Source organism: Trachemys scripta, chromosome 2 (assembly GCF_013100865.1).
Source record: "Trachemys scripta elegans isolate TJP31775 chromosome 2, CAS_Tse_1.0, whole genome shotgun sequence".
Lineage (NCBI taxonomy): Eukaryota > Metazoa > Chordata > Testudines > Emydidae > Trachemys > Trachemys scripta.
Window position 1 is genome coordinate 142734241 of NC_048299.1, and position 117457 is coordinate 142851697.

At 55.0% G+C, this 117457-nt stretch overlaps 5 protein-coding genes across 12 annotated transcripts in view; 3 read left to right on the plus strand and 2 right to left on the minus strand.

Moving 5' to 3' along the window:
- Nucleotides 1-11316, plus strand: part of CAMK2B (calcium/calmodulin dependent protein kinase II beta) — a gene marked incomplete in the record, with an annotated part of 141002 nt that extends 129686 nt beyond the window's left edge. The window contains 7 exon segments of the mRNA XM_034761678.1: nt 2267-2395; nt 3561-3689; nt 5067-5180; nt 8744-8819; nt 9139-9233; nt 9901-10135; nt 10724-11316. Coding sequence (XP_034617569.1) covers nt 2267-2395; nt 3561-3689; nt 5067-5180; nt 8744-8819; nt 9139-9233; nt 9901-10133 — 776 coding nt within the window.
- A 12515-nt stretch (nt 11317-23831) lies between these two features.
- Nucleotides 23832-38111, minus strand: YKT6 (YKT6 v-SNARE homolog). 3 transcript variants are annotated; one of them, XM_034761679.1, is made up of 8 exons: nt 38007-38111; nt 37597-37723; nt 31674-31756; nt 29931-30031; nt 29020-29124; nt 28360-28425; nt 27468-27569; nt 23832-26195 (listed from the first exon to the last, which is right to left on the minus strand). In XM_034761679.1, the coding sequence occupies exons 2-8, from the start codon at nt 37698-37700 to the stop codon at nt 26160-26162; spliced, it is 597 nt and encodes a 198-aa protein (XP_034617570.1). In that variant the 5' UTR covers nt 37701-37723; nt 38007-38111; the 3' UTR covers nt 23832-26159. The 3 variants fall into 3 exon arrangements, with proteins under 3 accessions (XP_034617570.1, XP_034617571.1, XP_034617572.1); XM_034761680.1 differs by having other exon boundaries at nt 37993-38106; XM_034761681.1 differs by having other exon boundaries at nt 37926-38067.
- Nucleotides 38112-48740: 10629 nt separating this feature from the next.
- GCK (glucokinase) lies at nt 48741-80283 on the plus strand. 2 transcript variants are annotated; one of them, XM_034761682.1, is made up of 10 exons: nt 48741-49019; nt 58551-58713; nt 60426-60580; nt 63734-63853; nt 65398-65493; nt 65861-65960; nt 71692-71875; nt 74938-75093; nt 77014-77247; nt 78307-80283. In XM_034761682.1, exons 1-10 carry the CDS (start codon nt 48987-48989, stop codon nt 78449-78451), a joined length of 1386 nt encoding a protein of 461 aa, XP_034617573.1. In that variant the 5' UTR covers nt 48741-48986; the 3' UTR covers nt 78452-80283. The 2 variants fall into 2 exon arrangements, with proteins under 2 accessions (XP_034617573.1, XP_034617574.1); XM_034761683.1 differs by lacking the exons at nt 48741-49019; nt 58551-58713; nt 60426-60580; ... (2 more) ...; nt 65861-65960; nt 71692-71875 and adding an exon at nt 72056-72296 and having other exon boundaries at nt 78307-78451.
- A 5594-nt stretch (nt 80284-85877) lies between these two features.
- Nucleotides 85878-92455, plus strand: MYL7 (myosin light chain 7). Of its 5 annotated transcripts, none has more exons than XR_004644616.1 (8): nt 85878-85982; nt 87178-87288; nt 88138-88213; nt 88865-89023; nt 90013-90117; nt 91040-91143; nt 91939-91987; nt 92284-92319. XR_004644616.1 is itself a non-coding variant. In XM_034761685.1 (8 exons), the coding sequence occupies exons 1-8, from the start codon at nt 85980-85982 to the stop codon at nt 92383-92385; spliced, it is 684 nt and encodes a 227-aa protein (XP_034617576.1). In that variant the 5' UTR covers nt 85878-85979; the 3' UTR covers nt 92386-92455. The 5 variants fall into 5 exon arrangements, 4 of the variants coding, with proteins under 4 accessions (XP_034617576.1, XP_034617577.1, XP_034617578.1 ...); XM_034761685.1 differs by having other exon boundaries at nt 91040-91118; nt 92284-92455; XM_034761686.1 differs by having other exon boundaries at nt 91040-91118; nt 91939-92061; nt 92284-92356.
- A 1911-nt stretch (nt 92456-94366) lies between these two features.
- LOC117872867 (antimicrobial peptide NK-lysin-like) lies at nt 94367-100083 on the minus strand. The gene is made up of 5 exons (XM_034761690.1): nt 99926-100083; nt 98247-98377; nt 95219-95329; nt 94776-94947; nt 94367-94450 (listed from the first exon to the last, which is right to left on the minus strand). The coding sequence occupies exons 1-5, from the start codon at nt 99969-99971 to the stop codon at nt 94437-94439; spliced, it is 474 nt and encodes a 157-aa protein (XP_034617581.1). The 5' UTR covers nt 99972-100083; the 3' UTR covers nt 94367-94436.
- Between the last annotated feature and the right edge of the window lie 17374 nt (nt 100084-117457).

Sequence of the window (117457 nt, forward strand, 5' to 3'; positions counted from 1 at the left end):
TTGCTCTGCGTGTGCCGGGGGTAGGAGGTTCTGGGACGGGGTTGCTCTGCGTGTGCCGGGGGTAGGAGGTTCTGGGACGGGGTTGCTCTGCGTGTGCCGGGGGTAGGAGGTTCTGGGATGGGGTTGCTCTGCGTGTGCCGGGGGTAGGAGGTTTTGGGATGGGGTGTGCTATTTGTGTGGCCTGGAGGCGGGCCAGGCTGGGCCAGGCCGGAGTCCCTCTGCATGCCCTGGGCTGGCTCTCGCTGCAGGCTGGTGTGGCTGAAGTTGGGCTCCTGGCTTGTTCCTGACCAGCGGTGGGCTGGCCCAAGCTGGGACTCCCCCCAGGGATCCAAGCCGACGTCCCCTTTTCCTGCAGGGTTTTGGGACTTGGTTTTCAACCCAATTTTCTCTGCCGTTCCGCAGCTCCTGCGCCCTTGGTACCTGGGCTGCGGGCTCCCAGCCAGCGTTCCCCGCAGCCTCTGGCAGGGCTCCGGGGCACCAGCCCCATGTCAGAAAGCGGGCATTACCATGATCATTCATTACGGGCGGTGCCACAGGGCACCTAGGGGGTCAGGAGCAGAGCCGGGCATAGAACCCAGGAGTCCTGGCTCCCAGCCTGGGGCCTCAGTGTGCCATCTGGTCTCTCTCTGTATTCACGCCCCCTCAGGGCTCCACTGTGTCATCTCTCCCCAGCCTTCGGTGTTAAAGCCAGTGTTCCTCCTGTCCCTGGGAGCTCGCCCTCTCCTGCTGTATCCGTTCCCTCACCCCCTGTCACGGAGAGTGGGGGAGTCAGGGCTCTACACCCCTCTTCCTGGGATTCACCGTGACGCTCAGCCAGCCAGTAAAATGGAAGGTTTATTGAACAATAGGAACGCAGTCTACAACAGAGCTTGTAGGTACAACCAGGACCCCTCAGTCAAGTCCTTCTTTGGGGGGCAGGGAGCTTAGACCGCAGAGACTTGGGGTTCCCTGCGTTCCACCACCCAGCCCCAAACTGAAACTAAAAACTCCTCCAGCTGCTCTCTCTCCTCCCCCCAGCTCCACCTCTCCTTTGTCCAGGCTCCAGCCAGAAGGTGTCACTTCTCCCAACCTCCCTCCTGTCTCAGGTTACAGCTCAGGGATTTTCCTGCAAGGGCAATTTCCCATCCCCAATGTAACTCCCCTCCTCCGTCACACACCCCCAGCCAAGAGCCCTGTGGAAGTCACCTGGGCTGCTCATCCGGGGTGTGTCAGGGTGCAGGGCCGGGTCCCACAGAGCCCGTCCAGCCGCTCTCCCATCCCATGTGGTCTCGTGGCCGGAGCACTAGAAAACGTCCTGTGGGGAACCACCCTGCCTTGGCCCCGGCGGAAGCTCGTGGGGCTTTGCCATCTCATGTGGGGCATCCGGCAGGTGCCCACAGTCAGTGCCCGCCGGGAACGCAGCCAGGAAGTGGAATATTGCCAAGGCTCAGGCAGGAGAGCTGTTGTGCGGGCGGACGCGGGGTAGGCCTCGCTCAGTATCCAGGTTAGGGGGGGGGTTATAATGGCTAGCCTTGCCGAGGACATGGCACTTAGAGGGCAGGGAGTAACCCGGCCACTCTGCCCCGCATCTCCCCTCTGTTCAGCAGCTGCAGGGGCAGATACGTCCCCTCCACTCCACCCCGGCTGCCCTAAATCCCACCCCGGCCTCTGGGTCTCTGCAAATGGTGCAAAATCACTGCACCGCTCGTCTGCTCCTGCCACGTCCCTTCCAGTCTCCACTCTGCTGGCAACTGGTACCGAGCCCTGTGCCTGGGCATAGGGGCTCCCTGCACCGGGGCAGGGTTTCCCTTTGTGCCAGCTCAGCTGGGCAGCACTGGAGCATGGTCTGCATTTAGCGTGTTCAGGTTCCTTTCCTTTCCAACCGTCACCTGCCCGCCACCCCTAAACCACACTGGGATGCAGGGGTGGGTTCTGGAGGACGAATCCAGCCTTCGCCTGCCTCCTGCCACAAGGAGACGACCTGGGCTAGCTCCGCAGAGCCCGTCACCCCCTTGTGGCACCGAGGGGCTTTGCCACGGCATGTTGGTTTTGTTATTAATAACGAGAGTCCTTAGAGTGAAATTAGCACCGTGAAGTCCATGGCCTCGCTCGCCGTCCCTGACAGCTCCGGGGAAGCCCTGATATTGGAAATCAATACAGACCTCCTCCCACACCTGCTCCTCCCACACCAGCTCCTCCCCTGCTTTTCTCCTGTCTTGCTGCTTTTCCATTCCATTTTTCCATTCCATTCATCCTTCTCTCCATTCTTTTGTCTGTCCTGTCCCAGCTGCCAGGTTCTCTGACATTTTATTCACGGTGAGCAGGGGCTCCGGGCCCCCGGATACCGAAGGGCTGCAACCTGCCACCAGCCAGCCCTGCCCATCTCCAGCTGTCACAAACCCTCCGCCTCCCCAGCGTAAGTAGCGAGTGTGACTGGGGCCTCTGTGGCAGCCATGCAGATGCCTATCCCTTGGGGCCTGGGTAGAAGGTCCCGGTGTCCAGGAGCCAAGCTAGAGAGAAGGATCTGCCACCTCTCGTGGTTTGAGAGCCAGTCTTGCAATGGATGCAGTTTTCTTGGAAGGCCCGGCTCCCGGAGACACTCACGTTACAGTGCTGCTGGCGTGAGACAATGAAACAGAACGAGCCAGGCCCTCAGAATCCGAAGCTCGGCCTCGTCAAACCTGACTGAGATTTAAAGAGAAAGACCCAATGAAGGTTGGGTTCCATTTCTTTGCCGCCTGGTTTCTGAGCCTTTAGGTTACTTGGCTTGGGTTACATGCCAAGCTTTTCTCCACAACCACCACCGCGAGGAAGGTGCTGCTTGTGGTGGGAAAGCTGAGCCTCTGCTTGGTAATCATCTGCCTCCAGGAGCAGGGGCTTCAAGAGAGAAAGCAGCCATTGCAAGACTTGCACTAAAGCCCTGGCCATGCTTCCCCCGCGTGACCTCTTCCCTTTCGTCTCTGCCCTTGGCCTGTTCCTACAGCACTTGACGAACTCAGCTGGCATTTTCCCTAGGATGCTGCGTGAACTCTCCCCTAAACCCCAGGGGAGCAGAGCTGCCACCTCCCTCCAGGGCCTTGCACCCCTCCAGACAGCAGCGTTATAAGCAGGATTTGCCAGGATCGCTCCCTCCTATTGATCGGCCCAGTACCAGCCTCCAGACTTACGCAGAGCATTCCATTGTGCACGAGAGGTCACTATTACTATTTATACTACCGGCACGTCTACGTGCGCCAGGCATGGCCCAGGACCCCACCCTGCCAGGCGCTATACAGACACGGAGCAAAGGAGCTGGTCGGCTAATCATGACCAGCCCCAGAATGGCAAAGTGCCGCCCTGCGCCTGGCCCACGCCACGCAGCGAGTCAGTTGCAGGACTGGGGTTCGAAACCAGGCGTTCTTGGCTCTCAGCCCTGACGCTAAACCACAGAGCAATCCCATTCCCCAGGGTCATAGGCAGAGTGCAGGGTATGCTGGCTAGCGGAAGGCCCCGCCGCAGCTCCCGGCTCTTCCCCGCTCTCCTCCTCTCCGTCACACTTCCATTCCACCTGTCTCATCCTTCTCTCGTCTGTCCCATCCCAGCCACCAAGTTCTCTGACATTTTAAGCACGGTGAGGAAGGGCTCTGGAGCCCCGGATGCTGAGGGGCCGCGGCCTGCCGGGAGCCAGCCCTGCCCGTCTCCAGCCGTGGCGAACCCTCTTGTTCCCCAGCGTAAGTAGCAGGGCTCAGGGGGGCCTGCGGCTCGGCACTGGACTAGTTTCTCTGGCCACCGCGGACCAGTGCAGTCGCCCGCTGGGCGCCTCCTGGCTGCGTGCGGTGGGGGCTACGGCTCACCTGCCCCTTCGCTAGTTTCTTTCGGGGCTTCTGGTCTGAGCGCTGGGCGTGTGTTTTGTGCTCTGTGGGTGGAGGCCGAGCTGGACACGGCTTGTGAGGACTCCCCTTGTACAGACCCCCTTCGCCTCAGCCTTGAGCCTGCTGTCCCGGGGAAGCCAGCCGGGGACCTTGCCCCCCCCCCCGGACCTTGCCACCACTCTCAGCCTGGGCAACCCTCCCCTCGTCCGACGGCCCTGGGTTCTAGTCACGCCTGCCCGCTGGGATTGGGCTACCAATGGGACCCTTCACTGGCCCTCTTCCTGGCCAAAGCAGAGGCCTCTAGACATGCTCTGTCTCCTTTGGCTTGAAAGGAACCAGTTCCCTTTCGGGGTGGTTATGACCACTGCAGCCCCTCTCCAAGGTAGGGCTGGGTAGGTCCCAACGTAGGCACCCGCCAGCCCCATTTCACTGGTGCCCAGACCAGGAGCTGGACTCAATCACCCTTCACTGGGATAAAAGGGAACAGTGTGCCCGCCCCATGCCCGCTGCAGAGCTGAGCTCCACAGCGCCTGCCTGGCAATGCTGTGCCATGAGCCCTGCACACGGAGCAAAGCTGAGTGCAGGCTGCTGCGCTCCCCAGAAGTGGGGGGGGGGCACGGCAGGTGCCCCTCGCTCCTTTCCCGCATGGTGCCAACAGCCAGCAGGGCAGGTGGGTTTTGCTTGTCAAGGTTTCTCCCACTGGTTTTTGCCTTTAGAAGCAGGCTCGTCCCTGACTCAGTGAGGAATCTCTTTGGGGGGTACGTGGGGATCTCAGGGCCGCATCTCCCACCAAGGAAGGGCCATTTGTGTCCAGCACAGGGGACCTCCAGAGCTAAAACACGAGCTGGGCTGGAACAAACTCATCCCTTCAGGTCGGGCACCAAGGGGGGGGCCAAGAACATGCGCTCCCCCGTGCATTACTAGGGCAATAAACAACAGAGGAGGGGATTTCACCAGCCCCCCACTTCCTGAACCCCTCCCTGGCACCTCGCTCCCAGGCCTGCGTGTTCTGCGCTCTGGAGAGCTGGATTTTGAATGTAAAAACAACCAGCGCTCGCCCCTTTTCGGCTCCTCTGCTCAGCAGGAAGGTGCTGGGGAGAGCCCCCCGCCCGAGGTCTCCAGCAGGGAGGGCATGCGTCCCAGGCCAGTTGAATCCCACCCTTCCCTGTGCACCTCCCCGTGTCACTTTTCCATTCCATGCATCGTCTCACCCGTCTCTCGGCCGTCCCGGCCCAGCCGCCAGGTTCTCGGACCTTTTCAACACGGTGAGGAGGGGCTCCGGGCCCCCGGACACTGCCGTCAGCCAGCCCTGCCCATCTCCAGCCGTCACGAACCCTCTGCCTCCCCTGCGTAAGTAACGGGGCTTGGGGACGAGGGGCTGCGGCTCGGCCTCAGTCACCCAGCTTGGATCTGCCTCCAGCCCTGAAATCTGCCCTGGCAGTCACCCTGGGGCTGGGTCTCAGCGGGTGCTCTCCTGGCACAAAGCCCAAACCAATCTGCAATGCCCATGTGGGCTGGCACAGCAGCATGGAGGGCCATTGGCAGAGTCGGGGGGGGCGGAGCGAGGATATCAGAGAGGGCTGCTGGATCAGGACTGAGGGGCATCAGCAGAGCTGGGGGGGGGCCCAGGACTGGGACAGCGGGGGGGGGGGGGCTGGGGGTCAGGAGTGAGGGGCATCAGCAGAGCTGTGTGGGGAGCCCAGGGCTGCAGGTCAGGACTGAGGGGTGTTAGCACAGACGTATGCTGGCGGGAGGGACGTTTTGCTCTGTTCAGGTGCCGACGGTTCACAGTTGTCTGAGCGCTGGGCTCTGGACTCCTGCCCAGGCGCTGTAGCGTCAGGTGTCCCGGGCACTGGGAATCCCGGCACGGATGGTTTACAGGGCTGGCTGACAGCTCGCAGCCAGGGGCAGGCCCGGGGAATGGGAGCTGCCGAGCCAGGGGTGGGGAGCTGAGCAGGGAGAAGCACTGTGTGGCGCAGGCATGACCAGCAGGCTCACAGGTAAGGGCTGGTTTGGCTGGGACCGGGGAAGGATTTGGGGAGTCTCTGGAGCTGGCTGGGGTGGGGACAGACCCTTCCCCTGAAGGCTGTGCTGGGTGCCGAGGCCGATTAGCCGGAACTATGTGGAGGGGCAGGAATTTGAACTAACTCAGGGTGGGGGGCAGACCCGGGGCAGGGGAGCGGGACACAGAAGGGGTTGTGGCAGGACTGGCACTGGCTGGCTGATCCCAAGAGGGTGTGAGCTGTTCACCCCGGGGCCCAGGGCGCGAGGTCCCTCCCACAGGGCAGGGCTGATGTTCTGATACAGCCACAGCCTGGCGCCGTTCGGGGTGGCCTAGTTCGGCTCCCGTCTGCGTGGTGTGAAGCAGAGAGAGGAGCTGGGGTTACACCTCAGGAGCTCGACCCCTTGGAAGCATCAAGGCCCTGGGCTGGGACCCTGGTGTCCAGTTGGGCCCGGAGGCGGTGCAGAGCGGGAGGGAGCTGTAGTGCGGGGGCTGGGTGCAGGAGGAACAAAGGTGCTGTTGGAAATGAGGGCAGCGATGCAGGGAGACTGCAGGGGAGAAGGCTCTTGCACCCATGCTGTGGAAGGGGCCGATGCCAGAGCAGGGGCAGGGATGGAGAGCGAGCGGGTCTGGGGGATGGCCAGGAGAGCACAGTGTGTAGCACCTGGGTCCGGGGGATGGAGTGAGCAGCAGAGTCCGGGGCCTGTGGGGGCAGCCCCATAGGCTGGGAGTGAGGAGGGACTGGGGAATTCAGCAGTGGGGCCATCGCATGGAGGGCCCGGCCAACCCAGGCGAGAAGGATGGGTGCAGGCTCTGGGGGGTGGGAGTCTGTTGGGCAAAGGAGGGGGGAGGGGCTTGCCCCCGGGAAGGTCCCTCTGGCCCAGGGGGAGGGTGAAGTCCCTGCTGGATGTTCCTGTGGGGCTGGGCCAGGCCTCGCTCACCCTGCCCCTCTCCAGTGGAGCCAGCTTCCCCATTCCACCAGCCAAGGGAGCCAGGAGAAGCCCGCAGACAGCGGCTGGCCTGAGGGTCCAGCCCTGGGGTCAGTGTGTCCGTGTGGGGAGCTGTCCTGGTCTACCCACAGCAGTGTTGTCAGCCTGAGCTGGGTACCTGGCCTGGGACTCCAATAACATGACTAGTAACTAATAACCGTCAGTTCCCCACACAGCCCTGCCCAGAGACACTGGGCAGCCCCCCAGCCCCTGGATGCTATTCACACGCAGCCTGGCTCCACCGGGCCGTATGGAGTCTAGGGGCTTTCTTAAACACTGCCAAAAAAGACTACCAAGCCATTCTAGAAATCAGTGGGGTGGCCTCATCTGGCTCCGGTGGACAGAACCAGGCCCCCCCATCTCAGTGCGCAGTGGGAAGGAACAAGGGCCTGAACTAACACCCCTGGGACGAGCGATTGAAGAGACTGGCGACAAATAAGGGAGGACAGGATAAAAGCATAGAAAACAATGGCTGAGCTGGAGCAGGGGAAGCATTTGTTCTCCCGTCTCAAAACACAAGAACAAGGCGCCATTCGGGGACACTGAAATTCAGAACCGATAAAGGGCGATGCTTTTTCACACCGTTAGACAGTGGAACCCCCTGCCACTGGACGCAGGTGAGGCCAAAGAGATTGGATGGTTATGTGGATAACAAGAACCTCCCACATTAGCAGCAGCACATTTGGGGCGGGCTAGCAAACCTTGTGCTTCGGAGCTAAAACCAGCCTCAGGCAGGGATGGAGGGAGATTTATGTGGGAGGCAGATTAGCCCCCATCTGCCACTGTTGGCTTCTGCTGAACCATCTGGTGCTGGCCACTGATGCACCCAGGAGCCCAGACAAGATGGGCCATGACTGTGTAACCCCTCCGTGCAGGCCGGCTGGCCCCCCGGCCCTTGCCCGCTGCAGGTGGGGCACTCTCTTCCTTGGCACTCCCCCTCCCCCCCCCGTTGGAGCCCTTCCCCCAGCTGTGCTGGGCAGGGAGGGGGTGTCCCCCCGCGGCACGCCTTGCAGGGGCTGTTCTGTGGGCAAGCAGGGACTGTGGCCAGACAGCAAGAGAAAGGGGAACTGGGGTGCCTGGCGAGAAGAGCCCCTCTGGGGCAGGCTCCAGGCCCCCAGCAGCTTCAAGGCCGGGGGTGCTAGAAAGGGGTTAGACCCCCCCACCACCACACTGGATTGAAGTGTCTCGGGGCCTGCATTGCCCCTCGCTCTCCCTGCTGTGACAGGGAGCAGGACAGGACGCCCTGACCCTGACCCGGGCCCCGCTCTGCAGCAGCACGGCAGGGCAGGGCCACCAGCCCCATGGGGCCAAGGGGCAGGAAATGGATGCCGCAGGGCAGGCCAGAAGTTTCCGAGCACTGCTCCCGTGGCAGGGAGCTGAGCCGCGGCTCCGCTGCATAATGCATGGGCACTGAGCTAAATGGGTCACCTGGGCATCTCCCAGTCCCCCTTCCTCCCCCCAGGCCTGGAGCACGGGCTGCAGGAGGGTTATGGGGCACGGCTGGGCAAGGGACACCAGAGGGTTACTGGGCTGGGAATGGGGCACAGGAGGTTTCTGCACCTGGGTGGATCTGGGGCACAGGGGAGCTGTGGGCGTGGGGCATGGGAGGGCTATGGGGCTGGACCTGGAGGGTATGAGGAAGGGGCTAGAGCTGACTGGTTTTTCAGGGTGCCCGGTTGTCGGCCCTGGAGGCAGAAGCCCTGGGGGTGCCCACCAGGCAGTGCCAGAACGGGCTTTCCCAGTTTGTGCCCCCCACACACAGTGCCTCAGCCGGGGCAGAAGGGGGCAGCTCGTGGGCTGGGCAAACTGTGAGTTGTGGTGAGCCCAGCCACCCATGGGTAACTGCCAGGTCTGGCCCTGGTGGCCAGGGGCTCCCCCCAGTGCCCACCCCCTGCTGACACCCCCCGCTCTCCGCCCTGCAGCCCGCAAGCAGGAAATCATCAAGATCACCGAGCAGCTGATTGAGGCCGTGAACAACGGGGACTTCGAGGCCTATGCGTGAGTCCCCGGGGCAGAGCGGTGCTGGGCGCGGGGCTCTGCGGGCAGCCTGGGTTTGGGTTCCCCACGGGCCAGCCTTGGCCCCCTCCCCCACATGCCATGCCGCGAGCCAAGGCCGGCCCTCGGGGAACCCAAGCCCAGGCGGGGGCGGAGGGGCCCTGCCCGCTGGGTGGGGAGACGGGCACCGAGGCAGCCTCCTGCCAGGCCGGCATGGGGGTCGAGGTGGCTGGCGGTGCAGGCCGTGGGTTCTCTCTGGATGGGGCTGGGGCGCTGCGAGGCACCCTGCCCTGTCGCTCATCACCCCGCTCTTCCCTTCTAGGAAGATCTGCGACCCAGGCCTGACGTCATTCGAACCTGAAGCCCTGGGCAACCTGGTCGAGGGGATGGACTTCCACAGATTCTACTTCGAAAACTGTGAGTGAGGGCGCCTGCTGCCAGGGCGGGGCTGGGCACCCCACAGACTGGCCTGGCTTGGCACCCAGGGGTCCTGCCAGCCGGCCCAGCTCGGACTCCAGGCTCACATTGACCCTGCTCAGTGCCCGGGGGTCGTATTGGCCAGCCCAGCGCAGGATTCTGGCGATCCTGCTGGCCGGACTTGGCTCAGTGCCTGGGGTTCCTGGCAGTCGGCCCAGCGCGGTGCCCAATGGTCGTATTGGCCAGCACAGCACAGGACTTGGGGCCCTGCCATCTGGCCCAGCTTGGTGCTCAGAAGTCCTGCTGGCCGGCCTGGCTTGGGGTCCAGGGGTCCTGCTGGCCCAACCCAGCTCAGCACCCAGGGTCCTTCTGGCTGGGCCCTGGCCCTTGATTTGATGCTCAGAGCAAGACGTATCCAAGACCCATCACCCCCTGGCTCTGACCCATTGGGCCTCACCACAGCCCTGCCCCCAAGACCTGCCCTCTCCCCATGATCCTCCAAAAGCTGCCCCCACCCCAGGGCCCCCCATTACCTGCCCCCTCCCTGCAAGACCGTCTCCCAGGCTGTTGCCACGTGCCCTGGGCTCACTGCTGGTCCCTTGGGCCCATCCCTCTGGCTCTGGGCTGCAGGCCACCCCCGGCTCACAGCGGCTCTCTGCCTCCCCAGTGTTATCCAAAAACAACAAGCCCATCCACACGACCATCCTGAACCCCCATGTGCACGTGATCGGGGAGGACGCCGCCTGCATTGCCTACATCCGCCTGACGCAGTACATCGACGGGCAGGGCCGGCCCCGCACCAGCCAGTCCGAGGAGACCCGCGTCTGGCACCGCCGCGATGGCAAGTGGCAGAACGTCCACTTCCACTGCTCGGGGGCGCCTGTGGCACCACTGCAGTGAAGGTGAGACCAGAGCCCAAGCGGCCCCCGCCCCCATCCCCTCCCCCACCGGGGCCGATCCAGGGCTGGTGAGACCAGAACCAGAACCAGAACCTCCCTGACCCAACCCGGCCTCCCCTCTCTGCGGTGCTGCTCTGGAGAAGGTGGGATCAGAACCAGAGCCCCCCCCCCCCCCCCCAACCTAACCCGTGTTTAACACACACATCCCACCGATAGTGCTGCTCCGGGGAACGTGAGATCAGAACCAGCCCCTGCTGACCCAGCCCTGCTTCGGGCTAGCAGGGATCCCTCTGCGTACAGGGCTGTGCCCACGAGGAGGGACCTTTGACGGGGTGGGTCAGCAGGTCTGGTTCTGGTGGAAGCCCCCAGCAGGAGCAGCCGGTCACAGGCCCGGTCTACGCTACGAAGCTCTCCTGGCTAGGAGAGTGACCAAACGCCCCTCCTGCTATGCCAGCAAAACCCGGTCTAGATGCAGCTCTGCGGCCAGAAGGGCCAGTGTGGCTGAACTCCTGTGGTCTCCTGCCACGTCTCCACCGGTGGCTGTCCCGGCGCGGGCCTGGCCCACGGCATGTGTGTGTTTGTGTCTTGCAGAGCTACCGCTGGCTGTTTTGGTTTCATCCCGAAGGAGACGGTGATTTGAGCTGAGCCGCTAGCCGGGAGCAGCGGTGCCAAGCACGCGCCCGCATGCACGTGTCCCCCCTCCCCCTGCCCGTTTCCAGTGCCTGTGTTTGCAGAAAAATACCACCAACAACAAAAAAAAACCAACAACAACAACAAAAAACCCAACCCCACCCCGAGCCCAGCCCAGTCGTGACCTCTCCAGACCCAGCCGTCCCCCTCCCTGCCCCCCCGTGTCCGTCCAGCCAGGTGAGCAGGTGTTGCGATGAAACTGTTCCGACTCTGATACAAACCTTCCTTCCAAAGCCCCGCGCTGCCCGCCCCCCGCGCTGCCTGCCCCCGCACTGAGCGGCGCTCCGCCAAGACGACTTGCATTCTCTGTCGAAGCATGGACCTTCCCCGTGGTCGTGTCCCGTGGTCGTGTTTGCGCTTGGACATCTGTGACCTGTTTTTCGAACCGTTCCTCGACAGCGGACTCTGCTCCCGAGCGCTCGGGCTTCCCCGGATCTTCCCCTTCTAGTTGTGCTTGTGGATTGTTCTGATGACGATGACATTACTATTCTTCGGCTGCCTCGTTCGTTTCTTCTTTGGTGGGTTTGGTCGCTGGAGCCGTGGCTTTGCTGGGCCTGGATCCCCACCCCGTCCCCCGCTAGCCAACGGCTGGCTTGCCCCACACACCGCCGACCGGGGGGGAGAAGGGAGTGTCGTGAAGTGGAGATATGCTGAATTCTTGCCAGGCCTAGAGCTTGTGAGATGCACCCACACCCCAGACCCCCTCGCCAAGGATGCGGCTGTGCCCGGATCCGCTCAGGGACGGTCTCAGGGTGGCAGAGCTTGGAGGCCTGGCGCGGGGGTGACACACCAAGGCCTCTCTCTCGGCTAGCGCTAGACCCTGAATTTCCAGAGAGATGGGCAGGGAAGCCCTAAGTGGAGAGCTGAGTGTGACAGGGTCAATCTCCAGCATCCCAGCAACCCAGTCCCAGGGGAGCGGTGGTCTCCAGCGAAGCCCACCGCCGCCCAGCACTCTATCGGATTCCCCGTAGGGGAGAGGAAAGCGAATGGGGGTTTCTCTAGTCCTGTCTCCAGCTCGAAGGTGTGAGCAGAGCTGCAGCCACCGGGCTCTGAGGGATGTCAGTACCACCGCAGGGCTGGATTCCCTCAGAAGCAAGGGGCCAAGCCACCCTTCCAAGTGCCTGCTGCATCTGCCAGGGTCGTGGGCTCCTGGCTGGGTAGGGTCCCCTCCTCCTTGCCCCGGCCATGTTCAATGAGCAAGTGCCCCCCATCCCAGCTCAGCCCCTTGCCATTGCTGCCCCCCGGGGTGTTCGATTGGCCCCTCTCCCAGAGAGGGGTTGGCTGGACAGTCCGAGCTGAGTCACATGTAGCAGTGAAGGCTTGGTCTGGGGTGTTCAAGGGGCCAGCAGTGGGCTCGCCCCCTTGTCAGCGCCTGAGCTCTGCTCTGTGGAGCCGGCCGGGCTTACAGCCCCTCGGCATGTTGGTGAGCCTGGTCTTGTCCCGTTCGCTGCCATGGCTGGCTGTGCCCGTGGGCTCTGGGAGTGCCAGGGGATGTACCCATGTGGGGCGCGCGCCACAGGCCAGTTAAAATGGCGGTTGGGGAAGACCCTGGCACCACCGAGGTCTTGGGCAGGGGGCTCAGCCTGGATCCCAGCTGGGCCGCTAGCTGTGTGGGACGGGGCTGGACATGTGCCCTGGCAGGGCAGTGTCAAGAGGCCACGACACACTCGGCAGGTGGGGCAGGAGTAGGTCAGGGTGAGGCAGGGGCCGGGGCAGGAGGGGTGCAATTGATGGTGGAGCAGTAGGAGAGGGCCGGGGCAGGTGGGGGCTGTGACGGACAGTCAGGGGCAGGAGAGTTGGCTGGTTTGCTCACAGGGCAGCTGGAGGCGCTAGAGGAGCAAACGGGTGACAACACCCCAGCTCCATGGTGCCAGCACTGCCGGCTTTGCCCATGGCCTCTCTCTAGCCGGGGGCCCCGGGCATGGCTGGGTGGGGCTCACACCCTGGCTGGACACCAGCATGCAGGAGTCAGCCCGGTGGAGGGTGAGGGGCACTGTGGGGCCAGGAGACTGGCCATGACGTGCAGAGTGCAGAGGAGAACTGCCCTGGGAAGGGGCAAAGCCCACTTGGCGTGAAAGTAACCAGGCAACAAGCAGGTGGGAGAATCCAGCACAGGATGGGCATGGGGGCATGTGCCCTGTGGGGCTGGAGTGCGGGGGCACGTGCCCTGTGGGGCTGGGGCGTGGGCCTCACAGGTGGAGTATAAGATGGCACGTGACCCACGGGGATGGGGTGCAGGTGGGTGGTCTGCATATTGTGGCAAGCCAATCTGGGCGTTCTCGTTTATATCAGGGGGCAGAGCATGGGGGATGGGATGGGCGCTGTGTTAATGTGGGGAGGGTGTGGGGCTGGCCGGGAGGGCCCACGCTGACCAAGAGAGGTAACGCTCGGCCTCCCTTTGTTATTGGGAGGGGCTTCTGGGGGCTGAGCGACAGCTACAGAAACTAACTGCACCACATCCCCAACTAACCCCCCCCCGACCTCTCTTTCCCCCACCCTCCCAGCCAGCGGTCACAGCCGCCCTTTCCTCTGTGCAGTGCAGCCTGCGCCCGAGCTCAGCGATTGCGTGCGAGCAGGGGCCGGAAGTGAGGGTCTGGTGGGGGGTCACTCCCGTCTCACCGCCGCGCAGCCGGGGTCGTGTGCTCCGGGCCCGCGGTGATCTCCATGCTGCGGTTTGTCGTGTTTCGGTGTGAGCAGAGTTGTTAGTCTCGGTGTCCTTACCATTACCTGGGTTCTCCTGGGGTCTCTCCCCACGGACAAAGACTGCCCAGCGGCCTGGGTTTAAGAACAGCATCTCCAAGCACCAAGACTGCCCCTTGACTGGGAGAGAGCCCGCGAGGCACAGGGCCGCTGGCCGAGAACCCACCTTCTGGACAACCCGACTACAAGTAGATCCTGAAGGGGCCGGTTCAACCCTTCCCATCACTGGGGAAACTTGCCTGTGCCTTCGACGAGCGGCATGTACTTGGCCACCATTTGACCCACTCCAGGCCGGTCACCCAGTTCAATGCCATCCCAGCGGCTGGCGGGGTGAGCGAACTGGGTCTGTGCCTGGCTGACCTGCCCAACGCCATGAAGAGAATTCCCTTCCCCCAAACTCGTCCCTGGAGGAATTGCTGAGTTTCACAGCAACCTCCCTGGCCGCTCTGCTTGTCCCTTCCCCACACCGCACACTGCCAATGTGGGGAGCAACCGGTGCCTGCTGGACATCAGCCAGGCTCTGGGGTCCGACCGGCGAAGGACAAAGGCGAGTAGAAACTCCCCAGGCTGTTGGTCGCTGGCGCTGAGCCGTAGTGACAGGAGGCACCAGCTGCTCAGAGACTCTCTACGGGCTCCCAGGCCAGTTGGATGGGGCCTACTGCCGGTGAGGGGCTTGTCATGCAGCACCTTCTCTTCTCCTCTTGGGATGGGCAGATGGGGCCAGTCTGCTCCGCCAGTCGGCTGGCCTGCCCAGCACAGAGCAGAGCCCGTGACTCCGCTGGGCTAGAGCGGAGCTGTCAGCTGGACGTCCTGGCGCGAGTGCTGGAAGCTCACCACCGTCTCCTCTCCCCGCCGAGCTGATGGATCGCAGGAAGGACCAGCCGCCGGTGTGAGGCCGATGGAGGAAGGCGGGAGCCACACAACAGTGAGCCCTGCCAGTGATTGAGTCGTCACCTGCTTGGGGTGGGACTCGAATGCAGCACAAACCCCTCATGAGGACCATAGGGTTTGGGTTGTGGGCCTGCCTGACGCCGTCCATGAGCAACGGCCCTGGGTGGAGCCGCCCCTCCAGTCCCAGCTCTGGACACTGCGCTGGGCTCCACAGGCAGGAGCAGAGATTCTCCTGCGGTCCCGGCTGCACTCACTGGTCAGGCCCCCTTGTCACTGGCCGGGCTCACGGCTATGGAAGGACCTACCCTTGGGACCGGTCAGCCCACAGGTCTAACCTCACTGCTGGCCCCAGGCAGCCCCGGCTGCAGGGCCAGCTGACACCACAGCAGCTCAGCAGCCTGGAAAGCCGTCCCCACAAGGTTGGGTTTTCAGGCTGTGGATGATGCTGGGTGGGTGAACCTGCCGCCAGCTTGACTGACACAGCAGGGGTCTGCGTGCCGGCACTGAAGGTGGGAGCTGCCTCAGACACAGCCTCAGCTCTCCACAGAACGGGCAGAGAGTGGGGGACATGAACCAGCCCCCCCATGGTGTTGTGCACTGTACATTATTAGGTGTTTTATGGTACTACCTAGGGACCCCTGGCATGGCCCAGGACTGCCTGGTGCCAGGTGCTGTTCATTATTATGTGTATTACGGTAATGCCTAGGAGCCCCTGGTGTGGCCCAGGACCCCATGGCGTTATGCATGCTCCATTATTAGGTGTATTATGGTAGTGGTAGGAAGGGGAGAGAGGCCCCTCTGGCATGGCCCAGGACCCCATGGTGTTATGCACGGTCCATTATTAGGTGTATTACGATATCATGGTACCAGGCACTGTCCATTATTAGGTGCATTACAGTAGTGCCTAAGAGCTCCTGGCATGGCCCAGAACCCCATGGTGTTGTGCGCTGTACATTATTAGGTGTTTTATGGTAGTCCCTAGAGACCCCTGGCATGGCCCAGGACTGCATGGTGCCAGGTGCTGTACATTATTAAATGTATTACGGTAGTGACTAGGAGCCCCTGGTGTGGCCCAGGACCCTATAGTATTATGTATGGTCCATTATTAGGTGTATTACAGTAGTGGTAGGAAGGGGTGAGGGGCCCTCTGGCATGACCCAGGACCCGATGGTGTTGTGTATGGGCTATTATTAAGTGTATTACGGTATCATGGTATCAGGCACTGTTCATTATTAGGTGCATTCTGGTATCATGGTTCCAGGCACTGTTATTAGGTGCATTACAGCAGTGCCTAGGAGCCCCTGGCATGGCCCAGGACCCCATGGTGTTATGCACGGTCCATTATTAGGTGTATTATGGTAGTGCTAGGAAGGCCTCTCCAGTATGGCCCAGAATGCCATGGTGCCAGGTGCTGCCCATTAGTAGGAGCATTACGGTACCATGGTGCGCGACGCAAAACCCAGAGCTTAGGCCTGGCCCAGGTTTTGCACAAAAAAAAATCCTACATTTGAAACCCGTTCCCAGGGCCGGCCCACAACATTTTGGCACCTGAGGCGGGGAGCTCAAATGACACCCCCATGCCCCCTCGCTTGAGCCAAAACTTTGAAAGGTCTCAATTCTGCCTCCTTCCTCTTCTGCTCTCATGATCCTGCTCTGCTACCTACCGCAAGAAAGGAGAACTTTAAATGCCTTGTTCAAAAATTTTAAGTAACATTTAACTTTCAAACCCCTGAACAGCAAATGTAACTTTTCTTGTCTGCATAGTAAACACTGGCGTTTTTATCTGTTTGAATAATCAAAGTGGTGCTTTCCGTGCCTTCTTGGTTGCAAAGATTTGAACTGCTTCCTGAAGGTCCACAGTCTGGGCCAGCTCCTGCTCTACTGAGATGGTTGCAAGGCCGACCAGCCTCTCCTGTGTCATTGTGGAGCGTAGATGTGTTTTCATTAACTTCAGCTGGGAGAAGCTGCGTTCTCCACTGGCAACTGGTACAGGAAGTGTTAGAGGTATGCGCAGAACAACAAAAGCATTTGGAAAGAAGGTGGTCATCTTATTTGTGCACATATATTCCAGAACAGCCTTTGGCGTTGATCCTGCTAAAATGTATCTTGAAAGGGCTTTCAGTTCATCACCTAAATCACTCGCATCAATATCGCGCATGTCATCACGTGTCAACACTGTCTCTAGTGCCCTGCATTGCTGGTGTAGGTCTTCTTCAGATATAGTGAGGAGTTTTGAAATATCATACAACATCCCAAATATACTGCTGTGTTCCTTGAGCTGCATGAAACGTTCTTCAACTGACTGTATTGCACAATCTAGCACCTGGTTAAAGAATTCAACTTGGAATTGTTGTTTGGGGTCTCTTATGGGATTATCCCATGCCTCGTAATCAAAATTTCTTCTTCGGTGACTCTTGAATTCTTGAATGGGTGGGAAAATAGCTTCAGTGTGAAGTTCCTCTGCCAACTTCTGTGCACTCTTCAGAACGTTTTGAAATCCCTCAGCTGAACAGTAAGACTGCAGATATAACTTTGTTTTGTCCAGTCGTTCCATTGCTCCAGATATAACCAGGTCAACACCTTGGAGTCTCTTGCTTACAACATTTATTTCAAACAGTACGTCATGTCACAACACTAAGCCACACAGAAATTTGAAGTTATGTATGTTTCTGGTGATTCCATTTCCCTCTGCCACTGTTCTCCTGCGAACAGTTCCTGTCATAGCATTATCTTCCATAATGGCAACTCTGGCCTCATCTATCTTCCCAATTTGGTGTTTGATAGGCTTTATTACCTCCACTTGACTTTCCCATCATGTGGCACTCAGTAGCTTCAATGTCAGAGAGGATGTTCCCAGATGTTGCTTCAAAATTTGCCATCGATGAGTTGATGCAGAGAAAAATACATAGATGCTTTGAATTACATTAAAAAATTCAGCAGCCCCACTAGAAGCTGATGCTGCATCCTGACCACCAAGTTCAGTGAATGAGAACTGCATGGGACAAAAAAAGCTCAAGGGTTTAACTCTCAGATCCGTGTCTGCACTCCTCTGTTCTTTCCTCTCATGTTGGCACCATTATCGCAGCCCTGACCTCTCATGTCAGCTATCGCAATTCCTGTATCTTCCAGCTTTTTAAGAAGCACATTTGTCATACCTGCTCCTGTAGTATCATCAATGTCAATAAAATTCTAGAAAATGCTCTGACAGTCACCATTGCAGGGACATTTTCACTAGGTTCTGTAGTTGTTACAAAACGCACCATTAAAGTTATTTGTTCCATATGGCTGATGTCAGGTGTGCAGTCCAGAATAACAGAGTAATATCTTGCTGACTTCAGATCTGCCACAATCTTCTGTTTGACTTTTGTTGCCAGTAACTGTATGATCTCATTTCAAATTGTTTTTCCAAGGTAGTGGTGTGTGTACATTTCTTGGGTGGTGACTCTTCTTAGATGCTCCTGGAGTACAGCATCAAACTCAGCCATCAACTCCACAATTTTAAGGAAGTTTCCATTGTTTGGCGCATACAGCTGATCTGAAGTGCCATGCAGTGCTAGGTTTTGGGTAGCAAGCATTCTCACAATGGCAATGAGCCTTTTCAGAACATTTTGCCAGTTAAGAGACTCTGATGCAATCTTCTCTTGATGCTGATCATCTATGGTGGCCTTTAACCTTAGTCTTATCTCAAAAAGAAGAACAGGAGTACTTGTGGCACCTTAGAGACTAACAAATTTATTAGAGCATAAGCTTTCGTGGACTACAGCCCACTTCTTCGGATGCATATAGAATGGAACATATATTGAGGAGATATATATACACACATACAGAGAGCATAAACAGGTGGGAGTTGTCTTACCAACTCTGAGAGGCCAATTAATTAAGAGAAAAAAAAAAAACTTTTGAAGTGATAATCAAGCTAGCCCAGTACAGACAGTTTGATAATAAGTGTGAGAATACTTACAAGGGGAGATAGAGTCAATGTTTGTAATGGCTCAGCCATTCCCAGTCCTTATTCAAACCGGAGTTGATTGTGTCTAGTTTGCATATCAATTCTAGCTCAGCAGTCTCTCTTTGGAGTCTGTTTTTGAAGTTTTTCTGTTGTAATATAGCCACCCGCAGGTCTGTCACTGAATGACCAGACAGGTTAAAGTGTTCTCCCACTGGTTTTTGAGTATTTTGATTCCTGATGTCAGATTTGTGTCTTATCTCAAGCTCTTTCCACCTATGGAATGCTCTCTGGTGATTTGCTGCCTTCTCATGGCATGCCAGATTTCTAGCCAGATTTTTCCGGTCCTTTGTTCCTGTAGAACCCAATGTGGCTGGAACATTAGACTGGAAGAGTTTGCAACAAAAACAGTATGCAGCATTCTGGGTTTTTGAGTACGTAAGCCACGGCCTCTCCACTTTGTCACTATTGGGGATTTCACGCCAGTAACGTGTTGGATGGAAACTTCTATTTTCATTGTCTTTGGGGAACATGACGTTTTTCACTTGCTGTGGCCCACGCAGTACAAGGACGTCCCTCAGGCTATGGCTCAAGTGGGTCCACAATCCTGGATCATCTAGACTTAAGGAACTAAACTCAGCAGCAGCTGTTTCTTGCGTCTCCATGCCACTTCTCTGATCTACACTTTTCTTCAGGAATGTGCATGGTTACATCCATTTGAGATGGAGATATGGATGCTGCAGTAGCTGCCAGGTCACCTGCACTCTGACTAAGTGGAAGATCAGGCATCTCCTCACCACTCACATCCTCACTGGGGCCGGAAGGCTCACCGTGAACATTTGTGTCTATGTATCTCAGCAGAGCCCCTTCCTGCTTAGATAGAAACGCTTCCTTTGCTTTCTTTCTTTCTTTCTTTTTCTGAATGCTGCCCCAGAGGGGCATTTTCTTCTTTCACTCATGACTGCTGTTCTGTGCCAGCTACAATGGCTCTCAACACTCAATTGAAGGGGACAAATAAGCAGCCTGGTAGCAGGGCCTGAGTGAGGGAAGATATCAGCGTCTTAAGGGCCTAACTGGCTGCTACTACTTCAGTTGACTGCCTGTTCTCCTCGAGTGGGTTCAGGAAAGCAGCAGGAACCAGGAAGCTCCCTGAGAAGCTGGTGTGAATCAGTCCAGGCTCCTGGGGGTGCTAGAGAGGTACATAAGAGGCCCCTCCTCTCTCTCTCTCTCTGAAGCTCCTGCTGCTTTCTTTAATTCCCTCTCACCTTTTCTCCTGCCTGCCTGTTATGTCTTTTGTCCTCTCCTTCCTCTGTGCATCTAGAGCAGAGAGAATACATATGCATCAGCAGCAGACACAATTTTCTACACTCTGAGTCCTAGTGGCGCCCCCCCACAGCCTGGCACATGAGGCGGCTAATATATGGAGATAGGTATATCTCATAGAGCTGGAAGGGACCTCGAAAGATCATCGAGTCCAGCCCCCTGCCTTCACTAGCAGGACCAAGTACTGATTTTGCCCCAGATCCCTAAATGGCCTCCTCAAGGATTGAACTCACAACCCTGGGTTTAGTAGGCCAACACTCAAACCACTGAGCTATCCCTCCCCCCTATGCCTCAGTTTGCCTCATGGGAAGGCCAGACCTGCCCATTCCTGGGACTCCTTTGTGTATCCCTCCGTGCCGCAGCCCGCCGATGCCTGGTCTGTACGCGCCAGGCACCAACTGCCAGCCTGTGCCCTAGGGTCAGACCCAGGCAGCTTGCTCCCCCCGTCTGGGGTGGGGAGGTGCCACCTCTAGCCCGGGCGGGTGCACGCACCCCACAGTGGAGCTGACAGCCGGGAGGGGCCCAGTGCTAAACGCTGCCAGGACAGGACCCCGGCCCAGGGCGGGGGGAACAGTGCGGGGGAGGGGGGCCATGACAACAGCAGCTGAGCTGCTGGCTGGGCGGATGGTGGCAGGGCGCAGGTGGGCAAGGGCGGCAGGCGCAGGTGAGAGGAGCATGAGGAATTGCAGTCACTGGATCCCTGGTGTTTTTCACACGGCTCCATGCTGCTCCCCTCCCCCGCTGCATTTGCGTGCCCCGTTGCCCCATGATACTCACGTCCTCCCCCCGAGGGTCCACCCAAGGGGCTCGCATGGGTGAGATTCAGCCTGGGGTGGCCCTGCACGATGGCACCGGGGGAGGGTGAAATGCAGAGCAGGAGCTGATCTCCTGCCCTCCCCCCGCAGCCAGCGCTAAGAGCCTGGGCATTATACCCACGGTGGGCATTGAGCTAGGGCTCCTCGGTGACAGCCGGTGGCGTGCGATGGGCTGTGTGCTGGCTGCCCCCCAGGGCAGTGGATGGAGTTGCAGGGCAGGCGGGTGGCTGGCAGGGAGCTGTGGGTGCAGTGCTGGAGCAGGGAACGGTGTCACGGCTCTGTAGGGCCACCCTGCCCCAGCTCGGAGAGGAGCCAGCCGTGCGCACATGGGACAGCAGCCACACCTTGGCCCGCACAGGGTGGAGGTTGCAGGGGGCTGCCGTGGGTTCAGCCTCTGCAAGCCCGGTTAGGTTTGGGGTGGGGCTGTTTACAAAGTCCTGGCCCGGCTAGGAGCAAGGAGGGCAGGCTGCCTGGCTGGCGCCTGTGTCAGGGACAAACAGGCATCAGGTGCGTCCTACATAGAAGGCTGCTGGGAGCCAGCCTGTGGCCAACTTGGCTTGGTGCCTGCACCATGGTGGTGGGGTTATAGCCCAGGACCCGGTGCTGGAGGGAAGCGGGGGGATCACCGAGGCAGGCAGCATGGCTCAGGGGGAGGGCAGGCCTCTACATTCTGCACCACAGCACGGACCCTCTGGCCCCCTTTGCTCTCCCAGCTGGCGCCAGCCCCCCCAAAGTGCAGGGAGCAGTTCCTGTGAGGGATGGATTTGCAGTGTGCTGGGAGCAGAAATCTGGGTGTTTTCCTGGTACGTGCAGTGAGTGAGCCAGGCTCTTGGGGGGGGGGGGGGGTGGGAGGGGCATATCTCTGATGGCCCCCAACTGGGTCCATGGGAGGGGAAGGGCTCTCCAGCGCTGCAGTGAAACAGCAGGGGTATTGGACCAAGCCAGGGGTGGGCATCCAGCCAGCATGGACACCACATTAAAAGAGAGCAGGGTTCTTAGAAGGAAAGGGTGGCTGCCAGCCCCACCCCATAGTTTGGGCTTTGCCCAACGTTGCCAACCTGCCGGGAGCAGTGGGGCACTGTCCAGACAGTCCCAATGGGTTGTTCCCTACCCAAGGCAGGGGCCACCGCAGGGGAACAGAACACAGGGAGAGGGGCGTCCAGTCCTACACCCCACCTCTCTCCCAAACCCATTGGACCCCAGCAGGAAGCCAAGGGCTAGGCCTCGCTTTGCTCTCGCCCCCCTCCTCTTCTCCCACATATCTTTTGGGGATGGGTGGGGGCATAGGCTGCCCATGCAAGGAGAGGGGGGAATTCTGAGGCCGGGGGCTTCCTTCAGCTGCTTGTGCACCAAACCCAGAGCGCCCTCCGTGGCCGCATGGGGAAGCAGGTGTTTCATTCGTGCCCTCGGTACTCTCTGTTGCATTTAGCTGGAGCTCTATGCGCTGCCAGGGACTGGGAGGATCTCTCTTCTGCATGCCCTTTCAAGAGCAAGCCTCTCACTACACAGCTGTAGGCCGAGGAGCTGTTTGTCCGTCCCCTGAATACCGGTGGATCCTTGCTGAATTTCCCTCTTAGTTTCTCTTTCGTTTTGTCTGGGCTTCTCACTGTCTTTTCTCTCTGAGCCTTGTAAATGTAAACGGTGAGTCTGATTTTAGGGGGGAGGGGTGGCTTGTCTCGGGAAATTGCAAATAAACTTAAAAAAATAAAATAAAAAAGGGACGAAGTGAAACGACTGCGACTCCTTCTGTGAGCAAGATCCCCGTGCCCTGGCCCCCCTGGGCTGTGCCACCCTTAGGAAAGGGGAGCCCAGTCCCTGTGCTCTCTGCCCCTGGAAACACACCATGCTGACAGTGGCTGAGGCAGATCGGAGCCCCCCCAGTCCATCTGGGCGATGCTGGTTAATTACCATTCTACAGCCTTGGCTACCTGCCAGTTTGATGCTTCAACCCCTCACCACAGCATCTGATCTCTGCCACATAACGCACTAGCAGAGGCAGGAGTGGCTTTTTTGGAGGCTCTGGTAGCTGCCTGTGAGCAGTCAGCACCGAGGGATCTGTTACAAACTGGCTCGAGCATAGCCCAGAGAGGACCCCCATGGGGCTGTCATGGTCCCTCCCTCTTGTCCCCCTTTAGCATGTTGTGATTGGGCACCACCCTCACCCAGCTCACCAGCCAGGGCAACTACCCAGGTCCAAGCACCACTCCCAGCAAACCCAGCCCCTCCCTGCGGCGCATCCCATTAAACCATCAATGGTAGAAGCAGAGGCTTAGGGCATTGGGGGCTAAGGCCTGCTTGGGGCAGGCAGCACCTGGGCCTGGAGCCTTGAGGCAGCATAGGGAGCAGGCCGGGTGCATGCCCACGGGAGCGGGCAGGTGTCTGTCTTAAAAGTGAGCAGGAGGTTTCATGCCTGCAGCAGGGCAAGCTCCTGGAAGGCCAAGCCTAAGGAGGCAGCTCTAAGGGAATGCGGCTAACACAAGAGACAGGGCTGGAGGGGGAAGAGTGAAAACCCACTGCTGGCTCACATTCAACACCCCTGCCTGAGATCCTGACACAGAACGAGGGAAGCCGCTGGTACGCCAGAGGGTGGGCCTCGCTGAACTGGGGCACAGCACCCAGCCATTGGCCAGGAGTGAGCAGACCCCTAGCAGCAGGCTGGACTCCAGCACCAAAGAACCCTGCTGCACAGCCGGTTCAGCGCTCACAATGGTGAAGGCCAAGGGGCAGCTGGGCCAGAGCTTGTGCCTTGCCTGGGACTCTGGCCCCCAGTGGGAGGGTGAGGCAGCAGCCTCCAGCTGTGAGGCTTAATGGGGCAGCAAGGGGCCCAGCTGTGAGAAGCATCCCTCCCACCCCCCTTCACTCTGCCCACCACCTTCCCAGGGCTGGTGGGGGCTGCTACCAAAGAAACTGCTATAGGGTCACCACAGGAGTCCGTTGCCCCCCAAGCAGAAAAGGGAACTGGGAGGTTAGATGGATGCTCCTGACCTTGGGCAGGGGCTGAACTAAACAGGCCCTGGGCTAATGCCGCCCAAACTGTAGGGCACAGGGGGACCTATGGGCTGAGAGCAGCAAGCCCGGTGGCATCAGGGCCACCAGAGCAGAGGCAGTGGAGGGACACTCACTCCAGCTGTGCCTAGTCCCCCCCCCCCCCCCCCCCACATACATGGTCAGGGCATTCACAGCCAGCCAGGAGGGGAGCACTCCCTCAGCCCTGAAAATGGAGCTCCCGCCCATGTAGCACTGGCCAAGGCTGCTACCACAGACTGGGAGATCTGGCAGGCCACGGTCAGCTGGCCGGAGAACTGGAGTACTAATGAGAGCCCAAGCCAGCTGAGAACGGCGAGAAGACAACTTTATCCAAACGGGTACAGGCCAGCCAACAGCACGTACAGAGAAGTCAGGCAACGGTTACTAAAACACAGTCTTCGCGTCCGCTAGCCAAAGCTTTTCCATTGGAAACAGTAGGAGTGGGGGGATGGAGTGCAGTGCCAACATGGCCAAACATCACCGCGTCCAGGGGCACAGCTGGGTCTTCTTCCTTCCTTCCCACGGGGCTGGGCTCACTCCAGCCGTCTCATGCCCACGCTCACCCCTCATGTGCCTGTCTGCTGGGCTCAAAGGGTAAGAGGCCAATGCCACGGGCCTGGGAACGTGAGGGACAGGAGGGAACTCAAGACAGCCAGGCGGTACAGCCCAGCTCCAGTTTCAGTGGGGAGGGGAAGCCAGGTAGGAACTCACCCCCATGGAGAGGGTGACTCTGCCATCCCTGCGGCTGGCTCCCTGCCTGCACGGAGGGCAGCGCCAGGAGCAGGGTGCAGCTGAGGGGTCTGCCAGGCAGGGTCTATTCCCAGCAGCACCTACCCCCAGAGCATTACCAAGCCCTGGCTTTAGCACCCGCTCCAGTGGCCTTGAACCCCAGGCTGGATGTGCAGCTTGTGGCATCAGGTGGGCAGCCAGCCACACACACAGCTCTGCTGATGCCCCTCTGCCCAGCTCTTCCCTGGCACCTGCCCACTCCCCCAGTCCCAACAGAGCCAGCCCATTGTGCAGTGAGGGCCTCCCAGGGGACAGACCACAGGTGACCGAAGCCAGGTCTGCAGAGGGGAGTGAACTCTCCCTGGCCCAGGGATGGCACCACACCCTGCTAGCAGCGTCCCATGTCACAAACACTCACGTCACCTCTCACTGCACAGCGGAACTGCCGCGAGGATGGGCACTCGCTGCTGCTCTCCCACGTGCAGACCAAGCCAGTGCTCAACCCGCCCACTAGGAGGTGGCACTGGCACATCCTCCGCGCAGTGAGCTGGTGCCTGGAACGCCCTGTTCCTGGCAGCTGCCTCGTCTCCCCGGCGCCCCTCCCCAGGTGATTGCTCCCTGTTCAGAACCCCACCCAAGGACGCTGGTTCCCCCCTGCCTGATCCCGGTACATCAGTGCTGGGCAAAGGCAAGGATGAGCAAGACTCAGGTCCAAGGGGGGAAGGAAAGTGCAGCTCCACGGACAGGATGGAAGGATGGACAGGGTGGGCTCTGCTCAGCCTTCATCTCTGTACGGAGAGGGGACGTGAACATCATGTTCTAGCCTTTCCACCAGCCAGCAGGGAGCTCCGGGCCTGGCAGATCAGTGAGACCCTCCCCCATCACAGCGCACACTTGGCACAGCTCCCAGTGCAGAGTGGGAGGTGGCACAGCCCCGGGGGCCAGAGCCACAGGTTAGGACGAAGTGATGGGGATGCTGGCTGATGAGCAGCCTGGTGAGGACAAACAGTAACTGTGACACAGCCCAGGCACCCATGGAGGGGAGAGACCCACCAGCCCCTTGGCAAGGAACGGGGCGAAAGCAAGGCAAAAATGCCAGCATCTCCCCCTGCTCCACTTTGAACAGCACCCCCCGGGGGGGCTCTCTGCTCACTGCCGGGGTGGGGAGGCAGATCCCCTGCTGCAAAGCTCGAGGACCTTGGCTTGGTGGCACCTGTTGGGAAAGTGCCACCATGAGTGCTGACTCCCCAGCTGAACAGGGGGAACAATTGGAGATTCCAGGTCTGGCTCCCTCTGGCTGGCTGAGACTCCAGCTGGAGCACCCCTGCTGCCCTGGGAGCAGCAAGGCTACATCCCACAACACTGATGCCTGTCCTCAATGCTCCACAGAGGCCCATATCAACCGGGCCCTGCGCCCAAGGGTTCAATCGCTGGGTGGGTAGGAGTCGGAGGCTGAGCTGATGGGCCCTCAACGTTGGGCAGTGGTGCTGGCTGGTCTCAGTTACTGGAGTCCCTCTCTAGTGTTATGACTGTAAACAACAACGTGACCAGAATGCAGTCCACGTCTGATCTCTGGAGATGAGGAGTGAAAGCCCCTGGCCAATCCAGCGTCGCAATTACAAGCCAGATGTCAAAGCAACAAGCCCTTCAGGCCAGAAAAGACTGGCAGGAGAATGGTCACACTGTCTCTTCAGGGCTGACCTTGCCGGCCTTTCCGAGGAAGAGCTGTTTAACTAGATGGCCCCGGGGTGCCGAGAAAGCCCTGTCCCAGTCCCACCGCCCGCAGAGGTGCAGCCTGGAACCGGGGATCCCCACCCACGGGCGGTCTCTTTTCGTCCCATGTACTTTAAAGGTCTGAAAGTGAGTGAAGGCCAGGCGGTGGGAGCAGCGGTCTCAGCTGGCTGGGTCACATGATCTCGCAGCACGAGTTCTGCTTTCGGGCCTGAAAAGGAAAGAAGAGCTGAGAGGCTTCTCATTGGAGTTCCCCCCTAGGGACAGGCCGAGAGCCCGTGTACTAAGCTCACAGCCGGCTCCTTCCAGGCGAGCACCCCGCAGTTCGTGTGCCGGAGAGCCAGCAAGATACAGCGATGCCTAACTCTGCCCACTGCCCCTGTGCTACAGGGCCGGTGAGTCAAAGCAGCGGTGGGACAGGCAGGGTTTGGATCTGGGAGGGGGTGATCCATCTGGGGCTTGTGACCCATCACTTTGAGGCTCACTAGCAGAAGTGAGCCCAGCTGCAAGGCCATGGATTTACAGGGGGCCACTGGCATTAGCTAGTTCAGTGCCCTCCACTCCAAGTTCTACCCCCTCCCACACGCATTATCCTCTTCTATTGGGAAAACCCCCTCCCGCAGCACTTCTGTAATGCTCGGCCCGCCTGCCTTGGGACACCGCTGCCCTGTCAGCTCCTGAATCAGCAGCTCAGTTAGACGCTTCCAAACCCCAGCGGGGTAGCCTGTGCCGTGTCACCAACCCCAGGCTTGCTGGAGTGAGGCAGAGGGAAGGGTAGTCCTGAGAACCCTCCACCTCTGCCCCTCCCATCAACACCCACCTCGAGGGTCACCCAGAGACTCACGAAGGGAGCTTGCAAACAAACCGAGCACATTAACTCCACCTAGAAGTCACTACGCTCTTCGGGGCGGGGACCAGCTTTGCCCAGCACCTGGCAGGCCGGGGACCGGCTCCATGAGGAGGTCTCCGAGGCACTGGCACATGCAAACAATAAAACGGCTGGAAGCCAAGGTAGTTCAGCGCTCTGGCACAAGGGGGTGCTGCACTCTGAGTGGTTTAGGAGCTCATTGCAGTGACAGAAGTGGAAATCCCTGCATCCCAGAGCAAAGCTGCAGCCTTCTCGACAAAGAGCAGTGTGCTCCTGGCAGCTGGGACCAGAGAACAGCCCCAAGGAGGTGAGCATCTCATCAAGGTTCAGACCTCTCCTCTGCCATTTCCTCCACACTTAAGCATCCACTCAGACCTAAGCTAGATTCAGCCTTAGCCAGCCAGTCCTAGCATCTGGGGCCCCAGCCAGACCCATATCAGACACTGGGGTAACATCTGAGTGCCTACTTAACAGGATTTACATGTCTGCAGGTTTTGCCCTGGGTGAGTAAGTGCTGGCCCAGCCCAGCACACAGCTGCCCTCTGCCCTCATTACACCTCCCAGCTGTCTCACGCCTGTCAGGAAGCAGGGCCGCCGAGCCCCAGAGGCACTTACAGTTTTGTAGAAGTGTTTGGAATGTAGCCCAAGCACCTCCGACTTAGCCACCAAGTCATCCAGCTTCTCCCCACGCTCCAGCAGAGACTCCATGGTGTTGTGCTGCAGAGGGCAAGAAGTGACACCAGTGCTGAAAACCCGCGCCTCTCCCAGCTGCTGTTACAACACCAGAGCCAAATATTTTCAGTTTGTCCCCAGCTTGGCTATTGGCTCTCCATCCCCAGAGCCCTCAGGGCAGCACTAGCGAGGGGCGAGTGAGAGGCAGGCGCTGTCAAATCGCCATGCAGTTAGCTTCCACTCAGGACACCGCATTGCAAGTGTGAATGGTGATGTCACCTCGCCCACCCTGGGAGGTTGGGGATGTCACGGTAAAGAGCTGGAAGAAGCCTCGCATGGGCTTGTGACTTCTTGGGTCCTTCAAGCCCCTGCTTTCCAGGGGAGCCTGGCTTCCCAGTCTCACCCCATTAGAGATCAGGGGACCCAATGCCTTTGCTCTTTTCCCTTGGTGCCCTGGCAGCCAGATACCTGGGACTCAAATGCAGCCCCACAGTCTGGTGCTATGTGACCCAGCCTGCCCTATGCAGTCTATGGACTGATATCAAGCTAACTTCAGACTAACACGTCTGCTTATTTCCAAGTAATGGCTGGGAACCCACACAACTCATGACAGTCAAGGCATCCCAGGAGTTCAGGCCAGTCTGGAGTTGGGTTCAGCTGACTTCATGAATGGAGACAGGGTGTCTGCAGCACAGTCCTCAGGCAGGGTCTAGTACCAGACTGATGGCACCAATTCCCAGGAGGCTGAGCCAAACACCCCCACGGAGGTTAAGGGTTCACAGCAGCTGCTGCCCTGGCCCTCCTCGCTTCCTCTTCCTGCGCACGCAGCCCTTACCAGAATGATTTTGGTCTCATCCAGCTCTGCCTGCACTTTCGTCATAGCGTCCGCCTCCCGGGGATTCTTGGAGAGCAAGAACATAGCACGTTACGTAGGACACTATTCCAAGGACAGGGAGCTCAGCGTCTGCAGGCCTACGAGCCCAGACGTATCCAAGCTGGAAGCTGGACTCCCCCCTCAAAGCACTCCATGCCCTGTGTGTGGACAGGGAGACCGAAGATACAAGCCTCTGTGGAGACGGCAAACGGAGCTGACGTTTGTCAGAGGGATTGCTGGGGGTTCCCAGCTAAAGGCCTTCCTCACACTCCCAGTAAGGCCTAGAGGACAGGAGCAGACTGCAGAGCTGGTCTGAACAGTGAGAGGAAACAGACCTATTCATTCACCTTAGGCACTCAGCCAGCCCATCACTACAGCTGGCGTACTGATCCTCCGTACCGCGAGAGGCAGGGCAGAGCTACGGGCCCTATTTTACAAATGGGCAACTGAAGCCCAGCACACTAAGCGATTTGCTCAAGCTCCCGCTGGAAGCCTGGAGGAGCAGGGAGCTGAACCAAGCACTCCCAAGTTCTAGGCCAGCAGCCTACCCACTAAGACCACCCTTTTCCTACTGCTTCTCTGTCTTCTGACATCCAAACAGTCAGTAAGTGCACGTCATACCTGATATTTACTAAGGTAACCGTCCAAGGCTGCATAGTTAATCGTAGATGGAGATCCTGAGGGCCAGTCTGTCCTACTGACCTGTGTGGAGAACTCATCCAGCACCTGCAATGCAAAGCAAGCCCAATGTTGAGCACCCAGCTGTCTTCCCCACTCAGATACCCACAACAGGGCTTGAGATCTCAGAATCATTAAGAAAGTCATTCCTTGGCATCCTACTCTCTGTCAACAGAGGGAAGGGGATGGGGACCCAACTCCTGTCTCACAACCTACAGAGGAATGCAAGCTGGGAGTACATTAAGTGGCCCATGAGGAGACAGTCACTAGAATTCAGATAACATACCAAGGACTTCCCCTCTCCCAAGAACCCCATGGTCTTTGCTGACACACAGGACACCCTGGCATCCAGATGCATGACTAACAGCAGCGACCATAGCTGAGAACGCAGACAGAGGCCATGCAAGTTGTGATACAGCTCTGTCCGACTTGTAACACCCAGGCACCAGTTCTGACCACTCAAAAGCCTGGGCCAGACTGCAGAATGTTTCTATGAGGACAAATACTCACTAAGTATCAGGCTAAGAGCATCAGACCCTTCTGTCTGGGAGTCTAACCAGGATTGAACCCAGGTCGGCCAAGGTAAAATACATTAACCCACTGCATCACCCAGCCCATGAAGAAGTCTTAGGCCTGAACAGATCCTACCATCACCATGTAGCTAATTTGTGACAGTAACGTTGGCAGATAAGAAAAGAGTTGTAGAGTCTCAAATGCCCAAGCAGCAAGTCGCTTTTCAGCTAAAAGGGAAGCAAATTCAGGACTCTGAATACACAGTCAAAGTCTCCTGCCGTGCATCATCCCAGCCGCACGGCTCATCTCCAGAAATAAAGAGAGCCCTAAATGGACTTTACCTTCTCCAGCAGGGTGAAACAAACACGCGGTGGATACTCGTTGTCTGCGATCACCACTCCAGCCAGTCTGTCATTTCGCACATACACATGGCAGAGGTATTCTGAACCAAAGACCAAGTGCAAAGGTTTCACAGGTAAGTGCACAACATGGGGTCATCAAGCAGCATTCAGAGCAACCCACATGTAAAAATCAGCCAACTGTCATGGACTAGCATTCCGCTGTCCAGACTAAGATCTAGGGTTCACATTTTGGCAACACTTAGCTCAGAGGCAGCACATGGGTTTCACTAGGAAGGCAGTAGAAGGGGATGCAATGTATTTCTCCCCAGGGAAGACCAGAGGCAGCACACAAGAGTGCTGAGTGAGTTGGATCATTTCTGTTCCCCCATGGCACACATGGTGCATGACAAATGTAACCAAGGCAGGGCGTGTACAATTTAAGTTAAACAAAGGTGAGGAAGGGAGGTAAGATACAACTAGGCCATTCAAGTTGTTTGGGTTACACGTTCTATTGGTTCTGGGGTGTTAATATTTAATGACTCACTATTACATACTATTAGTGTAGGTAAGGGGGCATGAGAAGACAGTTTTAAGAACGTTTGGAGCAAGGAGATGTGGCATACAGGGTGTTCCAGGACTAGGGAGGTATATGGAACAAGGCTAGGAGTCAGGAGTTTGGGCAGACAGAGGTGATGGCAGAGAAAAGCGTACAAATGATGGGACAGGAAGACAAGGGCTGTATCAGGTGGAGCATTGCAGTCCACAGCCTGGAGCACAGAGACATGGAGTTTGAACTCTACGCAGGAGAAGCCAGCAGAGGGATACCAGTGGGGTGGGGTGAAAGTAATGGCAGGAAGATCTGAGCGGCTCTGTGAACTGGAGAGGGGAGTTCAGGCAGTGCACATGTGAGGCTCAGTTCAGCGGCAGGGCTTGTGTGGAGTTAGGGTAAGGTGAGGCATGAAGCTCAAAAGCAGCATCTGGTTGTCAGGCAGGTTCCTGCGCTTACTTGATTTTCCAGCTGGGACAGCAGAAGTGCCAGTCAGCATGTGACTTGGCTGGGGTCCAGTATGGATTGAAATCCAGACTCCCTCCCACCTCACCATCTTTTGCGCACCTCCTGGCCCGACAGAATCAATACTGCCAATCAGAGACCAATATGGTTACTCAGGGAACCCTGAGTTTAGTCTACAAATGGAGGAAGTTCCCAGATACACACACAAAAGATAGGCATGGTTAACCCTTTGGTGCAGATTTCTCATGCATGTGCCACAATGCCATTAGGGGATGCCAGAGCTACTTGGGCAGAGGAGAGGACATGACATCAGCAACCAGGAATGCTCAGTACTACAGTAGTAGTATGGGTGGCTGTCACTGGAGAAATTCCTACAAGTCATGCCACACCTCAGGGTGGATGTTAAGAGCCAGCCGTGTCTCATCCAGCCAGGACTCCAGACATCCATTTTTCATTGGGCATTAGGTGCTTTGCAATTTAATCAAGCAATTTAGGCCAGATTACTAATCTGCATGACTTGCATAGCCAGAGAAACAGCTCCTGCTGATCGCAATGATAGGGAGGGGGACAGTAGCCAGCAACAGATTCTCTGGAGAAGCAGATGCCCAGGGAAAAGAATTAAACTCTCCAAGGTACACAGCTGCTCTGGATCTCGCAAGATGCAGAAAATCTGCATTCCGGTACATTATCGACCGTAACCCTGCGCGATCAAGGCCCTTGTGTCCTCTTACCTTGTTCCTTCACTGACGCTCGGCTGCCCAGCACTGACCGCTCTACAATCAGCTCGCTTGTGAAGGTCATGAATTCCTGAACACTGCAAACACATAGCATTTAATTACTTAAAATTCTCTTACAATAGCATCTCCCCACCCTCAAACAGACCTATCACCACAATGATGCCAAGAACAAAGTAATTTTGGCAGCAGTTGCTGTATTAACTCACTGCAGAGCATGTGCTCGTGGAAAAATAGTGATGCAACCAATAAAAAGGTTTCCTCTAAATCTTGCATTCAAGGTAGCACTTAAAACATTGCCTTGATCACTGAGAACCGAGCCACCTAGCAGGAGCTAACTACAGACCCAGACTGCCAGTGTCAGCTCTGCTGATTAGCACAAATTAACTCACAGGTCATTGTTACCACCCAGCCCTACCACACTCCCTCTGTTGCTTTTCACTCCAGTATGCGTACTACATGGAACTGAAGGGTGGGGGCTCGGCCTGCAGTGTTTCCCATAGACAGGGCTACACAGAAGGTAATGCACCTTCATTGCCTAGCATAAAAAGGTGTGCATGATGCCTCAGTGCTCATCCTAGCCTACTCTCTTAGGCATGCCACTGAGCAGCATGTGGGACACAGGTGGTGGTCTCCATGAAGAGGGGCTTTTTCACGCAGCGCTAAGGCATTCTGCTTTCTTATATCCTGTACACAAGTTTCTTTTTCCATCAAGCCCCAGTACTTACAATGGTTCTCTATTAACTCCTACACTTGTGCAGTGGCTTAGATATTGGGAACATGGGCGGTAATCAGGATTACTGTAGAGTAGGCGAACTACAGGTGAAGTGGCAGGGAGAGGCCCACTTGGCCAACAAGTCCAGCAGGAAGGACTCTAAAAATATCCTGTCCAGAAGCGTCTAACCATGACACCTGACTTTGGCACGGAAATCTCATTAGACCATTCCCATCTCACAGCGTTATCAGAATTTTCTAATATCCAAGTTGAATTTGTCCTTCATTAATTTAGGAACTAAGTAAACTGACACCATCAACCTTAAGATCTGCCCCCATGCGTATCTAAAGAGACCTACTGATTTCAGTGACTAAAAATTAATTGCTTGTCTTTACTTCTGAGAGCCCTAAAGTGCCAAGACATCTCAGGGAGAGTGAACTGAATTCAATCCCTTTTTGTACATCATTGGAATTTACTAAAGTCTAATCACTTGTCCTTCCTTGGCTTTCCAGAAGTGTAAGGTGCTGTAAAGGTGTCACAGAGCCTGTTTGGCTGCAGAATCTTTATTACTAGGGATGATACATGAGAAAGACACCAACTTAATGCCGATCCCAGAGTAACTTTGCGGGGGTGGAGTGCAGAAGAGACATTTTAGTGGTAATTGAACACCTGTTGCAGAAGTCTTCATTAATAACATGGAAGAGCCCCAAAAGCTATTTCTCCTGTTTTTTTCCTTCCCTCCTTTTACTTGGGGTAAAGACTTACTTGCCTTTAAGGAGAGGGGGAAGGGAAAAGAATGTGAAAGTTCACCACCATTTCAGTTTAAAAACATTCAAGTGCCTTTCATCTTTCCCTTAGTCTCAAATTCTTTTCCTCAAAGCTGTCTTAAAATTGTATTTCCTCTTGTTCTGACTTTAAAAGCAAGTGCACTGCATCCCAGAACAGTCTCACTAATGCAGCGTGAAGTGAGACTAAAATAGATGTGTCATACATTCACCCTAGTTGACGTATTTTGGGGGCCTGCACAATATAATCAGACTCTGCAAAAATCTAGGCTTTCATTTCATTTGTACGTTATTTCTAGACCTCTCAGTTATAAGGATAGCCTTGAAAACATGAACCAAGAATAAACCGATAGTCTTGTCTTGAGTCTGCAAACTGAAACAATTGCAGAGAGAGGTGTAAACCCACCCCTCCATTTAGAACCCTGCAAGCAGCTGTGAAACTGCCAAGACTTCTGTCAGTTTCACACTGCTCCTGGGGAAGACTAGGAGCACAGGCAGGCACTGGAATTGGTCACAAGGAAGCACCATGCTTCAGTTAGCAGAAAGCTACACCCCAACCAGTTGTCAGGAGGCTTTGGAGGGCTGAAAAGAGAAATTCTTCTCCCTTTCAGCTACTGGTTTGCGTGGGGGACGCAGCAGGATGTGGACCTTCACATTTATCAGACATCTACTAGTCAGACATATGAAAGATGGTGCTTCTACGCAGAGTCCACCAGGCCAAAATCCCAGGGGCTTCAGGTGCAAGGATCAGCAGGCTCTAGTCAGAGCACAGTTCCGAATCCCACTAGTGAGGCTACAGTCTAGCTAAAAATCTGGCAACTTCAAGCCCCACAACTGGTTTTAGTGGGACTATTCTCCAGGAGTAAGACACAGATTAGAACAGACTAATGGATCAAAGGTAGCAAGTGTGGCCTTTATGCTATGCTCTCTTCCCACCAGAAGCCCAGAGTCCCAGACTTTATTTTCAGGTATGCTACCTGGCCTTTTTGAATAAGTCAAGTCAAAAAGGGCTTCTGGAAAGGATAACTTACTTCCCCTATAGCTTCTTTACTGCTGCCTTATTCAGCCATCTTCCCCAGGCCACAATAGCTCTCCTCCAGTCTTTCAAGCTCCAGTACCCAAAAAGCTGCCTTTATAACAAACCATTCTCGGCACATACTTGTTCAGATCACAAGTTTTGTTTAAATCCAAGCTGTTGCAATGCATACCACACTTAAGCAGCTTCTACACTCCCATCTCTACGGTATACAACTTAGATGAAATATATGGATTAATGCAATATACTGCTATAAAGTGACAATATTGATGTGTAGTAAGCCAGTTTGTTTTACCCATCTTCAGTTATTGAAAGTGAAAGTTTTAAGTAGTCAATTCATTTGTTATTATTTATGCTATTTATGTTTTGCATGACTCCCAGTCTGGGACAATGGGGATTAAAAACATCAGTTTCACTTTCAGAGTCTCAGTACTGCAACATAAGGCTGCCAAAACCTGCAGGAGAAGATTAATTCAAGTGTTCCATCAGAGCTTGAAATGAAAGAATGTAGAATCATTCCTATTGGTCTCAGGCTGATGTATGAATTTGAAATTCCAGATGTGTGGGGTTCTTTAAGGAATAAGTCCAAGGTCTGGTTATAATACAACACAAGACAAACCTAATTCCTGGTGACAATTCTGAAAGATACTCAAATTACAATTATGATAAAAAGGCGCATGTGGGGGCGTTAAATTAGGTACCTGATCACAGTCTCTCTCCCCTCACCTGCCCCCTCCATGTTTAATTAGGACATTTTAGTAAGTCTCATGAAAGACATCATTGGACAAGACTGCCATGAATTAAAAAAAGCATTTAAATGTTAACTTTAAAATCCCAGTACCTTTCCAGGATCAGGAGACACTAAAAACTTAAGACAAAATTCAAATTTTAGGCCAAATTTGTTAATCCTTAATACTGCTTGCAAACATTTACACACTGAATTCAAAGGCGCTACTTGTGCACACAAAGTTAAGCATGTGTCAGTTTGCAGGATTGGGGTACTTGCTAGTATAAGATTATGCATGTGCAAAATCAATCAAATTAGTGAGGTGGGGAATTGTTTCCCCCACAATTAAGGTTTTTTTAAATGAGTAAGAGAAAACTGCCTGTAGTTTGTGCCATCTTTGCATTTGAGTGGGCCTGAGTTAGGGAAGATACTGGCATGACTTCCTGCCTGGGATTCTACTAGTGTGGATCAATTTACGTTGAGGTGATTATATTTTTTGAAAATTAAAAAAAAAAAAGGATTTTCTTTAAAAAAATCCTAAATTCCGATTAGCAGCCTGTTGTAGAATGCAGCAATGATTCTGGACAGACAAATTGTAGGATCTGAGACCTCCTCCTGCACTTGTGATTTTCTTCTGTCTCTGACATTCAGGCAGTTCTTCCGGGAGGATTTTTATTAACTTTATTTCAATTAGCAAATTGCAGTTTCCCCTCATGCATCAGTCCTCATACATGCAAGACCTCTGGTCATGCCAAACAGGGAAAATATGTAATGATGTCAGAGGAGTACAACTTCCTTAGGCACAGGTAAAAATCGCAGCAGGAGCACTGAAGTGCGTTTGTTTAATGCCTATCTTTAAAAAAAATCCCCCTGACATAATCCACCATGAAGCAAAAGCCCCATCAGGCCTAAGTGTCAAGCAACAGCCAAGCTCCAAACCTCAGCTATTTTTGTTGTAACCTTAGCAAAGCAAGTAAAAATGTATAAAATAAATCCTAACAATGGTATTTCTCCTCCAAACTCACTCTGCCCTCCCCTCCATCAGAACCATAGAAGAGAGAGTTTGCGTATGCTTTAAAAGTCACCTTTGGGTACACACCAAGCATGGAAAATTTCAGTGCAGAAGGCAAATGTTTCTTAAAATTATGAGCATCTGAAACCAGGAAGTTAGAAGGGAAGTTGTTCTGCAGTCAATACTACTTGCTAATACAACTACTTCTTTCTAAAAGATTTAGGAGTATTACCCCATCTTAATGGTTGGGGGCTGTTAACTGATGTAAGGGCAATATGGGTAAACTCTTCTGCAAATACAGATTACACCCTAATGCTGAGAGCACTGTGAATCACCAGAATGACAAGGAGCTGGGATTAGCATGTAGCTTTGAGCACTCTGGCCTGAACCATCAGCAGTATTCTCTGCACAACTAAACACCTTAAGCAAAGGGGACATGCCAGGCCTACATGGTATGTTATCACAAGTGGGAAGATACTAACAATTGCTAAATACAAATATACTGATCGCTCCAGCTATCACAGAAACCCAGTTGGATTGGTAAAGCGAAACCCACAAGTTATCTCCCATTTGTTTTTCAAGTCTCTTCATGAGCTGAGATGCTAGTGAGACTTAACAGATCTTTTGACACATTATCTATGATATGGATTACAATTCACATCAATATATGCTCTCTTATTTTGTATAACCCACTGCATCAGCCTTCTAAAACCTGCAAAAACACACCAGCTCAGTCACTGATCTATTCACAGGCCTTTTGCTGTGATAGTATAAAGGCCATCTTATTCACCGGTTTAAAAGCTCACTCATATTGGATGTTCATTCTGCCCATCTGAGATACCTCTATGGGCTCCATTACAGTATATTTGAACGCCACACAACCTTTAATGCAGTTACCCTCACTATACCCCAGAGGGGCAGATTATCATTCCCCTTTTACAGGCTGTTCCACTGGGGATAAATACTTAACTAGCCATTGGGTGTGAAAGAGAGAATGACACTGCAGCCTGAGGCTTAGAGCACCCACTTGGGAGGCAGGACACCTGGGAGGCAGACCCCTTGCTCCAACCAGTATGTCACTCTTTATCCACAGAGGAATAGCTTCAACTGGAAAACTGAGGGAGCCCCACAGTAGAATACCCCATAGCTCAGTGGTTAGAGCACCCCCCCAAAGAGGTGAGACATCTCTGTTCAAATCCCTTCTCCCCATCAGGCAGAAGAGGAACTGAACTGAGGCCTCCCAGAGCCCAGGTGAATGCTCTAACCACTGGGCTAAATGTTATAAGGAGGATGGTATGAAGACTACCTCCTCTTTTGGCCAGATTTTGAATGGGACCTAATCTGGTAGGCAGCCTCTGAGCTTGCTTACTGGACTGGCTCCTGCACTCATGATAGGTGTTTGTCCCCAGTCTGTGAAACCAAAACTGAGATTTAGGCACCTACCTACCTATGTGGATCAACCTAAGTGACTTGCCCGGGGTCACACAGGGAGTCTGTGGCAGAGCAGGGACTAGAACCCCACTCTCACAAGCCTGCGCGCCAACCACTGATCGCCCTTATGGAGCTATTTGTTCCAGCCAGGGAGGTGGCCGCCTAGCACAGGGGAGAGTTTTCCCCAGCCGGGGCCGGCGCCTCGGGGACCCACCTGGTTTTCTGGAAGAAGCTGAACGAGGACAAGTCGTAGGCGGCTTTCAGCAAGTGCACTTTGGGGTCGCCTTTGTAAAGGACACTTAGGCTGTAAAGCTTCATCCTGGCGCCTCCCCAGCAGCCGCCTGAGCGAGAAGGAAGGAGTCAGGGCTCGGGGAGGGGAAGGGCCCAGGAGACAAGCCCCGACCGCCCCCTTCACACACCCCCCCCCCCCCCCCCGCTCCCGGCACCCACAACAGAGCAGGGCCTGGCTCGGAGACTCCCGCTCCCGCCCCCGCACTGGAGGCAGGGCCCGCCCGCGCGGCCCCCCCCCCCACTGACCCCCACCTTCCCCAACTGAGGGGCGGGGCCCGCCCGGCTCCCCACCGCCCCGCCCTCAGGGGCTCGCTCGGACCCGGGGGTCGGTACCGGGCAGGTCCCGCCTCCCTCCTGCGGCTCCGGCGGTTGCTGCGACTGGCTGGGCTGTGGGCGGAGGAAGGAGCCGCCGCGCCCTGCTGACCCGGAAACAAAATGGTGCGGCCGGAAGTGCCAGCGGTGAGTCAGTGCCACGGAGCGCTCTCGCACTGCGCATGCGCTCGCCCGCTGAGGGAACCAGCCTGACAGACAGCTTCGCTCCCCACTCCCTCCGGCCCATACTGGACAGCCAATCAGCATCGCCCTGACATAAGCCCCTCCCAGAGAGGGCGGGGCTGGGGAAACTCATACACTCCCCCTCCTCCCCCGGGGTAGGTCCCAACGGGGCGGGGTAAGTCCCAGGGGCAGGTCCCAAGGGGGCAGGTTCTGGAGGGGAGGCAGGGGCAGATGCTGGGGAGCTGATCCAGCCCACCCGAAACCACCCATATGCTCTGGCTGCAGACGGAGGCCTGGTTCATGCCCATGTTTTGTACCCGTGCAGTGCCCTGGGGAATGGGAGATCGGGATGTGCGGGCGCCCAAGCCTGTGCGATGGATCAGGGGCACGCTCCTTGTGGAGTGAGCTACCGCACACTGAGATGAGCACCACTAACCTGGGAGTAGCCCTGCTGTACCCAGGGCACCAGTGTGCCAGGGTTGGACCCACCACATCAGAATTGGCCCCAATTACACCAGAGTGAGCAACAGTGTCCCGGGGTCAGCACCAATACACTGCGATGAGGCCTGCTGTCCTGTGGTCAGCACCAATATACCCAGATCCTGTGGGCAGCAAGTCTAAGGGGAAAAACAGTTCAAGAGAGTTGGTATTTTTCAGAGACATTATTAAGGGCTAAGTTCCCTGTAAGCCGTGCGGCCACACATCACCCTGTTTAGTGCCTCGCAGGCATTCAGGGAACCCACCCAGGGACCAGCCAGGGGAGGGGCACCCCTCCCCCAGCCCCAAACTAGCCCAGCCACCAACTTGCCCCCAACCTTTCCCCGTCCCCAACTATGCCGTGGCCCGGACCTGCCACAGCCCAGCCAGGGCACCCCACCCCGGCCTGAACCCGGCCAGCGTGGCCCAGCCTGCACCCAGCTGCAGCCCGGGCGGCCCAGCCCGAACAGCCCGGCCTAGACCCAGCCACGGCAACCTAAACCCAGCCGCGGCTGGGGTGGCCTGGCCTGAACCCGGGCAGCCGGGCTCGGACCTGTCACAGGGCGCCCCTCCACGAACTAGTTTTGCCAACTTTCCAATTGTACAAAACTGAACACACTAGCCCTGCCCCTTCCCTGAGGCCCTGCCCCTTCCCCGCCCCTTCCCGGAGTCCCCACCTCCGCATAGAGCAGCGGTTCTCAAACTTTAGCAACCCAAGGACCCCCAAGCCCCTCGCTCAGCCCCAGGCCCAGCTCCCACTCCACCTCTTCCCACCCCTACTTCACCCTCTGCCCCTTCTCTCTCCTGCCTCTTTCCACCGCCTTCCCCGAGCGCGTCATGTCCCCGCTCCTCCTCCTCCCTCCCAGTGCCTCCTGCACACTGTTGAACAGCTGTTCCGCCATGTGCAGGAGGCACTGGGAGGAACGGGGCGGAATTGAGGGAGGGAGGGAGGGGCAGGTGTTTATCAGCGGGGCCGGCGGACCCTCTGGAGTACCTTCACGGACCCCCAGGGTCTGCGTCCTCAGTTTGAGAAACGCTGGCATAGAGAGTACACTTATCTGGGACGGGTTGCAAGTGCTTTAGAGGATAGGATTAAATTTCAAAATGATCTGGACAAATTGGAGAAATGGTCTGAAGTAAACAGGATAAAAAATAAATATATGGAGCTATACCTATCTCATAGACAGGGCTGCTCCAGGGTTTTTGCCGCCCCAAGCGGAAAAAAAAAAAAAGCCACGATTGCAATCGGCAAGTCCTTTGCTCCAAGTGGGCGTGAGGGACCGTCCGCCAAATAGCTGGACATGCTGCCCCTCTCCAGAGTGGCCACCCCAAGCACTTGCTTGGCAAGCTGGTGCCTGCCCTGCTCCTAGAACTGGAAGGGACCCTGAAAGGTCATTGAGTCCAGCCCACTGCCTTCACTAGCAGGACCAAGTACTGATTTTGTGCTAGATCCCTAAGTGGTCCCCCTCAAGGATTGAGCTCATAACCCTGGCTTGAGTAGACCAATATTCAAACCACTGAGCTATCCCTCCCCACGAAGTCAATGAAATTCAATAAGGAGAAATGCGAAGTACTCCACTTAGGAAGGAACAATCAGTTGCACACATACAAAATGGGAAATGACTGTCTAGGAAGGAGTACTGCAGAAAGGGATCTGGGGATTATTCATAGATTCATAGATTCTAGGACTGGAAGGGACCTCGAGAGGTCATCGAGTCCAGTCCCCTGCCCGGATGGCAGGACCAAATACTGTCTAGACCATCCCTGATAGACATTTATCTAACCTACTCTTAAATATCTCCAGAGATGGAGATTCCACAACCTCCCTAGGCAATTTATTCCAGTGTTTAACCAGCATTATAGTGGATCACAAGCTAAATATGAGTCAACATTGTAACACTGTTGCAAAAAAAGCAAACATCATTCCGGGATGTATTAGCAGGAGCATTGTAAGTAAGGCACAAGAAGTACTTCTTCCTCTCTACTCTGTCCTAATTAGGCGTCAGCTGGAATATTGTGTCCAGTTCTGGGTGCCACATTCCAGGAAAGATGTGGACAAATTGGAGAAAGTCCAGAGAAGAGCAACAAAAATGATTAAAGATCTAGAAAACATGACCTACGAAGGAAGACTGAAAAAAATGGGTTTGTTTACCCTGGAGAAGAGAAGACTGAGAGGGGACATGATAACAGTTTTCAAGTACATAAAGGTTGTTACAAGGAGAAGGGAGAAAAATTGTTCTTGTTAACCTCTAAGGACAGGACAAGAAGCAATGGGCTTAAATTGCAGCAAAGGCGGTTTAGGTTGGACATAGGAAAAACTTCCTAACTGTCAGGGTGGTTAAGCACTGGAATAAATTGCCCAGGGAGATTGTGGAATCTCCGTCATTGGAGATTTTTAAGACCAGGTTAGACAAACACCTGTCAGGGATGGTCTAGATCATACCTAGTCCTGCCGTGAGTGCAGGGGACTGGACTAAATGATCTCTCGAGATCCTATGGGCCCCACTATACCAGGATCAGCACCAATATATCAGAATGGGCCCTGCTATACTGGGGTCAGCATTAATATACCAGGGTGAGCCCCGCTAGACAGGGGTGAGTACCATAGGTGCCACCTTTACCCGGCACCGGTGGGCGCTCGCACCCCCCCGCCCCCGGCCCTGCCCCGACTCCATCCTTTCCCAGCCCTGCCCCACCCCCATTCCAACCCCTTCCCCAAAATCCTTGCCCCAACTCCGCCCCCTCCCTGCCCCTATTGGACCCCTCCCCGGCCCCGCCTCTTCCCCGAGCGCACCGTGTTCCCCCTCCTCCCCCTCCCTCCCAGCCGCACGAAACAGCTGTTTCACAGCCCAAGCGCTGGGAGCTAGGGGAAAAAGCGGGCACGCGGCGCGCTCAGGGGAGGAGGCGGAGGTGAGGTGAGGCAGGGCAGGGTGGGGTGGAGAGCATGGCTGTCGGTGGGTGCTGACAGGGCCGGCTCCAGCTTTTTTGCCGCCCCAAGCGATGAAGCAGCTCTACTGCGCTGCTTCATTCATCGGCGGCAATTCGGCGGCAGGTCCTTCCTTCTGAGAGGGACTGAGGGACCTGCCGCCGAAGACCCAGACGTGCTGCCCCTTATCATTGGCTGCTCCAAGTACCTGTTTCCTTTGCTGGTGCCTGGAGCCAGCCCTGGGTGCTGAACACCCACCAATTTTTCCCTGTGGGTGCTCCAGCCCCGGAGCACCCATAGAGTCGGTGCCTATGGTGAGCACTAATACACCGGGTCATCCCCAATATACTGGGCTGGGCCCCACTGTGCAAGGATTGGCCCCAACATATCAGGGTCAGCTCTAATATACTGGGGTGGGCGCACCAGACAGGGATCAACCTCAACATACTGGGTAGGGCTGCCAACTTTCTGATTGCAGAAAGCGGAACACCCTTGCCCTCAGGCCCCACCCCTTCCCTGACACCCCGCCCCTGCTCACTCCATTCCCCCCTCCCTCTGTTGCTCGTTCTCCTCCACTCTCGCTCATTCGCTAAATTTTCACCAGCCTGGGGCAGGGGATTGGGCTGCAGGAGGGGGTGAGGGCTCTGGCTGGGGGTGCAGGCTCTGGGGTGAGGCCAGGAATGAGGGGTTTGGGGTGCAAGAGGGAACTCTGGGCTGGGGGGGTGGGACCAAGGGGTTTGCAGTGTGGGAGGGGGCTCCAGGCTGGGGCAGTGGGTTGAAGTGTGGGAGGGGGTGCGTGCTTCAGGGTGGAGCTATAAATGAGGGGTTCAGGGTGCAGGAGGGGGTTCTGGGCTGGAGCAGGTAGTTGGGGTCGGGGAGAGGGGGAGGGCTCCAGCTGGGGGTGCAGGCTCTGGGGTGGGGCCGGGGATGAGAGGTTTGGGGTACAGGAGGGCACTCCGGACTGGGGTGTGGGACCAAGGGGTTCGGAGTGTGGGAGGGGGCTCCAGGCATTGGTGCGGGGGCTTGGGGTGCAGGAGTGCGGGCTCTGGGAGGGAGTTTGGGTGCAGGAGAGGGCTCAGGGCTGGGGTGGGAGGTTGGAGTGCAGGAGGGGTCCAGGCTCTGAGAGGGCATTTAGGTGTGGGAGGGGGTTCAGGGCTGGGGTGGGGGGTTGGAGTGTGGGAGGGGTCCAGGCTCTGGGAGGGAGTTTAGGTATGGGAGTGGGGTCAGGGCTGGGGCATGGGGTTGGGGTGTGGGAGGGGGTGCGGTTCTGGGCATGCTTACCCCAGGTGGCTTGCGGAAGTGGCCGGCATGTCCTGCCGGCTCCTAGACACAGGGGCAGCCAAGGGGGCTCCGCGCGCTATCCCTGCCTGCAGCTCCAGCGCTTCCCTGAGCTGTGGGGGCAGTGCCTGCAGATGGGGGCAACACATGGAGACCCCTGTCCGCCTCTGTGCCTAGGAACTGGTGGGACATGCCGGCCACTTTTAGAGGCCTGATCAGCAGTGCTGACCGGAGTTGCCAGGGTCCCGGATGCCTGGCGACCCTAATACTGGGTGAGCACTGATATACCAGAGTCTGCCTCAATATATCAGAGTAGGCCTAACTATACTGAGGTGAGCCCCAATATACTTGGGTTGGGCCCCACTATACCAGGGTAGACACCCTTTTCCAGTATGAGCCCCACTCTATGTGAGTAAGGCCCTTTATACCAGGGTCATCACCTTGATACCAGGGTAAGCACAGATGTGTTGGGATAACTGCATCCACATGGAGCGATACAGATCTAACCATCTTGGTTTCAAGTCAATATTATAGCGGAGTGATAGCACGACCATACTCAAGGGTGAGGCTTGTTTGCTGTTTACCCTCCTCCACAGAACAGAGAACCCCACCCAAAAATTTCTGCATCAAGCCCCAAGCTTCTATAAGAGCTACATTATATCTACATCTGGTCTTAACTGAAAGACTTCAAGTGACAGAGAAGCCATCACATCTTCTGCAAAGCCTCCTTCCTACGAGATCTGCTGCCCTACAGGTGTGCTCTGTAATCTGGTGTGTCACATCAGTGGCTCTGTCTGAATTAGACTGGAAGCTTCTGGGGGCAACCGCCTTGTTTTCCTCTTCGCACTGGCTGTGCTCGCTTCAAGAATGAAATAACTATCTGGGCTTCATTTGTGATCCCAGGACTGTGCCTTAGCAGGATCGCTGGGCCAAGCTGCTCCTTGCCTATTCCATATCTCGTTGGGTTATAAGGCCTCTGAAAGGAAAATGATGCAGAGCTGGACCCTAGTTTCATTCCCACCACGGCAGATGCTTACTCTCGTCTTTGCTCAGATGTCTCATCTAAGCACCTTCCTGCTCTTTGTTAACCTTTGTCACTTGGAAGTGGGTTTCTCTGACCCAACATGGTCACCATGGGAGCAGAACAGGTTGCTAAGTCTTGCAGTGGAGTGGTTACCGCAGTAACAAGGAGATAAAGTGGTTGTTATGACAATTTGAAGGAAGACTGATCACCATGGCAGTGGCCTTCTGCATGAGAGCACTAATGGCCAGGTGGGGAGGGGGCCCCGTGAAGCAGGACAGCAACAGGATTTCCCTGGTTGCCACAGTAATACAAAGTTAATCTCAAGTTCCCAGGATGCAACTTGGGACCCCATTGAGGGCAAAAATGGGAAGGTGTCACCAGCCAAAAAAATAAATAAACTTACTGGTAAGTTGAGAAAAGTGACTGGAGGAAGCAGGCAGGTGGGTGAGTGAAGCTGAGCACCCATGCTCCATTACCCCGAGGAGAGGAGGAGACCTTCAGTCGCCAGGAAGGGACTCGTTGCTTCTCTTCCGACAAGATGCAGGGTGACAAAATGGATCTCAACGTGATGGACGTACCTTCACCCCATCCCACCGAGTGAACCCCCAAACCAGAAGGAGGCTGAGATCCCGGGAGCTGGGGCAAGACAAAGTCCAGGGAAAGAAGGAGAAGCAGGAGCAGAATTGCTTTGGTTTTGATTTTGCGTGCTAGAAAAGAGGAAACCAACCAACCAGCCTATGGCTGAAATAAACCAGTGAGGAAAGTGAAGGATTCACAAGCGCAGCAGGGCGGAGCTGTCTTCTCAGCCCAGGACCAGCTGCTTCAGGAGCAAGAGGTGGAATATTTCCGGGGCAAGAAAACAAGTGGTGGTGTGTGTTTTGACTCGGTGCGTGACGGATTTGCCAGCAGCCTGCCCCTTGCGGACAGCTGCCCCAATGCTGGATCGCAGAACCAGGATGGACAGCTCCAAGAAGGAGAAGGTAACATTTCTAGTTCTGGCTCTCCCTTAGCTTTGTGGGGCGATGAAGGTGTTGCCTGGGTGGATAGCGGATTAATCAGTAGGCCCCATCCTAAGCCAGTGGTGGACTCCTTCAGTGCACCTCTGCAAAAGGCAGACCTTTCTGGGAACCCCCAGCTTCATTTAGTGCCCATCCATCACCCCTTGTTCCACTAGACTCCAAATCCTGCTGACATAGAAGTTGACACCCAATTTTTCAAGGATGTCTCAATTTCTGGAGACCCAGTTAGTGCCCAGGTCAATTCTGGACACTCAAAATCTGAGGCATCCAAACTCAGAAGGTGCCTTTGAACATTTGGGCTTTAATTTCCAGGTTCGCTAGTGAAGCAACTCTTCGTTTGGTGTCTGGAGAGACGGCGGGTCTTAGCTGCGCGTGCTGCTGCGTTGTGATGAGATTGCACCCAGGGTCGCGTAGCTTGGCCATCAGCATTCTGCCAGAGCATTCGGTGCCATCCCCGTGCCAAGAGCGCAGAAGGGGGACGCGTGTGGCAGATGGTGGGCAATGTGGCGGAACTGTGTTCTGAGCTCGTCTCAGAACGTGGATTTGCTAACGCTGCCGAAATGGTTATTTTGTGCTGGGGGAAGAGGAAGTGCGTGGAGAGGATGGGCAGAGGGAGGGGTCTAGACATTTGGGGACAGGAGAAGGGCTCCAGCAGCTGGATTGTTGGTTGTCACTGAAGTGGTGTACTGGGATTTAGGGGTTAATAACCCACGCCTCAGTCGTACCTCATTATCCAAAGGATGGCACTGTATTGGGGCCAACACTGACACAGAGGGGAGAGTGCCCCCTATTAACCCCCCTCAGCCTGCAGCACAGCACCCCCTAGCACTGCACTGGCACCTTGGGGGTAATGCTGATTCAGAGGGGAGAGTGCCCCCTATTGAACCTCCCCATGTGGCTCCTGGTATTACAGTGCCCCCTAGCACCTGAGTGGAGCTCAGAAGAGAGAGCGCCCCCTATGGGTCCACCCGCGCCACAGCCACTGTAGGCTCAGGTCTTGTGCAAACAATCCCGGTTCCTTTTAATCTACAAGATCTGTCAAGATCACAGCTTCTCCAAGGTGTGTCCTATGTAAGAGGGGACTTGGGGGTTCTGCAGGTCGGGGGGTTCTGTGCCCAGGATGTTTAGTCCCGGGGAAACGACGCACAGTTCTGTCAGGAAGGCTTATGGTTCGGATCGCCGATTGGGCTGTTTGCTTTTCGACTTGGCTGTCTACCGTCCAGCCTTGTTCCAAGCCCCAGTGATGGCTTGTCTCCCACCCTGCCTCTCCTCTGGGGCCCATTATAACCAGCCTGTCTGCAATTTGCGGGGATGTTTCTCAGTGTGGTACTCCAGCAGCTTGGATTTCGGGGCTGCCATAGAGTCTAACCTGTCTGGGCAGCAGGAAGGAGAAGTGTCTCATGGGGCTCATGGCGTCCTTGGCCCACTGACCTCATGCCATTGACATCTGCTGAGGGACCATATGCAGCGTCCTGCCACCATGTGACCTAGTTAGAGCCTGAGAACTAGAGCAAATAACTACACCATCCACACACACACCATGTGCATCCCCATTGTGTGCTCAGAGATCACAGTCGATCTCAGCAAGGGGGTGAGCCAGAGGGAGCAGTCAGTGTGCATTGGCATCTCCCTGGGTGGGGGAGCAGGAAGAAAGGGGTGTCCCCTCACTCCCAAGCTGCAATGTTGTTTGGAGAAGCAGTCTGCCCATCTCAGGGATTGCAACATCCCAGCTCCCTGCAGTCCGGGGAGCCAATGGCAGTGCGTGGAGTGGGCAGGGCCCACGGAGCCCCAGCAATGCCCATTGTGTGAGCTGTGAAATATTAACTCTGCAGCAGCAGGTGCCTAGCACAGAGAGATCCCAGCTACACAGGACCCAAAGCCAGCCTGCATTCGCTGTGTGTGCTGGCCCGTGCAGAGAGCTGGGCTCACCCCTGGCTGGCTGAGAAACGAGGGTCCATGCTGCTCGTGCAGTGCCCCTTGCTGGCTGGGGCATGGTTTGGTTTGTGCCATGGCAGGGGCCTCAGGCATTGGTGGCACCTTGGTCTCTCCTGTTCCCTGCCCGTAGCACACAACAGTTTGATCTCCTGAGGACTAAAATGCTTTGGTCGAAGCGAAGGAATTGAGCCCAGCACAGGGGTATTTGGGTGACCGGTAATACCTGTGCTAGGCAGGGGGCAGCCTACATCATCTCATGGTCCCTTCTGGCCTTAAACTCTAGGCAACAATGAAAAAGAAGAAAAGCGGAGCATTGGGAGCTACCGTGTGTTAAAGGGGAGCGTGATACATGTCTGAAGGAGAATTACGGGGCTGCCAGTGACAATCAAGACTGAACTCAGGGAAGGCCCCGGCTGGGTGCAGGTCACTTGCCAAGATGTATCTCATTTAATCATTTCCCTGCTACTGCAGGGGCCTCGAGCACTGGTGCACCTCAGTCCCACCCATTCTCTGCCCGTGGCACGGAATAGTCTATCTCTTTTCTGCTGCTGGTGGCCTATGATATACAGGCGGTCAGACCAGATGACCTAGTGCTCCCATCTGGCCTTAAACTCCAGGATGCCTTTCTGTGCCTCAGAGCTTTATTGGTCCCCTAGGGCCTTCCAAGCTACATGTGTAAGGAGACGAGGGACCCTCTGTCCTTCCTTACACACGATGCAGCAGAGAGATCAGCTGGCAGCTGTCTAGCAACTGCTAGCTTCCTTGTTTTGTCCTTTTCCTTTGGACCCCCTTTCTTCAGGATTCATGGGGCCAGAACCTGGGTCTGTAGTGCCTAGTGCCTGAAGTTGTCTGGGCAGCTCCACTGATGTCTGGCCAGCTGTGACTCCCAAGCACACTGTCTCTTTTGGTCTCTGACTCCTGACTCTTGCTTATTGAACCTGGCCTAGCGAGTCCTCTGACCCCAGCCCATGTACTACAGTCCTGAGGCTAACCTCAATGTGTGGACACCACCAGCCCTGCTGTGACTGCTAGGCCAGACTGCCTCCATCCCAGTTCCTTATGATTTCCTCCAGGAGGTTCCATCCGGAAAGCTCTATTAAAGGAGAGCTGAGGTTACAAGACTGGGTGCTCAGAAGTCAGGACAGAACGGCGTATCCGTTAGCTCAGGAGAGCCAGTATCCCAGGGCTTGGCTCGCTGCTGAGCTGAACACAAGTTCCATCACAGCAAGTGGAGATGGAAAAGCTGCTGCCCTGGGGGAAAAGGGTGGGGCTGTGCCCTCCGGTGAATTTTCCCTTTCTGAATTTCACGCGCTCAGCGAAGTGGGTGATGCTAGGAGAGGTGGCAGTACGGGGAGCAGGCTGACCAGCTACCAATAACTATCCCACCTCGCTCTTATCAACCATTTTACATCAGTAGATGTCAAAGCCCTTTACAAAGCAGGTCAATGTCATCATCCCCGCTTTACAGATGGGGAAACTGAGGCACGGAGAGAGGTAGTGACATGGTCAAGGTCACCCAGCAGGCCAGTAGCGGAGCTGGGAATAGAACCAGGTCTCCTGGGTCCCAGTCCATTGCTCTGTCCACTAGGCCTCATTGCTTCCCAAATCGCCCCACAAGCCCACATTTGGGGTGCTTCATCCCAGAGACTTTCCTTTAATCGGTTTACTTTGGAGGGGCACATGGCCAGGTCTCCACAGTCTGATTTGTATCCTGAAAAAGGGCCGGAACCAGGAACGCTTCAGAATCACTAACAGCGCCAGAGTCAGAAACAGGGCTTGTAAGAGCCTCAGCACTACAGAAACTCTGCCAAGAGTCCTGGCAGCAGAACGGATGTCAGCGATTGGGTGACGTGCCTCTGGGCCGCCTCCCACTGCCAAAGTCCCAGGGCACTGAGCTGGGTGTATTTCAACAGCTCCTGAATCTTTAGTCTCTTTGGGTTGGAAGAAGCTGTCGGGTGCTATGTGCAGCCCTCAGCCTTGAACTTCAGCAGCGGTGCAGCGCCAAGAGACACAGGCTCAGCCAATCTGTTCAGCTTCAAAGCAGGCACCCAAAAGATACCTTTGGTGCCTGTGGAGAGCAAGAGGACTCCTGCCTGTCCTCAAAGCAAAGCAGACCCAGCCGATCTCTTCAGGGCAGAAGGACTGGAGCGGTGTCAAAGATGAAACGAAGCCAGCATGAGGCCTTGCACCTGGTAAGCTCTGTATCCTGCCCACAGGAACCTCCGCCATCTCCCTTACTCGGCGTGATTTTCTGTTCGAGGTAGTGGTGGGCTGTTCCCTGCCTGGCAGACAGCGCTGGGTGGGAGTCACACCTAGCTCCGGTCAGTCTGCTTTGCAGCAGCAGATCACAAAGCGCTTTACAGAGGAGGGCGGGTGCATCACCCCCATTTTACAGATGGGGGAAACTGAGGCACAGAGAGGGGCGGGACATGCCCAAACAGGCAGCAGCAGAGTCAGGGAGTGGGTCCTACCACCAGCCTGGGACTCAGGACTCCCAGCCTCTCCTCCTGACTTTGCTGCTGGCCCTGGGCAAGTGAGTTTAACTTCTCTGTGCTTTAGTTGCCCCTCCGCTGTCAAATGGGGGTGCATTAATCCTCCCTCGGTCACAGGGCTGCTGTGCTGAGTGAGTGATGTCTGGAAAGACCTCGGTGGTCCTCCGGTGAAAGACCCCTCGTCTCTGTCACACAGCCCTGCTTGGTCCCTATCAGTGCCACTCTGAACCCTTGGGATCATCATTCTCCCACCTTCCCCAACATGCTGTCTGCAGCAGAGCAGTGCTGGGTGCTCCTGGGAATGCCTCAGGAACCAAAGACCCCCAGCTGGCCTCGCGCTGAGCCAAAGGGAGGCCAGTGCGCTCGAGCCGGCAGTTGCTGAGGGGTGGTTCCTGGGTTAGGCCCCGAGGTGGAGGACCCTGGGGGCCTAGCATCAGTCCCTGTGGTGGGCAAGGATAGCTTGGATGGTGGTTGTTGAGGACCTGGGCTCAGTGCTTGAGATGAGCAGGCGTGAGTTCTGCGGGGCTTGCCACGTGCGCTGCAGCCAAGGGCGGCTGAGAGTCCAAGACTGGCATCAGCCAAGGGCGGGCTCAGCCCTGCCCATGGTTGGCAGGGTCTGAAATGGGTAGCTGCCTCCCTAGCAGTGGGTGCTCCTGGGGTCAGCTGTGCAGAAGGCCCCAGGCGGGCAGGAGAGATGGAGAATCCCCGAGGGACACAGTGCTGCTTTCCGGGGCCTGCGTGCTTCTCCGCCTGAGGGGCTGGGCTGACCCCCCCCGAACTCGGAGTGCACGCGATGTGGGTGGGGATTTTCCTGTGCCCATCCATGTGCCTGGCCAGCTTTACCAGGGAACAGCCTAGCATGGCTTGGTGGCTGGGGTACCAGATTGGGACTTAGGAGCCCTAGGTTCAAATCCCCCCTCTGCTCCTGGGTGACACTGGGTGAGTCATTGCTCACTCTGTGCCTCAGTTTCCCCATTTGTAAGTTTAAGCATTGGAACAATTACCCAGGGTGGTGGCAGATTTTCCATCCATGGCTCCACATTCTAGCTACCACCGCTCAAGGGCTTGGGGTCTCTGCGTCCCAGCTCTGCAGCACCCTTTCACGCCGTTCACAACATGCCAAAGGCGCATGCGCTCCTAACTGAATGGGAAAGACACGGCCAAACAGCCTGTCGCTGTGGTTACTGCAGAGCTCTGTCTAGACACCGGGAATGGGCTTGCTTTCCTGACCCACAGTCTGCACCGACAGCAAAACAGAAAGCAGCCTGTCCATTAGCTCTGCAGGGCTCAGCTGGGTGATGGTCTTGCACCACTCTCCTGATGCGGGCTGCACCGACCTAGTATCCTGCGCTCGTGGGAATAGGTCTCGCTGGCAATATCTTTGCTGTGATGGGAGAAAAAAGCGTGTCTGAGTTTTGTATCCTTGCACTCAACACTAGCGAGTTGTGAGTACCCGAGAGAACTCCTCGCACCAGCCGTAGGTTGTTTGCAGGGGGTCCAAAGGATGGGGATGTTCATAGAGTCACAGATGCACAGAATTTAAGGGCAGAAGGGATCAGTAGGTATTCAAGCTCCTATATATCATCACAGGCCAGCACGAGGGAAAGGGGCTCAGATTAGCTCACCCTGGTGCAAAGCAGGGGTAAACCCAACCAGAAGGGCAGTGTTTGTGCCCACTTTCCTCTTGTTTGAGGGCTTTTCTCACCCTTTAAATCAGTCATGTTTCACGGTCCTGGAGGTCACAGCCAGGATGTGGCCCCTAGCGCCGAACACACACCAGAAACTCGATTCTTCTGCTCTCAAGTGCCTCGTTTTCAAATGGGCCTCTACTCTGGCAACCGGCGCGTCTGACCTGGGCAGGTCACGCTGAACACTGGGCCATTGGGCTCAGTTGCAATGGTGCATGTAAAATGTGAATCCAAATGTGGTCCTAGTAGAGAAGTTACAAGGCCAAGCCCATCTCTTCCCTGGGCCTTTGCAGGGGATTGAGCTGAGGTCGAAGTGAGATGCCCTGTGTCGATGGGCTTTTATAATGATCTGCTGGGATAGGTATTTTCAGACAGAAAGGAAAGATTATCTTATTTGATGGCTTTCTCCTTCTGCCGGTCACCGTGGTAACTGGGCACCCTCCATATGAAATCAGTAGCAGTAGTGAAGTCCCATGGCGTCTCTGGCACTCCTTTTCAGAGTCAAAACTCTGTTTTGGTTTTAGATGTTATTAATTTGCTCTTTTGGGTTGGTCGGGGTGTGGGGGTTGGAAGAGGGGGTCTGTTGGAATGTGGGGGTTGGAAGGGGGAGTCAGTGTTGGGGGTTGAGGGGAGGAAAGGGGTCAGGGTTGGGGGTCGGGGGTCAGTGTTGTCAGTCCTATGTTGGAAATACCCTTGTAACTGTAGGGCGCCCCCTTGTGTCTTGTGCATCTTGTGAGACAGACATTATGGAAACGGGCCCAGGACATCAGATACAGCTTATTGCTGTTTTATGTATCTCATTAAATAACGAGGCAATATGCATGTCGATTCCACATCACAGCAGCAAGAGCACAGATGGTGTTTTAGCAAAGGTATTAGCCTGGAACCCAGGAGATGCAGGCAGGGCCGGCTCCAGGCACCAGCTTGCTAAGCAGGTGCTTGGGGCGGCCACACTGGAGGGGGCGGCACATCCAGCTATTTGGCGGCAATTCGGCGGATGGTCCCTCACTCCCGCTTGGAGTGAAGGACCTCCCGCCGAATAGCCGCCGCAGATCGCAATCGCGATCGCGGCTTTTTTTTTTTTTTTGCTCCACTTGGGGCAGCAAAAACCCTGGAGCCGGCCCTGGATGCAGGTGCTCTTCCTGCCCTCTCGGACTGGCAGCTCCATCATTTACAGGGGTCTGGTTGTTGTTAAGCACTTCCAGCTCCCAGAGACGTCAATTTGACCTTCAGTGCTCTGTGCCTCAGTTTCCCCATCTCTAGAACGCAGATCGTTAACCCTTCCCTACCCTGTGGGGGGGTTGCAAGGATAAATTCGTTAACGCAGGTGGTGCATCAATACTATATGACAGGGCCAGAGGAAAGCCTAGAAATAAATGAAAGCCTAAATGGTTGTGCGTCTCCTCAACTCGGAGCAAGGCTCACTAGGAAGAGACTTACCTGGCCCCCATCACTGGAGCATTTCAGCAGCACACAGTCTTTACCACATTTATTGTCACACATCCCTGAGAGGTATGTCGAGGCTGTAATCCCCATTTCACAGATGGGAACTGAGGGGCAGAGCGACTAAGTGATTTGCCCAAGGTCACACGGGAACTCTGTGGCAGAGCAGGGACACAGCTGGTCACAGCTGGCTGAATAATGGGGAAAATATTTCAGGCTAATTTCTTTGACCTTCAACAAGAAATCTCGTTGAATACATCCTTCCTGGATAGCCGCTTCTTGCTCTGCTTCCATCTGTTTCCCAGGTTGGGAAAGATATAATATTAGTTTAACAAGAAAAGACTTTTTTTCTCCCCGACTCAATCCAAATATGACAGCACTTTAAATGCCAGTGAGGCCTTCAGCTATTGCCGTGAACTGAACGTTTGCCAATCCAGCAGGAAGTTTCTCTCAGATATTTTCACTTGACATATAAATCGCGGTTGCTAAAGTGGAGCTGTGATGTCTGTCCCGCACTCCCTTTTTCCGTGGCTCCTAAGTCACCCCAACAATTTGCTTTGGAGGTAATACCTCCCAGACTCAGTCCAAAGAGGAAGGAATGCTCTTGGAAAGTTTGAGCAAAATCAGATCAGACACTTTTGAGTGATGTGAACGGAGGCGGGGAGGGGGGAGATCATTTCCCCCGTGTTCCAGTTGAGGTTTTGTACTCAATTCTCAAGTGACTGGAGCTTGGAGCCTCAAATCTGCTCCACATTATAGTCCTCAAAGAGGTCCTGAAGAGAACCGGCTTGGTATTTTGGAAAGGTTTAAAGGCTTGTGAGTTGCAGTGAGCTCACATGCGCTCACTGTAACTTGACATCTAGAGATGGGGAAACTGAGGCACAGAGCAATGACGGCAAAGCAAGCATGTTCATGCTCTCTCCCATGCTGCTCCTTGTGTTTGGGAGGAGCTGCCTGTAAACACCCTCCTTCAGATCTCTCCTTAACATTCTCCTTTGTCACGACGCCTGCAAAAACTTGACGACGATTCGGTCGCTGGGGTGCTGAGACCACTCCTGTCAGGCTGGCCAGCGTCTCATTGTTTCCTGTACTCTCCCACATTGGTCTGTCCGCATCTATCTGTTGTCTCTTGTCTTACCCTTAGATTGTTTGTTCTCTGGGGCGGGAACCGTCTTTTTGTTCTGTGTTTGTACAGCGCCTGGCACAACGGGGACCTGGTCCATGACTGGGGCGCCGATCTATCATCATAATAGATACATGAAATTAAAAAGCCAAAATTAACCCACAGGGGAAATAAATGCTGAACCTCTTCTGTCCTATCCAGCTTCTCCTCCTGCCCTCATCCCCAACTCTGTGTTTCTGTCAGAGAGGGCAGGGGGGAGGGGTCCGCCTGGCACTTGGAGCGGAAGGTGGTCTTCAGCAGCGGTTTGGGGTCCTGGTGATTATTAGTCCTAGCCAGACATAGTTTGCAGACCACCGTCTCGGCCAACACCGGGAACCCCCGGAGCTCAAAGCGCGATGATCTCTACAGCTTGAGCTGAAGAGCCAAGCTAGAGCTAAGTGACTTGAAAGAAGCAGTGAAACACTAGAATAGGGAGGAGTGGGGAGAGTGGCTGGTGGTCGAGGCCCAAAGGGGAAGGGACAGGTGGGACGGGGAGAAGGGGATGGTGTCATGGGCCCACCTAAGAGGAGAAAGTTGGGGAGAGGGAGAAAAGAGGGGGCCATGCCCTATAAACACAGATGAACCCATGGGGGGAGCCGCTGGCTCAAAGAAATGGGAATTACCTCAGGGCCTGCCACAGACAGAGGGTCGGGGGTAGTGTGTAATGAGGGAGCTGTGGGGATAATTGTGGGATTCTGGCTGAGAGATCACAGCACTGGGATGCTGCAGCACACTCCTTCCTGAAATGGGATCCTAATCTCATCCTGTGTCTCCTTCCTGCAGAGGGTGCAGTGAGGGGTGAGGGCCCTGCCTGGCCACTGGGATTACGTTCCCCACTTCTCACCCTCTTGAGGTTCTGGAGTGTTCTCGGTGGGGCCCGCTCAGTGCAAATGCAAGGCCCGGGAGTTCGGGAGCCATTCGCTACGCACAGTGGAAACCAGGGAGGAGGGGCCCTTTGCGTGAACTCTTGGGAGCGTGCGAGGTAGGGAGGCTACCAAACGGCAGGGCATTGCAACCACCAGGGTGATGCAAGGCTTCTATATTTAGGAGCTGGCATGAGCCTGTCCTAAATATAGCACGAAATATGGGGCGCTGACCTCCCTGCAGACCGCTGGCAGTCCCTCAAGTTACGAAAGAACCGCTCCATTTAGATTAGATGTGGAAGAGCGCCCAAGGTCCCATCCAGTCCCTCCCTGGGGGACCAGGCAAAGTCCTTCCCTAGGGGACTTGTATAATGTTTTCTCCAGGCTCGGTTTAAATGCCCCAAGTGTTACGCTCCAGCCGTTTCCCTTTGAGGAGCGATGGTGTTCGTCCCGATGTGGTGATGTTTTCATAGCGCAGCGGAACTGGGAACTGTCCTCTGAGCTCTAGGAGGGTGTGCACAGTGTGCTTTGTTCCACGGTGTGTATCTTCAGTGAACACGGCTATCTGGCCCTCACTGAACGTATGTGGGTCCTTCATAGTCTTTATGGCTGTGTTCTACCCCTTAAAATAGCCTCAAAACCCATTGCACCCACTGTCTGATTGACTTGCTTTACCGTCCACTTTCATTTCACACCGAAGCATATTGGGTCTACGGTAAATATAGCAGGATGCAGATGAGCATATGCCATTGTTTGTACGTGTGTCCGGGGACAAACAAAATGGTTACGATGGAATTGAGATTGGAAATACGTAGCCATCATTGCAGACGGAAAGGAAACCATTAAGAGGAATTTATTATTTAATAACCCAGACAAAGTGACATCAAACGAAGAGAAAGTGGGACATGCAGGGTTAAGGACATTGCAGATGAGTTTAAAATCCCCTCCCATCCCCGCTCCAAATCGTGAGATGACTCTACAACATCAAATGGACCTGATTCGGCTCTCACTGGCGGGTGCAAATCAGGGGTAACTTCACTGAAAGCAGCGGAGTGACCCTGGCATAAAGCTGTTGTGAGATCAGAATCAGGCCCCGTATCTTTAACACTGATGCTACCCTTACCAGATTGTCCCACACAAAATACTGATGGTCTGCAGCAGTTGTTGACTGGGAGCTCTGACATCCGTCACCCCCCTGCCCTACGCCCGATCCTCCCTCTCCTTCCTGTAGGTCATGCCTCCCCTGCACTGTCTGTCCAGGTCATTTTATAACCTCCACCGCAGCATGAGTCTCCTCGCAGATCCCATGAAGTTGTCACTGGGGGAGGAGAGGGACTCATTCCATACCTTGGGGGATTTTATTCCCCAGGAGAATAGGGCACCCTGAAGGGGAAAGAGAGATTGAGCGGCAGAGAGCCATGCTCCGAGTGGGGGCATGACTTATAATAATAAATGGAGATATACCTATCTCATAGAATTGGAAGGGACCCTGAAAGGTCATTGAGTCCAGCCCCCTGCCTTCACTAGCAGGACCAAGGACTGATTTTGCCCCAGATCCCTAAGTAGCCTCCTCAAGGATTGAGCTCACAACCCTGGGTTTAGCAGGCCAGTGCTCAACCACTGCTCCCCCTGCTTCCTGGAGAGGTGACCTCTGCTCTGGCTGCTGCCCCACAGCTGACCAAGGCATGGGTGCATGGAACAGAGACACAGTTGGTTGAAGCCTGTGTGGAGTGACTGGCAGCAGATTGCTGGCTAAACTCTGACACATCATTGTTGTCTATGCAAACAGCGAGTCAAGGTCAACGGTGATGGTCCCTACAGCTCAGTGACCCTGCTCTGAGGACAAGCCAGAAGATGTGGGGTCCTCTTTGTATAAGGTCACTGTTATCTTACTTTGGGACAGGACCTCCGGGAAATACATTTCAGCCGGAGAGACTGGTGCCAATTCCAACATTACAAAAGACAGATCAGACCAGTGGCCACAGTTCTGAGCTGTTGGCAAGGGTGGACTTTAACAGGTGCGACATCACATGCTGGGAAGTAAACAGTCAGGGTGTTTTGAGGCTGCGGCATTACAACACCCAGCCTGGTGGGCTATAGCGAAGCGGACATTAAGCATAAACTTTAATGGGCTGTATTTGTAATAAGTTTACAGTAATGGGGTTTATAAGTCGCTTTTGAAGCAGCTTGGCTTCGATAGAGGGAAATAACCTTTGACGCAATTGCCCAGACAGGTGACAGTTTAGTAATTTTTTACTGTGGTCATGAGGTCTCCCGGACCTTGAGAAAGCATAAGCATGAGGTGTGTGACCAAGTGAAGAATAATGGATCATGATTTATGACCAGGAAAGTGGCCAGACCCTAATGGTCAAGAAGCCGTTGAAGAGCCCGGATTGTTGATCCAAGGGGGCTTGAGACAGTTTTGGTGGAGGCGTCAGTCCTGTTATTTCCTTATCGCTTGCTTGGGATAAACACGTGGACTTGTGGACGGGATACAGAAGCAGTCCCCTAGGAAGGAGGGCCCCCAAGAATGGACAAAAGATCAGCCTGCCCTTGCTTGATCAGGACTGGATCAGTTGAGGTGCAAAACCTGTGATCACCTGATTTGCCCAGAAGATCTCCAGGGAGGTCCTATGGGATGTGACCAGCTTGAATCTCAACCTTAAAAGACCAGGTAAGCGAGGAAGAAGTGTGCTCCTCTCCAGGTCCCCATAACGACAACCAAATGGCTGACACTCCTGCTTTCCCTGGGCTGGTCCCACAGAAAGTGGAGTCCAAGACACCGCAGACCAGCCAGTTGACCAGAGGATGATGCCCACTAACATGAAGGTACCTGAGCCAGAAGACATTGCCTGCTTCCCTACACTGCATTTCCTCTTTGACTCTCTGAAGCTCAACGGATCAAGCAAGACAAAGAGCAGATCCTTTTTCTTTTCCCCAGTGACTTTTCCTCTTTTTGTAGAATACCTGATACCTGTGCAGGAACGCTTGTGAGGAGAGACTTGGCTTGTGTGTGTGTCCTCTGTGTGTGTGTGTGAGCCCATAGTACGAAATTAACCTAGGTTAATGCAACTCTTACCAAGATCACTGAAGGCCATCCTGGGTTTGTAAAAATTCCAGCTTTAGCTCATTCTTTCCACAAGGGAAAGGACACAGATTGAAATTACTGGGATTATATAGTTTTGTAATGTAATGATTAATTTTGCTCGTGCAATGATTTGAATCCATTGTTGGTCTCCACTTGTTTATATTGTTAGTTAACCGATTTTAATTTGTACTATTGTTAACTCCTTGATTGATTACTCTGATTTATGTTCTAACCTCAATCTGATTCTCATATTGTTTAGCACTTTAAGGAAGTATAATTAACTAATTAGCCTTATAGTCATTTAGGCTCTTAAATAAAAGCCATAAAACCACATTGAGCTGATTTTCTCTAATCAAAAAGCTGTGAGGTCAAAAGAACCTTAGTTAAGGGGATTTTAATTAAACATTAACAAATCATTTAACTGAGGCCCTGAAAACCTTATTATTACTACAGTTCGCGGCACACCATAACCTAAAGCTTGGACAGTGTGAAACCCGTAAGTACCCACCTTCTTCTCCCATGGCTGCTCTGTTCCACTACCCAAATCTCACTCCGTCAGGAGTGGCTGGGTTGAGCTGTTATCATGGTTTTCTGGTTAATTTTTTGATCTCCACTCTGACCACTTCGGATGCCCATGCTGCGTTCTAGGCTTCCCCTTTCTCCTGTGTGGCCAGAAGACCTCTTGAATTCTGCACTGCCTCTGACGAGCTCCATGCACACGGGACCCTGATGTACCGAGCCTGTCCTTTCTGCACAGGAAAAGACTGGGCAGGCTCGGTGTAAGTGAATAAAATAAAAAAGCTGTTCAGTGTCTTGGAGCTTGTGTCAAAGCAAACACCTAAGGAGTGAGCACCTGCTCCCCATTCCAGGTATGCATTCACCTGCATCCTCCACTGGTCTTGGGCATTAGATCCCCTGCTCCTCTTCCTTCCCCGGCACAAACTCACCTGGGTCCCTCCCCGCTTACCTGCATCTCTGCTGCCATAGGTGGAGCAGATCCTGTCGGAGTTCCGGCTGCAGGAGGAGGATCTGAAGAAGGTGATGCGTCGGATGCAGAAGGAAATGGATCGGGGGCTGAAGCTGGAGACGCACGAGGAAGCCTCCGTGAAAATGCTGCCCACTTACGTACGCTCCACGCCCGAAGGCTCAGGTAACACATTAGCCTACAGGGTGTGAACGCCCAGGGGGAAATGGGAGCACAGAATTTCCCACCCCTACACCTTCCAGTGGTCCCATGGGTACACAGAGACCCCCCATAGAGACAGGGACCCACCCACCCTGGGGTAAGAATTTGGTCACCATCTGTCCACTCCTCTCCACCAAGGGCGTGCCGCTCGCAGCTTGTGGGAGGGAGCAATCAGTGGTGGTAGATGACAGAACAAGGAGCAATGGTCTCAAGTTGCAGTGGGGGAGGTCCAGGTTGGATATTAGGAAACACTATTTCACTAGGAGGGTGGTGAAGCACTGGAATGGGTTCCCTAGGGAGGTGGCGGAATCTCCATCCTTAGAGGTTTTTAAGGCCCGGCTTGACAAAGCCCTGGTTGGGATGATTTAGTTGGTGTTGGTCCTGCTTTGAGCAGGGGGTTGGACTAGATGACCTCCTGAGGTCTCTTCCAACCCTGATATTCTATGATTCTATGAAACATAGTGCGCTGGCCTTCGAATCCATGAAAGACCCACTAGAAGAAGGGCTAGAGAGGGTGGAACAGCCTGTCGAACCTCAGTCCTGCCATTGTCTTCTGAGAGGCATTGTCTCCAGTGCCAGTGAAGTCTGTGGGAGACAAGGAGGTTCCTGCCTTTCTCAAGAGGTGCCCAGCACCTTCCAGAATTAGGCCCTCCCATAGGTGATTTCAAGGCGCCCATCTCTACTCCTTGGTGTCTTCTAGATCAGAGCTGCCTCATCTTTTGCAAACTCCGCTGGCTAGCACAAAGGCCAGGGCTTGTTTGGGGGAGGCTAGCGCTGACTCTGTGGCACTAGCCTCATTCAGTCAGCGGAAGGCAGCTTTGTCCTTGTGCTGGCCCCCAGAGAGGCGTTTTCTGGGTCATTACGCAATCTCCTGAATTCCCCCACCTCCCTCCAGCAGCAGCAAGAGATAGGTGATAAACCCTGTGGCAGGAACTGTGTTGACATGAGGGATGATGCGGGAGCACCCGGTGGGCTGGGCTTCCGATCAACTGGCCATAAACTGAAGTTGCCAAACAGAACCCAGCCATGTTAGATTCATTTGGACGCACAAGAGAGAAAGCAACGTGTCTGTAAAATGGAGGGAAAAGACAGGTCTTTCTCCGTTTGCTTTCTAAGCAAGTCTTCCAAGTTATTAACTGCCTTCCTCTGCAGGGGTCCATGCAGTGAACATCACAAGTCAGGAATACAGCTGGTCAGAAAATGGGATGTTTTTATCCATGGAAAATGTTGACCTGTTGTTGAAAAAACAAACCTTTGTGGCCAAAACCCAGAACATGTTTGGTCAAAATCCCCCAAAATTTCAGTCAAAAACCAAACAGTTTTGGCCATGGTTTTTCAGGTTTTAGTTTTTGACAAAAAGTTAAAATTTTCCACAGGAAGGGGAGGGAACAGTTTGGGTTTTGGACTGAACATTTTCTGTCCTTTTGATGGAAAAAATAAAAACACCCCTCCCCCAACTAGATATTTTCCATGAAAATGTGCATTGAATCAAACTGCCAATTTTCCATCAGAAAAAAAAAAGGTTTGGGGGGAATTTTTCAACCCTGAATTCTACTGTTAATTTTCGTAGCGTCTAGGAGCCCAGTCGTGGGCCAGGGCCCATTGCGCTAGGCGTAGTACAAACACAAAACAGCTAAGAAACTCTTGAACAGTTAAGCTTCATCCTGATGTTGCAGAGGTTGGGGACTTCCTGTCGTTGGATCTCGGTGGCACCAACTTCCGCGTGATGTTGGTGAAAGTGGGCGAAGGGGAAGAAGGGCAGTGGAGCGTGACAACAAAGCATCAGATGTATTCCATCCCAGAGGACGCCATGACGGGAACTGCTGAAATGGTGAGTGAGTGCTTGGCCGAAAGGGCCATGAAAACAAGGTGCTGGCGGGTGTCCCCCAGACAAACTCTCCAACCAGAAGGTGGGCGGGTGGCAGCTGGGGTGGGAAATGAAAAGGCAGCTGGAATGGAGCAATACTAAAAGTGCTGAAGAGTAAGCTAAGTTGTCTGATTGATTTTCTAGATCTATCCAACTCCAACAGGCCGTCGAAGGTCTCCTTCAGAGAGGCAGAAGGGATGGGGGAGGGTTCACTTTCTACGGGATATTAGGAGGAATGTACAGAGTAAAACATGGATATATCCGTATTTTACCAGAAAGGAATCATGCGGGAAGTCTCTGTAGCAGGGCTTCCGATATTCTGTGTGTAGTGCGGTAAATAGAGCTGAGCAAATGATTGATTTTTTTGGTTGGTGGCCGAACCAAAAAAACTGGGGGGGAAATAGATCCGAAACAGAAATTTTTCAGTTTTTCTCACTGAAAAGCCTCTAAAAAATTTAATTTTACATTCAGCAAAATATTTCTTTCACTCCAAAACAATTTTTCTATTATGTAATTTTTTGTGTCATTTCATTTTCAAGTCTTCTTACCCTTTTTTAAAATCTTACTAAGTTTTTAAAGTCACTTGGTTTAGAAAGGAAAAGTGGAAATGTTTCATTTCAAAAACGTCAAAACAAAATGGTTTGACTTGACTGAATGTTATTTTTCTTTCATTTTTGTGCCAAAACTCTTTGCCAAATTTGACCTGAATTTGTGAATAGTTTCAGTTGACCTAAAACTGTATTTTTTGGTAATCAGCTGTTCCTCTGAACATTTTGCCCAGCTCCAGTGATAAGTCCAGGGTACATGGTCATTGGCAATCCTTTAGGGAGCCTGTATGAAGCCATGAGTCAGTTATACAGCCCACACAAAAGGAAAGCCAATAAAACCTTTATACTCCCACACCTCAGCACGTTCTCTTTGTGCTGCAAAGTTTAGAGAACCTGTCCTAGTTGATTTTTAATTGTTTATTCTTCATGAAAACTAAAGAGACAAGACTCTGAGGACAGACCAGGTTTAGCTAACATTGGACATGCAAAAAATGAAGTAGGATCTTGAAGAGATAAAAAGACCCCAGAGACTTTAGGATTTAAGATTAGACAGAACATGGATAGCCTAGCAGATTCATATTGCTTTTTTCTGGTCTAATTTATAGAGCTGGACAAAAATTTTCTGTTGAAACTATTTTTTGATGGAAAATTGGGTTTTAGGCAAAACAAAAAAGAGTTTCTTGCTTCCCACATAAAATATTGGTGTGTGGGTTTGGGGGGCAGGGAGGGGACTGTGGGGCAGGGGGTCAAAACAAGAATGTTCAAAGATGGAAACATTTCAGTTGTGAAATGCTGCTGGCATGCCTCATGGGAGTTGTAGTTTGCACATCTAATGCTCTCATTTTCTTCTATGGCAGGACTTCATCTCCCATGATGCACCAAGGCCATGCCACTGCCACAGTGAACCACCTCCCTGCACTAAGAAGGGAGGCTGTGGTGCATCATGAGATATGTAGTATGACTGGGGAGCCTGGCCTGTGGAGGAGAATGGGACTATTAGGGACCTGAACTACAACTCCCATGAGGCACTGCGGCAGCCATTACCAAATTGAAAGGATTTGAGCTTTAGATTTTTTGCCAAAAAACTTGAAATTTCTCATTATCTGATCAGCTCTATTAATATGTAATTATTCAAATGGCAGATATGACAGGCAATACATTCTAAGGTCCTCGGATTGGGGTACCAGTTTGTTTGATAGCCCATTTTTAGGTGTAACCTCAGTGGCAGCTTGACTAGACACCTGGGTCAAATAAGTTTTAGCTTCATCCAAGCCATATAAAACAGGTAGTTTTTTGTTTCGATTTTTGCTAAAGCATCTTTGTGATAAGAATAAAACTGAAGTACTAAAGCCCAGTTCTCACCTGTGGGTCTTTAGGAGCAAAAGCTGCTGCCTCTGAGTTTGTAGATTTTGACACATCTGGAAATTAGGAATCTTTTATTTTGGAAGCCCAGTTTAACCCTTTTACCTCCCCCCTCCCATCCGGCCGATTAATATTTCATGATCAGAGAGACACAATAATTGTGTGAATAATTAATTTTACTGGCTGCGTTAAAATAGCCATTATTAGGGACACAAAATACTTACATATGTGAAGGGGAGGACTGAACTAATCGAATTTTCAAATAAAAACACAGAATTTTACCAGCCCTCTACTCAAATTCCTGCACTCACCAGTCACAGATCTCGGTATTGTTCCCAAAGACTTCAGCTTCTCTACGTAACAATATATTCCACCCACGACGTGGCAGCCATGTCATCTAAGCACTTGCCTGGCACAGACACACCAAAGTCATGTCAGAATTCCCCCCACACACACACCCTAAAAAAAAGTTTTGACTAGGAAAATTTTGCCCAGCTCTATCCAAGAGTAATTCCTTCAACGAACATATCAGAGGAAGGCCAGTAGGGTACAGACAACCGGATTTAGGGCAGAGATAAAGTCATCTGCTCTCACATACACACATTCATCCCCGCGCACACCAGGTGTGTGTGCCCAGTCCCAGCCTCCTCTACCAGTATTCATTTCCTCTGTACCTCCAGCTAGGACTGGGCAGCTGCACACATCAACTCAGCCTAAGAGGCGTGGGTGGAAGCCATGGCCGGCAGTGCTAGCCCATGTGCTGTTGGCCGCTCTGAGACAGGCAAGAGCTACCCGTGAGCACAGATTTTGTAGATCTCCAAAGCTGGAATTAGGAACTGCCATTGCATGGGCCACTACGTTATACCAGAGGGTTGGATGCCCTCTGGTGGGCAATGCTGCGACTGCAGACATCTGCATGTCTATATAATGCGCGCCACAGAAATCTTTATGTAGTGCGTGTGGTTTTCTGGGTAATAATCACTGATGGTCATTATTCCCGAGGCAACATCCAATAGAAAGTCAATGAATGGACCTGGGTAGAGGCTAGAGAACTGGGCAGCATGGAGTGGCGGGGAGTGTGGAGCCGGGCGTTCCCTAGAGGAGGCCGTCAGAGGCAGGAGAAGGTTGGTGGTTGCAGGGCTGACGAGAAATGCCCAGCAATGCTGTTGTCGTGATTTTGGAGTGACTTGGGGCCTCCCTTTTCCAGCTCTTCGATTACATCTCCGAATGCATCTCCGACTTCCTGGATAAACACCAGATGAAACACAAAAAGCTGCCTCTGGGCTTCACATTCTCCTTCCCTGTGAGGCATGAGGATATTGACAAGGTGAGCCCAAGGTGGGGTGACTCCCACGGGCAAATCAGAGGTGAAGGGTGAGAGAGGCTGCAAAGAATAGGGAGGGAGTGTGACAGTGGGCAAAGTGGAGGAGCCAAGCCTGGTCTTCACTGCCCCTTCACATGCTGAGCTACAGAGCTGCATCCAGCGTCCCCGGGTCCACAGTGTGAGCGTGAGCCCCCATCTGTACACAGCAGATCCCTTAAACGCTCGGGCCCAGGTCCTCAAAGGTATTTAAGTCCCCTTGATTTCAATGGGAGTTAGGTGCCTAAATACCTTTGGCCTTTCTTCATAGGGCTGGCGTCTTTATTCAGAGGTGAGCAATGACTGATCCCCCGTCACGTTCATGCTTGTTGCTTCCTCTCTACACCCGCGTGCTCCCTTGCGCACTTACACTAGATCTCACACTTCAGACTCCAAAGCTCAGTCCGTGCTGATAAGGCCTCAGCTGAAGTATTGTGTCCAGTTCTGGGCGCCACATTCCAGGAAAGATGTGGACAAATTGGAGAAAGTCCAGAGAAGAGCAACAAAAATGATTAAAGGTCTAGAAAACCTGACCTATGAGGGAAGATTGAAAAAATTGAGTTTGGCTAGTCTGAAGAAGAGAAGACTGAGAGGGGACATGATAACAGTTTTCAACTACATAAAAGGTTGTTACAAGGAGAAAGGAGAAAAATTGTTCTCTTTTACCTCTGAGGACAGGACAAGAAGCAATGAGCTTAAATTGCAGCAAGGGAGGTTTAGGTTGGACATTAGGAAAAACTTCCTAACTGTCAGGGTGGTTAAGCACTGGAATAAATTGCCTAGGGAGGTTGTGGAGTCTCCATCATTGGAGGTTTTTAAGAGCAGGGTGGACAAACACCTGCCAGGGACAGGGCCGGCTTTAGCAGGTGTGGGGCCCCACGCCAGGACGCGAATTGTCTCTCGTCCCCCCACACCCCAACTCCGCCCCTTCCCTACCCCCTCCCTGCCCCATTGGATCCCTCCCCAAATCCCTGCCCTGGCCCTGCCCCCTCACTGCTCCATTGGATCCCTCCCCAAATCCCCGCCCTGGCCCCGCCTCTTCCCCAAGCATACTGCATTCCTCCTCCTCACTCCTCCCTCCCAGGCTTGCGCTGATCAGCTGTATGATGGCGCAAGTGCTGGAGGGAGGGTGGAGAAGCAGGACACGGTTTTTTTTTTTTTTTTTTTTTTTCTCCATTCCACCGGCAGCCCCGGACGTTGCGGGGCCCTCTTAAGGCGTGGGGCCCCATTCCGGGGTATCGGCCGAATCGGCTTAAAGCCAGCCCTGGCCGGGGATGGTCTAGATAATACTTAGTCCTGCCTTGAGTGCAGGGGACTGGACTAGATGACCTCTCAAGGTCCCTTCCAGTTCTCTGATTCTCTGATTGTGAGAGCTGGGACTGCCCAGCTGGACATGCATTAGCAATAATGCACCACCCGCATCCACTGGGACCAGAGAACTGATTGCTTAGCTCTCTGCTTTCTCTCTTTGTAGCACTTTGATCTAGCCCCTTTGTCCCCTTGTCCCACAGGGGATCCTTCTGAACTGGACGAAGGGTTTCAAAGCATCAGGAGCTGAAGGGAACAACATCGTGGGGCTTTTGCGGGACGCTATCAAGCGCCGAGGGGTGAGCTGAAAACATGGTTTATGCTGTTCATGCTGGCTAGTTCCCCAGCGCCTCCTCACAGCTGCACCCTCGTGGGGCAAGACTGGGGCTTCTCCGGACAAACCAGCTCCACTGGGGGCGCGTTGCAACCCTCCGGCTCCTGCAGCCTCAAGGACATCCTCAGTGGGCTGGAGAGATCGTCACTCTGCAGGAGCATTCTTGGCTTGCCCAGTCCGGATCAGTGGACTGGGCACTCCACGTGCCCCTTACTAGCGTCAGGGTCCTGCCCTGGAAATGTTCTGTACTCAGGTGCATGCTTCCTTTTGCATGGGCTCTTCTCTGGGATGCCTGGGGGATCATGACCTCTCTTTTGTATGCTCCTCCACAGGATTTCGAGATGGACGTGGTCGCCATGGTCAATGACACGGTGGCTACAATGATTTCCTGTTACTATGAAGATCACCGGTGCGAGGTTGGCATGATAGTGGGTAAGTTACCTGCCCACCTGGGTGTTTCCCCTCATCCCAGAGTGCACTGGGCGCAGCTCCTGCCAACATGGGCATTCCCCACCTGCCCACGGACACCGCAGGCTCCCTGATGTGGATTGTCCTGGTGGAATTCCTGCCGGTCCGTTCTCAGGGCTCATTCCAGTCCTGTTGGCAGCACGAGGAAGCAGAGTAGTCCTCGGTCCAGCTCATACTGTGGGAGTGGGCGGGAGGCCTCAGAGCTATTCAGTTGATTTGGGTCTAGGCCGTGCCGTGTGTCATCTTTAGCAACATTCAGGAGGCAGGTGGGTTGGAGGAAAGCCCCACCGCTGAACTGCTCTGGTGTCATGTGTGTGGCAGGGGGCATTCTCAAAGACCTTGCTCTCCAGCTGGGATTTCTCTGGACACAACTACTGTTGAGCCTCCCTTGAGGCTAATGGTGTTGCGATGTCGGTCAGGTGTCAGGCTCCCTCTAGATGCGGCAGCTGGGGCGATGTAACGGTTCTGCGCTGGTCTTAGTAACCCTGGGGTCCGCAATGATTCTGCTGACGCCGATGCACGTTCCCTCCTCCCATGATTTGTTCCTCGCAGGATCCAGTTGTCTTTTGCTCCGTGATCAGCTGGTACCCAGGGTGTCTCTGGTATTTCAAGTAACCCTGCTGATTTCTTTGACCGTCTGTTTCCGCTCTCTGTGATGGGGGTGGAGTGAGCACTCTTGCTGACTTCCAGTTGTTACTGATTGTTGGGCTGAACCGTGGGTTTGTGCATCAACCAGAGTCACGTTACTGCTCCGTTTGCATTTCTTCCAGCTGAATTGTTAAGCCTGGAATTGACGTAGGTTTGTGTAATGGAGATCTTGTGGGAAATAAAGTCCCTGCCCATGTGTTCTGTGGAAGCTGTTCCCTACTGGTACTTGTCTATTCTCCAGTAGGTTTAGATCTATTTATCTATCTTAGGGTTGAATACTTCCACCCATCACCATAATATCTGGGCACCTTTCCCGTAAAATTGATAGTGATAGCAAAGTCCCTAGAGGACTGGCTAAATAAAGATCTCCGTCATCATGCTTAGCTTCCTTGGAGACAGTCTTCACTCCCCGCCGCCCCATTGTTCTGGGGACACTGTGGCGAGAAAGCGCTGTGCTCAAACAGGGAGATCGCAGTGAGCTCCTGCACTTCCGCATCTGGAATCAATGATGGGAGCCCAAGGGGTTGCAAATTGTGATCTAGGATGGGGAACGCCCGTTCTACTGACTTTGCCTGTTCAATTTGAGATCGCCGTTCATTTAGTAACCGGCTAACTAGGGGCACGTCTGGGACGCTGAGACTCGATACCATGTGTGGACGTTACCTCTTCCATCTCCCATGAGCTGATAACCTGACCTACCAAGAACAGTTAGCATCCCCTTGAGAGTCACCGCCGGCTGCTGGTTCCCATGAGGAGGACAGAGCAGAGCTAAGGGAGTTACTCACAGCCCAGCCCCTGTGTGCGAGGTGGGCTCTATGAGTGGAGAGCCGCCGGGTGGAGCAGGAGGCAGAGCTCCCTTGGAAGGACTCGGGAATGACAGGACATAAAGGAGCTGGCAGGAGAAAGGCTTGGGGGTGGGCCCAAAGTTCTGGGCAGGGACCAAAGCATATGGGCGGACCCACTGTTATAGAGTTTTAGGCCAGAAGGGACCACCAGTCTGACCGCCTGTAAATCACAGGCCACCCACCCCACCCAGCACCTGCACACTAACCCAACAACCCAGGTGTCACAGCCCAGAGGACACTAGACTGTGGTGTGCCACAGGCTGAGATTAGGAGTTACCAGGGTGCACCCGTGCCCTGCAATGGCAGGGAAATGGCTGAGAGATGCCCCCAGATAATCCTGGCGAGGGACCCGCACCCCATGCTGCGGAGGAAGGCAAACCCCCCCAAGATCACTGTCAATCTGACCTGGGGAAAATTCCTTCCCAACCCCAGAGTCCCTGGGCATGGGAACAACAACCAGCCAGCGACACCAGGGGAGAGACTGCTCAGATCCCTAGCCCACCCCGCCCAGTGTCCCATCTCCAGCCATGGCCATCCCATAATGCATTTGGGGGGAATCCCTTCCTGACCCCTGCAGGTGGCCGGCTGACACCTTGAAGGACCTGGGAGCCCGATTCAGCTCCCGCTCACCCCACGTTCATCAGGAGTGGTCCCGGAGCACCACTGGTGCAAGCGATTAGAGAGTTGGGCCTGTTGTGTTCACCACGAGATCCTTGCTGAGCAGACACAGCCGGCAGCAAGGCAGGGCTGATTCCCACTCCTGGAGAGCAGACAGTGATGCTGGGCCACCCACCCGGGGACGCCGCAGCGCGCCTGGTGTCAGAGAGACGCCGAAGCTGAGCCGCACACAGTGACAGCAGGACGCTGTTAGAAATGCTGGGATACCCTGTGCATGGGCAGGCTGCGGCCTCCTGGAACGGTGGCAGCCGATGGCAACCCGGGGCCCCTCCTGCAGCTGCCAGGGAGGGAGCTCTGGCATGGCGCCCTCAGCTGGGGCAGGTGGAGAAGCAAGGACACCTTCCCCATGGGGCGCAGGAGCCGCTCAGTGTCGTCAGCGACAGCTCCATCTGGGCCTTTCGCATGGCTGCCTCTTCCGCTCGTCCTGGGTAAACAACGTTCGCTCGGCACTGGCCTATTTTTTAATCACGCTAAGAATAGAGATGAGCTCATCTCTGAGTGGGAGCTGCCAGCCGGGTGAGTTTAACACACAGTGCTCCTTCCGAGCGGCCGCAGACTTCCCCAGTGGGTGAGGGCCGAGGGCTCCCCCAACAGGGTATTATCACTGCTGGCTTCACCAGGGTGGGCTGTGGATTTATAGATTCCAAAGCCAGAATGGACCCCTGTGATCAGCTGGTCTGACCTCCTGTAGACCACAGGCCATGGGACTTCCCAGGATAATTCCTGTTTGAACTAGGACGGATCTTTTACAGAAACATCCCAGCCATGGAGAATCCACCACAACTCTTGGGAAATTGTTCCGATGGTTAATGACCCTCACTGATTTGTACCTTATTTCCAGTCTGAATTTGTCTAGCTTCCCCTCTCAGCCATTGGGTGGTGTTAGACCTTCCTCTGCTAGCCTGAAGAGCTCAGTATGAAATACTTGTTCCGCATGTAGGCACTGATGGACTGGGATCAAGTCACCCCTTGACTCTCTCTTTGTTAAGCTAGATAGATTGAGCTTTTTGGGTCTCTCACTGGAAGGCAGGTTTTCCAGTCCTTTAATCATTCTCGTGGCTCTTCTCTGACCCCTCTCCAATTTATCAACATCCTCCTTGAATTGTGGGCACCAAAATTGGACACCGTATTCCAGTAGCAGTCGCACCAGTGCCAGATACAGGGATCAATATGGATTGGCCAGTGCTGCCAAGTCACTGCCTCCAGGTGGGATTTCCTGCACTCTTACCTGGGACTAGTGGGGGACTTGCTTATAGACCTGTAGGCAGTATTTTCTCATGTGGACAAGGATTCGGTTTCTATCGTTTCTTTTCCTCAAAGGTCAACACTATGGTATGGTGATCTGGAGTAGCGGTCAGTGGTAGCTATGCCCTCTAGTGGCTGGCTTGTCAGACTAGCTCAAATATGTCTCACAAGTAGAATCGAGAGAATCATCTGTACCCAAGAACTTTTTTGACAAATCTCGCCTCTTTCTGCTGGAGATCTTGTCAACTGATTGCAGCTTTCCGAGTTAATTTGCCAGCAGAATGTGTTGGGTACGGCTCTTTTTGCGGTCGTTTAGTCAATGAGTTCACCCTCATCCGAGATATTTAAATTCAAGCGGTGTTGCTTAGTTGTGATAGATCAGGTAAGTTACGCAGGATGGTTTCCACTCATTGGTTAGAGGAGGGTGCAGGCACTTCGAAGATGATGATTTGTGTGCTTGCGTTTAATATTTGGTTTCCAAGAATATTCATGCGAGCAGCTTGCTATCTAATGTGCTTATCTGGCTCATAGTTAAGCATCTAGGCGGTGGCATGTGAGCACCTCGCAATCTTTAATGTATATATCCTCACGGCAGTCCCCTGCCGCCAGGAAGTACTGTAATCCCCATCGTACAGACAAGGAGCTGAGCACGGAGAGGCCGGGGCCATTCTGAGCTCAAACATTTGTGCCGACGAAACTCAGTTACTTGAAAGTTTGTGGGATGTGAACGCTAAAGGGTGAAAAAGGCGCCATCATAAATCTGAGCCAGATGTGCTTTCTGGGTGTGCCGTTTGCCCATCTCTTGCCCTGAGTCCTAGTGAAGAGATTCTCCCTTAGCGCTAGGGGGCCCGTGCTTCGGGAAGACGTTCTTTGTACTGCAGGAGGCTTGATTTCTAAGCCAACCTCATGATTTTTTGAGGCCTGGCTCCTGAGTTTTGAGCTGAGGGTGGCAACATCTACAGGGAGTATTACATTATGACAGAGCAGTTCCATGTTCGTCACTTACCAATGCAACCGGAAGAAGTGCACAAGGACGAACAGACGGCCCAGCCCGAGGGCCCGGCTTCCACGGGACACACCAAAAACCGCTCAGCCCTGCAGGGGCACCATTACAGAGACAGAGAAAAAATCACTGTGGTCCCTTGACTTTCTGCTTCTCTGGGTCACCACTGAGCTATTGACTGCCATGGTCCCAGACTCCCTCACCCGCTTGTTAAATTTGCAAACAAGCCTCTGCGCGTTTCCTCCCCTGCTGTCCCTCACGCTCCCCCTCCTCGCCCTGTAAACATCCCCAAAGCTACCTCATGATCCCCCTTCCAACCGCTCCTTAAAACTCTCCTTTGCCATGACGCTTGCAAAAACCGTACCGGCCAGGCAGCAGCTGTGCTGAGACCCCTGCTGATCAATACTGTCCCATTGTCTCCGTGTGCTCCCCTGTCTGCCTGTACCCAGTTGTTCTCTCTCAGGGCAGGGACAGTCTTTCATTGTGTTTGTGTGCAGCACCTTGCACCAGGGAAGCCTGGTCCGTGCCAGGGGCTCATAGGCTCTCTGGTCACACAAGTAATAATACCCGGTTGCTCCAGGAGAAAAAGGTGACACTGTGATCCTTCAAGGAGCAATAGCTAACTGACCAGTGGTGCAGATCCGCAGCTGGCAGAGATCGACTGATCGCCCCCGGCCGTGGATCTGACCCAGGCCTTTGAGAGCTCTGCGTCAGCCACACTATTGCAGAGCTGGGTTGTTGAAAATGGCTGAAAGGAGGAGTATGGACCTTGGAGGGCTTTCCCCTTCTTCCACAGCATGGGGCATGGGTGGTCTGCTGGCATCATCTGGGCATGTCTCACCTAATCCATTCCCTGCCCTGGCAGGGGCCTCGGCCATCGGTGGTGCCCCGGTCTCTTCTGTTCTCTGCCTGTGGCTGCAATACTTCGGCCTCGTGAAACCCTTTAGCCTAACTGGCGTCATCGGGCTTAGCTCTGGGTATCGGGTGAAATCCTGTGCCAGGCAAGAGCTCAGACTAGTGGTCCCTTCTGGCTTTAAACACTAGGAAACAGGCTATAAGGATGGGGCATGAGGTTGTATCATGGGCATACGTAGGCTATGGCCTGTATTAAGCCCGTGCGTCTGCCCCTTGTAAACTAGATACCCGCGCAGACTCAAAGCCAGCGGCTGCTCATGCAGTGGGTCAAGCGCAGGGCCCGCGTCCCCAGTTGTCACAGGGCACTTTGCCTGGGACTCGCCGTCATGAGACTAACCCCCGGCTTGGTGTCCCCTGCCAGGTACCGGCTGCAACGCCTGCTACATGGAGGAGATGGAGAACGTGGAGCTGGTGGAGGGGGACGAGGGCCGGATGTGCGTGAACACCGAGTGGGGAGCCTTCGGGGCCTCAGGGGAGCTGGACGAGTTCCTCCTGGAGTACGATCGGGTGGTGGATGAGACCTCACTTAACCCCGGGCACCAGCTGTAAGGGACACGACAGATAAAACAAATGCTTTCCCTGCGCCTCACTTCCTCCCTGCTGTCGCCCGGCCACAGAGCCGGATTCTGCCAGCCGCGGCTGCTAATTCAGCGGAGGTGGGGGCAGTTCATCTCCAACGGGATTTGCTCAGCTCTGGTTCTGAGAGTGCAGTTTTACATTCCCTGGCAGGCAAGTCGGCCCTTCGTGACAGTGTGGGCCGAGGGGCCGAGAAGTGGGTCTGCGGGGCTCTCTCTCAGAGGTCCCAGTACAGGTGCTGCCAGGGGCTGGCTTGTCTGATCACTGAGGTGCTGTAGCAGGAGGCTGATATGTGCAGAGCCCAGCAAAGAGGAAAAGTGGTTGTTTTCCTGCAGCTCAGAGAAAATAGCCTCACAGACTGAGCAATCCATCTTGGCGGTGTTAAAACAGGTGAGAGCAATTTCCGCTCACCAGCCCTACCTCCAGCCCTCTCTCTCTCACACACACACCCCCCAAGGGTGTCTAAACACACACTCGCATACCCACGGACACACCTCAAACATACCGACATGTGCAAACATCCCCTCCACACACACACACACTGTCAAACAGACACACTAGCTCCCTCACACGCCCGTAACTGCACCCACGTCTGCTAATCCACCCACGCTGTCTCCCTTCAGAAACACAACTGTGCACATACGCCTCACACACACCTCCGTACACCCCCTGTGCACAACCATCCACTCACAGCCATGTGCACACTCACCCTGCTACACCCTCAGTACATTCACCCCAGGACACAGATACCCACCAGCAATTTACACTCACATACCTGGATACACACAAATACACTCCCCTATACACACAGTAAAACACCAACACACACACCGAGAGCAATCTACACTCCTGCACCCTGGTGCCCTCACAAACACACTCCCGCATCCACACACCAATACACAAACACACCCAGAGCAACCTACGCTCACACCCCGGATACCCACAAACACACTCCCGTATCCACACACCAATACACAGAGCAATCAACACTTACCCCCCGACACCCTGTCAAATACATGTTTCTCCCTTGTGCTTTTCCTCACTTCTCTCCTTTCCTTTCCCCTTCGCTCTCTCGCGCTGTCCCCAGCCCAGTGTCCCACTAACCTTGAAAGGACAGAGGAGGCCCCCAAGGGCTCTACCTTTGTCTTCCCTCCCTTTGGCTCTGCAGTGCCCTGTAGTGGTGGGAAAGGGCAACTGCCACTTAGCATTAAGGGCTGAAGAACGCAAAACCTACCAAGGCCTGAAATAAAAGTACCAGGGCGGGACCGGGGCGGGAAAGTAGCCGACAGCTGTTGCCCGAGGAGCGTGACCATCTGAATAAGCGATCAATGGCAGGGCCATTTGAGTTAAGCATCTCCTTAGCTGCAGGAGCAGAGTGGGCCCGATCCTGGCCCATGCTATGGGGCAAAGGGGTCGTAAAGACATTTGCGGAGGATGAATCACTGGCTCTGTGCCCCCTCGCTTGGTCCCCCCTGAGCTCAGTGGGTAGAATCATAGAATCTCAGGATTGGAAGGGACCTCAGGAGGTATCTAGTCCCACCCCCTGCTCAAAGCAGGACCAATCCCCAACTAAATCATCCCAGCCAGGGCTTTGTCAAGCTGGCCTTAAAAACCTCTAAGGAAGGAGATTCCACCACCTCCCTAGGTAACCCATTCCCGTGCTTCACCACCCTCCTAGTGAAAAAGTTTTTTCTAATATCCAACCTAGACCTCCCCCACTGCAACTTGAAACCATTACTCCTTGTTCTGTCATCTGCTACCACTGAGAACAGTCTAGATCCATCCTCTTTGGAACCCCCTTTCCAGTAGTTGAAAGCAGCTATCAAATCCCCCCTCATTCTTCTCTTCTGCAGACTAAACAATCCCAGTTCCCTCAGCCTCTCCTCATAAGTCATGTGCTCCAGCCCCCTAATCATTTTTGTTGCCCTCCACTGGACTCTTTCCAATTTTTCCACATCCTTCTTGTAGTGTGGGGCCCAAAACTGGACACAGTACTCCAGACGAGGCCTCACCAATGTCGAATAGAGGGGAATGATCACGTCCCTCGATCTGCTGGCAGTGCCCCTACTTATACAGCCCAAAGTGCCATTAGCCTTCTTGGCAACAAGGGCACACTGTTGACTCACATCCAGCTTCTCATCCACTGTAACCCCTAGGTCCTTTTCTGCAGAACTACTGCCTAGCCATTCGGTCCCTAGTCTGTAGCAGTGCGATGGAGGGAGGAGGGTGTGACTGGAGGATGCTACACTCCAGGGCTCCCCTGCAGTGTAATGGTGTCTCAGGACCCGTTACAAGCTGGCACAAGTTAGAGCAGTCCTGAGGTGGCTCTGAGTTGAGGTGTGCGGGGGTGAGCTCGGCCCCCAGCAGAGCCAGGGATCATGGGGGCTCAAAGCCATCTTCTCCCCCACCCCAGGGCATTGGGTGAGGCTCTAGCACAGTGGAGGATTTGGGCCTGTCAGCGTATTTGGTATGTAACTGTCCTGTTCTCCTTCACCTATCGCACTACTGAGTGGGTGATGGAAACACTGGCCCAGGCTCTGCACTGGGCCCAGGTGGTTGGCGTCTGGTACCACTTCCCTCTGCACAGGCTGCCCATAACTCCCCCCAGCTGCAGGCCCCGGAACCGGCCGTTGCATTCGCTGGGTGCTGCAGGCAGCAAGAATTGGCTTTGGCTTCGGCTCTGCTCACTGCAAGCTGAGGCGTTCCTCTCCTGCCTGAGTCTCTGCACGAGGCCTGTCCCCACGGAGGTTGGGAGTAGGGAGACGTCCCTTTGGCAGAATGCAAGGGGAGGAGAAGCCGAGCAGGACCTTTGCCCCCCTTGGGCTGGCACTGTGGCAGCGTCCCTGAGCCTGCAGCTATCTCAGGAGGAAGGGGCAAGCCAGCGTCAGCGTTGCTCAGCCGGGGTTGTGTCGAGACAGATCTCTAGGCCTCGGATGCCCCTCGTTGCAGGAGAGCAGGGTCCGACTGAGAGTGGGCAGAGGGTCTGTGTCCTCGCGGCCCTGACCGGGGGTACTCTTCTGTCCCCGCCCAGCTACGAGAAGATGATCGGAGGCAAGTACATGGGAGAGATCGTGCGGCTGGTGCTGCTAAAACTGGTCAATGAAAATCTGCTCTTCCATGGGGAGGCGTCCGAGAAGCTGAAAACCAGAGGCAGCTTCGAAACCCGCTTCATCTCGCAGATCGAAAGGTACGTTGTGGCCTCCCCAACCGCCCAATGCGCAGCCAGCCCCACCCGCTGCAATTCAGGGGCTCCTCATAGAGCCCTACGAGGGAGCTCTCCCATCCCCCCCACCCACCAGCTGTAATCCCATCCTACAGCCCCAGAGCACGGCTGGACTCCCAGGGCCCCCAACGGCGACCGAGCTGCAATATGTATAACTAGAGAGAACAACAACCGTTCCCCACTGGGCTTCGAGCTCACGTGGAAGCCGTGTATGTCAGCTCCCCCTCTGACAGGGACTCGCACACACCTACGGCAGGTGCCCTCACACCTTGCAGTGTACTGGCTGGAGCACTGCACTGGGGCTCAGGAGACTTGGGTTCTCTCCCCAGCTCTGCTGGGCAACTTTGGGCAAGTCACTTGCCCGCTCTGTGCCTCAGTTTCCCCATCTATAACGACACTGCCCTTCTTTGAGCTCTTTGGCTGAAAAACTTGCTGGGGATTGTTAGTACTTGGAATGAGGAATCAGCCCCAAGATTGCGGGAGCCAGAGGAAGGGTGCCAGTCAGTGAATGCTCTTTAATAAGGGTGCCCACAACCCCCACACGACTGTGCCAGCGTCACTTTGAACAGGGCCTAGCTCACTTTTCCTTGCACGTTATTAGTGGCTGGTTTGCTCTGCACCTGGCTTCTTGAGCCCAGCTTCTCGGGCCTGACCCAACTGTCCTCCCTTTGCAGCTCTAAGATCACGGGACTTAGAGCAGCTTTAAGGCTAATTCTCTAAAATGCACCAAGTTAGGCCTGGTAGTCTACGGCCCAAGGGATTTCTGATCATCTAGTCTGATCTCCAGCGTAACCCAGGCCAGAGAACCTCAACCAGAGATTTCTGCGTCTAGCCCAGAGCTCCTGGCTGAGGTACAGCGGGTCTCTGAGAAAGACTGAAAGACTCCAAGCAATGGAGAACCCACCATGCCCCGCGGTAAATTCTTCCAGTGGTTAATTACCCTAAACAAATGCACCTTAGTTTTAATCTGAAGTTGCCTAGCTTCCGCTTCCCACCATTGGATCTCCTTCTGCTGTTTACAGCAAGATTAAAGATTCGTCTATAATCAGAGATCTTCTAGCAGGTGGTGACCAAGTCACCTCTTAGCCTTCTCTGGGCTAAACCAAACAGAGGGAGTTTCATAAGTCTCGCACGGTGAGGCAGGTTTTCCAGACCTCAAATAATGCCCGTGGGTCTTACCAACATGGAGCCAGGCGGGCTCCCGGAAGTATGGGCTGTGTTTGTAGGGGTGGGGAGAGACACCTGCTCACAGACCTTCCACGCCAGACATCATTTGGTGGGAGGGGCTGGAAGCACCTGGAGGAGATTGGGAAGGAGGCTGGAGTCTCCTGGGCATTGGTAAAGCGGGTTTACAGGAGGTACAGTAGAGCTGAGTGAGGTTTTAGACACGTAGGAACATAGGCAGCCTAAGGGCCCTCTCGCCCAGTCTCCTGTACCTGACATTGGCCAGCACCATCTGCTTCAGAGGCTGGGTGGAACAAGAAACCCCCCAAAGGGCAATTCTGGGTAGCCCGAGCCCTGACCCCAATTCTTTGTTGCACCCTATCTCACGTAACTGCACATGTTGCTGTTACAAGGAGCTGTCCTGCTGCTCTCTTCCCAGGAGTATGAGCAGTCTGAAATTCAGCCACTTCTGGTGAGGAACTGCACTGCAAACCAGCAGAACGTTTTCCGGAGGGGTAAACGGGTGTCCTCTCCTGAGTCGCCAAAACCAACTTCCATCCAGCTACCGACCAGGCCTTAGGAGCCTGCTAGCTGTCTGCACCCTTCCATTGGCTTTACCCAGCACCTTCTGTCCAGCTGCCCCAGCAGCACTGGGCCTGCCCCCCGTGTTCGGCACGCCCTAGCATATGGAGCCTGACATGCTTTCACTCTCTGTCCCAGCGACGCCAATGACTGGAAACAGACCTACAACATCCTGACGTCCTTCGAGCTGCTGCCCTCGCTCACGGACTGCGACATCGTGCGGATGGCGTGCGAGAGCGTCTCCACGCGGGCGGCACAGATGTGCTCGGCAGGGCTGGCCGGCGTGATCAACCGCATGCGGGAAAGCAGGGGCGAGGAGAGGCTGAAGATCACCGTGGGCATCGATGGCTCGGTCTACAAGCTCCACCCCAGGTGAGGTCGCATGCAGGGGCGAGCGCGCCGATTGAAAGTGACCGGGAAGGTGAAATGGCACTAGCAGCTGCCTCCCCAACCCCAGCGCTGCCTCTCAGCCTTATCCCAGCCCCATCATGGCCTCCACGGAAAGCTGCATCAGATGGAATGATTCACAGACAGGAGCATGTGGGTGGCCTCTCTCTGCAGGGCCACTAGGGAGCACTCACCCTTATCCTGGGCAATGGCAGCCTTGTTAGTGCCTTAGCACTGAACGGCTGTGAGAGGCAGTGCTGAGGGCTGGCCCTGGAGCCAGCTTTACAGGTGCTGGTGGGCTCCAAGTCGGGGGGAGGGGGAGGGTTGTACCTCAGCTTCCTGGGCCATAGAGGGGCCAATGAGATCTGGGACCTCTAGATGCCTGGGGGGTGGAGGGGAGAAGGGAGGAAAACTGGGAATCTTAAAAGAGCAGCATCTGAAAAAGGAACAGACTGGAAAGGAGCTGGAATGCCTGGAAAGGACATGGCCGGGGGGTTCCATCAGCTGTCAGACGCTCCTCATCAAGCCAGCAGGTCGGGCCGGGCAGGGCTCAGCCTGAGAACCAGCTGTCTTTTCTTCGCTGCCTTACAGGAGAAATTTGGCCCTCAGGCCTGACCTGCGCTAAGACTTCCCACAGCACTTTCTGAGCCCGTTCTCAGAACTGAAAAGCAATCACAGCCTGCGGTTCTCTGGGGGCGGGGGAGCAAACTGCAGTGTTGCACCAGGGTACAGCCCGGAGATCTAAACCGCCTTAGATCGGACGCTCCGTGGGGCAACACCTCGCACAATGGAACCTCACCCCCGTGGGCACCATCAGAGCCTGAATCTATCTTTAGATGACCCCCATCACCATATTTATGCTCACTGCCCTCCTGGGCAGTGTTGTGCCCATTGTACAGATGGATGCACTGAGGCACAGGGAGGCTCAGTAACTTGAGGATGGTCACACAGGAAGTCGGGCAGAGCAGGGAGATGGGGCAGCAGTTTCTCCGTAGGCTCAGTGGAGCCGTTCAGCCTAACCCCCGCTGCCTCCTCTCTCCCCAGCTTCAAAGACCAGTTCCATGCGACCGTCAGACAGCTGGCGCCCGGCTGCGACATCACCTTCCTCCAGTCAGAGGAGGGCAGCGGCAGGGGGGCCGCCCTGATCTCGGCGGTAGCGTGCAAAATGGCCTGCCTGATTGGCCGGTGAGCGGGGCCACTGGCCAAAGGACCACGGAAGGAGCAGCCGCGGCTGGGATGTGGCTCCATGCCGAGTTCTTTAGAGCGCGTGCGCCCAGGAGCGGAAACAACAATTGAAGGGGCGGGGCAGTTCCTGACCCCGCCCACCTGCCTCCCACCTGTCCTAGCCACTGCGCTAGCTGCACTGTGTCCCCTTGCTGTTCCTCAGCCCTCTTTGCTGCTGCCAGGCCGGGCTCTTGGTCCACGCAATAAATAGGTTCCCGAGGAGGTCTACTCCTAGGATTGGTTTGAGGGGAGGGGGGAGGGGAGTCCTCTGACCCTTCTCTTCTGATTGGCTCAGGAATTAAAACGAGACGGGCGCATCAAAACGGCGTCCAATCTGCACAAACGGCGGTCAAGGGTTGCGTTTCTCTCAGCCAATCAGGTGCGTGGACGTCGGGGCGTGTCAGGAGCCCGTGATCGGTGGCAGGCTGGCGTGTGCTTGGGGGGGCGCTGGCGTCAGGACTAGAGCCCAGGCGGGAGGCGGAGGCTGGATAGAGACTGGTCTCTCCGCTAGCCGGAGGCCCTGGTGTGGCTGGGACTGCTGAGCCCAGGCTGGGATGGAGCTGGCGGGAATCTCCGGCAGGAGAGCAGCTGGGGGGGTTCACTTCCCCTCCCGCCCTTTCCTGACCCTCCAGATCTAGCTGCTGAACAGGGCCATAAGCTTTGCCTCTGGTCTCCCCCCGTCTCTAGCTGTCCCCTCCATGGTGCAGCTCGGGTTCCTTTAGGAATAGCAATAGATCCTCTCTCTTCTGGTTGTGCCCAAAGGCCGGCGGCCCCATGGCACTGGCTGCGGTACGAACACCAATGAAGAGATGTTCCTTGCGGCGGACTGACCTCCTGGCATCCCTGCCCCTGATGCTCTGGGACAGAGCCCACAACAGGGAGCGCTCCCCAGGGCCCAGCCCACCCCTTTCCATCTGGAAATCCAGCTCCGGGGCTCGCCTTCCTCCTCCCAAGCACACCTAGTCCTTGGCCTCCCTGGGGTGCACCTCCTGCTCACAAGGAGGAGGCTGCCGTGGAGTAAATCCTGCCCTGTGCTGTTTGGCTGGCCTCGGGCTGGTTTCGCAGAGGCAACAGAATTTCAGGAAACCAGGGCAAACCCCAGGGCAAGAACTGCTCTCCCCGGGAAACCTTTCTGTCCGGAGCAGATACAGAGCGGGGGGCAGATACCTTCTCTCAGTCATATGTGACCACATGGCCTGGTGTGAGTTGGCCATCTGTGTTCCCTGTACCGCATGGCCCAGACTTCCTCTTGGGGGGAGGCTGGGGGGCTTTCTGCTGGACACCCCCCCCACACACACACACACACTGCAGCCAGCCATGTCTGCACATTCTATGTTGGTCTGAGGTCCGGTCCACGTTTCTTTGTTGCCAAGCATTTGAAATCTTCAGGTACCCCTCCCGCCCTCTCAGGCTAACGTTGATTAGGCTGTACCTCTCCTGAGCAGGACCAGTGCTGCTGTTCGTGAGCCAGACACATTGCCACCCCCACTCCCCTCCACACACAGCCTGCATGTTCCCATGCAACGTGCATACCCCCGTGCACAAAGCCCACCGGGTGCACGCCTTCATCCACTCACCGTCCCATGGGATGTGCGTCGCACTGCGGCTCGTCAGAAAAGCATCATGCATGTGCGCGCCAGGCCCTACAGACTCATGCATCTTTTGATAGCCCCACACATGGGTGCACGTACCGTCCTTGTATACCCAATCCATCTGCAGGACGCCTCAGCCGGACATACAGGGCTTCCACTCTTTTTTTTTCTGTACATAAGAATAAAATTATTCTGATGTTCTGGGCCTGACTGTTTAGTAGCGATGAAGTTCACCCCAACAGCGTATTAGACTTTATCCTATGTTTGATGTTAAAATAATTCCCCACCCATCCCTAGTGATGGCACCCTGCCCACATCAGACATGGAGGTGTGGAGGGGAGGCACGTATCCCTGAGTTAAAGTCCCCCTCATGCAATCAAAACACAACATAAGAATAGAGAAGATACATGTAGCGTCCAGACAGCCTTTGTAAATAGCATGATCTACTCCTCTGCGGGGCTCCTAGGGGCATTGTATTGCAAGTGCCATCTGTGGTAGGTAATATACAAGAGCTATGTTTCCTAATGCCAGACCTATCATGTAGGAGCCAGCTGTAGGTCTGGTCTGGAAGAAGCCAGCAGTTGCCCTCTGATCTCTGGCTCTTCTGAAGCTCCTGGCCCTAGAGAGGACTGTCCTGGCAGGTCCCAGCCCCTTGCTTTCTCCCTGTGTCAGTGTACTCCTGGCACTGTCTGCGTCACATCCCTGAGCTGTCAGAGCTGCCTGGCCATCAGTACTTCCTACGCAGCCTGGTTGTTCCTGGCAGCGACAAGAGGATGATATTTTGGGACCGGGGAACGGGAGCGTCCTTTATCCTTCCCACTAGAGAGGGTCAAAAAAGCCCCCAAATCCTGATTCGAATCCAGCTTTCATTTCCAAATTTTCCTGCCAAAAGTTTGGAACGAACAATGTTTCCTTTGGAATTGTTGGCAGAAAAAGTTTGCAAGGGAATCTGACTCCGAATCGGGATTTTTTTCTTGCCGTTTGGTTTTCGCAAAGCACGATGTTTTCAGAAATCTGGATGTTTGTGGTTCCTTTTAGCGTTGAAGGCCAGAAGGGACCATTGTGATCCTCCGATCTGACCTCCTGTTTCGCACAGGCCAAAGACCTGCCCCACAGTCATTCCTAGAGCAGATCTGTTAGAAATCTAGCATCTTCGTTTGAAAATTTAATTATGGAGAATCTACCGCGACCCTTGGTAAATTGTTCCAGTGGTGAATTACCCTCAAGTGTCAAAAGTTTACACCTTATTTCCAGTTTGAATTTGTCTATCTTCGACTTTCAGTCATTGGGATCGTGTTAGACCTTCTTCTGCCAGACTGAAGAGCCCAGTATTAAATCTTTGTTCCCCACGTCGGTACTGACAGACGGGGATTAAGTCCCCCCTTCACCGTCCCTTTGTTAAGCTAAATAGACGGAGCACCTTGAGTCTCTTGCTATAAGGCAGGTTTTCTAATCCTTGAATCATTCTTGTGGCTCTTTTCTGGTCCCTCTCCAATTTATGAACCTCTCTTTTGAATTGTGGGCACCAGAACTGGACACCGGATTCCAGCAGCGATCGCACCAGCGGCAAACACAGAGTTGAAATAACCGCTCGGCTCTGATCCGAGATTCCCATTTATGTAGCCCAGGATCGTATTAGCTCTTTTGGCCACAGCATTGCATGGGGCACTCACGTTCTGCTGATTATCCATCACGCTCCCCAAATCTTTTTCAGGGTCTCTGCTTCCCAGGATACAGTCACCTATCCTGTAAATATGGCCTACAGTCTTTGTTCCTAGATGCACACATTTACCTTTAGCCGTATGACAATGCATATTGTTTGCTTGCGCCCAGCTTTCCAAGTGATCCAGATCGCTCTGTATCAGTGACTTGTCCTCTTCGTTATTTACCATGTTCCCAATTTTCGTGTCCGCTGCAAACTTCATCAGCGATTATTTTGTTTTCTTCCAGGCCGTTAATAAAAATGTTCAATAGCGTAGGGCCAAGAACCGAACCTTGTGGGACCCCACTAGAAACACACCCGTTTGATGCTGATTCCCCATTTACAATTACGTTTCGAGACCTCTCCATTAGCCAGCTTTTTATTCATGTCCTGTGTGCCACGTTAATTTTACAGTGTTCTAGTTTTGTAATCAAAATGTCGTGCGGTACCCAGTCAGATACCTTACCGTAGTAGTCTAAGTATGTTACCTCAACATTAGTACCTTTATCAACCAAACTTGTAATTGCATCCAAAAAAAGCTGTCATGACTGGAATTTTAGTGTGGAGTGTTTTGTTTGGTGTTTCCTGCTCTCCAACGTTTCAGTACTGCTCCAACTTTGGAGAAGTCTCCAGTGGGCTGAAAAGAGTGATGGTGGGGAGGGTTGGGGGGTCTGTCAGAATCTAGGAGCTGCAGCTTTGGGAAATTGAGTTGAACAGGAAAAGCTTTCAACCCTTTAGAGAAGCAGCCAGGCATCCTGGCTCCCTTTCTCCTCCAACTTCCCCGTGCTTGGGGATGGATGTCACGGGCAGGGCCCGGGAGGTTGTGGGCCTTTCTGAGATGACCTTTGTCTGGATCTTAGTCGCTCAGCTCTTGGCATGAGATGTGGAGGGCTCCTGTCTCCTCACTGCCTGCATGTGCTGGGAGGGGGGGGGAAGAGGGTAAAATCCCAGCCGACTCCCCTACCGGCCCTTCTCAGCTGCTCTCCAGTTGCCCCAGGACCTCTTGCCCCTCCTGTTGCAGCCCGGTGCAGGTATGGTCAGTTAGAGCATTTCCCTTTGCCCAGCAGGGCTCGGAAGCCAAGCCGGAGTTTGGTGCAACTGAGCCAGGGGCCGGTGCCTGGTTCTGACCCATCGACTCAGCACACGGGCCAGGGGAGGGAGATGCTGGTTCCTCAGTTGTAAGGAGAGAAGACGACCGCTTTCTTCATCCAGCTGTAGTACCACCAGTCAGCAGTGGCTCAGTCACTTCAGAGCTGCGTGGCCAAAGGGGTTGTGGCCCAGGGGAGTCGGGGTGGGCGGTGGATACCAGGTGAGGGGATGTACTTCAGAGGTGATGTTAACTTGGCCTTGGGTGGCTTTTCTTGGGGGGGAGTGAAGATGCCATGAGACTTGACAGAGAGAGTTGAGGCTAATCCCAGGCAGGGTCTCAGGCCAAACATCCCCAGCACTGTGTGCACATGGGATAAACTTCCCCGCAGCAGCAGCTCCCCAGGGAAAAGCTGGCCAGGAATCCTGCATGGCCAGCGTGGAGCCGTCTCTAGTCTCTGAGAGCAAACCACAGGCCTGTATCCCCTGCTTCACTGGAGCTGGCCCCCGGGGACCCCCCCCCCAGCGTGGGGGGCTGCAGTAGACACTGTGCTGCACAGAGCCCCCCGGGGGCACAGCCATGATGGCTGCGCTGGCATAGGAGGGGGTGCGGCTGGAGCACTCTGCACCCCAGCTCTTCTGATGTCATGCTGGGAGCCAGAGCCCAGAATTCAGCTCAGCTCCCACCTCGTCTGAGCTGGGGCTCCTCAGTGCTGGATCTGACCCCGAGTCCTGGCTGCAGGGCCAGGCTTCCCCATTAGCATAACCGTGGGATAATGAGCCCTCTAGCTAACGGTTAATATCCGTCATCCAAACCCTCCCCCAGGCCTGGACATGAGCGGGGACTGAATGTGGAGCCGGGAACACGTTTGCTTCCAGCTGGAGTTTTGACTGGGGCTGGCGGGATCAGAGACCTCACTGGCCTTTAATGCATTAGCCCCGGAACCGAGGTTGGGACAATATCACGGCTCAGGGCCTGCCGGGTCATAGGAGAGTCTGTTGGATGGGGGAGCAGGTTGCAGTGCTGGGGGGTTGAGAGCCAATTGGGTCAGCTCTTTCATTGATAAGACAGCAGATGCTGTCTTGATGCTTGATGGGTTTGATTGCCCATAGAGAAATCAGCCCCAACGGGAAAGGGTTCATTGTTTCCCCAGTGCTGGGAAGCTGTTCTTGCAGCAGTTTTCAGGTTGTGTCTGCTTTAACATATGAGCTTAATTTGCCTCAGATTTATACACCACTTGTTTAGGACAGGGAGAAAAGGAATGCCCCATACTCCCTTTTCCTGAGCTGCCTTCAGAGTTATTTTTTCAGGCTACAGAGTCATCTGGGCTAACCAGAACCAAACGACGAGAAACCACCAAGCGCAAATAACATTGGCCCAGACTGGTTTCCTGGCCCACAGCTCCCGTCCGGCAAACCTGAACAGAACCTACTTCTTGCTTCTGGCAAATCAAGGGACCGCCCGAGGAGCAGAGATTACAGGGGCACTGCTCAGACGTTGCCGCACCGAAACCGGACCTGAGTAGAGGAGACACGGACAGAGCTTTAGCCTAAGGACCAAAGTACGCTGGGAGTTCTGGGGTCGTAGTTTAGCACAAGCGCTCTGGCTTGCTTAATAATATTGGCTAACAGAGCCCAGTGCTGCTGCAACCGAGATGCCATAAGCCCAGATGAACCTTGCTGGCTCCAAGCTCAAAGCCACACGATGGCTGGCTCTCTCCAGCTCACTGGGGAAGGCCATGGTAGGGAAGCCTGCGTGCAGTGCTGCAACAGGTGACCCCAGCGGAGCGTGACCTCGGTGCCGGGGGCTGAGGGAGGCCAAAGCATTCCTTTCCTCAGCAACCTTCACAGCAGGAGCTGGAGGCTGGGCATGAGGCAGGAGCCTCTCTCCAAGCTGGGTCTCCAGGGGGGGCCCTGTAAATCAGAACCATCCCTGCTGACTTTCAACCCGCTTCCTTCCTGCCTCAGTTTCCCGAGGGCTTTCCGCACAGACCTTCCAGCAGCCTGGCTTGGGGCAACGTTTTTATAAGGGGTGGCCTCCATACTTGGCCTCCACAACTCTGGGTGGCCTCCATACATGGGTGCACCAGGCGGGGAACCCAGAACCTGGGGCACCAGCGTTTCGAAATGTGGCTGCACACGACTAGCTTGAAGCCGGGGTTCGACTTCACCTCCCGGCGCTGTGCTGTAGCCACTAGGCCACCCTGCCTCCCTGGCCCGGCTGTTTACTCAATGTGAGCGAAGCATTTCAAGAAGGTTCCGTGTCGACCCAATTGCATCGGCCTGTTCCTTTTCGTTTCTAGCTGGATTGTATCGGTTGTGCCGGTGTCAGTAACAGAAGCTATGGTTTAAACCCAGGGGTAGGCAACTTATGGCACACGTGCCGAAGGCGGCACGCGAGCTGATTTTCAGTGGCACTCACACTGCTTGGGTCCTGGCTACCGGTCCGGGGGCTCTCCATTTTAATTTAATTTTAAAGGAACCTTCTTAAACATTTTTAAAACCTGATTTACTTTACATACAACAATAGTTTAGTTATATATTATAGATTTATAGAGAGAGACCTTCTAAAAAACGTTAACATGTATTACCGGCACGCGAAACCTTAAATGAGAGTGAATAAATGAAGACTCGGCACAGCATTTCTGAAAGGTTGCCGACCCCTGGTTTAAACAGTCAGGTGGGGCTCCGAGTGAGCGGCTGCAACCCCCACCCCAGAACGGGCCAGTCGACCCAAACCACGAGCCGGGTTTCGAAAACCGTGTTTCGCTGGAACGTTCGACTTCGTTTTGTTCTGATTTGGAGCCAAACCAAATTTTGCGCAGTCAGAAATTCCCGGAAATCCCGGGATGTGACCAGCGTAAGGACTCCAGTTCTCCGCAGCTGCCTGGGGACCCCTTCCATAGAGCTCAAGCCGGCTCTCCGGGCCCACCCTGCTGGAATGTCGCTGTCATCCGCCCTTATCACCCCAGCCAGCTCTGCGCTGGGACTGCCAAGTTTGGCGCTCTCCCCTGTTCTGCTCCTAATTTAGCTACCTGGGTGATAAGCAGCAGTATATAGCGGAGCCCAGCCACCCCCTCGCTGCGGAGGAGCTGCGGAGCTGACACAGCAGGATGGTGAGTCCCTCCCCCCGCCCCCCAGCCCCTCACTGGAACCTCCTGGACAAGGCTGTTCTGAGTGGGAGCCGTCGGACCCACTCCTGCGGGCAGGGGCACTGTGCTGAGAGCCCCCCCCCAGAACAGCTCCAGCCCCCCCACATCCTGGGGTGAGGGAGAGCCGGGGCCTGTGCTGAGAGCGCCCACCCAAAATGGCTCCAACCCTCCACGTCCTGGGGCGAGAGAGAGCTGTGCTGAGAGCTCCAGCCCCCCCAGAACGGCTCCAGGCCCCCCACGTCCTGAGGCGAGGGAGAACCGGGCAATGTGCTGAGAGCACACTCCCCCCCCCCGCCCTGAACGATTCCAGCCCCAGCTTGTCCTGAGGCAAGGGATATCCGGGCACTGTGCTGAGAGCGCCCCCTCAGAACGGCTCCAGCCCCCCACGTACTGAGGCGAGGAGCAGCCCCTCAGCATGCAGCAGGGCACTAACTTGGGGGGACCTGCCCGGGCCATGCCAGAGCCCCATTGACAGCCCCTAGATACCCATTGTCAGTGCCCCCCAGCCCCAGCACTGCCAGCAGACCCCAAAGCCTCACTGCTGTCCCCCTAGAGCCCCATTGTCAGCACCAGCCCCCCCCAGCCCCATTGCCAGTGCCACCCCCTGAGCCAGCCCCTGCCCCAGAGCTTACAGCCCCCGTGGGGACCATGCGGCCAAAGAACAAAGAATGCAGGGAAGGGAAGAACACCGCATCCCTGAGATTACTGGTGACCTTTCCTTGCCTCCCTCCAGCCCTCTCCCACCCGCAGACCCAGAGCCCTTCCCCCACTAGCAGCTGACCCCCCCCCCAGCCCCACCCCCATGCAGATACCTACCCTAGAGAGCACCTTCCCTCCCTCTGCCCCATTGCCCCCTGAGAGGTTTGACGGGAGTTGGAACGCTGGGGGTTATCAGTGGTTTAAAACTGTCTGTTTCAATCACACTGGTCCCAGGCACCGGAGAGGGGGCACCTTTCATGCCAGCAAGGGGCTCCCCTTCTGCTGCTTGTGCCCACTGGAACGCATCACAGGGCTCCTCACTGATTGGCTCTGCTGGGCTCAGCAGGATTCCTTGCGCTCTGATTGGATCTGCTGGGGACAGTAGGATTCCCTGTGCTTTGATTGGCTCTGCCAGAGACAGCAGGACTCCCTGCACTCTGATTGGCTCTTTCCCCTGCAGGCCAGCCGGAAAGCCGGGACCCGAAGCAAAGCTGCTGCCAAGCGTGCCCAGAGGGGCTCCTCCAACGTCTTCTCCATGTTTGAGCAGTCTCAGATCCAGGAGTTCAAGGAGGTGAGGGTGCCGCGGCCCATTGTGTGTGAACGCCAGCACGCAGGGTAGCCTGGGCAATGCACATGGTACCCATGCAGGGATATGGCCCGTGGTGAGAGAAGGGTCAGGGCCATGGCCTTCGCAAAGAGAGAGTGGGGAATATTCAGCGTTAGCTCCCCCAAGTAGTCACAGCACACACACAGCGAGCTAGAACTTGAGCATCAGCCATCTTGCAGGAAGGCTGCAGCATAACACGACTTTATGTCTTAGAATCAAGAAGCTTAACACACAAGAACCAAAACCAGAGAGAGAGACAAAACAGGCTGCTCCCTGTGGCAGAGAGGCCCAACTCACCCCATCTTTCTCTAGGCAGACTGACTGCACAGGACCCAGATCACAGGCTACCCTGCAGAGTCCCCCAAGCCTACAAGCAGGACCAGGAATCCCCTTATAATTTAACGTGACAGCTCAGACTTTTCACACAGTTTGCAATATACCACACTTTGCATTGGCCGGCTGGTTTCTGAGCCTCTCGCGGTCACGTTTTTAGCTCTTCTCCCCAACCACGAGGTACTTGGTTGGAACCAAAGCCAAGATTCTCCCCGAATCACCTGACTCCAGGAGCTGGAGCTTGAAGATATTGTGACACTCACAAGTCGGCCATGCTGGGGCTGCAGGGAATAATGTGGCCTAGGGACTCAGCCATGGCAAGCTGGGCTGGAGCTCCCCACTCCTGCTGGGGCACGGCTAGGGAGAGGGGAAGATGCCAGCTGGAGGGAGGTTCTGCCCTACCGGGAGAGTGAGGGGGCTGGTGCCGAGGGCTGCAAGCAGGCCCAGGCTCCAGGGCTCAGCGTCTCATTCTGTTCCCAGGCATTCAGCTGCATCGACCAGAACCGTGACGGCATTATCACGAAATCAGACCTGAAGGAGACCTATTCCCAGCTTGGTGAGTGAGCACCTCGCCCCCCACCCTCCCAATGCACTTTGGCCAGGGGCAGGCACCAAAGCTATCCCCAATAATCATTGTTGTGAAATGCCAGGCCTCAGCAAACCCCCCGGGCCTGGAGCTTGCTGCAAGCTTCAAACACAGACCATGGAGGTGCCCAAAGAATGATAAACCTGTCAGGACATCACCATCTTTCTATCCTCATCCATCCCCTCTATCTATCTAATCTAATCTATCTATCTCCATACACCCTATCTATCTATCTATCTACCTCCATCCACCCCCTCCGGCTTGAGTGGCTTGCCCTCTGGCGGGAAGGCAGTGAAGGTTCTCTGCTGTCCCAATCTCTTGCGAAAGTGAGTTCCCTAGTCCAATATGGAACAAACCTGGGCCCGGTGCATTGCCTGGAATCGAAAGGGTCTGAAAGTCCTTAATCTCAGGCACGGCAGCTTTGTGCGAGTTTTGCTTTGGTATTCCTGTGTATCAGCCTGGAGTCTAGTTCCCCAGCTGTGACCCCGTGGCGTCAGGCGCTGCACAGACACAGGATGTGAAAAAAGGGCTGAGTTTTCAGTTCATTCAAAGCAAAACTGGGAGGCTCCTGCACTTACGCTGGGAGTCCAGGAGCAAAAAAGCCTCTTCTTGCTTCCTCAGCCCTGTGGTGCCAATGCTCCGTCCCCCCACCCCGCCCCAGAGCATCGGCCTACCCCTGGTGTCTGAGGAAGAGGGGAGCCCTCGGAGCAGGAGAAAGGCAGGGAATTCTCAACCACCACAGGTCTATGGGCTGGTGCCCAGTAAAGGAGGGTCCTGCCAGTGGGTAATGCCCCTGTGAATGGGGGCGTGGGCTGCTGGGGGATCCTGCACCGCCAGGGAGCGGGTGGGGCTGGGGAGCACCACTTTAACAAGACAAGCCCTTTATGTTACAAATCGATGGAGGAAGCCAGCTGCTAGCTCCAAAACTACCCAGCCCCCTGCCCCCTTGGCAGACAGCGGGAGCTGGCTGCTTAGTGGCAGGGCCGCTGATTAAGTAGCAGGCACGCTCTTTCCACTGGGCACTTGAGCTTGGCATCTCGTGATTTCATCCCCATGCGTCATCACTGATAAGGCTGGCTCTGCTTGCCTGCACTGTGGGGGAGTGAGGCGGTCAGCTTCTGGGCTCAGGGGCCCGGCTCAGGGGCAAAGCGGGCCTCCTCCTAGAGCGGCATGAGGCGCAGGCCCGGGTTCACCTCAGATCCCGGCCTGGCCCCTCTGGTGCTTTTATCAAAGGGGGCTCTGCGGAGGTGGCTCTCTCCACTGACGCTGCCACGGAGATCGGCCTATAGACCCCGACTGAGATCAAGGGGACCTGTCTTGCTGGGCCCTGCCCCCACCCTGACCCAGATCAAGGGGACCTGTCGTGTCAGGCCCTGCACCCACCCCGATGGAGATCGGGGGTACCACTGTCATGCCAGGCCCTGCACACACCCCGATGGAGATCGGGGGTACCACTGTCATGCCAGGCCCTGCTCCGACAGAGATCTGCTCCCCCCCCCCCATCGTGCTGGGTGCTGCCCAGAGGTAGCAGAGGGTGAGAACAGAGCTCAGAGTGGGTTGTGTCATCTGATGGCATGATGTGCCAGCTCCCTGGCTGGAGCTGCCTCCCTGCTCAGATTGTGCTGGGGTCCAGGCCTCCGGCTGAACAGCGGTGGGGCTCCATGGGGCAAGGCCCGCTCCTGCCACCAGAAAGCGAACGGTGCTCTGGGTGGGGGGCCAGAGGCGTCCTGGGGAAGATGGGCTCTCACCGGGCCTCCCCTCCTCACCAGGGAAATTGAACATGAAGGATGAGGAGCTGGACGAGATGCTGAAGGAGGGGAAGGGCCCCATCAACTTCACTGTCTTCCTCGCACTCTTCGGGGAGAAGCTGAATGGTGAGTAGGCCGAGAGCCGAATGGGGCCGAGAGCTGGAGGGGGCCTGTTCAACCTGGGCTCTATCGACCTCTCGGACATCCCTGGCCCTATCGCCAGAGCATCTGAGCACCTCACCCTCCATCATGTATTGATCCTCACACACACGGGGTTATGATTCCCATGGGACAGATGGAGAAACTGAGGCACAGAGCAACTGGGTGACTTGCCCAAGGTCACACTGGGGTGGCACAGGTTTCCCGTGTCCCAGACTCGCCCTCACACCGCTGGAGCATCCTCACTGTTCCCAGCTCTGCTGCCCACTTGCTCTTGGCACCCTCGAGACGACTTTGCACTACACCCGCAGTGCGGGATGCTCCCATGTTGTCTTTCTCCCCTGCTGGTGACTGTTCCAAGTGGAGAGCGAAGGTCCCGAGGCCCTGCCTGGAAAGAGGAATTCCCTCAATAGCTTCACCAGCATCCCCTCCTAGGCATGGCTGGGTCCCCCGTTGCAGGCTCCGGGCATGAGCCATGGCTGAGTGCTGCCGGGCCCCACGGGGCTTGGAGATACCGTGATCCATGCTGAGAAAGTCATACAGTCTCCTGCTGCCGCTTAACTCGGCTTTTAGCTGCTGGGGTCTTTGGAACCCCGCCCCCAGCAATGGGCTTGTGGGGGGGCACAGAGATGGGGGTGCAGCTGCCCTTTGAGATGTGGCTTTGGGCACCTCAGAGCGTTCGGAGCGCAGGCAGGGAATGCGGGTTCCCAGCATCTCTGAGGAGAGGGAGGGTCGTCGGCTCATCCTGCCCTGCAGGTTCAGAGTGCGAAGAGAAGCAGGGCCGTCCCCCCGCCACGAGGCAGGCATGGGGGGGGGCCTAGAGCCAGGGGAATGTGGCTGGGGAACCTCGGCCTCATCCTGAGCTAACCAGCCCCCCCTGCTCCCCCAGGCACCGACCCGGAGGAATCCATCCTCAACGCTTTCAAACTCTTCGACCCCGACGGAACCGGCCACGTGAACAAGGACGAGTGAGTCAAAGCACCCCAAGCCAGGGTGTGTGGGGGGAGTTGCAGGCCTGGGGGACCCAGCACCCCTAGTCCCACAGAGACACGAGGAGCCCCTGCTTCTGGGGCCTCGGCTTTTGGGAGCCCAGGTGGAGATGCCCTTGGCCTGGTGTCTTGGGGGGGCTGCGCACCCACAGATCTGACTGACCTCCATTGTGGGGGCTGCAAATCAGAGCTCAGGGTGTCTCAGGCTGGGCTCTCAGGGCCAGATTCCCAGGTGCCCAATGGCTCGCGGGGCAGAGCCGGCTCTTTGCCACCCTGGTGCCGGGGGTATCCTGGGCCAAACTGGGCGTGGGCTGGAGCCAGAAGGAGGCCTGGCTGGGCCTCCCTGTCACGCCCCAATGGGGAAATGGCCATGGGGGGGTGGAGCAGGCTGCCATAGCATGTGGAAGGGGCGGGAGGGGGTATGGCGGGGGGGCAGGGCTGAACAGGTCCCAGCAACTGAGGCCAGTTCGGAAAATGTGGGGTTAAAAAAAGTCTCTGTGTTCAGTGGGCAGGTCTGTCTAGTCCTGCGGGGCCTGTGCCCCTGGAATCACTCCCCCCCGACCCTGCCCGTCTTCCAGACCTTACCCAGCTCCTGTCCCCCAGGCCCTGTCTCTCAGATCCTTCCAGCCCCTGCCCCCTTCAACCCCCATCCTGCCCCTTGCCAGGCCCCACCTGGCCCTTACCCCCCATTAGGCCCCAGCCCCCCAGTCCTTGCCTGGCCCCGGCCAAGCTGGGCACTCAGGGGCAGTAGGCACAAATCCAAGGCTCTGCGTTCTCACTCACGTCGTTTTGGTTGCAGGTTTAAGCAGCTCCTGCTGACCCAGGCAGACAAGTTCACCCCGGAGGAGGTGAGACGGCCCCTGCTCTCCCCCCGCCCCCAATCTATGGGGCCCAGGAACTCCCCCTGCCTTTGACCCCACAGGTTGGCAGGACCCCCTCGTTACTGCTGCACTGGGAAACACAAGCGGGTGTGTGTGTGGCTTTGCACTACACGCCCCCCCACCCCCGTGGCAGATCTGGGTGCCCACCAGCCGCCCGGGTCTTTGGTGCCCAGGCTGCGGCCTCCCCCGTGGGCCCTGCCCCGCAAAGTCGCTGGGATTCCTGCCCACAACTCACATCCCCACCTCCACTTTCTCCTGCCCAGGTGGAGCAGATGTTCGTGGTGACGCCCATCGACGTGGCAGGAAACATTGATTACAAATCCCTCTGTTACATCATCACCCACGGCGACGAGAAGGAGGACTGACAGGTGATGCGGACAATCAGCATGTGTCCCACGCCTAGCGCCATTGAAATAAAAGCCCAAGCCCATCAAACGAGAGCCACCTGTGTGTGACCGGGGGGAGGGAAGCCCCATCTGTGGCCAAGCTGGAGAGGGAATATATGGAGATATACCTATCTCATAGAGCTGGAAGCGACCCTGAAAGGTCATCAAGTCCAGCCCCTGCCTTTACTAGCAGGACCAAGTACTGATTTTGCCCCAGATCCCTAAGTGGCCCCCTCAAGGATTAAACTCACAACCCTGGGTTTAGCAGGCCAATGCTCAAACCACTGAGCTATCTCTCCCCCCCAAGCTAAGGGCTTGTTTCAAAGGGCCGGGCACAGCTCAAGGCCATTCCCTAAGCACTGGGTGCAAGGCTAGGGGGACCCTGGCACAAGGACTGGTGGGTGATTGGGATGCAAAGGGCCTGTCCACTGTGGGCCCCAGTGGGTAGCGGTGGGCAGGCTCTGGGACGGAGGAGGACGCAAGCCATGTATGGTCGCTCTCCCATGATGGAGGCAGGGGGCATTAGGAACCCCAGGCTGCTTCCCGCAGGGTGGAGAGACACGGTTCAGATGCAAAGCTCACCCCTATGGGGGGGCCCCTTGTCCGCACCCTGGGTGTGGCCCCCCCCAGCACAGCAGAGGAAGGTTTGTCACAGGATCGCCTCCTGACCTGAGAGGCTGGAGGCTCCTCTGCGCAGGGGAGCTGGGTGACCAACAGGCAATACCCGCAGTCACCATCTCCCCCCGGCTCCCCCCCCTTGTCCCTTATCTTCCTCCACCTTAACTACGGTGAGCTCGGGACACGTTCACTGGTGGCCACTTTCCCCTCCTGCACTCGCCAGTCCTCAGGCACGTCTTCTTCTGAGCCAACAGCTTCCGCTCCCGTTCCTGCTCCCAGGCCCCGCTCTTGTCTGGGGGGTGAGGGGGAAGGAGCTGCAGGGGCCAAGGCCCCCACACCCACGCCCAGCCTGTGACGCCGTCAGGGCCCTGCCCTGGGATAAGGCGCGCAGGAAGGAAAGGCAGATGACAGGCCAGAGAGATGCAGGATTGTGGCTGGGACAAATGTTTCTCAAGCAGCCTCAGCAGCACTGGAGCCGAAAGGCTCGTTTCCACCTGCCCACCCTCCCCGCCCAGCAGGGGCATGAAGCCAGCCACACGTTGTCCAAAGCACTTTATTCATAAGGAAGCCAAAAGCAGCAGGGGGGAAAAATGGGTCAGATGCCCGGCTGGTGCAAATAGGCATGGCTTGGTGCTGTGCCCACGTGCACCGGCTCACGATATCCAGCAGAAGAGATGCCAGAGCCAAGCTGATGGCCAAGGGCTGGCAGAGTCACTGTCCGCCGGTTGTCTGCTCCGGTCTGCAGTGGTCCTGGATGCAGGAGACAGCCTGTGAGCTTAACCAGCAGGGGTCCTGCTTTCCGCCTTCAGCTCCAGGCTGTACCCACCGTCTCCTCCACAGCCCAGACTAGGCCCCCATAAACCCCACAGTGCCTGGGGCTCATAACCCTGGGTGGCGTTCGAAGCACCCACTGGTGAGCAGGTCCCCTAAGCACCCATCCCCATGGGTACATGTAGCGGTCAGTGTGTGCTCCAGGCCCTGCTCCATGCCCAATCCCTAGAGCTGAGCTTGGGGCAGCCCCAGCTGTGGAGCCATGGCTCTTTAGCACAAGCTGTGGAGCTCCTGCTTTAAGCTCTGACGGTCCCCAGTGTGCAGCCACGCCGTCCAGGGCATCAGACCAAGGAGCACATGGGCCCCAGAGACACTGCAGCCCTCACAGGGCCGGGCTGAAGCACTGGGTGAAGGAGCCCCGGCTGCTGCTCCAGCGTCACCTTCAGGGCATGGTGCTATAAGCCAGACCTGAGCACCAGTGGGTCCCGCTCCCCCACCTCGCTCCCCCAGCCCAGCGATCTGCCTTGGGGTACCACGTACCCAGCTGGCCCTATGCCGTGCTCCATCCAGCCAGTTCTGTGCAATCAGCAGCAGCAAGAAGCTTCGGGGAATTGGCGTGGCCTCGGGGCAAGCGGCGGGCATCAGTTGGAGAACTCTGGAGGGAAAGCCAGCGTTTCTGGGTCAGAGCAGCTCCAGCCCCCCGGGCAGGTCGGCCTAGGCATCCTCTGTGCAGCACCTCAGAGACGGGCCAGGGGGCGGCTGAGCCCTAGCGGGATAATGCAGGGGATGGGGGAAGAACAAGGCGGGGGAGGATCCCTGGAGACACGGGAGGGGGTGAACTTTGCAGGGGACAATTCCTGGGGTGGAGGTGATTGCTGGGCCAGGAGAGGGAGAGCCCAGTCGATGTTTCTCAGAGAAGCCCCAAGGAGCCTGGGCCGAAGTTTGCCGTGGGGGATGAACTGCGGCCTACGCACTCTCACCTGGGGACTCCTTGCACAATTTCATGCTGATGCAGATGTCTCCGGCCTCATCGCCGTTCTGCAGTCCCTCCGTGAGCTGATCTTTGTACTTTTTCAGCAACGATTTGCACTGCCGGGCCAGGCGTCTGCCCACAGATCTGCACACGGAGCCCAGGGCCTTGTTGATAGCGTCCTGCGGCAAGAGCCCTGGCACGTGAGCTATGGCACTGCGCTCCGCCCACCCTCTCCTCTCCCATAACTTCGCCATCAACTAGGGAATCATCCCCCGGTCCGCTCCCCACCTCTCCCTCTCCTTCCCCCATCTCCCATCACCATCACGCCCTCTGCTCTCCCCCCCACACACCTTCTCCCTCCTCATCCCACCATTCCTCACCCCTCCCACACACTTCCTCATTCCCCCTCCTCTAACCGCTGGGCTGGCCAACAGGCACTGGGTGACGTACCTCATCGGGGTCATCACCAATCAACGACTTGAGCTTCTCCACAATCTGGGTGCAGAACGTGCACCTCTTGTTAGGGGGCCGAGCCTCATCTTCCTCTTCCAGCTGATCCCACTGTCCCAGAGAGAACCGAGAGACCCTGTAGTGCAGCTATGGAACCAGGGCCCAGTGCGGCCAGGCCCAGGGCAGCAGTAACGGGGGGCGGGGAGGGAGAGGCAGACACCCAGCCCGATAGGGGTTCTCAGAGGGGTTGGGCCGGGTGTTCCATTGTTACCTCCTCTGAGCACAGGGCAGCAGTATCCCCGCCATTAGGGTTACCATTCGTCCGGATTCCCCCGGACATGTCCGGATTTTTGAGCTAAAAATAGCGTCCGAGGGGAATTTGTAAATGTCCGGACTTCCCCCCCCCCATGCAGGGTGTGCGCAGCTAACAGGGCAGTCGGCCGGATGGTGCCACTTACATGGGGCTCCAACAGCCAGAGAGAGCCCCTCCTCTGCTTCCCCTGCAGCTGAGATCACTCCCTCCCTCCCTGCATTTGCAGATCGCCTCCGGCAGTCTGGAGCTCCTCCCACACTCCTCCTTCCCTGCCAGCCAGCCTGCCGGGACGAACGGCTCAGGCCGTTCCTGAGCAAGTTCACAGAGACATTAGGCGAAGGCCAACAACAAGAGGGTCAGGGGGGTCGGAGAAGGGGCAGGGAGGTTTTGGATGGGGCAGTCAAGAGATGGGGAGGGTCGGGAGTTCGGGGGGGGGCTGAGGGAGGGTGTGGATAAGGTTTTGGGCAGTCAGGGTACAGGTAGGGGGTAGGGTCCTGGGGGGCAGTTAGGAGCAGGGGTCCCAGGAGGGGGCAGTCAGGGGACAAGGAGCGAGGGGGGGGCTGTCAGGGGGCAGGAGTGGGGAGAGGGATCGGAGCAGTCAATGGGACAGAAAGCAGAGGGGTTTAGATGGGTCAGGAGTTCTGGGGGGGCTGTCAGGGGGTGGGGAGTAGTTGGATGGGGCGTGGGAGTCCCAGGGGTCTGTCTGGGGGTGGGGGTGTGGATAAGGGTTGGAGCAGTCAGGGTACAGGTAGGGTCCTGGGGCCCAGTTAGGATGGGGGGAGGGTCTCAGGAGGGGGCAGTCAGGGGACAAGAGGCAGGGAGGCTTAGGTAGGGGGTGGAGTCCTGGGGAGCAGTTAGGGGCAGGGGTCCCAGGAGGGGGCAGTCAGGGGACAAGGAGCAGGGGGAAGGGTTGGGGGTTCTGAGGGGGGTGGGAAGTGGGAGGGGCAGGGGCGGGGCTAGGGCAGGATGTGGCGGGGCTCCTCACGTCTCTTTTTTGCTTGCTGAAATATGGTAACCCTACCCGCCATTATCTATCTCAAGCGCTCATCTAGCCCTAATCATTATTCTTAGTTATTATTCATACTGAAGAAGCACCTAGGAAGGTGGTTATGGGGCAGGGCCCCGGTGCCAGGCACTGCACAAACACAGAACAAAATGACACACTCCCTGCCCCAAAGACCATCTCGGAGCGCCACACAAACTTCAGTGTATTTATTAAGGCTGGTTGAACGTTTCCCCTTGAAGCTGTTTTTCAGTGGGAAACTGAGTTTTCGACTCGGCGAAATGTCCCCGGAAAGCGTCTGCTTCCTGTGGGAAATGTCGCTTGTTCAGCCAAAAAAACAGAGCGAACAAAATATTTTGATGCCAAAGTGTCTTATGGGAGTTGTAGTTCAGGTGCTTCCTGCTTCCAGCCTCCTCTATGGACCAGGCTCCCCAGCTGAACATCGTCTCCCATGATGCACTGCGGAGAGGTGGCGGCCACAATAAGAGGGGAGACTAATGCATCATGGGAGATGTAGTACAGCCAGCCATAGAGGAGAATGGGTGCATAAGGCACCTGAACTACAACTCCCATGAAGCACTGCAGCAGCATTTGCTAAACCAAAATATTATGGTTTTCAATATTTTCGCTGAAAACTTGAAATTTCCCATGGGGGGGGGGGAAATCAGCTCTAAATTTATCCTTTCAACAGCAACCCCCCCCCCCAGGCAGGGCCATGCTATGCTCCCCAGAGAGACAAAGTGATCTGCTCAAGGTCACTCAGGGAGTCTGTGGCAGGGCAGACTAGTGCCTTCAACACTGGACCACCTTCCTCATCGACACAAGTGAAGTTTTGCCTATCTTGGCCTGGGGTGGGGGTCAAGGGGGTGGAGCCAGGGGCAAGGGATAAGGGAGGGTAGTGGGGTTGGAAGCAGAGGGCGCAGAAGTTGGATTGTGGAGTGGAAGGGCTGCTGCAGTGGCTGGCTCCTGCCATTGCCTCACTAGCTGCCCCAGCTCCTCCCTGGTGCTGGGGGGCAGGGAGAGGGGCGGGGGCAGCTGGCTGGGTCGACCCGCCTGTGGGTCATAAGTGGCTCCTGCAGCCAAGAGCAGCTCCTGCAGCAGGGATTGTTCCTGGCCCTGCTCCATCAGTTGCCCTGACCGCCTCTCCCTGCCCCACCTGGGCACTGCAGGACTGGGACGGGGGTGCAGGCAGCTGGACCGGAAGCCATGCAGAGCTGGAGACGGGGGAAGGGGGTTTCCGCTCCTGCCCAGCTTCTCTGACCGATGCGTGTGGCTCCGTCCAGCCCCCCCGCCTTCCATTGCCAGACCAGCCAACTCCTTCTGCACCCTGTGCATTGCTAACGCAGCCCAGAGCTCAGGAATTTTCATTCCTGTCTCCCCTAAAGCCCCTCTCTGGGCCATGCTGAGCTCCGCTCCCAGAGAACCCCTCCCTTAGCCCCCGAGTGTCTGCAGCACCCAGGCTGGGCACCCAGCACCCCTCCGTGCTGCCCCCTCACCCCACCTTTTGTCACCCAACTGCGGTCAGTTCCCCTCCCCTCCCCTCACTCGCGGCATGGGCAGCAAGCGGGGAAAGGACACGGCATGCAAAGGGGGTGGGGAGATCCGGACGCTGCTCTAGCACCCGCCCAAGGAAAGGGGGGAGGAGACAGGGACGCGGCTCTAGCACCCGCCCAAAGAAAGGGGGGAGGAGGAGAGACGGCTCCAGCACTCACCAGAGGAACATCGGCCCAGAGGCTCGTGCAGTACTGCTCTCTCTGGCATTCCACGGCTGTGGCCACATCCTGGCACCAGAACTTGGGTCCTTGCAAACATCGCGCGGGAACCAAATCTTGGCCGGCAAACGCTGCCAAACAAAGAGACAAGTGTGAGGTGCGCAGAGCCCTGCGGACCTGTAACGCCCTCTAGCTGGTCCAGGGGCACTTCCCCCAGGAGAACGTGAGCTCCCAACCTCTATCTGGTGTGTCACGCTCTGTCCCCACGGCCAGCCCCACAGCGTTTCTGCCATTCAGCCTGGTAAATCTTGAACTCTAGATAATAACACGTTCTGCACGCAGTGTGCGTCAGTCTCACTGGAGCAGGGCTGGCTCCACCTTGTCTCAAGATCCAAAGAGACACTACAAGGACAGGCCACAGGATCAGAGGTTCTCCAGAAAGTACAGAACTAGTGTCTTCCTGTTGTGACTGTGTTGATTCCCGTGGGGTTATGCTGGGGGGGGGGGGAGGGAGGGGTCTGCCCCAGTTGGTCATTCATAGACTTTAAGGTCAGAAGGGACCATTATGATCATCTAGTTTGACCTCCTGCACAACGCAGGCCACAGAATTTCACCCACCCACTCCTGTATCAAATCTGTGTCTGACCCATTGAAGTCCATTCATTAGCCTTTCCATTAACGCGCAAGAAAAAAAAAAACTGAGCTTTTCTAGTAATAGATACCAAAAGGAAGGGCTAAGCAAGATCTGCTGCTGTCTGGAGCATCCCAAAATCCTCAGGAGGAACATTATATGATGATGATGATGTATTTGAATTACCAGGACCCCGTTATGCCAGGCAATGTACAAACACACAACAAAGAGACAGTCCCTGCCCTAAAGCTACGGAAAACTGGTCTAGCTGCACGGTGGGAGCCTTGACCACAGGAACGCGGTGAGACTCGTGGCTCGCCAGCCCACCAGAGCAGAACCAGGGGCCAGCCCAAACAGGATCCTGCCTCTGATAATACCCAAGATCAGAGGCATCAAAGGAAGAGGCAGGCAAATCCAAAAGCAACTCACCAGCTACCCGCCTCTGCTGACACGCTCCGTGGATTCTTCTAGCTCAGCGAGCAGAGCGGTCAGCCCCCAGTGTCTAAAACTCAGGAGTCAGGCCTCCAAAATCATGAGATTTCAAATTAACAAGGGGGGGGGGGGTCTTTTTATTGGCTTCCTGGGGGTGGCATGTTTTGAGGTCCACGTGTTTCTCTTCAGCCTTAAGGGCGAAAAAATCCCTTTTTGTCTGAAAGGAAAGCGGAGACGCTGACCTAAACACCTGATCCCTGCAGCTAGGGCGCTGGTGAAATTAGCAAATGCCACGAGGCAGGTGTTACCGGGCAGAGCTCTCCATGCCGCTGAGCGCCTGTCGGAGCCAGCTGGGTCCATGTTCTACGATTCTTGATTGACTCATTGTTCTCACCAGCGTGACTGGGCCTGACCTGCTGGCTGGCAAACCCCAGAGCCCTTTGGACCATAACTCCGTTTGCCCCCTCCCAGCTCGCTGGTCCAGAAGCAGATGCACCTGCCCGTTAGCAGCGCATGGCTCCTAAAACCCTTCGTCGCTCTTGGCTGGCTCCCAGCTGGGGCCTGGCAATGGAGGCGGGGGAATGGGAAGCAAGCCTACCCCTCCCTCGCTTCTTACCTGCGGCCACAGCGAAGAGCAATGGGAGGATGAGTATTGAAGCCATTGGAGCCCGACGATCGCTGGAATGGTCGGCTAGCGCTCTCGCGGTGGCTTTTATAGCCCAAGTGAAGGAGGCGGAGGGGTCTGGCTGGGCCAGTGAGCGCTTCTGAAAGCCGGCGAGACCTTAAAAAGGAGTGTTGAGGTCCTACTGCCCCCCCTTCCCCCGACCCCTGCTGCTCTTCCTTCCTCCTACGCCCCTGGCTTTCTGCAGAGATGCTCACCACAGAAACTAACCAGAGACAGGAGGCAGCAACCACCACAGGCTCTAGTCTGTTGGGGGCGGCTTCCTCTCCCCCTGCCTCCTCCGTGGGCTCCCTGCACCCCATCCCTGGGGCCCTGGTATCTTCCCCTCTGCCTTAGAGAGGTACTTAGTCCCTGCTCCTGTTCACATCACAAGGCAGCACCGGGTCCTAAGCCCAACCAGCAGGTGCTTTCATTGCAGCTGGGTGGGTCCGTGCCTGGCCCAGTTAATACATGGTTTGGGGGTGATTTCCAGGTTCCCAGCCTCCTCACTGCAGCCGCTGTCTTCTCTGACTCACCAGAGCTGGGGGTCGGCCCCCGGCGGGGACCACAGCTCAGCGCCAGGCAGCTGGGAACAATCGCAGAAGCAGTTGGTGGTTTCCAGCTCAGGCCTCTGTCTGTTCGCTCACAGGCGAGTGGCGGCCTCTGCGCTCAGAGAGCAGAACCCCGCGGTTCATCTTTGCTGGTTCCCAGCTGCTTTGGTCCAAGCTGGCGTCACTGCACGGGTGTCACGTCAAGGCACTGTGGCATGGGTCCACCGCGAGTTATATCTGCCATGATCAAATCGGCCGAGATGGCTTCTAATACACTGAGCTAAGCCAGACCTAGCATAGATCCCCCCTCCCCCAGCACCTGCCGCTCGCTTACAGTCATCACGAAAATTAATCAGTGGTGAGTTGGCCAGTTTCCAAGCCGTATCAGAACTTTAGCCCTCCAGTCTATGACTGATTGATTTCCTCTTGTTATGGACTTTGCCAAAGGCTTTTTGAAAGTCACAGGAACAGTCAAACTGGATCAGACTGAGATCCAGCCAGCACAGTAGCCTGTCTAGGACAGTGGTAGCACCAGATGCTTCAGACGAAGGAATAAGTACCCTCAGGAGCGGCACCAGGGTTTTTGCCGCCCTGGCGGCAGCGCTCCCCCTCTGAGCAATCGGCGGCGGGGGTGCTTCCGCTCCGCGTCTTCGGGGCACTTCGGCGGCGGGTCCCGGAGCGAGTGAAGGACCCGCCGCCGAATTTCCGCCGAAGACCTGGAGCGGAAGGACCCGCCGCCGCCGAATTTCCGCCGAGGGCGGCAAAATGCCGCCCTCCAAATCCTGCCACCCTACGCAACCGCCTAGGGTTACCTCAGGCGCCGGTCCTGAGTACCTTGTGGTAGCAGATGTGGGATAACCTGACCCCCATTTAAGTCTCCCCCTAATTCCTGAAGCACAAGGTTTAACTTCCCCCCCAAATGCATGTTAGCTTTAACATGAACTCCGGGATATTCTGGCTAACCATATAAATGTCCAATCCCCTTTTCAAACTTGCAAAAGGCTTGGCATCCGGTGGCAGAGAGTTCCACAGTCCAATTGTGCATTGTGCAAAACACTCTTTCCTTTTATCGGTTTCCCGCATCTTCACTTCATCGAATGCCCCCTTGTTCTTGTGTTATGTGACAGAGAGAACAGAAGCTGGGTTCCCAATCGCCCGTCTCTAGACCAATTATTATTACAGGTAGCAGCACATGTAATTATGGTCGCCTGATACGTCCCATTATAAGAGCCTATTTTCAGATGCTTATAGCTTTGCTGAAATTTTCCATGCTGGATGTTTGCCACAGGCTGAATTTGGGGGGGAGGAGTTTCAACAAAAATGGTTCAGCAGTTTCTCCGAATGAGGTGAGAAATATACAGGTTTTCCCCCCAACTAAAAAAAATATTTCAGCAGTTTAATTGAGAAGCCCTAGATTCTGCATGCTTTGGAGCAGGGGCTTGAAATCTGGTGAAGAGATCACCTTCCAGTCAGAGTTGTGCCTTGTGCTGCCCATGTGAAAATTCACCCACCTTTGGCAAAGTTGCAAGGCTTTGAAAAATTGCCGTTTGTACATCTCACTCGGGATTTATTAGAGTTTGGTAGGGTGGCTAGATTTCATGTGCCCTGAGGATGCTTCATCCCCTCAAAGCGCCGACATGTGCCATCCCCACAGAGCGATGGAGCATGTTCCAGCCTGAGGCTGCATGAGCTAAGAAGTGAGGTTTTTACTCACAAAAGCTTATGCCCAAATAAATCTGTTAGTCTTTAAGGTGCCACCAGACTCCTTGTTGTTTTTGAACTAAGAAGGACTCTCCCTGCAATTGGAGCTTGGCACTGTGGTGCTGGACACCAGCAAAGAGACTGTCATGGACAATCTAGAGGGGACAGGGACAGAAGGGGCTATTCCCTCTAAAGAACACTCCCCTCCCGGACCTGGAATGGAACCCAAGGTGCCTGAATCTCAGCATTCCTCTGTTAGAAGCACAGGTCTGTGAAACTTGCTGATAAAGTGTGTCTGCATAATGTGCATCCAGTAGCTTGACACAGAGGATAACAACCTATTACTACTGACAGTTACTCGATAGCTCGAGTGGCAGAGGTCTGTGGGGTGCAGCTAAAGATTCCAACTCTGCTGATGACCCACATGGAATGAGAAGTGTTAATTAGACCCAGAGAGCCCCACCCTGGAGGGTTGGTCAGGCTCAGGAAGGAATTACAAGGCTAGCTAGGAGGAGCTGGCCCAGGAGAGGTGGGCTGGAGTCCCCGTTCTCTGGGAAGGGCCTGGCAGGAGGCAGGTGAAGGGAGAACCTATAAGGGAGTCGATGGGTGGAGGAAGTTGCTTACTTTGTATTTTTGGCTGGGTCTGAGTCTTGTGGAGGGAAGCTCTGTGAGCGGCTGCTCCCAAAGACGTGTGAGGCTGAGAAGGCGCCCAGGTAGGGGCGGAAGACACTGTATTACCGGACATCACTCACTGGGGACGTCACTACCCCCGAAAGGTAGCCTTACCTGGCCGGAGGGCCTCGTCGCTGTTGGCCCAGACCAGTGAAGTCCAGAGAGAGCGGCGGAGTGGATGAAATACCATGTTGTGCCACAAGGAGGTGCTCCGGGACGGCACAGCTATGGCGGAGTTGAATTACGGCCACACAGGCAACCAGACCCTATGTGATCTATGACATTACTTCGCCTCTCGGTCTGTGTCTACTTACCCTCTTCAGCAGCCTCTTGGGAGGGATGTTGTGAAAGTCCCACGTCAACCGGCTGTCCTTTGCCCACTACTTTATTGACCTGTTTAAAGAATTAGTATGTTCCCTTTGCAGAAACCAGGCTGGCTAGCCTCAATCACATCACCACCTTCCCGAGGTTTTATTCTGATATTTTTGTTTCTCTGCCCGGGACGGATTACTTACTGCTCTGTAATTCCCCACATCCCACCTACAGCCTTCCTTAAATACAGGTTCAATGCTTACCACCCTCAATCCTTGGCTACCGTAGCTGCTTTTCATGAGAGATTGCCTCTTTTTCCCGGCAGCTCAGCCTCTAGCTCTTTAGAACTCTTGGCTGGACCATCTGGACCTGGTGACTTATTGTTTTTTAAATGATCAATTTATTCCCGTACCTCTTCTTCCGATACCTTGGTCTCTAGCAACACCTCATCCTTATTACCAGGAAACAGCAGGTGCAGGGTGGGTATTCTTGCAACACCCATAGCAGGGGAAATTGATGCAGATAAATCATTTAGCTTCCCAGCAATGCACTTAACTTCCCTCATTGGTCCCTGGTGACCAGTTTCATAGACTCATAGGACTGGAAGAGACCTTGAGAGATCATCTAGTTCAGTCCCCTGCACTCAAGGCAGGACTAAGTATTATCTAGACCATCCTTGACAGGTGTTTGTCTAACCTGCTCTTAAAAACCTCCAATGATGGAAACTCCACATCCTTCCTAGGTAATTTATTCCAGTGCTTAACCACCCTGACAGGAAGTTTTTCCTAATGTCAACCTAAACCTCGCTTGTTGCAATTTAAACCCATTGCTTCTTGTCCTGTCAGAGATTAAGAAGAACAATTTATCTTCCTCCTCCTTGTAACAAGCTTTTACAAACTTGAAAAATTTATCATGTCCCCTCTCTGTCTTCTCTTCTCCAAACTAAACAAACTCAATTTTTTCAATCTTTCCTTATACGTCATATTTTCTAGACCTTTAATCATTTTTGTTGCTCTTCTCTGGACTCTCTCCAATTTGTCCACATCTTTCCTGAAATGTGGAGCCCAGAACTGGACACAATACTCCAGTTAAAACAATGAGGAGTCCTTGTGGCACCTTAGAGACTAACACATTTATTTGGGCATAAGCTTTTGTGGGATTATGCCCAAATAAATTTGTTAGTTTCTAAGGTGCCACAAGGACTCCTCATTGTTTTTACTGATACAGACTAACACAGCTACCACTTTGAAACCAACGCGCCAATTGAAGCCTAAGCAGCGTGGAGTAGAGCGGGAGAATTACTTCTCATGTCTTGCTTACAACACTCCTGCTAATACAGCCCAGAAGGATGTTCGCTTTTTTGGCAATAGTGTTACACTGTTGACGGATATTTAGCTTGTGGTCTACTATGACCCCAGTCCTGAAGTATAGTCCTGAAGTACGGCTCTCTGCCTAGTCCTAGTCCTGCCTTGCCTAGTTCTGAAATATGGCGGTGTTGTGTGTTTGTACAGCACCTGGCACAATGCAAATAACCAACAACAGTCTGGTTCTCCCGTGGAACCTTTTTAAAGATAGGCATGTTTGCTCCCCTGCTGCTGGCTAGTATAGTATTAGCCACTCAACCTCTGCATTTGTCAACCTCTTCAGACCACTTCAACACCAATACCCAGGGGGGGGCCTCCTGGCACACTGCAGAATTGGGGCCTGTGGTGGGGCGTGACTCAGCGCTGCGGCGCCTCCTGCTGGTCTCTCAGGGAATTAGCCCGTCCAGCCTCCGGAGCGCCCTCTGCAGGCCAGTGTCCTGCTGCCGCTGGCCCCCATGTCCCTCCCAGGACCCAGGAGCCCTTGTCTTTGGGGTGCTGCCCCCTGGCAATACCCCCACAGTCTCAGGGTCTCCCCACCCAGGGGAACCCCCAACCCTCTATCCCCACCTTGTCTCAGTCGTGGGCTACTACCAGTCACCATCTAGCCCCCGCTCCCTGGGGCAGACTGCAGTGTAAAAGCCACTCATCATAGGCAAGGGGAGTTTGGACCTGCTGCCTCTGCCTACTCATGGGCTGCCCCCTTGTGACGAAGTGGGACAGTTCTTAATGTTTCCTCTGAATACTGTAGGGGTGCCTCAGTTTCCCTTATGCATTTCTTAAGTCTCTAGATGGTGGGATAAAGGCCAGTGTGCATAAATGGCTGACACTCTGTCTCCTGGCAACTAATGGCCGAGGCCCTTCCCCCCTGCAAGGTGATAGCTAAAGGTGTTGGAGAACAAAGGAATCAGGTGACCTCCTGGCCTGGGAAAGGAAAAAGCCCAGAGGAGGAGGGGCTGGAGGGTGAGTCAGTTTGGAGCTGGCTGGGGATGTGGAGTGAGTGCAGATGTTGGTGTCTGGCTCACTGCCCCCAAAATGGACCCAGCTGAGGGGTCCTGTTCTCTGTACCTACAAGCTCTGTTTTAGACCATGTTCCTGTCATCTAATAAACCTCTGTTTTACTGGCTGGCTGAGAGTCACGTCTGACTGTGAAGTGGGGGTGCAGGACCCTCTGGCTTCCCCAGGACCCCGCCTGGGCGGACTCGCTGTGGGAAGCGCATGGAAGGGCAGAGGATGCTGAATGCTCCAAGGTCAGACCCAGGAAGGTGGAAGCTGTGTTAGCTTCTTGCCCTGGAGACAGTCTGCTCACAGAGAGGAGACTTCACCAGAGTCCTGTCTGGCTTCATAGGGAGCAATTCCAGAGCATCTCCCAGGGACTCTGTGACACGCCTGCAACCCCAGTACCTAATGGGTCTTCCACTAGGCCATGGCCTGGGGGGTGTCCAGGCCAGAGCTCCCCAACTCCCTTGGCCTTCCCCCAGCCCTGCTCCACTCCAGGTACCTTCTCTCACCTCCCTGCAGCCAGGTCCTTCCCTCTCAAAGCTAGAGAGTCTCTCTCTCTGGCTTCTGGCTCCAGCCCTCTTACAGGGCCAGCTGTGGCCTGATTGGGGTGTGACCCAGCTGTGGCTGCTTCCCCAAACAGCTTAGTAGCTCCTTTCTCCCAGCCACAGCCCTCCCCAGGGCTGCTTTTAACTCCTTTAGGGCAGGAGCGGGGTAACCACTCCGCTACAGGGCCTTAATGAGCCCCAACTGGTCTTGGGGACCAGTAACTGATAAGTGTGTGAAAAGTTCAAATTATTCCTTCTATCCAGCCTTGATAGGCAGGCCTTTAAATTATGAGTTTGTTCCCACACCTCTCTTGTTGCTAGTGCCTCATGTTTATTACCCCAAAAGAGGAGCTCTGGAGTAGGTATTCTCCCCTGTAGCCTCAGTGGCAAAGATTGATGCAAAGGAATAGATTTGTTTCTCTGCAATGTCATTATCCTCCTTAATTGCTCCCTTTAGCCTTGGCAACCTGGCAGCCCCACCGATCCTCCTGCAATCTTCCTGCTTTGAGAATCTCTTGCTATGTGTGGGGATGCCTTTGACTGTTTTCTATTGGCTTCAATGGGTCGATTGGTTTTCGGGAAGATACCTGTTTGCCTCAGCTCACCTTTTGAACCTTGAACTGTACCCAGACTGGTTGATTTCTTGCTTTCCTGTTTGCTTGTTTAGAAATATGCTGTCCTGGCTGTTTTAGTAGCCTCCGTGCTGAATCAAAGCATTTCATTTCTTTGCTTCCGGCTTTAGGGTCTTTGGGGCGAGCATCCTCAGTTTGGTTTGGTTTTTTAATCTTCCTTTTAAAATGTAGCGCCAGCTGCTGGGTTTTGATACAGTTCCTCCCCCGAATATGTTGTGACCAATATTACTTAGTGGTTCGGTTACAGTTACCACATCAACCAACTCCTGTAGGTTACTTAGGAATGAGCCAAGAATGAGCGGAGCATCTCTTCTCCTGTGCTCTAAAATTAGCTGTTCCAAGAAGCAGCCATTTAAGGTGTCAACAAAGTTTTTCTTTTTCTCTTGTCCCACTTTGACCTGCCGGTACATGGCTCCTTGGCCATTGAGCTGATGGAAGGTACTGAGTAGGGTTACCATATTTCAACAATCAAAAAAGAGGACATGGGGTGCCGCCCTAGCCCCGCCCACTCCCGCTTCCCGGCCCCCTCAGAATCCCCCTACCCCCCTACCTGTCCCCCGCATCCCCTATCTAAGTCTCTCTGCTCCCTGTCCCCTGACTGCCCCAACCACTCTCTACACCCCCTTCTCCCGACAGCCCCCCCAGAACTCCCAACCAATCTAACCCCCCCATTCCCTGTCCCCTGCCTGCCCCAACTGCTCTCTACACCCCCTTCTCCTCACAGCCCCCCCCGAACCCCTGACCAATCTAACCCCCTGTTCCTTGCCTGCCCCCCCCCCCGCACCAGGCCGAGGGAGAGCTGCAAGCTCCACGTGCAGCCAAACAAATAAGGCGCTGCTCTGCGGGGGAGGAGGGAGCGGGGGAGGGGGAGGGACTCTGGCTGCTAGAGGTCCCAGTGGCTGCGAGCGGCTTTCAATCAGGCCCAGCCGTCCAATCAGCCACGCCGCACTCCGCATGAGGGGAAGGGGGAAATCCCGGACATTTCTACCTTATTAGAAATCCCCCCCGGACGGCCATTTAAAGCTAAAAAAGCCGGACATGTCCGGGGAAACCCAGACGGATGGTAACCCTAGTACTGGGGGGATCCAGAGACCAGCCAGGCTCAGGTAGAAGGTCTGTTTCCAAGCCAGCCACAAACACTGCAGAGGCAGGGTCCTTTAAAAATAACCCCTTTGCCAGGGTTACTTACTACAGCAGGAGTGTCCGTGAATGTGCATCTTTCCTCACTAGTCATCGGGACCACAGAGACCTACAAGAGCTGACCACCCAACTAGATTGAGAGCTCCTCCCAGGTCTGGCTAACACTGTGGCCTGTCACCCTGCTCTGGGGTTTACACGGGAGCATGCTGCCCTGCTGGATGACTAGGGAGGAAAGCACTAGTGGAGGCAGAACTGCGCGTTGTGACCCTTTGTTGCTCCATTGGTCTGGAGTCGCTTGGCAGTAGGATAAGACTCTGGGGCGCATTTGAGTGCGGAGGGTATCAGCAAGGAGGCAAGCTGAGCCTGTAGGCCCCTCTCCCCTGGTGGAACTCAGCACTAATGCAGGGGACCCCGCCAGCTCCAGATGGGACGGGAGCCCAGCAGCGAGCTTGTCAGGAGGTAGCTTCACACCTGAATCAGGATTCATAGGGACCATTGTGATCATCTAGTTCCCATCTTTGTTCCCCATGTAGGTACTGACAGACTGGGATCAAGTCACCCCTTGACCTTCTGTTTGTTAATCTAAATAGATGGAGCTCCTGGAGTCTCTCAAGATAAGGCAGGTTTTCTAAGGCCATGTCTACACTACAGACCATTCAGCAGCACAGTAAGGTCTCACATGCAGCGGCTCTATGCCAGTGGGAGAGAGCGCTCCTGCCTGCATAATTAAACCACTCCCAATGAGCGGCGGTAGCTGTGTCACTGGGAGAGAGACTCCCACTGACATAGCGCTGTCCAAACCAGCACTTTTGTGGGTGAAACACACCCCTGACCGACAAAAGTTTTACTGACAAAAGTGCCAGTGTAGACAAAGCTTAAACCTTTCATCATTCTTGTGGCTCTTTTCTGACCCCTACCGAATTTACCAACATCTTTCTTGTATTCAGGCCGCATCATCCTACAGCGTCTGCTGCTCTAGGCAGCTCAGGGTCTCTCCGGGGGAAACGCACAGGCCAGAACATCCTAGCAGTGGTGCTGTGCTGACCGGAGGTCTTTGACCCTCTGCTAGAGCTGGGGGCGGGGAGGCAACTTGCCCTGTGGCCTTCGAATCAGTGGGGTGTGTCCCTGCTAAGCCCTGAGTCACTCTTGTCTCTTGCGCTAACACTCGTCTGCCTTCCCATGTGCTGGGGCCTGAGCTCCCAATTGCGGTGAGACCTCTGAGCTGTCTTATGGGCCAGCGGATACAGCGCCTTGGGGTGTCTCTGTACAGGGGGAAGGCATCCCCTTAGACAGCACAGAACAGAGTGGGGGCAACAAGCGAGGTTCTTCACACCTTCCCTTTGCTGCTGCTCCTCACTGTGGGCAGGAAATTCGTGTTTCTTGTCAGCCCTCCGTTAGATAGGAAGTGGCTGAGAGCAGCTGTGAACTAGAGCGTACGCCCCTGGTCTGCACTGGAGATTCGCTCCCCGCACCCCCCAAACCCAGTTCAGAAATGCTAAGAAGCCCAGGGAGGCATATTTCCTTGCCCCACTGTGCTGCCTATTTAACCTCTGCGTGCCTCCCAGGGAGTGGCCAGGATTCCTCCCTGCTCTGTCCTCGCTGCAGCACAACCGTGTTTGTCTCACCAGCCCACATCACAACTGAGAAGCTGAGTTGCCCCCGCAAAGCAAGTAGGCTCACAATAGGTGGTGGGTGTTTGTGTGCACCAGTGCATCCTGGGATGGATCCAGTCCCCTAGTGTCTCAGTGAAGGAGTGAGTGTATGGGGGGACACAGGAAGCAGTACCAGCAGCAAAGGCTGTCCAAGGCAGGAGGGCTGACTGGCCAAATTGGTTACCCAGGCACAGCAAGAAGTCTCATCTACGCTGTCAAGCAAAAGCATGCAGAGCCGGGTCCCTGTGCCAGCCTGGGACACGTGCACATGAAACCAATGGGACTTAGGCCCCGAAATATCTTTGAGGATCTGGGTCTTAATCCTCCTGTACCTCAATTCCCCCGCTGTAAAATTCAGATCACAGTTGTGCCCCTCCCCACCCCCCTTCGTCTGCTTTAGCCTATTCAGACAGTCTCTGCCCTGGAGAATTGACAACCTCTGTCATGAAGCGCCCAGCACAAAGAGCTAATACACTTCATTAACAACTGGAGTCAGAGGTGTGGTATGCACAGGGAGGGGGGTGAGGAGATGGCATGAGAGTCTCATGACAGAACATTCTTGGGCCGGGTCCACCCTAGAGACTCTACATGCCAAACGCTCGTGTGCCCGAGGATTTGAGATCTGTCAGTATTTTCTAGTGCACAAGCAGAGAGATGGGTAAGAAGGGTCGGTGGGCGGTAAGAAATGGCACCGATGGAACTAAACTAGCTGCTAAATTGACTTAGTTCTGCACCCACCCAAAGGGGCTTTCAGTGACTGAGCCGAATCGAGTTGGAGACGGATGTGGTGCAATTTCTGTCTGAGCCTGTGAAACCAATAAATCCTCCTTCTTCAAGGGGCCCCTATGCACAGTGGTGCCTGCCCAGTTGGCCAGTCAGCCCTCCTGCCTGGGATAGCCCATGCTGCTGGTAAGTAGATAAGGAAAAGTTATTTACTTATTCCCATAATACAAGAACTAGGGGTCACCAAATGAAATTAATGGGCAGCAGGTTTAAAACAAATAAAAGGAAGTTCTTCTTCACACAGCGCACAGTCAACTAGTGGAACTCCTTGCCTGAGAAGGTTGTGAAGGCTAGGACTATAACAGCGTTTAAAAGAAAACTGAATAAATTCGTGGAGGTTAAGTCATTAATGGCTATTAGCCAGAATGGGTAAGGAATGGTGTTCCTAGCCTCTGTCTGTCAGAGGGTGGAGATGGATGGCAGGAGAGAAATCACTTGCTCATTACCTGTTAGGTTCACTCCCTGTGGGGCACCTGGCATTGGCCATTGTCGGTAGACAGGATACTGGGCTGGATGGACCTTTGGTCTGACCCAGTACGGCCATTCTTATGTTCTTACTGCTTCGTATGTCCCCTCCATACACTCACTCCTTCACTGAGATGCTAGGGGACTGGATCCATCCCAGGATGCACTGGTGCACACAAACACCCACCACCTATTGTGAGCCTACTTGCTTTGCGGGGGCAACTCAGCTTCTCAGTTGTGATGTGGGCTGGTGAGACAAACACGGTTTTTGCTGCAGCGAGGACAGAGCAGGGAGGAATCCTGGCCACTCCCCGGGAGACACACAGAGGTTAAATAGGCAGCACAGTGGGGCAAGGAAATATGCCTCCCTGGGCTTCTTAGCATTTCTGAACTGGGTTTGGGGGGTGCGGGGAGCGAATCTCCAGTGCAGACCAGGGGCGTACGCTCTAGTTCACAGCTGCTCTCAGCCACTTCCTATCTAACGGAGGGCTGACAAGAAACACGAATTTCCTGCCCACAGTGAGGAGCAGCAGCAAAGGGAAGGTGTGAAGAACCTCGCTTGTTGCCCCCACTCTGTTCTGTGCTGTCTAAGGGGATGCCTTCCCCCTGTACAGAGACACCCCAAGGCGCTGTATCCGCTGGCCCATAAGACAGCTCAGAGGTCTCACCGCAATTGGGAGCTCAGGCCCCAGCACATGGGAAGGCAGACGAGTGTTAGTGTTGCCAGCACAGGTGTGCTCGAGGACAGCAACAGTGGGTTCGTTGCCCGCAGGGCCGGCTTTAGGCCGATTCCACCGATTCCCCTGAATTGGGCCCCGCCCCTAAGAAGGCCCCTTGCAGATCGTGCAGTGTCCCTGCCTGAAGCAAAGCTCTGTGGCTCTCCCGGAAGCAGCAGCTGTTGCTGCTAGGCAGCGAGAGACGCTGGCCGGCAGGGGCCTGAGGCAGAGGCAGCAGCGGCTGTTGCAGGTCAGGAGGGGGTAGGGGGGAAGAAGGCACATGTGCTTTGCAGCCTTCCCCTCCCCTCCCCCCAGCACTCACCTGGAGGAGACAGCGAGGGGGCTTCCGGTCGGGTGGGAGACAGGAATCTCTGCAGTGGACCTCACTCACCTTAGCAGCTGCTGGGGCTTCGGTCGGTGAGAGTTTGACCCCGTGATTCCCCCTAGGTGTGTAATATTGGGTTGGTTTTGTGGTTTTCGGTAGTGTTGCTGTTTGAGGGTGAGTTGTGCCTGCCTGCGTCTGTTTCAAAACTAAACTCGGGATCATGTAACCCAGGAAGAAAGTCCCGAGCCAGTACTTAGTGCTGTGAATTCCAGGTGAGAGAGAGAGAGAGAGACAGGGAGGTTTGGAGGAGGAAATCAAATACATCAGGAGGGGAGAATGCGAAAGGTCTGCAACATGGCAGGCTGAGACTTTTATCTCTCCCTTCTCCCCCGAGAGAGGGGAAACTGAGGCACGGAGTGATCTGATTCCCCTTCCCAAATTATTTTGCAAAGGAGGGGGACGGGGGGCTCCTATCCAAACCAGTTCCCTTCCCATCAACTCTGCTTCCCCTGCTGCAAGACTGCTGTAGGGGCTGAATATTTCCATTAAACTCTGGCTCCTTCATTTGCCCTACAACAATAAAATAGACTGGCTTGGGGGGGAGGAATATCCCCCCCCCCCAAGCTGTGTGGACATTAAGGTTTTTTTGGGGGGGGGGCACGATAACATTCCAGATCGATCAAACGCCCAGCTCAGCTTTCTAGCCATCCAGCAGCTCTAGGGTAGGGAAGGAAGGAGCTCTTGGTGCAGAGTGGTCACAAAACAGGGGTGAATTTAGCAGGGGGGGGGTCCGGTTGAAATCCCACCTGATGCAGCCACACAGAATCTCTGGCGGCGCTAGGAGAGGCCAGGAGTGGAAGCACGTGGCCCGGGGGTGGGGGGACATTTGCCCTCAGTCCTGGGCTCTGGGATGGACTAGACTGGGTGGGTGGTGGGTTCAGTCTAGTCTTCCAGCCTGTTGCTCTCGCTGGGGTTTGTGGTTTTCATCTGGCTCCACCGAAAAGATCAAACAAGCCCAGTAGAAAAGGGGGGTGAGAGAGGTGGGAAGGGGTTTGTAAGGGGTTAAAGTGACCCATCAACGAAAGAGTAAAACCAGAGTTTGACTGGGTTTCCCCCCAGCCACCACTCCTGCAAACACTGGGCAAGGGGCAGCCCCATCCCCCACCGAGGCTATGGTGAGGGGCAGCAGGGGAGGAAGGAAGCCACATGTGATGGCAGTCCCCTCCCCCCCAGCACCCACCACCCCTTCTCCGGCCCCCAAACTCTGTCCCAGAGCCTGCACCCACCCCTCCGCACTCCCTCCCAGAGCCTGCACCCCTCCACCCATCCTGCACCCCACACCGTGCCCCAGCCCAGAGCCTGCACCCAAACTCTGTCCCACTCAGCCCTGGGCAAAGCTCTCCTTGGCTGGCTCCCAGCCCCTCTCCAAGGGTTGCAGCTGTCTGGAAGTGCCTGCCTTCCACACCTTCCTCATTCACACCTCATTCATTCAACAGGTCAAGTGATTACAAAGTGGGGGAAGAACTTATTCTACTTCTAGCAAAAAGACATTTTTCTTTTACCTTAATTATACTATCTTAGGGGCCAGCTATAACATTACCAAGGTTCAATACAAAGTCATATAAAAGTTATACAAAAATGCATAATGCAGAGATTTATCTTCAACTGCACTGATTGACTGCTGTGTGCAGTAATATAGTGACCCCTGGGTCTTTGAATAAGGCTTTATACTTGGGGGCGGCGAGCGGGTGGGCAAGCAGCGGGTGGGCAAAGAGGCAAGCAGTGAGCCAGCAGGAGTTCTAGGGGATGGGGGCATGGGGGTTTCTGGCGGGGGAGGGAGAATGTGAAAGGAGGCAAGTGGTGGGTGGGGGACTGACTAGGAGGGACACAGCAAGCCAGCGGGGGGCTAGGGGGTGAAGAGGGGTGTGATGGTGGGGCCGAGCGGGGAGGGGTCGGGTCCTATTTTACTGCTGTGATCTGGTCACCCTATGTCACCCCCCACCCCCAAACCTTCCTTTTCGGCCCACAGCTGTTTCGGCGGGGCGGCCCTGGGGAAGCAGAGTTTGTTTCCATGGGCCAGGAGGCGCTGGGGGTGGGGGGGAGGAGGAGGGCACAATTTTATATCAATAAGGAAATATTTTATAAATTTTAATAAAATAAACATTATTGAAGAAAATCAGTTGTACAACTATCAAAACATGAATTATTTTCCTAATATGAAAGTGAAAATCAGCTAATTAATATATAATTTTGTTATTATTTATATAGTCATGGAAAGTAAATAATACATGGAAGAAATGAAAGGGTTCTTTTTAAGTGGCTTTTTTTTTTTTAGTCATCCCTGCTGGGGCCCCGTCGAAACTGTTCGAATTGGGCCCCGCACTTCCTAAAGCCGGCCCTGGCCCTGACGCACAGAAAAGGTTAAAATGGGGCCACCCTGGGCAAGCCTGGCAGTTAATAAAAGCATCCCACAGCCTGGCGGCCCCCACGCCAGGGCACAGCCGCAGCTGGAAGGGTAATTGGGGTAATTGCATTGGCCTCAGTGGACAGTGATTTATACCAGCTGAGGATCGAGCCCACGTTGCATTGCAGTCTGATTAACAGCCTCCGGGCAGGGCTCCCCAGCGCCTTCCCCTCTTGCTCTCAGCCTGCCTCGGACTCCTATGCAGCCGTTGAGGGAACGCTCTGGAGAAACCCGCCCGGTGGCGAGCCCAGAAAACATGGGAGAAGCAGCGGCACGCGCTGACGTCCGAACAAACCGACCTTTCCCGGAGCCTGATCAGAGCTCCCTCCGCCTGCGCCTCCCCCGCCTCTGGCCTGCTGCATGCCACGGCCAGGGCTCTGAAATGCACAGCCCACCACAGCAGGCAAGGAGTCCAGCTCCACGGGATGACAGCCGGATCCGTCCTCCACAGGTAAGCCATCAGTCGAGGCGTTTCTGGGCATTCTCCAGTCACGGCCCAGCCCCAGTTCACAACAGCGGCTCTGCCGCTCCCTGTGCTGCTGTCCATGCCGGAGATGACCCTCGCAGGTAGGAGCCCCGCGGGGCGAGGTGCTGCACAAACGTAGGGAGGGACCGTCCGTGCCCCTAAAAAGACAAGCCAGACACACGAAGGCTCATTGTCCCCATTTTGCAGACAGGGGGCCTGCGGCCAAGAGCGATCAAGGGCCAGATTTTCAGCGCGCCTAGAGCTGCAGATAGGATTTTCCAGAAGCAGGTGGCACCCAAGTATGTTTGAAAGTCTGGCCCTGAGGAACGTGCCCTTTCACACAGGGATGCTGAGGCAGAGGTAGGCCTCAGAGGCAGAGGTGGGCCTCAAAGCCAGACCCCTGAGCCACAGGTTACTGTCTTCACCACCCAACCAGCCCTCCGTTCCCAGGGCTGCTCTAGAACGTCTTCAGTCAGGGTATTCCCACATCCCCTTCAGGTGGCTCCTTCACATGGGGGCTGAGGCACTTTGCCAGACAATGTGGGAACCGTCTCAGGCGCTCGGGCTCTGCATCTGGCCCCTAAATCGGCTTTACAAATGCTACACTCCAACTCCCGGTAAGTGTTTTGCCTGGCGCCCTCCCCAGCTTCCCTCTAGGTAAAACCCGGCGTCCATGGGGCCTTCCGTGAACCGGCTGCCTCCCGCTGGCTGCGTGCAGTCCCGACCCAGGATTTTAGCCCCAGGTGATGATGCACGTTGTGCTGGCGGCAGCCTTATCCCCGGCTGAGCTGGCATCCGAGTGAAGCAGCATCTCACGGAGAGGCAGCCGCGTGGTCTGCAAATCAGAGACCGTTTCAATATAGTGCCAGGGGGAAGCAATGCTCAGTCTGTCCTGAAATCCTGTGTGGGATGAGTCACAAAGCTGGGAACCCGCTGCAGGGAGCTTTCCTGAGCCGAGTTACTGAGCTGCTCCTTCTGGCTAGAGGAGATGGGGCTTCGCACAGACAGAGCCCTGGACTCTTCACAAGGCTGGGAGAGCAGCTCTGGGGGGGATCTACAACCTATCCTCAAAGATGATCCTTTACTCTCACAGATCTTGGGAGACAGACCTGTCCTCGCTTACAGACAACCCCCCAACCTAAAGCAAATACTCACCAGCAACCACACATCACTGAACAAAACCACTAACCCAGGAACCTATCCTTGTAACAAACCCCGATGCCAACTCTGTCCACATATCTATTCAAGTGACATCATCATAGGACCTAATCACATCAGCCATACCATCAGGGGCTCATTCACCTGCACATCTACCAATGTGATATATGCCATCATGTGCCAGCAATGCCCCTCTGCCATGTACATTGGCCAAACCGGACAGTCTCTACGCAAAAGAATTAATGGACACAAATCTGACATCAGGAATCAAAATACTCAAAAACCAGTGGGAGAACACTTTAACCTGTCTGGTCATTCAGTGACAGACCTGCAGGTGGCTATATTACAACAGAAAAACTTCAAAAACAGACTCCAAAGAGAGACTGCAGAGCTAGAATTGATATGCAAACTAGACACAATCAACTCCGGTTTGAATAAGGACTGGGAATGGCTGAGCCATTACAGACATTGACTCTACCTCCCCTTGTAAGTACTCTCACACCTATTATCAAACTGTCTGTACTGGCCTAGCTTGATTATCACTTCAAAAGTTTTTTTTTTTTTTTCTCTTAATTAATTGGCCTCTCAGAGTTGGTAAGACAACTCCCACCTGTTTATGCTCTCTGTATGTGTGTATATATATCTCCTCAATATATGTTCCATTCTATATGCATCCGAAGAAGTGGGCTGTAGTCCACGAAAGCTTATGCTCTAATAAATTTGTTAGTCTCTAAGGTGCCACAAGTACTCCTGTTCTTCTTTCTGGGGGGGAAGGTGTCCTGGGGGAAGGTAGCAATTTAATGGTACACCATTAAATTTGAGATGCTCTCTCAAAGGGGGTGGCGTTCCCCAAGCGAGGGGCTTTCTTCCAGAAAGGTCACTGCTCAGGGAAGGAAATGGCAGGAACAAAGGGAACCATTAGTCTCCTCTCCGGCCGCTAGCCCTGATGGAATTAATGGTTTCTGTTATCTCCGCTCTGCAGCCTGGTGCCTGCTTTGTGATGCCAACCTGCCGAGAGAGAGAAAGATCAGAAAGGAAACAATGCCTAAGTCTTGTATAACAGGCTGTCACTGTCTGCAAAGCTTTAGCCGCTGCCCTGGGGAGCTAATCGGGGTGGGCGGGGGAAGAGGAGGTTCACCATTAGGTTTAGAGAGTTTGGCAGCCAGGTGCAATTCTAATCAGTTGAGGATATCATACAGGCCCAGAGGAGGTGTCAGCAGAGTACTTCTGTTCTGCACAGCTGGGGGACAGGACGAGTCTGCTGGGAATGGGCAGTTTTACGCCACCACAACCGTGCCCACATGTCCATGCTGCTTACCAAGCTTTGGGTCCAGAGATCTACTCGCCCAGAACAGGTAGCCCTGCCTGTGACCTTGTCGCAAGGGATGCAGGATTGGGAGTCCAGGAATGGAGGTTGTTCATAACTCTGAAATGTTCATAACTCGGAACAAAACATTATGGCTGTTCTTTCAAAAGTTCACAAAGGAACATGGTCGTCATACAGCTTTGAAATTTTACTATGCAGAAGAAAAATGCCGCTTT

Excerpts from the sequence above, each read along its gene's own strand:
- MYL7 (XM_034761685.1), top strand. Across the intron at positions 90,118-91,039 it reads CTTCGGGGAGAAGCTGAATG|GCACCGACCCGGAGGAATCC; the intron begins GTGAGTAGGCCG and ends CTGCTCCCCCAG. Across the intron at positions 91,988-92,283 it reads ACAAGTTCACCCCGGAGGAG|GTGGAGCAGATGTTCGTGGT; the intron begins GTGAGACGGCCC and ends TCTCCTGCCCAG.
- LOC117872867 (XM_034761690.1), bottom strand. The coding sequence starts at position 99,971 with ATGGCTTCAATACTCATCCTCCCATTGCTCTTCGCTGTGGCCGCAG. Across the intron at positions 98,378-99,925 it reads GCTCTTCGCTGTGGCCGCAG|CGTTTGCCGGCCAAGATTTG; the intron begins GTAAGAAGCGAG and ends TTTGTTTGGCAG. Across the intron at positions 95,330-98,246 it reads TCTGGGCCGATGTTCCTCTG|TGGGATCAGCTGGAAGAGGA; the intron begins GTGAGTGCTGGA and ends TCTCTGGGACAG.
- GCK (XM_034761682.1), top strand. The coding sequence starts at position 48,987 with ATGAAACGAAGCCAGCATGAGGCCTTGCACCTG. Across the intron at positions 60,581-63,733 it reads TGACGGGAACTGCTGAAATG|CTCTTCGATTACATCTCCGA; the intron begins GTGAGTGAGTGC and ends TCCCTTTTCCAG. Across the intron at positions 65,494-65,860 it reads ACGCTATCAAGCGCCGAGGG|GATTTCGAGATGGACGTGGT; the intron begins GTGAGCTGAAAA and ends GCTCCTCCACAG.
- YKT6 (XM_034761679.1), bottom strand. The coding sequence starts at position 37,700 with ATGAAGCTTTACAGCCTAAGTGTCCTTTACAAAGGCGACCCCAAAGTG. Across the intron at positions 31,757-37,596 it reads AGCTTCTTCCAGAAAACCAG|TGTTCAGGAATTCATGACCT; the intron begins GTGGGTCCCCGA and ends ATGTGTTTGCAG. Across the intron at positions 29,125-29,930 it reads GTTTCACCCTGCTGGAGAAG|GTGCTGGATGAGTTCTCCAC; the intron begins GTAAAGTCCATT and ends TTTGCATTGCAG.